At 52.1% G+C, this 137,921-nt stretch overlaps 4 protein-coding genes and 1 non-coding gene across 21 annotated transcripts in view; 4 read left to right on the top strand and 1 right to left on the bottom strand.

The window, feature by feature from the left end:
- SLC43A2 (solute carrier family 43 member 2) overlaps positions 1–37,012 on the top strand; it is a 40,284-nt gene extending 3,272 nt beyond the window's left edge. For 3 of the 4 annotated variants that reach the window (XM_045984392.1, XM_045984390.1, XM_045984391.1), the window contains exons 3-15: positions 6,938–7,151; positions 8,039–8,094; positions 9,006–9,082; positions 23,926–24,018; positions 25,469–25,602; positions 25,688–25,890; positions 26,361–26,507; positions 28,536–28,547; positions 29,131–29,269; positions 30,843–30,972; positions 32,878–32,951; positions 34,285–34,408; positions 34,950–37,012. In XM_045984392.1, coding sequence (XP_045840348.1) covers positions 6,938–7,151; positions 8,039–8,094; positions 9,006–9,082; positions 23,926–24,018; positions 25,469–25,602; positions 25,688–25,890; positions 26,361–26,507; positions 28,536–28,547; positions 29,131–29,269; positions 30,843–30,972; positions 32,878–32,951; positions 34,285–34,408; positions 34,950–35,111 — 1,565 coding nt within the window. In that variant the 3' untranslated portion in view covers positions 35,112–37,012. The remainder of the gene's footprint in view (positions 1–6,937; positions 7,152–8,038; positions 8,095–9,005; positions 9,083–23,925; positions 24,019–25,468; positions 25,603–25,687; positions 25,891–26,360; positions 26,508–28,535; positions 28,548–29,130; positions 29,270–30,842; positions 30,973–32,877; positions 32,952–34,284; positions 34,409–34,949) is intronic. The other variant, XM_045984393.1, reaches the window with a different exon arrangement.
- Positions 37,013–46,865: 9,853 nt separating this feature from the next.
- On the top strand, positions 46,866–86,879 carry PITPNA (phosphatidylinositol transfer protein alpha). The gene is made up of 12 exons (XM_045985991.1): positions 46,866–47,118; positions 51,661–51,691; positions 56,630–56,775; positions 61,047–61,138; positions 65,526–65,533; positions 66,581–66,655; positions 68,229–68,312; positions 70,869–70,946; positions 71,083–71,193; positions 72,192–72,314; positions 83,159–83,227; positions 84,255–86,879. The coding sequence occupies exons 1-11, from the start codon at positions 47,099–47,101 to the stop codon at positions 83,201–83,203; spliced, it is 813 nt and encodes a 270-aa protein (XP_045841947.1). The 5' UTR covers positions 46,866–47,098; the 3' UTR covers positions 83,204–83,227; positions 84,255–86,879.
- A 147-nt stretch (positions 86,880–87,026) lies between these two features.
- Positions 87,027–107,622, top strand: INPP5K (inositol polyphosphate-5-phosphatase K). Of its 12 annotated transcripts, XM_045985984.1 has the most exons (15): positions 87,027–88,204; positions 89,127–89,189; positions 89,640–89,773; positions 89,920–90,070; positions 90,208–90,315; positions 90,652–90,753; positions 94,517–94,633; positions 94,958–95,133; positions 95,696–95,807; positions 96,474–96,583; positions 104,084–104,270; positions 105,371–105,508; positions 105,783–105,866; positions 106,038–106,142; positions 106,324–107,622. In XM_045985984.1, the coding sequence occupies exons 5-15, from the start codon at positions 90,223–90,225 to the stop codon at positions 106,381–106,383; spliced, it is 1,284 nt and encodes a 427-aa protein (XP_045841940.1). In that variant the 5' UTR covers positions 87,027–88,204; positions 89,127–89,189; positions 89,640–89,773; positions 89,920–90,070; positions 90,208–90,222; the 3' UTR covers positions 106,384–107,622. The 12 variants fall into 12 exon arrangements, 10 of the variants coding, with proteins under 10 accessions (XP_045841940.1, XP_045841939.1, XP_045841938.1 ...); XM_045985983.1 differs by lacking the exon at positions 89,640–89,773; XR_006815980.1 differs by lacking the exons at positions 89,127–89,189; positions 89,640–89,773; positions 89,920–90,070 and having other exon boundaries at positions 90,645–90,753; positions 106,324–106,490; positions 106,577–107,622.
- On the bottom strand, positions 100,443–100,514 carry TRNAE-CUC. The gene has a single exon. It is a non-coding gene; the product is annotated as a tRNA-Glu (tRNA).
- A 2,035-nt stretch (positions 107,623–109,657) lies between the features above and the next one.
- Positions 109,658–132,752, top strand: MYO1C (myosin IC). 3 transcript variants are annotated; one of them, XM_045983753.1, is made up of 32 exons: positions 109,658–109,869; positions 116,987–117,142; positions 117,256–117,371; positions 118,185–118,383; positions 118,462–118,542; positions 120,219–120,398; positions 120,486–120,584; positions 120,763–120,876; positions 120,965–121,036; positions 121,304–121,423; positions 121,515–121,597; positions 121,796–121,901; positions 122,018–122,098; positions 122,385–122,476; positions 124,046–124,140; positions 124,220–124,266; positions 124,397–124,477; positions 126,905–127,010; positions 127,116–127,233; positions 127,840–127,953; positions 128,032–128,108; positions 128,437–128,505; positions 128,607–128,691; positions 128,792–128,951; positions 129,242–129,325; positions 130,044–130,137; positions 130,235–130,290; positions 130,433–130,568; positions 130,653–130,723; positions 130,814–130,911; positions 130,985–131,084; positions 131,532–132,752. In XM_045983753.1, exons 1-32 carry the CDS (start codon positions 109,795–109,797, stop codon positions 131,556–131,558), a joined length of 3,192 nt encoding a protein of 1,063 aa, XP_045839709.1. In that variant the 5' UTR covers positions 109,658–109,794; the 3' UTR covers positions 131,559–132,752. The 3 variants fall into 3 exon arrangements, with proteins under 3 accessions (XP_045839709.1, XP_045839711.1, XP_045839710.1); XM_045983755.1 differs by lacking the exon at positions 109,658–109,869 and adding an exon at positions 110,720–110,879; XM_045983754.1 differs by lacking the exon at positions 109,658–109,869 and adding an exon at positions 114,809–115,640.
- The last annotated feature ends 5,169 nt before the right edge of the window (positions 132,753–137,921 follow it).

Raw genomic sequence — 137,921 nt, 5'->3', positions numbered from 1 at the left:
TTGGGGGGGAACTGTGGGGGGAAAAGGATCCTACTGTAGAAGGTCAGATTCTAGGTTTCTTTTCTGAGCTTGTCCACTGATTTAATGTATTTTATGGTACTGGCAGCACGGGGGCTGGTCACTTCATTCCTGCCTCGACCTTGGCTTCTTCCTCCGTTTAAAGTGGGAGGAGTTGCAGAGACTGCCCACACAGTGCTGAGCTGGTGTTGAAGCCGGTGAGAGGCTTGACCCCATCCCTCCTATAAACCAAAGTGAAGGTGAAGGGTCAGGGTGGCAGTTGAACATCAACTTCTTATCCCGTGCCTTTGCCCCTGCCTTTGATTTTGTTGTTTTTTTTTTTTTCTGACTACCTGGAAAGCCTGCTGACCCAGCATCTTGGACAGGCAGCCCCGCTGATTCCACACAGCTTATCTCTCTGGCCTCCCTGCGCCTCGATTCTTGGAGTCCCAAGTAGCCTGTCGCCTTTTGGAGCCAGGAGTCTCCTCCAGGCCTTGCCTCCCTGGGCAAGGAGCATATAGGGTGCCTGGAGCATATAGGGTCAAGGTTTTTGCTTAGGCTTAATATGTTTGAACTTGGTGGATGGCTGACTTGCCGAGAAGCGGGGAGCCATTTATGGAATTTATTGTGTTCGACTTGTGAGAAGCTGATTGGTCTGCCGCTGCTTGAGATGCCAGTTTGTCAGCTTTTTGTCACTTATAGGACCTTGGCTTTTGGGTTGTTCTCTCCAGAAAATGTGCCTAAACCTGTTGAAACGTTCTCAGAACTCATTCTCGGGACGCCAGCCAGAATCTGGCCCCAGACACACGGTGTTGGGTTGCAGCGTGGTGAGGTGGGAGAAGGAGTGAGCCTGTTTCTCTGCTGCCTCTCAGCTCTTTTTGCCTTTCTCACCACATGAGATTGATAAGGACCCGTGCCCGGCATTTGGGCTTTGCCTCCCCAGCCCCCCTGGTGTGGCTGAGCTGCTGACTGGCTTCCCAGCCCAGGAAGTCCAGGGCTTTCCCAGACCCATGTCCTTTTGGCCTCGGGATGACCGCCATACCTCCCCCCTCTTGACCTCTTTCTTCATTTTCTCTGTCATCTGATGGCCCGCTTGGACAGGGTCAGGTCACTCCCTGGCTGTTAATCTCCTCTTCACCCAACCCACACGTCCAGTAAGCATTGAGGTGTTGTGCTGGGGGGTGCAGAGCAGTCCTGGCCCTCAGGGAGTCCGTAGTCCACCAGCATCAAACCCACAGACCATAGGCTTCCAAGTGGAGGTCTGGACTGCAGTGAGAGCAGGGGGCCAGGAAGGAGAACGGCAGTGGGGATCCAGTTCGACTTGGGTGGGAGGGCCTCTCTGAGGTTTAGGGGAAAGCGGGGAGGGCAATGAGGGGTGAGTCAGGAGAGGAGGGGGGCAAGAAGAGGTGGGAGGTGGCCAGGCCCCACAGGACCTAGGAGGCCATGTGGGGAAGTTAGATTATTTTATTCTCAAGGCAGGAAGAAGTGACAGGGGCAGAGGAGGGCGGCGATCAGATTTACCTGTTAGACTCTTAGGAATTATTGCAGTATTTCCACATACTGGGCGTGGGGCGTGGGTGGGAGTTGCGGTCTCTTCCCAAGGAAGTCACGGTCTAGCTCATCCGTGGGCACCAAGGCAGACCCCAGTTCTGTGCCCTTCACCACTGAAGTCTCGCTGCCCGTGGTGGCAGCGGAGCTGTACCCCTCATGAAACAAAGCGGGAAGCTGGTCCCCCGGGCCCTGAGAGGGCAGAGGGACCACCGTCCACCAGGGAAGCAGAGCCAGGCCTGGGGCCCTGCAGGTGGGCGGAGGTGGCAGAGGTTGGCAGGAGACCTTCCCTGCTGCTTGGAGGCCCTCTTTTAATGATCTCCTCACGCAAAGACTGCTGGCTTTTTTTTTTTTTTTTTTAAGACTTTATTTTTTTATTGGACAGACAGGGATCACAGGTAGGCAGAGAGGCAGGCAGAGAGAGAGGAGGAAGCAGGCTCCCTGCTGAGCAGAGAGCCTGATGCGGGGCTCGATCCCACCAACCCTGGGATCACGACCCCAACGGAAGGCAGAGGCTTTAACCCACTGAGCCACCCAGGCACCCCGAGGCTGCTGGCCTTTAATAGCTTTTGAAAGCCCACCCTTTGACTTGTATTGCTGTGAATGTGACTGTTTCCACTCCCCGCACCCCCCCTACTCTCCTTTCTACCCCACTTTATTTTGGATTTAAAAAAACAAACATTCTGTAGCAATGGATGAGAAAGTTGGAATGCTGGTGTCCATGGCCTCACAATGTGTCAGAGAAAGGAGCTGGCGCCCTCAGCCTCTCCTCCCAACCCTGCCTTTCTTCTTCCCATTTCATGACCCACTTTCCCTCTCCCACATCCGCGGGCCCCACCTGCCTTCGTGGTGTTGCGTTAAGATTCTGTCCAGCTTGGGCTGACTCTCAGGGAGGATCTTGGGGTCAGTCCCGTTCACACTGGGTGTCATTAAGGGCCACCTAGGGCTGTCTGTGCTGTCTCTGTCCCTTCAGCATATTTTCTTGGAAAGCCTCGGACCCAGGTAGTACAGCATCAGCACAGCCTAAAGACTAAAACCAGGAACTCTGAGGTCCAGCGGCTTGGACTGAGGTCCAGCTTCCCATAAGGTGCTGTCTGTGAGACATCAGACAAGCACCGTGGCTGCTCCAAAGCCTCCGGTGTCCGGAGTGGTGGGCGGGGAGTGAGAACACTAAGCAACATGGAACGAAGGCCACTGAATAAGTGGCCGGCACACACAGCCACAAGTAGAGGCTAGGCTCCGGCCTACCCAGGATGGCCCTCTGACTGTCTGTGTCCTGCCTTGTGTTTGCTCTGCGTCTGAGGCTGACCTCTCATCTACATCCCCCTGTTGGACTGAGATACTGCTTCCTGTTGCCGGATAGACTAAGGATTTAGGAAAGAGACAGGAGATCCTGGGGCAGGGACCATCAGCAGGGAGGTCCAGGGGCCTGCATCCTGGGTATGGGGGCAGGCAGTAAGCAGTCAGAGAAGGGGCCTGCTCAGGAATTCGAGGAGCCTCCAGCCCAGTGCTCCCTTGTTCCTTTAAGCATCATGCAGCCATTCCCTTTGTTTGTCTGGGGTAGGGAGAACCCCCTCCTTGACCGAGGGATGCCAGGGGAGCCCAAGTGGGGTCATAGCACCCCCTTTTGTCCCCTGCTTTCAGTGTATGGATTGTGTGTTAGTCTGCTGCGAGGAGGGCTGAACAGTGCAGGCATTGTTTTCTCTTCCCGGCCCCTCAGCAGCCCCACAGTGATTCGGCACACTCTGGCCACACCAATTCCTTGCCTGTCCTCTTGGTTCACCTTCCCGGGCCGGACTGGGCCAGGCCACTCTGTCCGCCCAACTGAGAGGCATCTGTTTGAGAAACAGGTGCAGGTGAGGTGCGGAACAGGCTAGGCTGGGAGTGGAGGGGCACCCTGGGGCTTGACACTTCTTTGGTGCTTATCTGTTTGTGTCTCTCCTGGCCCGCAGTGACCCAGGTGGGAGCAGAAGGAGAGGAACAGCCTGGGTGTGGCTGTGTTTGGGCATCTGTCGGATCTCTGATTATTCATGTGGGCTGTTTACTGCCAACAAAGCTGGGCTCACCAAAGACTTAGTCTGCTCTGGGGGCAAGAGACTCTCTTGCATTGCTTCACGGGCAGACAAGAGAGGCCGCTGAGACTCCCTATCCTCGGCTTATCTGTTGCTGGACATCACTGCCTAGAGGCAGGAGTACAAGGGTCAGGTAGCCCAGTTGGCAGGGATTTTTTTTTTTTTTAATATTTTATTTATTTATTTGACAGAGAGAGAGGTCACAAGTAGGCAGAGAGGCATGCAGAGAGAGAGGGAGAAACAGGCTCCTCACTGAGCAGAGAGCCCGATGCGGGGCTCGATCCCAGGACCCTGAGATCATGACCTGAGCCGAAGGCAGAGGTTTAAACCACTGAGCCACCCAAGCGCCCCAGGGATTTTTTTTTTTAAAGAGAGAGAGCTGCAGATGCCCGGGTGGCTCAGTTGGCTGAATGTCCGCCTTCGTTTGGCTCAGGGTCCTGAGATCGAGTCCTCCTTAGGGCTTCTTGTTCACTGAGGGGTTGCTGGGAGTGGGGAGCCTGTTTCTCCCTCTGCCTGCTACTCCCCCTGCTTGTGCTTGCCCTATCTGACAAATAAAAATTAAAAAAAAAAAAAAAAAAAAAAAAAGTTGGCCCAAAGTGTGTAAGTCTCTTTTCCTGTGTGTGGTGGCTCCAGGATGAAAGATGGGGGACAGGGGTGCCTGGGTGGCTCAGTAGGTTGAGCATTTGCCTTCAGCTCAGGTCACGATCCCAGGGCTTTGGGGTGGAGCCCTGCATTGGGCTCCCTGCCCAGTGGGGAGCCTGCTTCTGCCTCTGCTGCTCCCCCTGCTTTTGCGCTCTCTCTTTCTGTCTGTCAAATGAATAAATAAAATCTTTAGGGGGAAAAAAAAAGATGGAGACAGATACCCTTCCCTCCACTCTTGCCTGTCTAGCGCCCCTGTCTAGTCTTTTCTAAATTCAAGATGTTTCCACCATCATCTCCACTTACAGCAAGGCAGGGAGACTGCCTTGAGTACATTGCCTTGGGATTTATCTTCTCTCTTGTGGCAAGTACAGTCTTGGGTTTATGGGTCCAGCTCTGGGGAAACCAGGGGCAGGCACCCTGGGGCCTCTACTCAGAGACAGTGCTTCCTGGCTCCGTTGGCTACCCGTCCGGCTCTGTCTCTCTCTGCTTGCAGCTGCGGACCCCAGAGTCCTGCAAGCCTTGAGTTCTCCTGTGTTCTGTAGTGTGGTCCCAGCCTCCAGACCCTGAGGGGCCACAGTCAGGGTTCACAAGCCAGCGATCCCGGACCCCGAGGCGCCTTCTCCACCCGTTCCCTCTGTGACAGCTGTACGCTGCTTTGCTCGTATCTGCACACCAACCGAGAAATGGCGGTTGCGGTGTGGAGGCCCTATCCCACTGCACTTGCAGTTCCTGTTGCTGCTGGCCGTGAGCCGTCCCCTGAAACCCGCGCTGGCCTCGGAGGCAGAGCCGCCTTTGCAGAAGCTATGCCGCCGCGGACACGCAGCTCGGGGCCCAGGCTAGGACAGTGCGTGCGGGGCTTCTGACCCGGATGCTCATGGACTCAGATGATCCTGCTGGTCATGTGTTTGTGCTGTCGGTGTAGTGGGGCCTCTCTGAGGAGACAGAGGGGCAGGGATTGGGGGTGGGAGAGAATCTGGCTTGTTAGGTTTCATTTCTGTGCTTTCAGAAGGTTGACCTTGTGCTTTTCATCTCCTCAAATCCTCTCTGTCTTCACGTTGGTTCCATACATCCTATTTCCTTTCTTTTGTCTGCATCCTCTTGGCTGTGGTGATCCGACTCCAGGATCATTCATTCGGTAAACACCTGCTGTACCCCAGGACCTGGGTGAGGTGCTGGAGACGTGGGCCACCAGCCCAATGGGAGATGAGACACAAAGTCATGGTAAACATACACCGTTGTGGGAGCCCGCGCCCAGTGCCTTTGTGCAGCTCTATTGCCGGCCAGTTACACCATCCCAGGCCTGCCATAATAGTGATAATAATAGTAGCTCGTAGCTGTTGTTTATCGAGCACTTTCTATGTCTGTGTAAGCTCTAGGGTGTTGTCCGGAGTTCCTCCTGTATCTCTCCCCCCCCCCGCCCCCCCCCCCCCGACTCTAGGAGGTAGATACAACTACCGTATTGTGCCATTTTGCAAATAAAGAAACAGAGAGATATTAAGTCATTTTTCCAAGGTTATCCAAATAGGAAGTAGAGGTACCAAAACTGAAACCCAGAGGCCAGGTTCTGGCCCCTCCCCCTCAATCGATGTGCCCCCAGCAGGGGCTGTTGGTGAGAGGCTGGCATACACAGCATGATTCATCCTAAGTGCAGCCTTCTCCATGACCTTGGGGCAGCCCTGGGAGGCCTGGGCAGGCCTTTGCCGACCTCAGCTTTACGGCTCTGGCGCCAGAGGGCCGCAATCGGGAGGGGGGCAGTTATCGGGAGAGAGGTGTTTCCTCGCCTCTCCCAGTGTGACCTCGCATCTAATCAGAGGCTGCTCCTCTCTGGAAGGATTAGTCAGCATCTTTGACTAGCTGGGCCCGAGAGGAGAGGCTTCCTCTGCCGCCTTCCGGCCTGTGCTCCACCCTCCCGCCTGCAGCTGCCTCGGCATTTCTTCCTCCCTCTGTCTTGCCCTCTCCGGCCTGAGTGGACTTTGGAGGGGCGATTAGGGCCAAGACTGCAGGTAGCACAGGTGTGGCCTCAGGGGACAGCAAAACATGACCCCAGCAGGGAAAGTAAGAAAGGTGGACCTTAACAAGTGAAAGCTACTGACTTAGGACTATTTAAAAGAAAACAAAAAACTTCTCCAAGGGGTTCTGCTCTTCCCCTTGGTTTACCGAGGAGAACCAGGGCATTGCAGTGATCCCAGCAGCTTGTCCCTCTCAGGTGGTATAGGATGGAGCCCTGATAGACTGGCCTCATTCTGTTTCCACGACAGAGCTGCTGAGATTTTCAGCCGGCCCGTGGCCCCACAGCCTAGGCTGGGTCCATAGGTTACTCTCGAATGGGAATCTCAGGCAGGGGCTCATGCATGCCTCAAGGGACACGGGAAACCCCTAAAACTGTGGGCAAGCCTTTGTGGGCATTTTCGGAGGAGGAAGAGCATGGATTCCTTTATTGGAGTCTCCAGAAGGTTTGCGACCTCTACAAAAGATAAGAGCCTCTGCGTTACTGCTCCAAGGGGCTGGGGCCAGATGCACAGTCAGTCAAGCCTGCCTGGGGTAGCCAGAGCCAGCCCGGGGTAGCCAGAGCCAGACCTGACATTTCCAGTGGGGTCTGAATGTGCAGCTGCCCCTCTGATCTTTGGGAATCCCTGCCTCAACCCTGTGATCAAGTTTCCCTCCCTCTACACACACAGATACTGTCACCAACGGCACAGTGGGGGGCACAGCAGAGCCGGAGCAGGAATCCGAGGAGGTCAGCTGGATGAATGGCTGGCTTAGCTGCAAGGCCCAGGATGAGATGCTCAACTTGGCGTTCACCGTAGGCTCCTTCCTGCTCAGTGCCATCACCCTGCCTCTAGGCATCGTCATGGACAAATATGGCCCAAGGAAGCTCAGGCTGCTGGGCAGGTCAGTGCAGGGGCTGGGGGCGGGCAGGTGGGACTCCTGCGCTGAGATCCCCACTGTGGAGAATCCTGGTCCCTGCTGTCAGCCGTGCGGTCAGCTCCCTAAATGCCCACCCAGAGTAGGGCTCCTCTCCATTCTGCCACCAAATCAGTAGGTCCTGTGGTCCTTGCATAAGAAAGGCTTGGGGCCCTGGGGCCTGCTTGGGAAGGCTCATGGTTGCTTGTCATTAAGAACACTGGTTTGCACTTCCTGAGGTGCATGCCCCTGGCCTATAAAGCTCCAGTCTGCCAGACTCAGGGTCAGTCCACCAAGCAGTAGGTCTTCTCAGTCCACAGCCCTCCCCAGACCAGTCCCGCTGGAAATGATCATCTGCAGGGCTGAGGTTTGCAATGGGTGAGCTCTGTGACCACGAAGGGAATGGGTAGAGGATCAGTCTCATTCATTCTTTGGAGCATAAGAGGCCTTGGTCCCCAGGATGGAGCTAAGCAGACAGGATTTGGAAGCTGCCGCTCAGCTCCTTTATGCTCAGTGGGGTACTGCAGCTCCTCTGCAGAGCGGGCGTAGGAACCTGGGGAACGGGTCATGCCCACTCATTTCAAAACCCTGGCCTCTACAGTCTGAGGATGGGAGGGGATAGTGTAGTGTGGTGTTCATCAGATCTGCCTTTGGGCCCTGAATTCTAGCTTAGACGGCTGCTGGCTGTGAGACTTTGTGAGAATGTGTGGTTTTTTCTTTGTTTTATTTTCTTCCTCAGTAAAATGGAGCCAGTTGTACTCCTCAGAATGTATGTGAATTCTCTGGAAGCATCTGACCCATAGTAAATACTTCCAAAGAACACCATTAATAACAACAGTAATAGTAAATAATGTACTGTTTCTCCTTGTTTTTAGTGCCTGCTTTGCTGTCTCCTGCTTGCTGATTGCCTATGGGGCAAGTAACCCGAACTGTGAGTATACTTTACCTCTACCCTTTGGTCAGGGACTGGGGAGAGGGTGCCCAGAGGTGTTCGCAGACCTGCTTGCTCTAGCCATGCCAAGTCTGGGGCTCACTGCTCAAGTCAGAGGGGATGCCTGTTAGCCTTAACCCTGTCTCTTGTCTTAAATGGGGAACTGGGTAAGACAGTGGTCACTCCAGACAGATGTCTGAGAGAAGCTCCTTGGGTGTGCAATATTCCCATCCCATCACCAAGCTAGGCCAGGCCCTGATGCCCTCCCCGATGCCAACCTGAGTTCTAGAACCAGGCCAGCTGAGGGGTGTGTGCATAACTTGGGAGCTGAGTCCTCTGAGGCAGCCCAGGCCAGTACTATAAAGATAGGTTAGAAGTGGGGCACCTGGCTGGCTCAGTTGGAAGAGCATGCAATCCTTGATCTTGGGTCATGAGTTCGAGCCCCACGTTGGGCGTAGCGCTTACTTAAAAAGAAAAAAAAAAGATGGCTTAGAATCTAGCTGGTCCCCAGCCCCGTTCAGGTAGAGCCATTGCTTCAAGGACTTTCAGAACGAACACCAAAATAGCACTTGAGGTTTGCCAAAATCTTGGCCAGGCTCATCCACTAATTTTTGAGCACCTGTATTTTTGTTTTTGGAGAAAGCAGCTTCTTTAGGCCTGTGGCTTGCTGCTAAGGTTAGTGGAGAAAGGGGGATGGGGCTACACCTTCCGCAGGAGCCCAGGCTCTGTAAAATAGGCAAGAGGAGGGTGGCAGGCGAGGAAGAGGCTGTTCCAGCTCCCCAGGTGTCCATCACTAACCCCATATGGCTTGTCATCCATTCCGCTTGCTTCCTGCGAGGCACTGGGCCAGCCCTCGCCTCCCGGAAGCTCAGCTGTGGTTCCCCGATGATGAGCTTTCCGTTTCCTTACAGCCCTCTCCGTGCTCATCTTCGTTTCCCTGGCTCTGAATGGCTTTGGTGGGATGTGCATGACTTTCACTTCATTAACAGTAAGTATTGATTTTTTAAAGATCTCTCGTTCAGTCCTCGCTCTGTGAATTTGAGGCAGCTTTTGCTGGCTTCAGTTTCCTTGCCTTCCATCTACCTATTGTGCAGGAGAGGACTGCTGGGGATGAAGTGGCCTGGCAGCAAAGCCAGTCATGGCCTCCTGCGCTGGGGAGGCTCTCTAGGTAGGCCTGAAGGCAGCAGAGCTCGGCTCTTGGAGCAGGACCATCCCTTGCCTGCTGACCTTGGCTTACACGCTAAGGAAGCCAGCTCACTAGCCACGTGCGCAGAGAAGACAGGAGTAGAGAGAAAAAAGCTGCCACCCACTTTCTTTTCTCTCATTTCCCATGGCGGCTCTGGTTAACAGTGCCACCTAAAAACAACCCTCCCTTGGAATCTCCCCACCCTGAACCATTGCCTTTGTTCAGAATGGAATAAAAAATTCAAGGGTGTACATGGCTGCCTCTTGTCATGGTTTACTGAATGCCAGGGTACAGAGAACCACCACCCTGGGGAGAGAGATGTTTTCTTGGGATGCTTCAGTGGCCCCCTGTCTTTTTCTTTTCTTTTTTTTTTTTTTTTTAAGATTTTATTTATTTGACAGAGAGAAACAGCAAGAGAGGGAACACAAGGGGTGCCTGGGTGGCTCAGTGGGTTAAAGCCTCTGCCTTCAGCTCAGTTCATGGTCTCAGGGTCCTGGGATCGAGCCCCCGCATCGTGCTCTCTGCTCTGCGGGGAGCCTGCTTCCTCCTCTCTCTCTCCCTGCCTCTCTGCCTACTTGTGGTCTCGGTATGTCAAATAAATAAATAAAATCTTAAAAAAAAAAAAAAAAAAAGGAGAGAGGGAACACAAGGAGGGGGAACGGAAGAGGGAGAAGCAGGCTTCCCGCAGAGCAAGGAGCCGGACATGGGATTCGATCCCAGACCTGAGCTGAAGGCAGCCGCTTAACGACTGAGCCACCCAGGCACCCCAGTGTGCCGCCTTATCTGTAGCAGCAGAATTCCACAGAATGTGCTTCTTTGTGAGGTGGGATAGGTTGTTAGAAGAAAGTCAGTCAAAGAAGGCCAAACATGTCTTCCCTAGGAGGAAGAAGGGACCTCTCTACAGGCTGGCCCTTCAGAGCTGGCCAGTGGGAAAGAAGTGAGAATACTATGCTCTTCAGAGAAATTTCTGTCCGACAGGAAAGTCTAGCTTGCCTCAGTTTCCCTGTGACAAACATTTTTATGACATGGTACCTGCCATCCCGATTTGCAGGGGCCTCTGGTTTCTGATGTCCCTTTCCACTAAGAGTCAGGAGTCCTGCTGTTGAGGGGCGCTTGTTTGGCTTTGAGGGAGCCCTGGGGATGCCGGTCTTCTTGGAAGGAGCTCAGAGAGGTGCTGGCTTCTGTGTGACCCCTTGCCTGCAGGCTGTGAGCCTGAGCCCGAGGCCAGGCCCAGGCAGGCCCAGTGCCTCCTCTTTTGCCCCTTCCTGTGCTCTGCCTGGTTAACTTTGTCCCGGTGGGAAGGGATGACTGTCTGGTGGGAGCCCACGGAAGTGGAAAGTTCAGAGAACTCTGTGTTAGGTGTGAAAGACACAGCGGGGGCTATGTATGTGGTATGCTTTGGACGTAGGTGACACACAGGTGTGGGTGACACAGGGCTGTGAGTGACACGTGCATCTCTGGGAACTCTGGCAGCCTTGCCCTCTATGATATGAGGGAGATTGACTTTGTACTCTTTTGTGTGTTACTTCTATTTTCTTAACCAGGTAGATTTCTTTTTTAAATGGATGTATCCCCTTCCTTCTCAAATTCCTGGGGGAAAACAGATGTCGAAACAGTAAGAAATATTTCAGAACTATCCAAAGTACACAAACCCCACTAAGTTGTGTAAATTGTGAAACAAAAGTCATGGTTCTGTTTGTTCTTTGACAGCATGAAAATGACCAGCTCTTTCATCAAGATGAAAATGAAAAACCTGGCATCATTCTCATTATTTTGGTCATGCTGTGCTTATGTTATGGCAGAATTTAGGGATAAAATTAGGGATAGAAAAGAGATGGGCCTTGAATGTCAGGAGTTTATGCTCTGAGATGAAGAAAGATGTTTTATTGTAATAAAGTAGAAGACAAGTGGGTAAAAACCACCATACCATGAATCACCTTTAAGAAAGCCTTTGGCAGGGGCGCCTGGGTGGCTCAGTGGGTTAAACCTCTGCCTTCAGCTCAGGTCATGATCTCAGGGTCCTTGGATCGAGCCCCGAATGGGGCTCTCTGCTCAGCGGGGAGCCTGCTTCCTCCTCTCTCTCTGCCTGCCTCTCTGCCTACTTGTGATCTCTCTCTCTCTGTCAAATAAATAAATGGAATCTTTAAAAAAAAAAAGAAAAAGAAAAAGAAAGCCTTTGGCAGGGGCACCTGGGTGGCTCAGTCTGTTGAGTGTTCGACTCTTGATTTTGGCTCAGATCATGATTTCATGGTCCTGGGATTGAACCCCATGTCAATCTCCATACTCAGCCTGGAGTTCGTTTGTCTTCCTCTCCCTCTGCCCCTCCCCCTGCTTGCTTGTGACTCTTTATCTCCTGGTTGTGCGTTCAAGCCCCACGTTGGGTATGGAGACCACTAAAAAAAAGAAAAAAAGAAAAAAAAGAATGAGCTTATAGTTTTCAAGGAACATTTAGAGGTGGCTAGTAAGCCTGTAACAATTCGACTTCTGGATTCCTTTTTTATGATTATAGACAAAATTTTGTCTTATTTTCAGAAGTCGTTATTTTAGGAATATAAAGTATAGGCTGTAAAATTCTATAAGCACGCCTTCAGCAGTTTAGAATGTAAATCTGCGTATACCAATGTTATTCTTTTTTTCTAAAACAGGCTGTTACCAGTTTGCCTTTTTCACTTAGTTCTTTTCACATGTTTTTCTGCCGGTACCTAGAAATCTGCCTTATTATTTTAAACTCTAGAGCTCCGCCTCATTATGAAACAGTTCTCTGTTATTCTATAATATAGATATACCATAATTTACTCAATCAGTTTCCTGCTCATGAACACTTGGGGTGGTTTCTAGTCTTCCTGATTTATGGTGTTGCTGGAGGGAACACCCCTGTACATACCTTTCCGTAAAATAAATTCCTGGAAGTGGGATTGCTGGCCTTCCCCACAGGTTCCATCCTAATACTATTGTACCAGCATGGATAAGAGTGGCCCTTTCTCCACACCCCTTCCCCAGACCTTGTTATTATCTTTTTAAATATTAGCCAGTCTGATCTGGTGAAAATGGTATAACCATGATTTTTAAAAATTTTTCTTTGTTTTTGAGACAGAGCATCTTTCCACCTTTTTTTTGGTGGTCATTTGTATTCTGTGAATTGTTTCTTGGTGTGATTTGTCTGTTTTTCTACAGGGCTGTTTATGTTTTGTTTGTTGTTTTTTTTTTTCCTCAAAGATTTTATTTATTTATCTGACAGACAGAGATCACAAGTAGACAGAGGCAGGCAGAGAGAGAGAGAGAGAGGAGGAAGCAGGCTCCCCGCTGAGCAGAGAGCCCAACGTGGGGCTTGATCCCAGGACCCCGGGATCATGACCTGAGCTTTAACCCACTGAACCACCCAGGCGCCCCTTGTTTTTTTTTTTTTTTTTAAGTGTTTTGTAAGAACTCTTTCATCTATAAAAACAAATTCGCTGTCTTTCTGGGTGAGCAAGGTATCTTACCCTAGGGTTTTTAGACCTCTGGGTGATCACAAATAAGCTTAAGGTAGGCTGTACTTCCCTTGAGATTGTATGCAAGCAAACTGTGTACGCGTGGTGCAATTTTTTTTGTGGCTCTACTGCTTTCATCAGCCTCTTAATAGGTCTGTGTGAAGGTCAAAAGCACTGTGTAGGAACACTCCCATTAGCTCCTCACTGTCCCACCAGGAGTCAAAGGTACACAAGATACACAGTGACCATCTGATTGTTAACCTAAAGAGTTTGGTTAGCAGAGATCTGTTTAAGGGAGCCTGGTGGCTTGTCTCCTAAGGTCTCCATTCTTGGGTCTAGAGCAGGGGTGAGCAAACTGCCGCCCCCAGGCCAAATCCAGACCACTGGTAGGTGTGGGGCGACCCAGCTGGGTGGAGGGACTGGTGGTGAAAGAATTCACTCAAGGCAGAACAAAGGAGATAGAAGTTTATTGAACATACCGCAGGGGAGCAGCAGACAGGACAGCAGGACAGGGAGGCAGAGACTATCTGCCAGGAGGCAGTGCTGGGGGCTGTGGTTCAGGGAGTGAGGAGGTACGGGAATGCGTGGAATTTTCCTTTTTTGGTACCTGTGCCCAGTTGTAAGTCACCTTTGGTCAGCGAGGGCTTGTGGCTGTTTCTGAGGTGGGTCTTCGGATGGGTCTGTTTGCGGTTGGCCCGGGGGTCCCTGTGGGCCCCTCTACCCCACTCGGCTTCCAGTGCTCATGCCTGCTGCCTAAAAGCTGCCAGCTGTGGTTGGTGGGGGGAGGATTATAAACAAAGCTTTGGTTTTTGTGTTTTTCAAAGATTTTATCCATTTATTGGAGAGATAGAGAGTGCGCGCACGCACACATGCGCTGGAGCAGGACCAGGCTTGGGGGCAGAGGCAGAGGGAGAAGGAGGCTCCCTGCTCAGCAGCCCTCCTGGGGCTGGATCCCAGGACCCTGAGATCCTGACCTGAGCCGAAGGCCTGAGCCACCCAGGCGCCCCTGTGAACAAAGTTTCACTGGAACACAGCTATGTCTACTGTTTACTATTGTCTGCGGCTGCCTTTGTGCTGCAGGGCAGAGTGAGATAGTTGTACAGAGACTATCTGGCCTGCAAAACCTAAAATATATGTTATCTGATGCTTCACACCCTTCGGTCTAGAGGCGCCAAGAAGCTGCTCAATTCCTGTCCCCTGTCAGGAAAGCAGGGGCTGACACCTACTCCCTCACCCCACCTCCTGCTGAACCCCCCTTCTGCCAGCTCCCTCAGCACTTTTTCAGTCATGTTGCCCTTCCACTGCTGCCCCGGCCTGGGGGATCTCAGTGGGTGTTCTCCTGTCCGACAGGGTCTCAGAGGAGGGCTCTCATGGCTCTCCTTTCCAGAATAGACCCCAAAAGGGGAATGAGAAGCAGGTCAGCGAGGACAGAGCTGGAGCTCTTGGGCAATGTTTTAGGGCTGGCCAAGTCTTCTGTTGAGCAGAGCCCGATCTCGTTCTGACATAGCCCAGGCCTTTAAAAAGCAGAACTGTCAGGATTGGCTCCCAAAGACGCCCGGCTAGCCGCACAATGGCACTTTGTGTTTGTGTCTCCCACCCATTTTCTAATTTGGGGGACAAAGGAGTCTTCAGGGTCGCCTTTAGGAGCTCCCTAAATCAAATCTCCTACAACTTCTTTGGGGCATTGGATAATTACTATGTGATAACCTGGGAATCTGGGGGAATGTGTTGCCATGGAAACCTTAATTTGGGGACTTTCTGAGTTCTAAGGAGGTTTGTGTTGCATGGGCTGTGGTATAAATAAAGTGACCAGGGGCTGTGAGCTGTCACCCCATTGGTGGAGGGGGGCCCCTGGGTTGGCAGAATGCCTTTTCCCCCCACAGACTGGGGCGAGATAGCCAGTGGAGCCTGAGAGGTCTGTACTCGTGGGTGACTTGCCCCTAGAGGGGAGGCTCAGAGAGGCAAGACTGGATTCCATGCCAGATGGGCTGCCTGCCAGTCGGGGGCCTTTCCCAGGTCCCCACAGCAGAGGGTCTGAGCTGGGCCATGAGACAGCCTCGAAGGAGGAGAGTGACACTCCATGGGAACACAGCACTCCCTGGGGCAGAGAGCCTCAGCTTCCCCGCTGGACATCTGGACAGCACACTTTGGTCTGTTTGCCCAGTGTCTAACGTTTATACAACCCTTTAACTCGCTTCATTGGTTGGAGTGCAAACACCGGCCGGCGGCTGAGGCGGTGTCTTTGGGCTGCCACCCCGCAATCCACAGCCTGGGGTTGCTTGGAGATGGGAGCAGATGCAGCCAACACTGTGGACGCATCTTTTCCACTTCATTACTCGCCCCCTGCCCGGCCCCCGTCCATGTGGGTGGGACAGGGAGTTCTGAGCTGGAAACCTCCTGGAGAAGCGGTTACAAAATGTTGTCAGGGTCCTCAATGAAAAATTTCTCTGTGGACTTTTCCTATTTGACTCACTCAAGTCTGACTTTCAATCTGAGGAAGAAATGGTCCCGTGGGATTTGGGACTAGAATTTGATGAAAACAAAATAAACAGCCTTCTTCAAATACTGAGAAGAGATGAAGAAAAGGCATCAGGGTACAGCAGGGAAGCACATGCACCCTGGCGGGGGGTGGGGTGGGGTGGTGGGAGTTTGGTATTTCTGCTTGGCCGACTCATTTCCACGATCAGGAGACAATCCCCACAGCACCCCAGCCAGCCCTCTGGGAGCCTGGGTAAGAGGGGAACACAATTCCCCATGCCCGGAGCCAGTTCTGTCTTTTGGTTTCTACCCTGTGCCTTAAGAACCCAAAATAGCCAGCTGATCGCCATTGACCTGGGAAAAATTCACCCATCAGAAGGTGTTTTCCCTTGTGAGTTTGCTTCACCATGTGACACGTCCAGCGTCCAGGGGTGAACAGAAAGTGTGGTGGAGGCATCAGCAGGGCTGAACCCTGCTGGGAAGGCGAACGAGGTAGTTTCGGGAGTGGAGTCCCTCCTCCCCACCCCTTGCATCAGTGGAGCGGAAAGGTGACCACAAGGACCTTTTCCTGGCAATGTGCACTTGGAGCTGCCCGGTTGTTTGGGGTTAGGAAATAGCCCAGCTTTGCTGAGTCTGCTTGTCCAGACTGGTACGTGGATCCCAGCCTATACAGGTTGTACAGAGCTCTGGGTGTGTCCACCAGCCACCTCTGGACAAGGCTCACCTCTGGAAGGGGCCTTGTGGCTTCTCCCGGAGGCCCAGGGCATGTCCCCAACTGGTGGGCTTGGGAGACCGTGGATTTGCAAAGTCAGTGTGAGGGGAAACACGGTGGCCCTTCTGTCCCTGCCTCCCAGCCAAGGCCTGTCGTGGGGGCCCCTGAGTAGAGAGGCATCTTAGAGTGTCCTCCAAGGAGGCCAACCTGTCATCACCATCCTGGAGCCCAGGCCTCTGGGTCTTCTTGTCCAGGAGCCCTGTTCCGTGGCCAGGACTCGGGGTGGGGGGGCAGGCGGGTGCTGCCTGCAGCTGCTGTTTTCCCCTCGGGGAAGGTCACACAGCCAGAGCCTGTTTACAGGGCGGCTGAGGGGCTGAGAATGAGTCACCACTGTATCCCCGAGCAAGCAAGGCCAGCTTGGAGAGGCCGGGTTCTGCCCTGCAAGCCTGTTCCAGCCCCGGCCCTTGCAGAAGCAACTGAAGTGGCTATGGGAAGCACCCAGAGCCTGGGGAGGGGGCCTGTGTTCCCCACCTGTGAGTGCAGTCGTGAAGCCAGAATCAGGAAGCTGCCCCTCCTGAGTGCTTTCCCCTGTCATCTGTCACTGTAGCACTGGTTCTGGCTTCCTACTTGGCAGCACAGCTGGTTCTTCCCCTCCACCCAGCCCTCTAGGTCCACAGTAGGGTACTCTGCTCTGTGCTCAGCCATCACTCCCATCACCAGGGCTTCAGAGTAGCTGCCCTCTGCAGAGCAGGTTGTTTGGAGGCAGGAGGATGGGAAGGGTGGGAGGGAGGAGGAGACAGATGCGAGGATGAGAGAGGAGAAAGTCCACAGCAAATGCGAGTCCTTTTGAAGGTGCAGCCCCAGACCATTGGCAGGTCCCAAAGGAGCATCAGAGGGGATGGGGAAAACCTCTAGTGGGAGAGCAGACTGAAAGCTTAATCAGGAACAAATAGAAGGTGAGAGGTGAGGGTAATTGCCTTGGAGACCAAACTGAGGTTTCCAAGAGGAGAGTAGCCCAATGCTGCCCAATGCAGAAACTTGACCCGCTTTGAATCCCAGATTTGATCCTGACTGGTCTGGGGGAGTCCCTTGACGCTTTTAATCCTTGAGTTTTATACCCAGTAAGTAAGGCTAAGAAATTACACCTACCTTATAAGGTTGTTTTGAGTGTTTTTAAGATAATACCTGTAGTAGGCATTAAAAATTTATTATGACAGTGCTATTATTATTATTATATGTTATAATAATACAATTATGCTGTTATTATATATTATTATTTAATAATAAGGAAAATTCTCTAATCAAGCTGCTCCTAGGCACAGCAAATAGGGGAAATCTCCTGGCAGGCATGGCAGCTTTTGGAGGAAGGGAAGGAAGCAGCTTAAAGGATAAAACACAATTAGTATTAACATTTAAAAAATAATTAATGTCCTTAGGGACATCCTCTTCTTCTGCGATTGCTACCACACACTGACTATAGCTGGGATGTTTGTACTTTGGATTTCACTTGCCAAAGTCACCCTTGATGTTCTTTTCAGAGATTTCATCTGAAATGCTAGGTAGACCCTAAAAGCTGACACACACTTTGACTTCCTATTTAAATACTTGTATTGGTCAAAAAAACAAACCCACCATGAACTAAGAGGAAGTTAAAGGACAAACTAGGAAAACATACCTGCAGTTCATGGACGAACTATGACTCTTTAATATATGAAAAGCCTGTATAAAATCCTTATGGAAAGACTAATATCCTCACAGGAAAAAAAAGACACATGAGGAATATAAATGACTGTTTTGGTTTTTTTTTGTAAGATTTTATTTATTTATTTGACAGACAGAGATCACAAGTAGGCAGAGAGGCAGGCAGAGAGAGAGGAGGAAGTAGGCTCCCTGCGGAGCAGAGAGCCCGATGCGGGGCTCGATCCCAGGACCCTGGGATCATGACCTGAGCCAAAGGCAGAGGCTTTAATCCACTGAGCCACCCAGGCGCCCCATGACTGGTATTTTAAAAAGATTTTTATTTATTTATGTATCAGAGAACAGAAGCAGGGAGAGCAACAGGCAGAGGGAGAAGCAGGCTCCCGCTGAACAAAGAGCCCAATGCAGGGCTCGATCCCAGGACCCTGAGATCATGACCTGAGCTGATGGCAGCCACCGACTGAGCCACCCAGGCTTCTCTAAATGACTGATTTTAAAAATTGTAGAAAGTGTTCAAAGTCATTAGTAATCAATAAATATAATTTTTTTTAAATTTCTTTTTTTGAATCATGGAATAAGGGGTGCCTGGATAGCTCAGCAGGTTGGAGCCTCTGCCTTCGGCTCAGGTCATGATCTCAGGGTCCTGGGATCAGGCCCCGCATTGGGCTCTCTGCTCAGCGGGGAGCCTGCTTCCCTTCCTCTCTCTGCCTGCCTCTCTGCTTACTTGTGATCTCTGTCTGTCGAATAAATAAATAAAATCCTTAAAAAAAAGTCATGGAATAAGTTCTATATATGTGGTATTAGAGAGAGTAGTATAATGATCTCTCTGTACCCATCTTACAACCTCAACAGTTATCAGCTCATAACTAGCCTTGCTTTGTTACTGTTTCCACCCACCACCCAGACTGTTTTGAAGCAAGTATCAATCATTGATTCACTTCATTTATATACACAAAGAAATGGATTTTAAAACAAGGGTGTTGGGTGCCTGGGTGGCTCAGTCAGTTAAGCATCTGCCTTAGGCTTGGGTCATTATCCTAGAGTACTGGGATCAAGGTCTGCTTGGGCTCCCAGCTCAGCGGGGAGTCTGCTTCTCCCTCTGCCTCTGTCCTGTGCTCATGATCTATCCCTGTCTCATATACTCTCTCCCTCTCAAATAAATAAAATGTAAAAAAAAAAAAAAAAAAAAAAAAAAAAAGATAAATAAAACAAGGATGTTGGTAAAGTGGCAAATATTAAAAATAATGATAACACACAGTGCTGGAGTGGATACCATGAAATAGACACTCTACTATGCTGCTGGTGGGAATTACCATTTGGTGTAAGTTTTCTGGAAGGCAGTTTGGCATGGAATGTCACAGAAACTTAAAAGTGTGTATTCCCTTTTGCCTAATGATTCTACTTTTGGGAATTTACCTTAAGGGAATAATAGCTATGTACACATATGTTTATCTTTAAGAATGTTAATTAAAAAGGACCTCAGTTCCAACATCAGAGAAATGGTTGCATAAATTATAGACCATCCAGATAAGGAAATACCAGACAGTCATTACAAATTATGTTGAAGGTGAACACTAAGAAAACATTTACAGGGGTACCTGGCTGGCTCAGTTAGTGGAGCATGAGACTCTTGACCTTGGGGTCATGAGTTTGAGCCCCATGCTGGGTGTAGAGATTACTTAAAAATAAAAGATAATAAAAACGGGCACCTGGGTGGCTCAGTCAGTTGAACAGCTGATTCTTGATTTTTGGCTCAGGTCATGATCTCAGGGTTCTGGATTGAGCCCCACATGGGGCTCTACAGTCCGCCCAGTCTGCTTGTCCCTCTCCCTCTGCTCCTTCCCCTGCTAGCATGTACACGCTGTCTCTCAAATAAATAAAATCTTTTTAAAATTTATTTTTATTTAATTTTTAAAAAAGATTTTATTTATTTGACAGAGAGAGAGAGAGAGAGAGAGTGGGAGAGAGCACAAGCAGGAGGAACAGCAAGCAGAGAGAGAGGGAGAAGCAGGCTCCTTGCTGAGCAGGGAGCCTAATGTGGGATTTGAGCCCAGGACCCTGGGATCATGACCTGAGCTGAAGGCAGACCCTTAACTGACTGAGCCACTCAGGCACCCCTAAATAAAGAAAATCTTTAAAAAATAAAAATAAGGATGGCTGGGTGGCTCAGTTGGTTAAGCGACTTCAGCTCAGGTTGATTCTGCAGTCTGCTTCTCCCTCTGACCCTCCCCCTTCTTGTGCTCTCTCTTCATTCTCTCTCTCAAATACATAAATAAAATATTTTAAAAAAATAAAAATATAATAATAAAAATTAAAAATCTTAAATAATTTTTAAAGTATTTTATTTATTTATTAGAGAGAGAGAGTGAGTAAAAGAGAGCATGAGAGGGTAGAAGGTCAGAGGGAGAAGCAGACCTCCCTGTAGAGCTGGGAGCCCCATGCGGGACTAGATCCCAGAACTCCAGGATCATGTCCTGAGCTGAAGGCAGTCACTTAACCAACTGAGCCACCCAGGTGCCCTTAAATAATTTTTTAAAGAAAGAAAAAAGAAAACATATCAAGTAAAAGGGAAAAAAATTGTAAAACAATATGTAGCATATGATCCCAGTTTTATTTAAAAGTTACAGGTATTTGTAGGAAACTGATTAAAGGTAAATATGTCAAAATAGTAACATTGAGGGGTGCCTGGGTGGCTCAGTGGGTTAAGCCGCTGCCTTCGGCTCAGGTCATGATCTCAGGGTCCTGGGATCGAGCCCCGCGTCAGGCTCTCTGCTCCGCGGGGAGCCTGCTTCCTCCTCTCTCTCTGCCTGCCTCTGCCTAGTTGTGATTTCTCTCTGTCAAATAAATAAATAAAATCCTTAAAAAAAAAATAGTAACATTGACTATATCAGGGTGATTTTTATGTTATTCTTTATGTATACTTTGTTTCAGATGTTTTACAATGAACATAAATCGCTTTAAAAAAAAAGGTTGTATTTATTTGTGAGAGAGAGAGAGAGAGAGTGGGCACACAAGCAGGGGGAGTGGGAGGCAGAGAAGCAGACTCCCCACTGAGCAGGGAGCCCGATGCAGGATTTGATTCCAGAACCCTGGGATCATGAACTGAGCCAAAGACAGCTGCTTAACTGACTGAGCCACCCAGGCATCCCCATAAATTGGTTTTCTAATCAGGAAAAATAGTCCTAATTTAAATACAAGATGTAGGTGACGGCCAGAAGCCTGTGTAGTAGTATGATTTGACCTGAGGCTCTACACTCCCTAGGAATCCCCCTGTTGACCAAAATAACATATTGGGAAGAATTTTCTTGGTGTTGCTAAGAGTGTTGTAGGAGGGAGAGGCCAAGCAGCAAGGGGGGCAGCTGAAAGGCTCCGGTCCTTGTCTAGGTATGGCAAGGGCCTCATCAAGTGGCAAGGAAGGCAAGGGCCTCATCAGTGGGCCGATGGGAAATCAGTGTCCTTTCCCAGCTTCCTGTTCTTCCCTGTCCTGGATCTCAGGCACCCTAAATAAAGAAACAACCCATGGTTGTTTGCTAGCCCCAAGTCCATTATTCTCTTGGCCTCTGTCCTAGGTTAGGGTTAAGGCAATCGTGAGCTTAAGAAGGTAGAAGGAAAAGGGCTAGCTAGCTAGCAAGCTGTCTGCCTTTTTAGAGTATTCCCCGCCCTGTGAAAAGTTGGAGACATTCTTTGTGCCCAAAGCTGTCTGCAGCACCAAGAGTGTTTTTCTGGCTTGACTTTGTACCAAGTAGCCTTTCCTATACCAGGCACTTGGCCTCTATCTGCTCTTCTGGTTGGGTTCCAAGCCCATCTGACCCCTTTCTTCTCCCGTGGCTGGAGTGGCATCCCCAATTGGAATGGTTCTCTCCTTCCATATAAGCAAAACAAATCTTTGGATTCTCCCTGAGGCAGAATGCCTCCCAGAAGTGACTCCCCTACAAGGCTGCCTTACTGGATCAGCCAGCACAGGGCAGCGCAAATACGTGAAGTCAGGAACCAAGGCAGTCCTCTGAACCACAGCATACCTGGGAAGCAGATGTGCAGAGTGAGACTGGCACCTTTCTGTTTCACCTCAGGGTTCCCCGGGCACAGAGGAGCATGTCACATTTCCTCTGTTTCCTGCTGGGGGGGATTTCTCTATGCTCTTTCTCCCCCTTAGACCTTGTCTGAGAAGCCTGAGTGGACAGAGGGTCCACTCTACGTGAGGGCTGGAAGAAGAGCTCTTTGTGTGCTAGGAATTTGGGGGAAGCCTGGATGGCCACCCTGGCCCCATGCCATAAAATGGTTTATTGGCCATATACTATAGATTTATTCATGTTCCTGTTTAATCCCAGGATGCCAAAACATCTTAACATATCTTACTCGTGTATTTTAACAGCAAATTGAGACAAATCCACATACCTGAATTCACCTGAAATATACAATTCCGTGGTTTCTAGTATATTCAGAGTTGTGCAGTCATCACCATAATCAGTTACATCACCCAAATAGAAGCTCTGTACCCATTAGCATTTCCTCCCTATTTACTCCCAGCTTCCTGTACCCCAGCCCTGGGCAACCACTCATCTATTCTGTATCTCTATGGAGTTGCCCATTCCAGACGTTTCACGTGAATGGCATCACCCAATATGTGGTCTCTTGCGCCTTCTTTTCGCCGGTCCTAATGTTTCCAGGGTTCATCGCGCTGCAGCATGTGTCCGTGCTCTGTTCTGTTTGTGCCTGCATACCATTCCATTGTGGAGAGAGACCACATTCTGTTTCTCCATTCACTCACAGATGGCCACTGGGGTTGTTTGCCCTTTCTTGATATTGTGAAGAATGCTGCCATAAACATTCACGTACAAGTTTTTGTGAGTCCATACGTTTTTCATTTCTCTTGGGTATAAACCTAGGAGTGAAATTTCTAAGTCATATGATTAACTCTGTGTTTAAATGTTTGAGGAACAGCCAGACTCTCATCCAAAGTGGCCATGTACCATCTTAAAATCCTACCAGCAGCAGAGGAGGTTTTTGATTCCTGTGCAGTCTCATTAGTGTGTGTTAGTATCTGATTTCTTTATTATAGCTACCCTAGCGGGAATGAAGCGGTATCTCATTGTGGTTTCGATTTGCATTTCCCTTTGATTAATGATACCGAGTATATTTTGGCCATTTGTATATCTTCTTTGGAGAAATGTCTGTTCAGATATTTTGCCCATTTAAAAAAAATAGCTTACCTTATTATTGAGTTGCAGGAGTTCTTTATCTATAGACATAGCATCTAGACACACGTCCCATATCAGATGTATGATTTGCAGAAATTTCCTCTTTTTGTGTGTATTGTCTTTTCATTTGGTTGGTGGTACCCCTTGAAGCACAAAAGTGTTTCATTTTGGTGATGTCCCTTACTCATTTCTTTTTTTTTTTCCCCTTTAGATTTTATTTATTTATTTGCAGAGAGAGACACAGCCAGAGAGGAAACACAAGCAGGGGGAGTGGGAAAGGGAGAAGCAGGCTTCCTGCCAAGCAGGGAGCCCATGCAGGGCCTGATCCCAGGACCTTGGGTCACCGGGTGGGAGGGGCAGGGAGGGGGTTCGCTTTGAAGTTGTATCAGGCTGTTAGTGAGCTGATGTGAGGTGTGAGGAGGACCTCGCTGGGAAGACAGACCGGGTCTTTCTTTGCCATTCTTTCTTTGCCATCTGTCTTCTCAGGTGCCCATCACCTGGAGAGGGAGAGTCCTCCTTGCACTTAGAAATTCAGAAGCAGGAATCCCAGGCTAGCCCCCTTGTTAGCCCTGAGGGAAATGTAGATTTCTGATTGGCACCTTCCAGAAGCCTGCTGTCTCAGAACCGAAAGCAGCTTTTGCTGACATCTGGTCCTTCTGGGACGCTGATACTTTTATTTATACAGTGACACTCTCATCCCCAAATAGATTTTTATTTTTAACAGGCTTGCTCCCTTTGAGGGATGCCTGAGGCTCCCAGCTTTGCTCGCTGCTAGCTCAGTGTAAACCCTGCAAAGACAGGAAGGTCCCTGGCTTGTGCCTGAAGAGAGGAGGGACAGTCACCAGCCAGGAAGTCTAACAGCTCTGTCTTTACATCCGGAGTCGGAGCTCAGCATTCATCTGGCCTCCCTTATCAAGCTCAGTTCCAAAGGAAAAGCTTCCAATGAGGCGTAATTACTGCCCCTCAGTGACCCAGGGAGGAGAGCAGATAAGAAATGGAAGCTGAAGAGACCCTGATTCCCTCCCCCACTGCCCCCTACCAGTCTACTACCCATTCTTTCAGCGGGTCCCCTTGCTTCTTGTCTTTCAGCTACCCAACATGTTTGGCGACCTTCGGTCCACGTTTATTGCCTTGATGATTGGATCCTATGCCTCATCCGCAGTCACCTTCCCTGGAATCAAGGTGAGGATGTGGCCAGCCTCCCGCTCTGGCCCTGGAGGCCCGTCCTGAGGCTCCTTCAACCTTCTCTGAAGAGGGCAGTAACTGTGGGAGCTGGGGTTGCCCCTCCCGCACCACGCACACCTGGGAGGATGCACCTGGGCACCACGGGGGTGAGGAAGGAAACCACCAGGCTGTGGGGGAGGGAAGATTCAAGCATATGGTGCAGGGCATTACCACAGGCCGCCTTTGCATTTCTGCCGTCTCTGGGCTGCGGTAGAGAAAAGGCTGAGTTTAGTCTGTCTCTAGTCAGGCACCCCCACCCCCCGCCCCTCTGTTGTTACTGGGCTGTTATTCCCCATTGGCCGGACCGGGGCTCTTGGCTAAGTTGGTTCAGCTGTTTCCCTCCCAGGCAGGATTCTCAGCCCGTGGAAGTCACGGCAGGGTCAGGAGGAAGCAAACACCTCACAGTCCCATCAGTTTCCAGTTTCCACCCCAAATACTGTTGCTCTTGCTGGGCTTCAGGAGCGGTTTCTCCCACCTCTGGCTTCAACACAAGTCAAACCCCCTTTCCTGCAGTGCAGGGCAAGAAGGCCATAGACGAGGAGACGGAGTCACAATGTGGGCTGGCCTCCAGGGAATCCAGGCGCTTGGAGGGGGTGGGGCCGGCCATCCTGTAGCCTTCTCGCGATTCTCACACTTCTGGAGTGTGGAGAAGAAGCCTCCAAGTTCCGCCTCCACCTCTTCTTGCTGTCTTACTGCCTTTGCCCTGCCTTGCTCCCCGACTCCTCTCCCTAGGAGTGGGGGCTAGGCAGCAGTCTGCCAGGACACTAGGGACTGTCGTGTTGGAAATAATTGGTGGCAGTGGCCACAACAGCTAACAGCTACCACGCTCAAGCTCAGTAGGCTTCCCACCTGCCAGGCCCCGTCCCTCTGAGCATCCTATCTGCCAGCCCCCACCACAGCACCAGGAGGGCACATGCCAGCGTTCTGCTCACTTCGCAGAGGAGCAAAGGGAGACATCATCTGTTCATTCCTGGAGTATTTTTTGGCATCTGCCATGGGCACTCTTCAAGGCCCGTCAGTGGACGAGGCTAGCAGTTTCCTGTTCTCAGGGAGCAGACTAATAAGGGACAAGGAAAGGAATCAAGAAGTCTGTAATCTCAGCCAGGACTGTTCCCTGGCAACTAGTGATGTGACGGTGACGGGGCAGTCAGGGAAGGCCTTTCCAAGGAGGTGGCATTTAGCCCGAGTTGGAGAGACAGAGGGTCAATGAAATGCCAGGGCAAGCTGGGATTATTGGAAGGCAGGGTATCTGATGACCAGCCCCCTGGGCTTGCAGGGCTGTGCCTTCTCACGCAGCTCAGTGCAGAGAGAGGAGGGCTGCAAAATGCCCCCCGCCCACCCGCCCGCCTTGGCTTCCCTCTGCTAACTCTGCCCCACGGCCCTGTGCCCACCCCATTGTGCCTGTCAGGTCATCTATGACTTCGGTGTCTCCTTCATCATCATCCTTGTGGTCTGGGCAAGCTGCTCTGGATTGGTTTTCCTCAACTGCTTCTTTAACTGGCCCCTGGAGCCCTTCCCAGGGCCGGAGGACATGGACTATTCGTAAGTGGACACGGTGTCTGCCCCTTACCTCCTCCCCGGCCAGGGTCCCGGGGGGCACCGGTGGACACTGTCCTGTGGCCTCCAGGGTGAAGATCAAGTTCAGCTGGCTGGGCTTTGACCACAAGATCACAGGGAAGCAGTTCTATAAGCAGGTGACCACGGTGGGGCGCCGTCTCAGCGTGGGCAGCTCCATGAGGAGCAGCAAGGAGCAGGCAGCACTGCAGGAGGGCCATAAGCTGTGCCTGTCCACCATCGACCTGGAGGTCAAGTGCAAGCCGGATGCTGCAGGTACCCCCTCACCACCCTCACCTTCAAAGTCCTGCCTAGGATGTCACCAGGGGGGTCCGTGCCCATGCCCGCAGCTCAGCGCTGGGGAGGAGGAAGCCAGCCCTACCAGGAAACCCCAGCCCCCTTCTCTGGGGCCAGCAGCCACCGAGGGCTCTGTGGGTGCCGTCCTAGGCAACTGCCACTGCGTCCCCAGAGGGCAGGCGGCTCCTGCACCTGGGTTTACAGATGAGCACACTGAGGCGCTAAATGGGTAAGGAGCTCATCCAGCTCAGCTCCCACACCTGGGTGGCCCAAGTCCAGGGCCCACGCATTGCACCTCACGCAGGCCCATCCCTGCTTCCAGCACGGGGCGATCTGGGAGGCCAACCAGGCCTCCCCATACGGCCCGCTGAGCCCCCGGACGGTGGGTGGGCTGTGGCCCCAGGGCTGCGGGCCACGGCCCCCCTGAGCACCGCCGCTCTCCCCCACAGCGGCGCCCTCCTTCATGCACAGCGTGTTCAGCCCCATCCTGCTGCTCAGCCTCCTCACCATGTGCATCACGCAGCTGCGGCTCATCTTCTACATGGGCGCCATGAACAACATCCTCAAGTTCCTGGTCAGCGGCGACCAGGACGTAGGTAGGCGGCCCCCGGTCCCTGGTGCACGGTCCCCCAAGAGGGCACCTGGTGAGCGGTGAGTACCCTCTCTCGCCAGAGGGGAGGCCCACCACCTGCAAGGTGCTAGGCCAGGCTGGACCGGAAACAGCAGGCTGAGAAGGCTTCTCCATGGCCAGCCCCACTGCTTCTCTCCCGTTGCCATTAGAATGTCCTGGTTTGGGCAGGGAGCAGGGAGGGAGACGGAAATAACACATGTGTTCAGGGTGTGGGGCACATGTTTTCCATTGCCTCAGGGGCACCAGTGACTTGCGTATTCGCCAATGAAAACAGTGTGCGGGATGGGGGGTACTTCAGCTGACAGGCAGGCCGACCCAAAGCCCAGCACCTCCCTGCCTAGGGAACCCGGAGGCCAGGCTTGCAGAGACGTCATGTATCCAGGGGCAGTGCTCCCGTCCCCAGACCTGCCCCCTGAACTGGGCGGGCAGGGCGGGCTGGGAGGCTTCCTGGTGTGGGTGATCCCGTCCAGGCTTGTTAAATTTGGTAAACAGAGGTGATACCGCATGGCCATTTTTCTAAAACAGTACACAAGGTCTCCAGCTGATTAGAGGTTTGGATTCCACAAAGAGAATCAGTACTTCCTCAGGGCCTGAGCTGAGTCAGCTTTAGTCATCCCCAAGCGGGACAAACAGTCAGTAAATCCTTTTTATTGGCAGCCCCATTGGTGTGCAACTGTTTGTTGGTTTAATTGTTTTTCCCTAGGGGAGGTTACACTAGGCATCGCAAGGAGTCAAATACAGTTTTTAAAAGGGGCGAGAAATCGAGCTTAAACAAAACGGAAGGATGAGGAAGGGACCCAGACAGCATTGGTTCCACTGTGGAAAGGGGTGTCCTGCAACCAAGCAAAGTGGAGAAGCACGGGCTGTCATGTGCCTTTGGAAAATTTCGTAATGAGCTCTGACACAGTAAAGGCCCTAAGACAGCCCCAGAGGAAAGAGTGAGCACTTTAGCTTTGTCTGATGATGTGTCCCCAAATTTCTACCACAGAACCTTTTTACTGTGTAACACTCATTAAACTCTGTGGGCCGCGCTTTGGGGAAAGTTGATGGATCATGTCTAAACAGCCTCTGTTACAAAGTCAGTCCCAGAGATGTGAAGCCCCTGGAGTGTGCAGGGAAGGGCCTGCACTGGCTTGGGGAAGGCAGATCTCCCTGCCGCCGAGTCGCGGACTTTTATTCCAGTTCTCTAAGAAACCTTTGCTGCCGAAGAGGGATTTTTTTCCAACTGTTTCCCACATTCAGAAAGTCAATTAAAAAAAAAAAAGTCAATTTCAAGAAGTAGAGAAAGTTGGGCCAGGAAATTCAATCTGTAGCTGACAGGGCGTTGGTTTTCCCCGTTCTGCTTCTGTGAGCTCTTGCTCCCGACACCCCCCGACCCCCCCACAGCCGGCTCTTCCCCTAGGGACTGCCTTAGGACCTGGGAGCTGGTGGAATGCAGGGTCTCTGAGGGAGGCCTGTGGTGTCAGACATTGTCGGGGTCAGGGCGGATGCATGGCCCCTCCCCAGCCCTCCCCTCCCTCTCTCAGAGAGCCCAGCTGGTAGGAGGGAACTGACAGAGCAGGGTTCCTGAGGGGTTGGGTTTGCTGAGCTGTTGGCACTCATACCACTTCCCCATCCTGCTGCTCCATAGGCACCACGGGCCTGATTCACCAGCCTGCCTGGGACGAGGCCCTGGCTGCATGTGACTGAGGCCTCAGCAGACAGGAAGCCCCCAGCTGATGCCTGTGCTGGGGCTTACCCGCCTCCATTCCCAGAAGCCTGGCTCAAGCTCGGCTTCCCTCCCTCCACCCACCCCACCCCCGCCCCCCTCCCCCCAACCTGCCCCAGGCGCTCTGAGAGTCAGATCTTGGTGGGAAGTGGCATGTGTGCTGGGCCCAGAGCTAGCCTGCTTCCACCCCACCCCCACCCCCAACATTTCCCTATGACAACCTTTGAGATTTCTGCTTCTAACTTCTCTCCTTTCTGCTTTTTTACTTTTGCTTTCTTGATGCAGTGATGGCCACTGGTAAGCAGCGGGATTGTCAGAGAACACTGCAACATCTCCTCCAGACAGTCTTTGTTTAACCAAAAAACATCCCTCTTGGCTAGGACTGTGGGTGGGGGAAGGGGCAGTCAACTCAGCTTCTGTCTGCCTGAAAAAAATTCCCGTCATAATTTGAAGGCTCTTTGAAGATTGGAGCCCTTACATCAGAGCTCCAATGAGTGAGCCTTCCCAGTATATTTCTAGAGGCAGAAAACTAACAGCTAGTCACACATGAAGCCTCGGTCCCAAGCATTGGTAATTTTGTGGTTCCCAAGTCATAGACGCTTCTTGGAGCTTCTCGGGGAAGTCATTGTGACATACTGGATTTCATTAGCCATTTCTTGGAAATAAGCAGAAGATGTGGAGAAGGGAATGGGGTGCCGGCCTCTTGCTCCAGCTTTGATTTCAGAGTTTAAAGTGTCTAGGCACTCCTCAAGGCCCACAGTGACCTAGGGGCTGGTCTGTGGAAGACTCCAGGAGGGTCTGTGAAGTCTCAGACTCTGTCCGGTCCCTGCTCCGGGCTTCATGGGCACCCCCCCATGACACAGCCCATTTTCCTCCCCAGTTGGCCTCTACACGTCCATCTTCGGTGTCCTCCAGCTGCTCTGCCTGCTGACGGCCCCTGTCATTGGCTACATCATGGACTGGAGGCTGAAGGAGTGTGAAGATACCTCAGAAGAGCCCGAGGAGAAAGATACCAACCAGTGCGTAGACAGGGTCTGGGCCCCAGCTTTTGGACCCCAAGTCTGCTGTGAGGCAGGGACAGGGTGGGTGGCTTAGCTTTTGAAGTAAGCAGGAGAGGCAAGAGCGGGTCATGCCCAGAGCTGCTCGTAAGGGCTTTTTTTTTTTTTTAATTTATTTATTTGACAGAGAGAGATCACAAGTAGATAGAGAGGCAGGCAGAGAGAGAGAGAGGGAAGCAGGCTCCCTGCTGAGCAGAGAGCCCGATGCGGGACTCGATCCCAGGACCCCGAGATCATGACCTGAGCCGAAGGCAGCGGCTTAATCCACTGAGCCACCCAGGCGCCCCTGCTCGTAAGGGCTTTAAGGCACTCTCGCTCTCAGGGCTCAGCCCACATTTAAGTGTATCGCTTTGTTCTGAAGATTCTTTGGTACTCAAAAGTTAGGACGTCACTGGGCTGGGTGAAAGAAGGGGAGGAAGCAGAGGAATGTCTGTGTGCAGACATTGGGTGTCCAGCCATTCTGCTGTGAGGCCCACACTCAGATGGGCGGCATGATGGCTGAGCGATGCTGGCGCGGTCAAGGTTGGCTCCCCTCCGTGGGAGGGGTACATTGCTCTACCCGCAGTGTGCGTTCCTGGATCTGTGCAGCATTGTCAGGGTTCAGCAAGGTACCGGAGCCCCGCTTTGGTAAGGGCTGGGCTCCAAGATCAGAGAATGAGTTAAGTGCCGTCTTCCATGACTCCACCTTAACATAATAAGCAGCTGTTGATTGCTGCAGGCCCTGGGCCAAACACTTACCACAGCATCTCAGTTAAGCCTCACAATACCTCTATGAGGTGTGCGCTAAGGTTATACCCATTTTACAAATGTGGGAACTGAAGTGAGGAGTTTGAGGAGTTTGCTGGGGGTCACGTAGTGAAGAAGCGGTGGGCCCAGGAGGCCCCGTAGGTCTCCAGCACTTGGCATTCATCCTTGGATGTTGAACAGTTGTCCGTGGGGTATCTGTGTGGGCGGTGGGCCTGGAATCGGTAATGGTGAATTCACAAGGAAATAATTACAGAGAATGCTCTGTTATCTAGGTCAGGTCCTAGAGCCAAGAGACTGTTTGTGCCCATTCCGGTTCCATCTGCTGCATATTTGTTTCTCCTTCACCCCCTCCTGTCCCCAGAGGGGAAATCCACTCCCTCCCTTACTTGACTTATTATGTGTGTGGCTTATCATGAGCTTCCTACAGGATTGGGGTGAAGTTGGAGCCAGTTCATGTGGGTGAAATGAGGCTTTGCCACATCCTGACTTGGGCATGCTCCGCTCTTTGCCTCGCCATCATTCGTGCTCAGCCTTCACTGAGGCAGTGTGGTGTGTTGGTAGCTACGTTCTCGTAGCCGACCTCTCCATTGAGGTTCACACTCAGTCAAAAGTGTGCAATGGGAGCGTTCCAAGTGCCGGTCTAGCCCTGGCAGTCCCTCAGACATGCTTGCATTAGTCTCGGAGTCTTGCATTGTCCACAGGCTATGACGCCTGAAGCCTGACTTTCTAGGAGAGCCCACCCTCCTCCAGGGACCCTCAGCTCCAGCATGTGCTCTTGTCTCCACAGAGGCGAGACAAAGAAGAAACGAGACCGGCAGATCCAAAAAGTCACCAATGCCATGCGGGCCTTCGCCTTCACAAACCTGCTGCTTGTGGGCTTTGGGGTGACCTGCCTCATCCCCAACCTGCCTCTACAGGTGGGTGTGGGGCAAAGGAGAGGCCAGGTGGGGTATGGGACGGTGAGACTTAAAGGTACACGATGGGTCATGGAAGCCGTCCACAAAGACAGTGGTGACTTTCATTCATTTAATCCAACCAAGCAATCAACCAGCCCACTGTTATTTACCAAGGGTTTCTTACCTGCCGGGCTCTGTGCTTGATGCCGGGGGTGAGCTCTAAGTGAAACTGGGATTGCCTTTCACTGAAAACTCTTTTCTATGAGGGCATATCATGCTTCATGGTCTTTTGGGATCTTGCATACCATGAACACCACCATCATACCATTTCCTGGAACTACACGGGGCAGTCGTATGGCTGCTTGGTTTCTCATGTGTCCAAAGAGGTCTGGCCAATCTATGGCCTTGGTGGGACCATCTGCTTCTCTGGTATAAGAGTGTCTGCAGGGTGTTGGCGTTGCAGAGAGTGGGAAAGACAGTGATGATCACTTGGCATCCGGGTTCAAAAGCTTAATTCCTTTCCGTAAGATTTCTGATGCTTTTGAAACCTGACTTTTGGCAGAGATTGGGAGCAAAGTAGATATTTGTCACCTGCCCAGCTCTACCCTTGGATCCATGGAAGTGTTCTAGAGCCAATCCCCAAGTTTATGAACTTCGAAGGGTCATAAGTGACAGCGTTGCTGCCACATGGGTTAACCCGAGTCCAGATAGTATCTTGGGCCAGGTCCAGAAGGAAAGTGAGAGTCTCTTCTTTTTGACAAGGGGCCACATGCTGAAGTGCTTTGAACACCCAGGTGTGCACCACCCATGGGTGTTCCGTGATACGTGTCCGTATCTGTGCCGACACTGTCTGTGCAGACCACAGTAAACCATCGGAGGCTTGGGAGAGTGTCCTTGTATCCCTGGTGCCCTCCCAGCTTCCTGGTGGAGAGCTGCCGTCTCTACAGAGCTGGCCAATCAGGGGGCCGTGCTCAGTAGGGTTAGTCACGTGCTTTTTGTTTTACTTAGTTCTCATTGAAAGAGAAGTTCTGAAGAGGCAGTCAGACATTTGAAGTGGGAAGGGGGAGCCTTCGCAAGTGCGTGCATGCACAGTCGGGCACAGCCCTCTTTCGACGCTGTAGAGAGCAGCCCCTGCCCCCTCCACCTCCCACATTCGGGGAACAGGTCCTGGCTGCTAAGCAGGACTGTGGGCAAAGGACAAACAAAGGGTCCTGGTGGCAAAATGGCCAGCTCTTATGCTTCTTGGGAACATCTACAAGTGCTTCTCAGACCTTTGTTCAACCTGCCAGTGGTGGCCTTTTGGAGAAGCTGAGCTTTCCTCAAGAGGGGAGAAGGAAAACTAGCTGCCTATGGGGCCTGGGTGACCAGGCACAGAGACCTCTGGGCACAAGCCTCAGGTCAGCAAAGGCAGGAGACCAAGTCACAATTAATGACCTCCTATGTAGGGCTGTGTCTATAACATATAGAACAACTGATTCTCAGTGGAGGCAGAGGGGCCTTTACTCAGTGTTTGCCAATTTCCATGGTGTAAATGCTTCCATCGTGGCTGATTTCAACCAGCATGAAGTCACTGATCATGGAGGAGTGGGACAGAGATTCATGGGGACACGCCATCATGCAGTACTCCTGCCAATACTGTAGGAGAAGTAAAAAGCTCCTGAGCACAGATAATAGTAAAATGTAGTAAAGTAATCAAGGAACAATGAGTTTTGAATATCTGTTAACTTTCTTGAATATAACTGAATTGTAAGTTTACAAATTTAATTTTAGGTCATGACTGTCTTTAATAGCTGGCTCACAAAATTCCTGAAAATTCAGGAATGGGCCCTAGAGATCTGGTGCAAGCCCACGCTGGGTTGCCAGAGCTCCCACTGCTCAGGACCCCAGGAACTCTGAGGACTCTCACACTCTGCTCTCCCTCCTCAGATCCTCTCCTTTATCCTACACACGATTGTGCGAGGATTCATCCACTCTGCTGTTGGGGGCCTGTATGCTGCCGTGTAAGTGCCGGGTGGTGTGGGTGGCCTGGTGCTGAGGGGAGGGTAGGGGAATGGCCTAGGGGAGGTTTGTGGTGGGACGGAGGCCCTGAAGGGGCCAGCCTGCCATCTCATATCAGGGATGGGCACCAGATTTTTGTTGGCTGTGTCAAGGGACCGTCACACCTGACGGGAGGTGGGTCAGCGGGCAGAGACAGCTGGGTGCCCACAAGCCTTGGCATCTAGCACGAAGTCAGTTTCTCAAGCCAGGGTCAGTGCTCATTAATGCCTCCGGGCTGCCACTCGGCTGCATCCTGGGACTGCCCCTGGCTGCTCACAGGAAGGGCAGGGGTGGCCTCTGGCTGCCCAGAGCTGAGCATTGATGTTCCGATGACCCCCAGCAGGGGCAGTGACACGGGGTAACTGAGCCCACAGTGTGTTAGACTGCTCTCATCCTGAGTCTGAAAGGGCCTGGTTCTGCCCACAGCCTTCTCAGGCCTGGGCTAAAATGAAACCTGCCTTCTTTTCCAAGAGGCCACATGTGCAAAGGGAACCACCAGAGCTGTCCTTCCCCCTTCAGCTGGGGTTTGGCTCAAAAGTGGAACTCGGGGTAGCGCCTGGCTGGCTCAGTCGGTGGAGCATGCAACTCTTGACCTCAGGGTTGAGTTCGAGCCCCATGTTGGGTGCGGAGATTACTTAAAAATAAAATCTTAAGAGAAAAAAAAATGGAACTCAAGCACCATGTGCTGTGTGTCTCTGCTTGAAGACCCGTTGGTTCCCCGCTGGGAGTCCCTTTCCACCACTGGGACCGCAAAGCCTGGCGTCCACTGAGATTTTGTCAGAACTCGGCATCCCACGGGGGTCATTCCAGGTCTGCACCCAGTGCCAGGAGGAAGTTGCCGCTGCCCAGGCAGAATGTGCGAGTCTACCAAGAGTTGATGCCGAGTTTCCGTGATTACACAATGCTCCTCTAGCTGAGGGCGTAGCCGGGCCAGGGCCGGCCTCCGACCTGCTCCCTCGGCCCGGTTTCTAAGCTGCAGACTCCTTCTGGCACCGCTTGTCCCACTTAGCTCGTCCAGCCCCCCCACGGACCTGGGGCATACATGGGTTGGGGGGGATCCTCCAGAATCTGGGGCCTCACTGGTCTGAAAGAGAAATTGACAGTCGCAGATCTGCTTAGCAGAAACGAATCGCAAGCAGGCAGCTCACCATTCTCTCAGGTGGCTCCCGCCTCTGCTCTGGCACCTGACGTGCTGCCTGGAGGCCCCAGGACACCCGGGGCCAGGCTGGAGCTGAGGGGCATTTGGAAAGCCTGAGAGTGGCACCTGTGGTGACAGGTCCTCTGTTGTCCCGGCAGGTACCCCTCCACCCAGTTCGGCAGCCTCACGGGACTGCAGTCGCTGGTCAGTGCACTCTTCGCCCTCCTGCAGCAGCCCCTGTTTCTGGCCATGATGGGTCCCCTCCAAGGAGACCCTCTCTGGGTAAGAAGGGTCTGGGGCAGTGGGGTGTGGGCATCTGCCCCACTCTGCAGACTCAGAGCTAGGAGGCATCCCTTAGCAGCTTCTGGAGCCCCAGCGGACGGGTTGGAACTTTGGTTAGGATTGATTCAGGGTGCCCTGGTGACTGGGGGTTGGGCAGGAGGAGAAAAATATCCTTTCTGGACCTGATGTTGGGGTAGCCCTCGTGCCGAAGGTTGTAATTCCTAACCAGGTATGGTGAACCTGCCCCAGTCCTGGTCCCACCCCTGGATGTTCACATCAGTAGGTCAGAGGTGGGGGCCTGGGCCCTGAGGGCTTCCTAGCGGCTGTGGACACGGGGAAACTCGGACGCTGGAATGTGGAACAACGGGCCCTTGGACTGCTTGAACCTTCCAGTTTCAGCTTTTCCTTGCTTCTCCTGTGACCTCGCCTTTTCCAAACATGAGTGTGGGGAAGGGTCTTGAACCAGGCCCCACAAAAGACCGCAGCTCCTGCCCGGTCCCCCACCTCGCGTGATGGCAGCTCTCATTTCTGTTTTCTCCAGGTGAATGTGGGGCTGCTTGTCCTGAGCATGCTGGGGTTCTGCCTCCCCCTCTACCTCATCTGCTACCGGCACCAGCTGGAGAGGCAGCTGCAGCAGAAGAGGGAGGATGACAAGCTTTTCCTCAAGCTGAACGGCTCCTCCAACCGGGAGGCTTTCGTGTAGCGCTCACCACCTCAGAACTATGGTCTCCTGCCCTTGCTTCAGTGACTCACCAGTGTCCTCCTCCCCATCCCAGAGGACCTCTGTGCACCCTCAGGATCCTTGCCTTCACATTTTGGAGTCGACGCTCCCTCCCAGGGCCCCAGTCCTGCTTGGAGCTCAGCAGCGGAAGGACGGCAGAGGGCCCGGATGTGCGATTTTCCTAGTGCCGGAAGCAAGGGCTGCTGTGGGCTTTGCTCTGCCATCCTAGAGCGGCCCCGGGGCTTTGAGGCTCAGTGGGGCCTGCAGGGGGAGCAAGAAGGAGCCCCAGCAGACAGGCTCTCTCCCTCATGTGTCTGGATTCTGCCTCTTGCCAAAGCAGTGGGGTCTGCCATCTACTGCCTGCCACCTGCCTCTCGGCCGCATGCCCACTGGCCACACCTGCCCAAGGACAAAGGCTTGCACCGTCTGTACCCCCTCGCCTGCCCCTCGACCTCCTCCCTTGGCCAGTCGGAGGCTGCCTGAGGAAGGAAGGACCCGCTTCCTGTTGTTGGTGCTAACTCCTTTGTAATTCCAGCCCCCTGTGGCCTGTCCATGACCTGTCCTCCTGTTCCAGGCCTGTAGAGAAGCCCCCCTCCCCCCCGCCGCCGCCGGCTGAAAGCCTGGGGAGGGGATGGAGGGCTGAATAGTCAGGCATCGCTCAGGAGCCAAGGACAAGACTAATGAGCAGTCCCTCACCTCCTCCCTCAGGGCGAGGTGTGTTTCCGCTGCCACCATCCAGCCGGCCTGTGACCTGAAGGGAATTAAAACAGCACCAACAGGGCACCCCCGATACACACAGCTGTTTTTATGGGGGTGGAAGTCAGGCTATTGCTGACAGACATGGAGGGCCAGGCCTGACTGGGGAGATGGGGTTGTGAAGGGCTTAGGGGTGTGTGTACTTGTGGGATGTGTGAGAGGTGTGTGTGGGGGGTGGTTCTGAGGTGGGGGTTCTGGGTGTCTGCCCTTAACCTCCCAGAGCAGAGGGACAGGCAGCCAGGCCAGCCACAGGCCCAGGGTCCCGGGGCTGCCTTGCTCTGGGCCTGGAGCTTGTCTGAGGCCGTGGGGTTATAGTGCCCCCTGCTGGCAGGCTCCTCCTGGGCCCGGTAGCTGTTTACTTGAGAGAGGTGGCTCTCTTCCAGGCTGGCCTGGCTCTCCAGCCACCCACCTGACTGCTCCCAGAAATGGGTCTGAGACTTGCTGGGAGTGTTCAGCAGGGTGGGTTGATTTTTAGGTTTATACTTTTGGGTCTTTTAAGTTTTACCAGGCTCCTTTTTATAAAGCAATAAATCCATTTTTCCTCCTGGGAAGGGATGACCCCGCTAGCATTTTCAGTTAATGGCTACACGTGCTTGTTTTGAGCTTGAGAAGAAAAGGCAAGACAAGATTTTCTGCCGCTGACCAGCCCCATCCTACCCAGTCACTGCCCGTCTCTGTGGGTGACTGCCATCTTAGGAGCTGCACTGGCCGGGAAAAGACCTCACTGCCCCCACCTCACCCCCAAATCGGTCTTGTGCAGATATCTTAGAAGTGGGGACCATCCCTCTCTGCTGTCCAGCCCAGCCACACCACGAATCCTGACCCCTTGTATCCCCTACTCAGCTTTCCTACCCCTGGCTCAACCATCCTGAGGGTTCCTCCTGAGCTCAGGTCACAGGGTGACACCAAAAGAGTCTCAGGTTCAAAGAGACAGAGGCAGAACGCAGTGAGGGGAACTTGTGGAGAACAGGAAGGGGCAGACCCAGGCCCAAGTCTGAGCTCTGCATGAACCGTTGAGCACCTCGTGCACACCTCATTTTCCTGGGCTTCCGTCCAGTCCACTCAAACACTAAAAAGCAAAAAAACATATGTTTAAAATAAATATTTTTTAAAAAGCGAGAACTAGATCAACATTTCCCAAACCATTCCTTGGAACACTAGCTCTGTAAGATGCTAATTATTCTAATTTAAGAAATCACGGTCAGGGGCACCTGGCTGGCTCAGTCAGTAGACATGTGACTCTGGATCTTGGAGTTGTGAGTTCAAGCCCACGTTGGGCACAGGACTTGAGAGAAAAAGAAAATGGTCGAATTTGGGAAAGGCAGAGTTAAAGTCGAGCACGTTTTCTTATAACGGCAGGCACTTGTTGCACTTCTGTCATGTTCACGGACGTGTTGCTCCCCAGGACCAGCTGCGGCGTGCTGCAGAGCGAGCCCTGGTTTTAGCAGTCAGAGCCGTCCTCCACATGCAGCCCAGTGACCACTTGTTAGAGATGTGAACGCTAGGTGTTGCCTCTGGCCTCTATGGAACGGGCAGTCCACCTTTGGCCGAGCCCCACCTGGTGATTCTGGTGCCCCCCGAACGTTTGAGACCTCATTCTGCCCTGACCGTAGGGAGTTGGGGGGTTACATATTTTCCTACCATCATCCTTGAATCGTGATAACAACCCAGGAACTAGGTACTATCCCTATTTTATAACTGGAAAACTCGAGGCCCAGGGGCTGTTTGGGGAGATGCTAATTAGCAAGAATTAGCAAAAGCCCTTCCCATTAGGAAAACGAATGAAGGTTGTCCAGTCAGGGCTCGTGCTGTCCCCAGGTGCACGCGGGCCCAGCCAAAGGGAGCTGCTGTCTGTCTCTCCCACCCACCCGCTTGCAGGACATGAGCACTCCATGGGAAGAAACAGGCCTTGAGAAACTAGGGTTCAGAGGGGAAAATATTCTAGGGCCAACAGCATGTGGAGCCATACTGATGGGTCAGGTACCTATTCCCCCACCTCGTTGTCAGGGGCCAGTCATTCTGCTCTGCCCGTAGGGAGTTGATGGGTTACATATTTTTCTATTATCATCCTTGAATCATGATAACCCAGGAGTTAGATACTATCCCTTTTGTGTAGCTGGAAAACTCGAGGCCCAGAGGGTATAGTCACTTGCTCAAGGTTAGACCTGGTACTCCTATGCTCCTAAAGTCATCAGAGAATCCAAGGCCCTCCAGACCAGGACATTCCATTTGGAGCTTCAGCTTCAGGGCCCGCTGGGCCTCGGGAGCAGGAAAGCAACAGCCCAGGGAAGGGAAGCAAAAAGCCAGGCATGGTCTCCATTTCCCAGAGCCAAGAGCTTCCTCAGAGAGGGAGTTGAGCTCTACTTAATAGAGTCATGGCTGATGGGTACTTGACCAAGGGAGCAAATCTCCAGTCACCCCAACCCTAAGAGGAGTGCCATGGGAGGGGAAGGGACCATGAGCTGGTCATAGGCAATGGGCATCAAGGGACCACAGACGTCTATCTCCACCTCCCCTCCCCCATTGTTCAGGCTCCTGGCGGGAAGAAACGGGAAGTGATACCCGGCCATGCGCTTTTGGTCAGAGTGAGGAAGGGGGCTGGGCCTCCCTCAGGAGCATTGCCAGGGGTCCCTTTCTTTCTAGTCTCCCTGGACTCTTGCCTAGGAATCTAGTCATTCCTTGGTGGTTGGCTTCCTCCAAACCCTCCTGGGGGAAGGCTCCTACCCTCCTAAAGGCCATGGGTATGGTTGCAGGCCCCTGTGGGTTCCCCTCCATTTTGTTCTTTCTCCTTTCCTCGTACCTAGAATCGGACTGGTGAAAAGAACATTTGCTCCAACCTTCCTTGTCCTGGCCCTGGGCTATGTAGTCTGAGCGGGAGTCATACTGCCCTGGGGCCCAAGGACCCTGAAATGGGGACCCACCTGGTATTGGGGGTACATAGGCAGCAGCACGAATACGTCCAGCCCAGTGGAGTTTCTGATGAGCTTGCATGTCAGCCTACATGAGTTTGAGTGAATACGTAACGGTGTGGGGGGGCGGTGGTGCAGACAAGCAGAGGGCACTCTAGGGTGAGGGGCTCCTGTCAGAGAACTCTGAGAGGTCCTCTCCACAGGATTGGGCTTCGGGGGTCATTTAAGCACTGACTCCCCTCCCTCCGAAGGAGTATATAATGGCTTCTCTCAGGCTCTTGGGGTGGTGAGATGCCTTATCTGTACCAATTACCAGGGCCCAACCCAAGGGACATAGCCCGTTTTCCCCAATATGGATGGTGACATTGTGAGGATTTGGAACCCAGGACCCCCAAAGTGAAGGAGTTGGCTTTCCATAGGCTGCAGCACCCCACCCCCAGGGTTGGGGGTTGGTCAGGGTGAATAGGTGAGCTCTGTGAGCCTGTTTCCACCTGTGCCCTAACTCCCCGGGGTGAGGGTCCTGGGGTGGGGGTACAGCCTCGTCCACGGCTGGCCTGCCACAGGGAGGAGCTCTGTCAACAGGGAGCCACTACCTGTGCCCCTGGGTCTCCACAGACAGCAAGCCCACCTTCGAAGTTAATCATTCTCTGCCCCCTGGAGCAGATCTGAGACCGACCAGGGCCCTTGGCAGCTCCCAGCCCCATCCCAGCATAAGGCTCCATCTCCCCGTATGCCGAGGAGGCAGTGAGTGAGGCAGAGCTTAGAGGCCCCACCACGAATACCATCTCAGTGCCGTTAGGCACATCTTGAGCCTCAGTTTTCTTATCTGTAAAATGGAGGTCACACCCTCACCGTGAGGTAGGGGAACACGGACACAAACCCCCACACAGTGGTCTACTTGGCACTTAGGAGGTACTTACCAAGCGACAGCATTATGTTTATGATTCGGGAGGCGTCCAGAGAGCCCAGAGAACAAGGAGTACCCCACCCCCCAAACCCCATCCTTATAATCGGACATCTACTCTGGGCACCTCAGACCAGAACAGGCCTGTGTTCACCCCCCTCTCTCTCTCTCTCCAAAACCCTCTCTATGCAAAAACCTTAAGAAGTTGTCCCCTTGTCCATTTTTCTTTTATGCCCCACATTTTAGTAAAGAATTTGGCCCCAAAGCCCTTAAAGGTAATTTTTAAGGGTTGAGATACCCTGACGGCTTATGCTAAGCAGGGTGACAGGTCACGGTGTGCGGGCAGCACCGCCGTACTTCCTCTTGTACAAGCACTTGGCTGTGCACAATGTGTTCACATGCATTCGGGGCCCATCAGGTGTGAACACGTTTTGAGGAGTGTGTAGGAGCTCGTCCGTGTGCTGCTTCCCCAGCTGGAGAAGAGAGAGGGGACCTTGTCTCGCTGAATCCCTGTCCATCGCTGGAAAGTCCTGGGTCCCGGGAGGTACCTGAAGGGTTCATCAGTTCCCTGTATTAACTAGGGTCAGTCGTGTCACCAGGGCTCAGTAACAGACCCTGACTTCCTGCTTCATTGCTGTCTCTGGCCCCCAACGTCCTTCCTGGCCCACAGTAAGCACTCAATAAATGTATGCAGGGAATGACTAAGAACCTCTTCCTCCTCTGCCTCCGGTGTCTCTTCCTAAGTCACACATCTTTCTGCCCCTTGCCTTTTGCTCAGATTCTCTGTCACTTGTCTGACCCATGCTCCCTGACCCCTCCCACTCCCCCCTGCAGCACTCGCTATCCCCCAGCTTTGCTGGCTTCGCCTTCCCCTCTGCCATTTGAAGAAGTGGGCGAGGGACAGAGTAAGGGACATCTTGAGTGGGAAGACCAAGGCTCCTGGTGAATTCTGGTTCTAAAGGGAGCTCACTCTTGTCCCTTTTCTTTTTCCTAACGTCATGGACAGGACAGCTCCTCCTGTAGATTGCCCAGCAAGCCAGCCATCCTCCTGCCAGGGCCCTGGGCAGTGGCAGTGAGAGAGAGAGAGAGAGAGAGAGAGAGCACGAGCGCCACTGGGAGTCTCCAGAGAATCCCCAAGGGGATCCCCACCCCAGGGAAGGCAGGGGCAGCCTGGCTCCTGACCCTGCCAGGGTGGAGGGGGCTTGAGGCCCAGGGGAGAGATGTGGATGGCCTTGGGGGCCAGGGGCGGCTTGGAGCAGGGAGGAGAGAGAATGCTACATGGTATGTGATGGAGCTCCTGCTTGTCAGGATTGCAAACTCGAAACTGCCACAGGCCTTTGTTGCTACATTTCCATGGCCATGTGGGATTGAGCCTAGTGTTGTCAGACCTTCTGAGATTTTCCAAGAGAAGCTGAAAATCCAGGGTGCCTGGGTGGTTCAGTCTGTTAGGCGTCTGCCTTCAGCTCAGGTCATGATCTTGGGGTCCTGGGATTGAGCCCCACATCGGGCTCCCTTCTCAGCGGGGAATCTGCTTCTCACTCTGCTGCTCCCACCCCACTCATGCCTGTGTGCTCTCTCTCTCAGTTTTAAAAAGTTAAAAAAGGAGCGCCTGGGTGGCTCAGTGGGTTAAGCCTCTGCCTTCGGCTCAGGTCATGGTCTCAGGGTCCTGGGATCGAGCTCCCGCATCAGGCTCTCTGCTCAGCGGGGAGCCTGCTTCCCCCTCTCTCTCTGCCTGCCTCTCTACCTACTTGTGATCTCTGTCAAATAAATAAAATCTTTAAAAAAAAATAAATAAAAAGTTAAAAAAGAGAGAGAAGCTGAAAATCCTAAATTTTATTATTTTTTTATAAAAATCCCATTTTCAGAGGCACCTGGATGGCTCAGTTGATTAAGCTTCTTTCTTCGGCTCAGCTCATGATCCCCGGATCCTGAGATCCAGCCCTGCATCAGGCTCCTTGCTCAGCGGGGAGCCTGCTTCTCTCTCTCTCTCCTCCCCACTCTTGCTCTCTCTCCCTCTCTCTCTCTCTCAAATAAATAAAATCTTTCAAAAAAACCCAAAACAAAACAAAACAAAAACCTTTCATGCCTGCTCAAATAGCTTTCAACCGTGTGCAGGGCAAACACCATCAGAGGCAGGGTGAGAGAGGAGGACTAAATTAAGGGCCTCACTGCCTCTTTTGAGTGCCCAACGCAACTCCTTGTCTATTTCTTTGACTCCAGGAGGTGACACATTCATCTTCCATCAGACTGTGGCCCTACCTGTCCCATGACCTTTTTCCCTTTACCTTTGTCGCCCCCTAGCCTGGGACATAATGAATGCTGTTGAGTAAGCAAGTGGGCTAAACACTCCAGTCTGGTTTCTAGAGTGGCCTGGAGCCTCTATTTAGGGTCAGGTAATTGTCAGGCGAAGTGCCGGCAGAAGCAACAACGTACTGGCCCTTCTGGCAGAGTGCCTGCCCTTGGCCTTGACCTGCAGACAAGCTCCTGGGCCCCATGGTCCCTCCCAGCAGCCAGGGTCACACGTTTGTCTGTCCGTTTGTTTGTTTGTTTGTTTGTTCGCTTGTTTGTTTCTTTTTTGGGTCTGGTGTCTGTCTCTCCACCAGAATGAATGTTCCCTGAAAGCTGGCACATTCTTTGCCTTGGTCATTGTGATACTTCCAGTGCCTGGCATGCAACAGCTGCTCAATCAATATTTGGAAGATGAAACTTGAAAAGGGAGAGAGAGAGACAAAAATAAACAGAAAACAGGCTCGCTGAGAAGCTGGGGGAAGAGCATGCTCTTGCCCGCCAGGAAGGGACAGAGCAGAAGATGGAAACAGTGAAACACAGCCTCCCCGAGATACCCAGAGATGGGTTACAGGTGTGGCTGTGGCTGAGGCAGCAACAGGGCCTGCCAGCCAGGAGAACTTCGAGATGCACAGATGTGAGATGAAGGCAAGAGGATGACCGAGACGGAGCTAAGAGCGCACAGATGGGGGAAGGAGACTGGTTCGAAGAGAAGAAGAAGAAACACTGGGCTGGAGGTCATCGCCCAGACAGAGCAGTGGGACAGAGACTGAGACTACAGGGATGGGGAGAGAGGCAGAGAGGGGTCCAGAGAGAACAGGAGGGAGGAGAGATGAACAGAGACAGAGAGAGGAAAGACAGAGACAGAGAGAACAGAAATACAGCTAAAGAGGGAGACAAAGGTACAGAGAGATATATGGAGGAGAGATGGAAAAAGAGTTGGAGAGAGAGCTAGATACGGAGAGAAGACAGAAAGGTGCAGCTAGAGATGGAGAGAGGGAGAGAAACAAAGAAAGAGACATGAGAGGCAGAAGGTCACTGGGACACTTGAGATTTTAAGCCTGGAGCATGGAGAAGTGGTTTTGAGGGGGCAGCGGTGTCCATCCCTCCTTCCTCACAGCACCCCTTCCCCAGGAATGGGGATGTGAAGACATCTGCTCCTCCCTCTGCTCCTCCCCCAACCCCGGCTTGTGTGCTCTCTCTCTCTTTCAAATAAATAAAATATATATATTTAAAGATTTTTATTTATTTATTTGACAAACAGAGATCCCAAGCAGGCAGAGAGGGAAGTGGAGATAGAGAGGGGGAAGCAGGCTCCCCACCGAGAGCGGGGATCAATCCCAGGACCCTGGGATCACGACCCGAGCTGAAGGCAGAGGCTTTAACCCACTGAGCCACCCAGGCGCCCCAAATAAAATCTTAAAAAAAAAAAAAGAAATTATTAATCCTGTGAAGTACAGTAACGGCATTGTGGGTTTTCGGGAAAATATTCCTATTTCTAGAACGCACGCTGAAACACAGAGTGTGGTGGTATAATATCTGAGATCGTCTTTATTTTTATTTTTTAAAAAGATTTTATTTATTTATTTGACAGAGAGAAAGAGCACAAGTAGGCAGAGAGGCAGGCAGAGAGGGAGGGGGAAGCAGGCTCCCCACTGAGCAGAGAGCCCGATGCGGGGCTCCATCCCAGGACCCTGGGATCATGACCTGAGCCGAAGGCAGATGCTTAACTGACTGAGCCACTCAGGCACCCCTGAGATCTTCTTTAAAATGCTTCAGAAAAGAGATGTCCCAAGAGTGGCACCATCTCGCCAACAGCTGAATCTGGGTGGCGAGGACTGGGCCCTCAGGGGCTGCCCCCTGCCCCTGGAACAGAGGTACAGTTCCCTAGCTTGGCGCTCAGTCCCACCTGTTAGCGCTCACGTGCTAACCGGAGGCCCTTGCTGAATCCTGCCTCCAGGCCTTTGTGAGTAAGAAAGAGTCCGCCTCTGGAGATGCCAGCTCCTCTTCCAACCTGGCTCAAGTACCATTGTCCTGGCATGCTCCCCACACCTCTGCAGCCCAGGAGGTCTCTGCTGGGACCTGCCTCAGCACTGTTTCAGTCCCGTAAAAGTGCAAGGGCTCCTCTCTCTGAGCGACTCGAGAGCAGAGGCTGTTTCCTATCTTTTTACTTTACTCATTGCCCAGCACAGCCTCCAAGCCCCCTTGTCTCAGCTCTCGTTAACTAAGAGTCACTTCAGCAATAATTCCTCTCATCAGGCAGGGCTCAGACTAAATATCGCCTCTTCCAAGAGCCTTCCCTGATCACCCAGCTAACATTGCCCTGTCCCGCCTCTCCATAACGTTTACCACTACTTGAGGCCATTTCTGTATTTGTTTATATTCTGCTCCCACCCCACCCTGCCACTGAACAAGGGAAAGACCTGGTTTTTCTAGGTCACCCTTGTATCCTGAGTGCCGAGAAAAAGGCCCAGGACGAGGCCAGGAGCTTAATCAATATTTATTGAGTGAATGAGTAAATGTAGTTGTCCCAACTAGACTGCAGGCTCCCAGGGGGCAGGGTTTGGTTACCTTCTGGAGAGAGCCAGCACATGGCAATTGTTAAACAACCATTCATTGATATTATGTAGGGGTAAAAGCCCCATTCTGAAGAGTTAGGGGACCAGGGTGCAGTTAATCTTGGACTTTGGATCATAATTCCTCTTCTCGGGGTGCTTGGGTGGCTCAGTAGGTTAAGTGTCTGCCGTCGGCTCAGGTCATGATCCCCATGGTCCCGGGATTGAGCCCTGCATGGGGCTCCCTACTCAAGCCAGGAGCCTGCTTCTCCCTCTCCTCCATGCTCATGTTCTTTTTCTCTTTCAAATAAATAAATAAAATCTTAAAAAAAAAAATACTTCTTCTCTTGGCCTTCCTTCAAGGGGCTTGGACTTGGATTTCTGGGGCAATCCATGCGCCTACTTTAGGATTTGATGAACGAGAGGCCAACACGTGCAATACTCAGGGTTCCACTGAGGTATACCCGTCATGGCTTTGCCAGCAATGGCTTGTTACCTGCTCCATACTCCCTTCCCAAGTCTTCATCTTGGGCAGCCCACTCGCCCTCACCTGGCTGTCCCTCAGATCCGACACTGGAGCCACTAGTTTCCTCTGTGTACATCTGTCTTTTCAGTATTCTCCTAAGGCAGTACTGCACTCAGGCTCCCAGGTCAGAAACCTGGTGGTGTTCTCCCTTTCTCCCTCTCAGCCAATTAGTCAACAAACCTTATGGATATTAACCTCTTGAGTTGCTTCCCTCCCCTGCCCTTTCCTATCACTGTCCTAGTCCCTCTTCCCCGCACTTCTGCAGAAGCCTCCTAATTGGCTCCCTGCTTCTGGTCTGGCCCCTCCATGCCCTCTCCACCCACCCCTTAGAGTGAGCCTTCAAACACCAAACTTGCTTAACCTTCTTTTTAAAAAGATTTATTTATTTGAGAGAGTGAGAGAGTGCATGCCCATGGGTTGGGGGTGGGGGGGGGGGGGGAGGAAGGGAGAGAATCTTAAGCAAACTCCCTGCTGAGTGTGGAGCCCATGCTAGGGGCTTGATGTCAAGACCCATGAGATCAAGACCTGGGCGGAAATGGACTAGGCCACTCAGGTGCACCTGACGTGCTTAAAACTCTTTTTTTAAACATTTTATTTATTTATTTATTTGACAGACAGAGATCACAAGTAGGCAGAGAGGCAGGCAGAGAGAGAGGAAGAAGCAGGTTCCTTGCTGAGCAGATCCCTCTGCTGAGCTCGATCCCAGGACCCTGAGATCAGGACCTGAGTGGAAGGCAGAGACTTTAACCCACTGAGCCAACCAGGCTTCCCTCGTGCTTAAAATTCTTAAAGGGCCCCAGCCCTCTTAGGATGGACTCCAAACACCTTATCATTGCCAGGAACTATATTATCTGCCTCCAACCCTCTCCCCACTCTGTCTGGTTAACTCTGCCCTCCTAGCCCCCTGCAGATCTCAATTTAGAACCTCTTCTTGGGTGGGGTGGGGGAGTGGCACTTGGCTGGTTCAGTGGGTAGAGTATCATGTACTCCCCATCTCTGATGATTAGTTCAAGCCCCCCGTTTGATCTCTAAGCCCCATGTTGAGTGTGGAGATTACTTTAAACAAACAAACAAAAAATCTTAAGAACACAAAAAGCCCCCCCTCAAAACCCACAAAAACAAAATAAAAACATCCCACCCCAAAACCTACCCCTCTTCTTCCAGGAAGCTTTTGCTGACCAGTGTAATTCCACCAAGTATAATTCCACCAAGCCTGTGTTCCACCACTCACGGGCCTTTTCTCGAAACTGTCTTGTTTACTCTCTCAACGAAAGCACAGGTTTTGGGGACACAGCGCGTACTTTGCAAATACATATTGGATGAATGACATCACACTAAGACTGCTGGGTGAAAATCTCCATCACATGCTCATTAAGGACTTGAGCAAGTCTCTTAACCCCTGCCTCCTCCTCACCCGTAAAGGTGCACAGCAATGGTAACTTTTTCTTGTAGAGATGTCTTGAGGAGTCAAGCACTTAGAAGAGCATTTGGACGTAAATTTGGTTATCGTTAATGTTTTCTTGGCACAGCCCTTTCCTGGATCTCAACCCACCACACCAAGGGACCGTGCGTACAGGTACAGAACACTCACACCTAGGTCCCCACCCGACACCTTGCTGTCTGTCCCGCGAACCACCCGCGCCTTCCGCCTGCCGAGAGGCCACCTCGGACCCTGAGGCCGAAGCCACGGCCCATTTAAGGACGAGGAAGGGGCGGGCCCGAGAAGGCTCCTCCTTCGCGCTGAGGTCAGCGCGCAGCGCTGCGTGTGACGCTCTGGTTGCCGCAGAGACGCCCCGCCCCCGCGCGGCGCTGCGGAACCGGAGCTCCGGGCGGCGTCGGCAGCGGCGCGGGAGGCGGCAAGGCCGGGGCAGCAGGAGCCGGCGCGGCGACCGCAGCGAGAGCGGCGGGGACGGAGCAGACCACGACGAAGGCGCACAGGCAGCCGGGCCGGGCCGGGCCACGGGGAGAGAGGCCGCGGGGAAGCGGGCGGGAGGCCGGGCGGGCAGCGGGCAGCTGCCGAGCTGCGGAGCGACATGGTGCTGCTCAAGGAGTAGTGAGTGTCCGGCGGGCCGTGCGGAAGCGAGGAGGAAGGGAGAGTCGGGGATGACGACCAGGGAGCTTGATGGCCTGGCAGAGGAGATGCAGTGGCCGGACGGGACCCGAGGGGGTGGAGAGCAATGGATGGGCTGTTGGGCGGCCCAGCAGGGGCTGAGGGGACTGTGAGGGCCGGACAGGGCCTGAGGTGGGGCCAACGGGGCTAGAGAGATACGGACAGCTCCTGCGGTGGGGCCTGAGGAACCGTGAGGGCCGAATAGGCCTGAGAGGAGAGGCCAGGGGGACAATGAGGGCTGCACAGGAACTGAGATGGGGTCAAGGGGACAGTGAGAGCCAACAGGGCATGAAGAGGGGCTGAGGGGATGGAGATGTGGGGCGGTCGTACGGTGGGGCTGAGGGACGGAGGGGCCCGCCAGAACTGCTGGAGTGGCTGAGGGGACTGGCGGGAGAAGGAGGAGTAGGCTTCAGGGACCAAAGAGCAGATAGACAGCTTCAGGAATGGGACTGAGATGATGGGGAGGAGTGTGAGGGGAACCTGGAGTATGAGGAGTGGCTGCCTTAGGCATCCGGGGAAGGATTGGATTTAGTGCACCTAGGAAAAGGAGCAGGGAGTTAGGGCCAGGCTTGGGGGACAGAGGAAGGGTCTAAAAAGATAGCAGAGGGGACTGGTGGCATGACGTGGTGCCCAGGTGGTAGGTGCAGAGGAGGAGGTACTTGGAAAGAAGCTTAGGATATTTGCTTGGGACTTGGGGACACTTGGGTGAGGAATCCAGGAAATATCGGGGAGGAGCTGATTTGTGGGAGTTAGAGTGATGGAGAGGGCTGGGTTGTTAATAGGGTAGAGGGAATATGTTTGTGAATATATATAATAAGTATATATATTGGAATGGGGTGTGGGGGACAGGGGCAGCCTGCCTCTAGAGCATTCTTAGTTTTGGTGCAAAGAGATAGAGAAATTGCTTTGAGGAATTGAGAAGGTTCCCATAAAACCATTAATTGATGAAAGACAGTGAAGGGTGAGGGAGTTTTTGAGTAATGACTGGGCTGGGAAACTAGGGACTTCTGGTAGGTGTTGCAGGGAGATAGGCTTGCTCCTGAAATCTAGGGGATTAGATGACAGGGTGGGTGGGATGTTTAAATTGCTAAATCTTTTTTTTTTTTTTTTAAGATTTTATTTATTTATTTGACAGAGAGAGATCACAAGTAGGCAGAGAGGCAGGCAGAGAGAGTGAGAGGGAAGCAGGCTCCCCGCCGAGCAGAGAGCCTGATGCGGGACTCGATCCCAGGACCCTGAGATCGTGACCTGAGCCGAAGGCAGCGGCTTAAACCACTGAGCCACCCAGGCGCCCTAAATTGCTAAATCTTTCAAACACTAGCTGACTGATCACTGAAGCTCATGACTCCAAGTAAACATTTCAAGACTTTTTTTCCCCCAAAGAGGAGAGATTGAGTGTGTATGTGCAGAATTTACAGTGAAGCTGCTTTGCTAGAGGGGAGGGCCTGTGGGCAGCGTTGGGTCAGAAGCCCAGAAGTCCAGAAGTAGGAGATGTCACGGTAGAGAGCAACTGGTAGAACTCAGTTGGTACCCAGGCGGGTGTGCAGAGGGCACATTGGTGTCCATTTCGTCGCTGAAGGCACTTTGCCCCATTCCATCTGGCTTGTTCTTTGGAGGTGTTTAGGACATTTAGGACACAGTGTGGAACTTTGTATAACAAAGGGAGCAGAGACCCAGGTTTCATCCCAGCTTGAGACTTCATCTGAACAGCATTATTTTGAAGCCCCTCCACTTCTAGTTCTTTTTTTTTTTTTTAAAGATTTTATTTATTTATTTGACAGAGAGAGGTCATAATAGACAGAGAGGCACAGGCACCTGGGTGGCTCAGTGGTTTAAGCCGCTGCCTTCGGCTCAGGTCATGATCTCGGGGTCCTGGGATCGAGTCCCGCATCGGGCTCTCTGCTTGGCAGGGAGCCTGCTTCCCTCTCTCTCTCTCTCTGCCTGCCTCTCTGCCTACTGTGATCTCTCTCTGTGAAATAAATAAATAAAATCTTAAAAAAAAAAATAGACAGAGAGGCAGGCAGAGAGAGAGAGAGGGAAGCAGGCTCCCTGCTGAGCGGAGAGCCCGATGCGGGACTCGATCCCAGGACCCCGAGATCATGACCTGAGCTGAAGGCAGCGGCTTAACCCACTGAGCCACCCAGGCACCCTCCACTTCTAGTTCTTGACATCCAGGATGATGTTGATCCAGAGCTTGGAGCTTTATATGGTGAGGAGGAAGAACCTTGGGATCCTAACAGGAGGAGGAAGTGGTACACTTTGGATTTTATTATTTATTTTTAAAGTATTTTTTTAAAAGATTTTATTTATTTATTTGAGAGAGAGAGAGAGAGAGAGAGAGGCAGGGGTGGGGGGAGAGAGGGGGAGAGAGAGAGAGAATCTTAAGCAGACTCTGTACTGAGCACAGAGCCTGATGCGGGACTCGATCTCAGGACTCCATGATCATGACCTGAGCTGATATCAAGGGTTGGATGCTCAACTGACTGAGATACCCAGGTGCCCCAGCACTTTGGATTTTAGTCTTGACCGTCCAGATGACAGGCTTTTCCCATTCTTCTGATCTTTTTTTTTTTTTTTTTTTTCTGTTCCCAAATGGATCCTAGAGTCTATAGAAACCTGTAGTTCCATGAAGAAGGTCAGTCAGGAAAGGGACTTCAGAAGAGATCTGAGTGAGTCTTGAAGAGAGGTCCTTCCTTCCCATTCTTTGTTCTTCTACCCTTGAAGCCTGCCAGGGAAGGGTCCAAGGTGCTGGGGATGCAGAGCCTGCTCGGCATCTGCGTTTCCTTCCTGCCTGACTTGTGCTCCGTATGTGCATCCTGGGGCAGGGGACGGGGAGGGGGCCATCCGAGCCACTTAGCCGTGGCTGCAGCGCTGCAGCTCTGGGAAGGGTGGAAGTGAAGGTCGCAGTGCAGTGAGCACAGCTCCAGTCTCAGCCCAGCACTGCCCCTGTGGCCCTATCCTTTGGAATTGCACTCTATTGCTGCTGAAGTGGTTTTGCTCCTAAGGAGCCGGGGACAAGTGTCTGGGCGTGCGGCTGTCATGTAAGCAACCTCAGAGCGTCCTCTCAGGAATTGGCTGATGCTTGTCTCTTTGCGGGGATGGGGAGACTTGGTGCCCACCAAGGGCTTAAAGTTTTCCCTGCTGGTTTTTCTGACACTTCCTCTAACAGGATTCTCCTTGATTTGATTTCTGCAAATTCTTGGATGTGATCCTTACTGCTGTTCTTGAAGATAAAAGGCATATTGTTTTCTAGGAAGTTTCTTCTGAGGGTGCAGAAATTGTGGCCTCCCAGTTGAAAGTGTTTTTCTGCACTGTTGGCTTTTTCTAATGGGAGGAGGGCCTTCGTGGCAGCATCCAGTAACCTGCAGGATTTGTGCAGGTGGGGGGGCGGTTAGCAGGCAATAAGGATTCGAAGCCCATTTTGGTTTCCCTGCTACTTTTCTGCTCTGTGCCTTCCCTTTAGTGCGGTGTTTTTCTCAGACCCCTGTGTGCTTCTTGCTACCTGGGGGAGATTCGTAGATTTAGAAAATACTGAGCGGAGTGTTTACCAGCCTGGAACATGGATCCGAGTTGTCGGAACCACTGCATAGGAAGGACGACATAGCAGCTCATGCTTCACCAAGCGTACAAGGTGCAGAAGGCTCCAGTGGGGCCCAGCTAAGGTTTGGGAACTGAGAAGCTAACCTCGGAACTGGCATGATGTGTATGAATACGACCAAGTGGTTTTGACTCAACTCGGACTTCATGGCTTTGAACTGGGGCTTGACTCTTGCTCTGCCACGAGCCCGCATGTGTCTGTGGAATTCCAACTGGTGTGGGACCTTGCTGGCCATGGCTTTTCTTTTGGGTTCCTGGTGGTACCTCCACCAATGGGTGTTCATTGAAATGGAGAAGAAGAAGAAAGGAGTCAACTGGGGAGCCTTTGGACAGCCTCTGGAGGTCAGGACACAAGTAGAATGTCCGCTCTTCGTGGCTTTGTGACAGTACTTGTATTGCAATGCCCTGGCCCAGAGCAGAGATATCTGGTGCCTGCTCTTAGCGTGATTAAGCTTCAAAGGAGCATGACCCCATCCTAGCCTTCCACCTCGAGGGCTGTTATTAGGAGATGGGGCCCATAGAGATGAAATCCCCAGGGCCTGATTCTTCAGGTCTCTCTGACTCCGTATTGTGGCTTCAGAGTTTGCAAGGCCCTTGTTTTGCTGGGAAGGATGTTAGTGGGGGAGAGGGAGAAAAGGACAGCTCCAAACGTGAGTCAGAGGCCCGGGAAGTAGCTGGTAGAGGGACAGGTTTGCACTGAATCATAGGGACCTGAAGGGCACAGATGATCCTGCCTCAGAGCACTGAGGGGGCCATTCTCTGCTGGGTTTTTGACAGTGAGTATATGTCATGTGTAACAAAGCATTTAATAGTGTTCTAAGATGATGCTGTAAGAACCTTGGGCTGCATTCAGAGCCTGAAGTTGATACTGTTTTCCCTCTCTTGTAGTCGAGTCATCCTGCCTGTGTCTGTAGATGAGGTAAGTTCTTTTTTTTTTCCTTTTTATTCATAGTTGTATATAATTGCTTGTGACCTTGTGGCTAAGTTGGGCTCCAAGTGGTGCACACTCTTCATGTGGTTTTCATGGTTGTTCTAACTTAGAGATAATCAGTACTTGATGAGAATTTTCCTGGTGCCACTTTCTGTCAAAGGAAGGCACTTATTTATTTATTTTTTTATATCTGCAGCCTACCTTAAGCTGTTGGCCTTTGGGGACTTCGACCAGAGACCAAAGGAGCCCCTTTTACCTGCTAGGACTGAGCCCATTTGGGGACATTTTATTGAGGGCATTGAGTGTGTGAGGGGATTTCTGGGACCTCCATGACACAGCTGGGAAGTGTGCACGGCTCTCTCTGTTGTGCAACAAACTAGTAGGGCAGGAAATCTCCGAGGCCCTCCCTAGCCACATTCTAGGTGACTGCTGGGAAGACCAAGGCCCAGAATCCTTTTACAGAGGGCAGGTAATAGCAAATGGGCTTGGCTTGCCCTCTGTCCTTTTATAGTGTTAGGCCCCGTGTTCCTGTGTATGGGGACCTGGCAGCATTTGCCACCAGAAGGTTCATAGGCCACACTGACTCAGAATAGTCTCTTGGACAGCAGAAAACTGTCATAGAGCCTCCCTCATCCCACCCTTTCTTTGAACTTCCTCCACTCTCCTCTCCTGGTGCAGCCTATTCTTTGCGCGCGCGCGCACACACACACACCCCACCCCCAGCTTCCAGCCAGGCTCCAGTTTGAGTGAAGTTTTTCAGCCAGTGTGGTGACCTCAGTCATCGTCTTTCCTGTGGTGTCAGCATGAAGCTCCTGTGATAACTTACACTCTGTTCCAAATATGAAATGGACCTTTGAAAAATGAAATCAGGCCAACAGAGCCTGCAGCACACCTTAGATGAGACGAATATCTGAGCTTTTTAACCCCAAAAGGGGTGGGCAGGCACTGGATGCCTGGAGGATTGCCTCCTGTGATGGGCTGCACATCTGGTAAGAGCTGCGAAGATCTGGGGGAAGGAGCCTGAGGCAGGCCTTGAACACGCTCTGAGAGTTTTGGGTCAGGGGCATAAGGCAAATGAGACTGGGAATCTTGGGAAAGGGCCTGGAAAGGAGAGGTGTTGCTGTCCCTGGAGACACCTGACATGAACCTGGGCCCTGGGAACCGTGTGCTTAGGCTGACAGGTGTTGTCTTGGTGGTGGGGGTGGGGGTTTCCTGTTAACCCACCTCCTTTGGAGGGGGCCTTGCTCTCTTTGGGAAAAATAAGAAGTGGTGATTTTCTAAACCACAGGAAGTGGTTTGGAAGCAGGAAGGCCCAGCATGTCCCTTGCCCTAAAACTCCCCTCTTGGGGGTCCAGTAGCTCTCTCTCTGCTGTACAGGGTAATTCCACCCCCCAGGTCGGAAGATGTCTCCCAAAACTCAGGAGTACCTCAGTGTGCATTTCGGGGTGAAATGAACATTTCACAGGGAGTATCCTGAGTGAACAAGGATGGAAATGCTTCTGCCATGTGGGGCCAATCCAGGAAAGCCAGCAGTGTTTGGGAGCCGTATTGGCTGCTCTGCAGGAAGCCTGGAGATTACTTATGATGGGGCCAGGCATGGAGGAAAAAAAGAACTCATCTTGAGAGCATCTGCAATTGGCAGTTTGTTTGCAGTATTGAGGAAGTGATGGGGAGGGGTGAACAGAGCCTACAGGGTAAGCACAAGCTTGGGAAGTCAGTGCTGGTTAGGATTCATTTTTATGCCTGGGAATAGTCTACCTGTTCTCAGCTAGAAGTCACTGATGAGAAAGCAAGTGCATGTCCTGGGTAGGGGGAAGTAGGGGCTGCTTTTCCAAGACTTTTTATTTTTAAGTAATCTCTACACCTACCTTGGGGCTTGAACTTAAAACCCTGAGATCAAGAGTTGCACGCTCTACTGATGAGCCAGTTGGCACCCCGGAGCTGCTTTTCTGATGGCTTGAACCTTAGTTCCAGAAGATCAGAAAATCTTGAATGGGGAAACCAAAGAAGAAACAAGTAATGATCAACCTTTTCAGTCTGTATCAATAGCCCCTTCCTGACTCGTGGTTCCCATGGGAACAGCCCAGCATCAGTGACTGTGGGATTCACTTCCTAATCGAAGGCGTTGATTTGAGGCCCTCAGAGCTGGCTTTCTTGCTTTCTTTCCTTCCTTCCTTCCTTCCTTTTAACATCTATCTATTTATTTATTTATTTAATCTCGACACCTAATTGTGGGGTTCGAAATCGTGACCTTGAGATCAAGAGTTGCATACTTTTCCCACTGAGCCAGCCCAGTTCCCTTCCTCAGGGCTTTCTGAGGTAGGCTGGGAAAGAGAAGAAAGAGAAAAGAGAAGGCCATGTCTTTATAACCATCCTGATGGTCTGAGTCAATATTTTGGGGTGGAATTAGCTTCTGTCTGGCAGAAGCCTTTGGCCTAATAGGGCATAGGGCTTCTAGGCATTTGGCTGCAGAGTGAGAAAGCCCGGCTGTTTGACAAGGGTGTGTCCACCAGTGGTTCCTGGCTTATGTAGGCCCACCCTCTTCCATGTGCCCAGAGTTGGTTTACTTCATTTCCAGAGACATGTGGTACCTTCCCCCTGTGCTCCCTGGCCGGACAGGGTCAGGTGGGTGGGACCAAGAGCTATGCTGTTTTTCGTGATGATGTTTTTTGCCAGTGTCTCAGGCCCACCCACTGCATCTTCCTGGGCTCCCACTCCTAGTGATAGGGTCTCCTTTTTTCTTAGCTGGGTGTCTTAGTTCTTTGGGACAAGGGCAGGCATCATTGTCCTAGGCCTGAGGAGGCTGCAATCCCCGTCTTGTCTCCTTAGGGCTCTTTATCTGATGTAATGATCTGACCCCCAGCCCCATCTCAGTGTGGCTGCTTTCTGCTTTCCCAGGGTATGGAGCCCCTGTGCCAGAAGTGTCCCTCACTTGGAGCTTAGGGAGGCCAGCCTTACTTAACCCCTTTGGATTAACAAAACTGCCTTCACTTGTCTCATTGGGATTAAAGGATCAGAATATCAAGAGAGATTAAAGGAGGAAGATGCCAGCCCAGCAGACTGATCCTCTTAGAGCTTGCCCTCTGATTCCTGCATCTGATGAGGAACCAAATGAAGGGGATTAGTCTCTGCCTGGGTGTGCATGTGTGTGTGTGTGTGTGTGCGTGTGCACGTGTCCATTCCCCCTCCCCCAACCAAACAGCAGCACCAGCCGACCCAGTCCCCTCCATTGGGCCCTTTCTTCAGCCTGCCCTCTAGGATTGCTGAGTCAGTGGTTAGGTGTTCTTATGACTCTTCTCTAAAACACAACTAACATTCCTTCTTAGGATCCCCTTGCTTAGCCAGACCCTGACCCACTTGTTAGGGGTTTTCGTCTCACCTCAGTGCCAAGGGCTGGACTTGGAAAGGCATAGAGACAGCTTGGTGTTCCCTGGGGACATTGAGGCAGCACTGATATTTCTTAGGATTAGCAAAGTCAAGGTGACAGGCTCCCGCCCAGATGTTCCTTTCTGTGGGATTAACTGAGCCCGGATCGCTTGCCTGGGCTTTTCCTTGGCATTTTATGCCAGGTGTTTACTTTGGAAGTTAGGGCTCCTTCAGTTTTATGGTGAAGAGTGAATTGTCCCGGCGAGTGCTGCGTCCCTTTTGGACTTTGCCCAGAAATTTCCCTGCAGCGCTCGTGAAGCTGCCCAGGAAAGCAGGCGTCCGAGTTTGAGGTGCAGCAGCCCCGGAAGCCGCCATGCCCTTTGCTCTTGCAGACAGCGGTGTCGGCGGTGCTGCCCAGAGATGCAGCCTCTCCGGTTCAATCTCAGAAGGAGAAAAACCCTTGTCTGTCCCTCCCAGGAATCCCAGGAGTTTGGGGAGGGGAACGTGGAGGTTGAGGAAAAACCTTTACACCCCCAATGTCATCCAGTCCCTCTTTTTCTCATACTCTCGAAACCTGTTCCTGGTGGCACTGGCGGTGACAGGGAAAACACATCCTTTGGTGTAGATGTAGCTTCCCGCATTAACTGTCGCTGTTCATTCTTTTTGTCTGGTTTTCTCCACCGAACAGCTTCCCTCCAAGAGCAGGGAGTAGAAGGACCTGGGCAGAGCTCAGGTCATTGGTCCTAACGCTGAGTTGTCCTGAGGGGGTTAGAGGAGGCCAGTAATCTTGACCGGTGACTTGCCAGGGTGGCCTATGACCCAAATAGAAGAAAACTAGGTCCTTGCCGTCTAGTAAGTGCCAACGCGGAGGGTGCACTTGTCAAATTGGGAGTAAAGGTACATACTGTGGGGTAGGAATCTGTGTTATCCATAATGGGAAATAGGACACTTGCTTCAGCCCTGCCAGGATTCTGGAAAGCATCTGGAGGTTTGGTTGCCTGCAAGAATGTTCTGGAGCTGCTGGCAGGGGGACGAGGTGCACAACACTGGAGAAAGTATAAGTCGATGAGCCAGTTTACAGCAGAGATTGTGGATTTCACAGAGCAACTTTCTTTAACAAGAAGTCATGTGTTAGGATCTGTTTAAATGAATAGGATAAAGAGAAGTCTAGCAGCCAACCCAGATCTGGTTTTAGGGTCCTAATGCTAGAGGCAGATTCAGGGGAAAGGCTACTTTGGATCCTATAATGTGTTCTCTGGATAGTGGTATGAGGTTAAATATATTCACCTGCCTCCTTAAGCCTTGATGGAGGATGTAAACATGGGAGGGAGGAAATGAAACGCATCTGATAGCTAAGGAGAGGCCACGGAGCCATGTTCGTAGTTGCTGTGGGTAGATTTGGGCAAGGTCCCACGTTGCAACTGCAGAACGAGGGGGGCGTGTGGTGGTGGGAGGGTGGATCCCAGAGTGGTCCCATTGAACGGTTGCTGGCAACTGGATTGTGTGCGCCTGGTGAGAATTCTGCCCTGACAGTAACTCCTGTGTCTCTGTGTCTTTTAGTATCAAGTAGGGCAGCTGTATTCTGTGGCCGAGGCCAGCAAAAATGAAACAGGGGGTGGAGAAGGCGTGGAGGTCCTGGTGAACGAGCCCTATGAGAAGGACGGTGAGAAAGGCCAGTACACACACAAGATCTACCACTTACAGAGGTATGTGGCTGAGCAGCCAAGCCAGAAGGCAGCCAAGTATTGAAGTGGAGATCATGGATAATGGGGGGTGTTTCCGTGTTATTAGCTGATTGCTCAGGTTGCTTCACCTGTGAGAGTGGGTGTGCGTGGCACTTCTTTGCTCACTTAAAAGGTTTTATTTTTTACTTTATGATTTTTTTTTCTAAATATTTTATTTATTTTATAGATATCACAAGTAGGCAGAGAGGCAGGCAGAGAGAGAGGGAAGAAGCAGGCTTCCTGCTGAGCAGAGAGCCTAATGCGGGGCTCAATCCTAGGACCCTGAGATCATGACCCGAGCCGAAGACAGAGGCCTCAACCCACTGAGCCACCCAGGCGCCCCTATTATTATTTTTTTTTAACACTTGTCCCAACCAGGCTCCTAGTCCCCAGAGATGGTGGTGTTTAGTTCCTTAGTTGTGAGTTTAGGGGTGTGTGTGTGTGTGTGTGTAAGTAAGTGGGTGTTCCATTTTCTTTATTCTCTGATGTACATGAGATCAGACTGTGCATACTGTTCTTGACTTTGCTCCTGTCATCATAGCTGCCTTCCACTGTCAGTGTATTCTGCCCTGTTCTTTGAGAGGATGCCTGGCATTGTGCTGTACAGGTGTGCTGTGGCTCGTTTCCCCCGTCCTCCCCTGACGGATGTTTATAGTCATTTCCAGATGTTGACATACAGCATTCCCATACAATGCCTGGCACACAAATCTTGTGCCATACTTATGTGTGTAAATTTGTAGTAAATGCTCCTAAAAGTGAAATTGCGGGACAGATAGTATTTTAAATTCTGATATTGTGGGGCGCTTGGGTGGCTCAGTGGGTTAAAGCCTCTGCCTTCGGCTCAGGTCATGATCTCAGGGTCCTGGGATCGAGCCCCACATCGGGGTCTCTGCTCAGCAGGGAGCCTGCTTCCTCTTCTCTCTCTGCCTGCCTCTCTGCCTACTTGTGATCTCTGCCTCTGTCAAATAAATACATTAAAAAAAAAAATTCTGATATTGTAAAATCATTTACCAGAGAAATTTTGGTACTTCTCTGTGGATCAAGGGCATGAATATTTAAAAGTGAGTCTGATTTGTATCCCCAGATCCATAGCAAACCACGCAAATTTGCTGAATCTCTAATTGAAAGAGTAATATTTCAGTGGACTATAAGCAGCATTGAAAGCCATAATAAACATAACACCAGCTTCAGGGCACCTGGTTCGCTCAGTCGGTTAAGCATCTGCCTTCAGCTCAGGTCATCATCCCAGCGTCCTCTGATTGAGTCCCACATCAGGCTCCTTGCTCAGAGGGGAGCCTGCTTCTCCCTCTGCCTGCAGCTCCTTCTGCTTATACTCTCTCTCTGACAAATAAATAAAATCTTAAAAACAAAAAATGACAACAACAAAAACTATACACCATCTTGAATGGAAGTTGACCTAAGCTAGTTTTAGAAACTGTCCAGTACAGGAAAAAGTAAACTTGATAAATCTTTTTTAACTGTGGTAAAACATGCATAACACAAAATTCACCATTTTTTTAAAGATTTATGTATTTGAGAGAGAGAGAGTGTGAGAGCAGTGTTGGGGTGGGCAGAGGGAGAGAGAATCCTACGCAGACTCTGTGCTGAGCGCCAAGCCCGCTGAGGGGCTTGATCCCAAGACCTCGAGATCACGACCTGAGTCAAAACCAATAGTTGGCCGACTGTGCCACCCAGGCAGCCCCCCCACTTTTTTTTTTTTAACACTATTTTTAAGTTCAGCGACTGTAAGTACATTCACATTGCTATGAAATGTAAACCAGGATCTTCATTTCTCGTCACTGAACTGACTAGAAATGAAACCAATTTCATTTTCATTTGGGAAAATCCCTGATTTAGCGTTGTCTAGTGCCCTGGAGCTGTAGAAGTGCTCAGTGTAGAGGTCACGGATTTTGGGAGAGCTGGAACCAGGGAGAGGGCAGCACCGTGAAGTGGGGGATGTCTGCCATGATCCCATTTCCTTGCCATTGTGCTCTTTGCCCTCCGTGTCTCCTCTGCATCCTCCTCCGTCCCTCCTCTGCGTTGACTGCCAGCCAGCCAGTCCTTACTGAGCCATTAGCAGCTGATTCGGATAAGGCTCAGGACATGCCTATCCCATAGTGCATTTGGGGTTTTTTTTAAAGAGCACTTTGCAAACAGATAGTGAGGTTAGTAGAAGGGGCCAGTTTGTTCCTTATGAGTCAGGTGGTCCAACCAAAGTGTCCGAGAGGAGGTCTGTACATGTGGAGGGTGGGTCTTGTCTTACCCTCTTCCTTTATTTTATTTTATTTTTTTTAAAGTTTTTACTTATTTGACAGAGAGCACAAGCAGGCAGAGAGGCAGGCAGGGGGGTGGGGAAGCAGGCTCTTCACTCAATACCAGGACCCGAGATCATGACCCAAGCCGAAGGCAGAGGCCTAACCCACTGAGCCACCCAGGCACCCCTACCCTCTTACTTTAAAGAGAAGAGGTAAACTCTGAGCTGCCACCACCACTCTTTATTTAAACCCAAAACCCTCAACTGCAAAAAACAAATCAAAACCAGCAGTGCCGAATGCCTTGAGCACCTCTCCTCATTATGATCAAAGCCTTCCTATCAGCCATCTAGCTGCTGCAGTCAGAAACATGGGTTCCCCACCCCCCCTTCCTCATCCCTCATATCAAGTCCTTTTGACTCCAACTCTTTCGGTACCTCCAGCGTTTTCATTTCCTTCTGTCATCTCTTGCATGGATTACTACAGCAGCCTCCTGACTGCGCTCCCTGCTTTTCATTTCTCTGCACAACTTTGAGTGTTCTGTCCAAAGATAGATGTGGATGGTTTTCCTTGGGATCCTTGGGATCAAGTCCAGACTCCTTCACGTAACTTACAAGATCATTTATGACCTAACTCTTGATGTTCTCTTATATTCCCTGCCTCATAGCTTACACCAACTATTCCAAATTTATCTCTATTTCTCCCAGCTTTTCCCACCCCACTGCCATCCTTTTATTTAGCTCAGTCCTACTCATTCTCTACTCTGTGTGTTCATTTAATTCTTACTCTTCCTAAGGAGCCTCCCCACGTACCATACCGCCCACACCACGTTCTCCCCGTGCTCTGCCCCCCAGAGCCCGGTGCTCACCCACTGCGGCACACACTTAAAACAGTGCTGGCCTCTGCCTGGCTGGGTAGACTCCCCGCTAGAACGTAAGCTCCAGGAAGTCAGGAGCTATGTCTGTGTGATTTCTGTAGATATCCTCGTGCCTGGCACACAGGAAGACTTATTTTGAATGAGTGCGGCAATGAGTGAATGAATCTCAGAGGGTTGCCCTGAGTGTCTGGATTGTCTCTCTGCTGGGTTTAGCTCTTTCGTTTTAGGCCTCAGGCGCTTAAGCTGATGAGATTGTTGGAGCCTACTAAAGACTGTATAGATTACCAGTTAAGAACTAAGGAAGAGGAATAAATGCATCTTAAAAAAAAAAAAAAAAAAGGCTCATACTATACCTGCTGTTCTATAACCTGAGACAAAAAGAACTGAATGGAAGAAATATTTTGTCCTGGGAGGCAGATAGCCCTGAGACCCTCCTGGCCTCCCAGAACTGATGACAGCAGATCAGATCATCTTGGTCCCATATTCTCTTTTTTTTTTTTTTCTTTTTAAAGATTTTATTTTTTTATTTATGACAGAGAGAGATCACAAGTAGGCAGAGAGGCAGGCAGAGAGAGTGAGAGGGAAGCAGGCTCCCTGCCGAGCAGAGAGCCAGATGCGGGACTCGATCCCAGGACCCTGAGATCATGACCTGAGCCGAAGGCAGCAGCTTAAACCACTGAGCCACCCAGGCGCCCGGTCCCATATTCTCAGTCTAAAAGCCAGTCACTGTGGCCCATAAACCTAGCTGGGTCCACTCAAAGGTATCCCATCCTTGGCATCGTGTAGTAGAAGGCCCTGGGCCCGGTGAGCTCGGGAAAAATGGGTCATGATAATGTAAGGACTGATAAACCACAGCAGGTAGCCAAGGGTCCCAGCTGCTGTCCTGTTCCCAATGGGTGGTGAGATGCTGGGGCGAGTTGTGGGTGGATGTTAGTAGGCAGCTGAGCTGGGGTATCAGGCTCCAACAGGTAGCTTCTCACAGAGGAGTAACCTGCTTATCCCATGGAGACTTGCTTGCCAACCCCGCTGAAGAAGTGGAAGCTATGGCCTGAAGACTATGATGTACCAGCCCATCGTCTTCTCTGTTCTCCATTTCTCTTTGTAACTGCCTTTTCTTACCACAGCAAAGTGCCCACGTTCGTTCGAATGCTAGCCCCAGAGGGAGCCCTGAATATACATGAAAAGGCATGGAATGCCTACCCTTACTGCAGAACTGGTAAGTGCAGCCCAGACCGGAAGCTGGAGTAGGGGCCCCAAGCTAGATGGAGGGTGTGGTCAAGTAGGTCAAGTAAGGGTGGCCGTGAATTAGGGTTTTGTGTTCCACCTCCATTTTCCAGAGTAAGTCTATGAAAGGATGAGCTTGGGGACTCCCCCCCCTCCTCAGGCTGGTGGTGAGTGTCACTGTCGTCTAGTCAAGTGTGGCAGCCATTTGGGGGGGAACCGTCAAGTAGTCACAGCCTAAGATGGCACAGAACCAGCCCCTCTTGGTTGGGTCGGTATAATAATGATGACTGTTTTCACTGTTTACAGAAGCAGTGTTCTCTGTTTAAATTGTGGAAAATACATACAAACAGAAGAAAATAATCACCCAGGCTGCTTCCATTTCTAGATAGTCAGTGTTGACATTTTGGTGTCTTTTTATCTAATCCTTTTTTTAATGCTTACGCGTTTATCTCCAGGCACATTTTGAAGACAAATTTTAGATCAAATCATACTAATTCTTAAATTGCTCATTTTTTATTTAGAATCTTTTCCCTGTCACCATAGAGTCTGCTATTTTTTAAGCTTGTAATGTCTGCGTAGTGTTCCATCCTGTGAGAGCACTGTGATCTTTCTAAACCACTTACTTATTGTTAGATATTGGAATTTCCAGTTTAATGTACTATATCTGGGTTTGGCTTAGAAACCAGCTTTGAGACCAAGGAACTCTTGAAAGAGACAGTCATAGGAAAGGACCTATAGGTCAATTTTCTTGCCCTGGAGAGGGCCAGGCCTGACACCAAGAAAACGTAGCAACGAAATCCTGATTTTTTTTTTAAGATGTTATTTATTTATTTGACAGACAGAGATCACAAGTAGGCAGAGAGGCAGTGAGGGGCGGGGTGGGGGGAGCGGTGCGCGGGAAGCAGGCTCCCTGCTGATCAGAGAGCCTGATGCAGGGTTGGATTCCATGATCATGACCTGAGCAGAAGGCAGAGGCTTTAACCCACTGAACCACCCAGGCATCCCCAAAATCTGATTTTGTTGGGAAAAAGTTGGAATAAGCCCAATTTTTCTTTTATGACAAAGGATTTAGAAACAGCTATCCCCTAAATATATAACACACAGAATAATATACATGCCAGATTTGTGGGGTTGGAGACAAAGAGGAGGGAGTTCACTGCTAAGAGCCCTGAAATAATGGCTTATAAAAACCAGCATATTCTATAATTTAAGGTGGGAGTAGAGGTGAAATTATTGTCTTAATCTTGGCTAGTCTCTAACTAGAATTTCTGGAAAGGAAAGACTTGAAGGCAGAGAACTTTCTCTTCTAGACCTTCTGGGATTCCCTTTGAGTAGTTCAGAGTCTTAGCTTTTTAGGATTCCTAGGTCTTGAGGGCTAATAGTGATCCATAACCTCAGAGGTCCCCTAGAACTTGAGTGTGAGTTGAGTGACCTTTCCCCTAGACAGCCCACATTTGTCGGCAGAGACAGTCTGGCTCTGAGGCCCTCCTGGCAGCCTCGACCTCCGTGTACTGTTACACTGGTCTTACTTGTTGGACTCCCCAGATTGTACCTGACGAGGGTGCTCCACCCGTGTAGTCCTTATCCCGTGGACTTTGGGAACGACTAAAGTCTAGAGCAATAATCTCTCTCTCTAGTCCTCAGTGGCCCTGCATGAGCCTGGGATGAAGCACCTGGTGTCAGGAGATGTACAATCATGGATGGAACCTGGGATGTGTAACACTTAGAGTTTCACTGACGTAGCTGAAAACGCAAATGTCACTACTCCCTGGACATTGAGCAGGAAGTTGTTAAATTCTTGTAAAAGAGGCAGGCACATGCTTTCTTAAGACAGTGTGCACTGTGGCTGGGTGTGTCTTGTCTAGGGCCAAAGGTGAATTTTCTTTATGTCCAGGAGAGGTGCCATTGAACATGCGCCATAAGAACCTTAAGCAACTTGGCATAAGGGAGGCAAACCGACAGCTGGACTCCTCCATGCCTGGGTCAGTGTTCTGCATACAGAGCTTTTGCCGATGGAGAGATGCTGCTACACCTCTGTCCTCCGTGTAATTCTGGGGAGAGCGTGCTACAGCCGGCATGGGCATTTTTCTAGAAGCCCGGTGTTCCTTCACATATTGTCTTGATCCTTGGCCGAAAGGAAAAAAAAAAAAGAAAAATATAATTTCTAAATATTCAGTGAAGAGGAGAAGCAGGAAGTAGGGGAGGGAAGGTTGGTTTCCTCAAGTGGGTGCTGACCTCACAGTGAGAACCCTCCATCATACAGAACGGGTATGTTAACTCTTAGATCTGCTTAGTTAGACATCACTCTTTTAAAGTCAGAGATAGGAGTAAGAAGGCTACTTTCCAGTTCCCTCTGGGGATTGGTGGGAGAAAGATCAGTAGTTCAGACCCCTTTGCGTGGCAGAAGTAGATTAAAGTTTGAGGTGGGAATGGGTTAAGGAGCATAGGGTAAAAGTCTCCCTGCCTTTTAGAAGGCTCTGCCCTTACTCTGAGTGGGACAAAACCAGATTTGTGATACTTTGTGTACTATCTGCTTTTTCTGCCCTCTTATTTCTTTCTGTTTCTTTCCTCCTGATGCTGATAGGTTAGGACAGGACGGGGGTGGTTAAGAGGATGGCAGGGCCTGTGAATGAAAGTAAGAAGAGGGAAATAAATGTTTCTCCTCCTGCCTCTCCCTCTAACCTTAGCCCTGACCTGAGTATAGTCTCACTAAACCATGGTTTTAAAGTACCTTATTAGTCTTATTTGGAGAGCCCTACTTCCCAACTGCAAAGGATTTCCTGAGACACCCCCCACCCTGCCCCAGTGTACCTAGGGTTGCAGTTTAAAGAAAAGGAAATGGTCTGAATGCAGAGGTGTTGGGAGGGACAGCAGGCAGGACTAGAGAAGACTGGGGGAGTTTGGTCACCCAGGTTGGCATTAAAGGCCAGGGAGGGTCAGCATCCTCATAGGTTCAGAAACCTAGTTCATCAGAACTGAGTGGATCCTTTTCTCAGGGTCCAGGAAAGACTGATGTACGAAAACCCTAAATGCCAATATGTTAAGTTATATTGAAATACGGAATTACCAACAACACTGGGTAATCCTGTTTGTTGATTAAGGATTAAGGTGTCTTCCCCTGTGAGCTCTTCCCTTTGGGAAACCGGAGTAGAGTCAGAATGCCAACATGCAGTGGACATGCCTGTGGCTTAAATGCTCAGACTCTTGTGTCCGTTGATGAGCATATTCCATCCCTACCGAGGCCAGACTAGAAGACTGCTTGGAAACATGGGTTCAGAGTCTGGTGGTTAGTTGGGGGAACCTTCATGGCTCGTGTCGTCAAACCGCATCCGGCGGACCCTGCGCTCTTCGTTCTAGAGATGGAGCTGCTGCCAGATGAGCCACATAGGCAGCCTGAGGCTCTGGCCGTCAGCGCAGCACAGGAGAATGGCTGCCGGCTGACCTGGCCTCTGCGCGCTTCTACTCAATGAACGTCATGCCCACCGTTTCCTTTTTTAGTTAACTGATTTTCTCCAAGCTGATGACGGGGCGATTACTTGAGTAGGTCATGTGGTTATAATCCTAACCCGATGCTTTCTTGCAAGTACCTTTCACTGGATACAGGGAAATGACTAGTAGTTTCCTGGATTGTTTCTCCACAAGGTGGACCTTATCCCTTATATTTCACCCTTCCCTCCTCTTCATCTCAGCGGTAACTGTAGTTTCAGCTTTGGAGTTACGGAGTTTGACCGTTAGCCCCATAAACTATCCCATATGGCCGTGTGACATCTGTCAGAGACTGAGATAACTCCTAAATTCAGAAGGTACAGAGTGATCTAGGCTGTTGTCAGGAGGAGAGCTGCGTTGTTCCCCAGTGACATTAGAGCTGTAGTCATTTTCTCTGATAAATAATTGAACCGCGGTTTCCGAGGGGTCTCATTACAATGAGCAGGAGCATAGAGGGCGCGAGGTTTGGTTACAGTGAGAGGAAGCGTGCAGCAGGCAGACAGATAGTGCCTGGCTGAAAGTGTCCTCTCTGGGCCCCGGGAGGCGGCAGGACAGAAGGTGATCCTCTGATGGCCGAGTGGCGGGTCCCAGTGCTTCAGCTCCCCAGAGCTGGTCCCCTTTCCTCGCCCAGCTGCAGAGAATCTCGGGGACTGATAGTGGCATCACTTTAATGAAATTCCGGATTGGGTCTCTTGGCTTCTGTAGGAGGGAAACTTGAGGGTTGGTGCATTTGAGGGACCAAATGCCCCCATAGGGCTTGAAGGGCGGTTGTGGACAAGCCCCGGGGTGTGGAGAACTCCTTACTGCCATGGTGCCTGGGCTCAAGGGGCAGATACTCATTCAGCCTCATTAATCTTTTTCTTTCTTTTTTCCATATCCTTGCCTTGGAGCAGTTATTACGGTAAGAATTCAGGGGAGCTGGCAGGTGGGTGTCTGTGTGTTGGGGCGGGCGTTGTAAATGATCTATAAGAAGAGAAGAAATAAAAATGTCACCACACTGGAGGTTCCTGGGTATTTGTGTCTGTCAGCAGACCGGCGCTGTTGAAGCTTCATCCTCTCGCTCCTACTGAGGAATCTGTTAATTGGCAAAGTGGCCTCTTGCCTTAAGCTCCATTGGCATGTGGCTTTGTAGGTCCAGCGCTCAGGACCGTGGCGCTCACGTGTGCAGGATGACCTGAGACCCTCCCCTGCCCTTCCCGTGCCATACCTTCTCGGGGTTTCTGAAACCAGTTGTGGCTTCCCCACGGGTGCAGCTGTGGACCCTAGGGAGCACTGTCCACTGGCAAAATAGAGAAGTCAGCAAGGTGTCTTTGCTACGTCCACCCCCTGTGTCATTGCCCCTTCTCTCCACCCTTCTTGGCACCCTCATCCAGGTGCGTGTCCCTGCTGCTAAACAGGTGGCTTCTGCCAGCCTGATTCGGGCTGAGGAGGTCAGAGGTTCATGTGTGCCCCCTTCGAGGAGCACCACATTTTAAAAAGAACTAAGGGAGGAAGCACCGGGGATTCAGTAACAAGAAGAGAACTTCAGGCCTCGGCCAAATACTGGCTGGTGGTTGGGGTGCTGGTGAACCATTCCTTCTCAGGTTAATCATTAGCCCTCTGGGCGAAAGGCAGGATAGCCGAGTGGTTAAACCTGTGGATTTCGAAGTCAGACGAATCTGGTTTTGAGGCCCAGCTCTGTCATTGTCTCTGTGGCCTTGAACAAGTCACCTCCCACCTTTGAGCTTCACTTTCCTCATCTGTAAAATGAGGACAATATTACTAGAGCCGTCACAGGCTGGGATGAAAATTGAACAAGGGAATGTGCCCCTAGCGTATTGTGGGCTCCTAGTCAAGTTAGCTATTCCTGTAAGGGAGAGCCCAGCGTCTCTCAGCCACCTGCCCTCAGTGATGGGAGATGGTTACTCTCCAACTTTGAGTCTAGTGACCATATTTCCCCCCCTTGCAGAATGAGTACATGAAAGAAGACTTTCTGATTAAAATTGAAACCTGGCACAAACCAGATCTTGGCACCCAGGAGAATGTAAGTAGCACTTCCAAGAGCCCAGAGACTTCCAGGCTGCGGGGTGGGGTTTTGAGGCTCTGCCCACCGGCTTCTTCTTCCCTATCCCAGGGCCATCTCTGTGGTCCCGTTTTAACAACCTGTGCTTATACGCTTCCTACCATCATGGGATTACTCTGTCCCCAGTTTGCAAGACATGATCTCTAAAGATTCCTTCTAGGGCCTTCTCCCATCCAAGTACTAACCAGGCCCGACCCTGCTTAGCTTCCGAGATCAGACGAGATCGGGCGCGTTCAGGGTGGTATGGCCGTAGACCTAGGGCCTTCTCATAGAGCTAAGATGGTCTAAAATGCAACTCTTGGCACAGAGGAACTGTATTTTTAAAACATGAAGATTACAGCCTTTATAGAGCACAACGAGAACTCCTCAATTCTAACATGCACCTGTCCTTTTGACCTCAGCAGTTCCACACCTAGGAATTTGTCATGTAGCTATTCTTCCACAGGAGTGAAATAACTTAGCCACAAAGAGATTCATTGCAGCATTTTCTGTGTAGCTAAAGATGAAAAACAGTGTAAGAGCCCATCAGTAGAACACAGTAAAACTGTGGTACAGCCATTTGGTGGTATAGTATGTAGCCGTTAAAAAGAACCAGTAGAAAACAGCCTTCAAGATAAAGTGATGCAGAACCATGTGTGTGCTCCCGTTTGTTCAAAGAGAAAAATCTGTACATGAATGTTTGTATGTGCATGGAATCCAGTAGCAGTGACGTTCCTTGGGAGGGGCCGAAAAGGGTTTTTTTTTTCTTTTAAAGATTTTATTTATTTATTTGACAGAGAGAGGCACAGCGAGAGAGGGAACACAAGCAGGGGGAGTGGGAGACGGAGAAGCAGGCTTCCTGCAGAGCAGGGGGCCTGATGCAGGGCTTGATCCCAAGGCCCCAGGACCATGATCTGAGCCGAAGGCAGACACTTAACGACTGAGCCATCCAGTCGCCCCAAGAAGAAAGTTTTTAAAAGCATCAAAGTAGGGGGTGCCTGGATGGCTCAGTTAGTTAAGCGTCCAACTCTTGATTTTGGCTCAGGTCCATGGGATCTCAGGGCCATGATCTCAGGGCCATGGGATCAAGCTCTGCATTGGGCTCCACGCTGAGCGCAGAGTCTGCTTGAGATTCTCTTTCCCTCTCCCTCTCCCCCCGACTCACATGCATGTGTGTGCACACCCTCTCTCTGTCTCTCTAAGTAAATAATAAATTTTAAAAATCTTTAAAACAAATCAAAGTAAGCAGTCTGTGGCTAAACAGGCAGTATGTCCATGAGTGCTTGCGGTCAGTCTTTACAAAGGGGAACACACGGATATAAGAGCTGTAGGCAGCCCCGCGTGTTGCGGCCTGCTGAAACCGGAACAGTAGTTCCACACATGTATCTACTTAAAACCCTCCTCCCATTCCTTTGGATAACTTTGCATGTATTTCTTTACTGGTGGAAATCTCACGTCTGTGGCTACGGGAATAGCGGTTCCTGGGTCTTCATTCTGGATGAAGGGTGCTTTGTATCTGACAAAAACTACACCATGGTCCTGCTTGTTCCTGCAGGTGCATAAACTGGAGCCTGAGGCGTGGAAACACGTGGAAGCCATATACATAGACATTGCAGATAGAAGCCAAGTACTTAGCAAGGTAGGAATTGTTTAACTAGAGGTCGGCGGCCTTTGAGATGCAAAATGACTTCGAAGTGTCAGGGAAACCCAGGGAACCATACCCAGCTTGGCTCAAAGGGAAGTTCTCTTTTGGCTGTTGTTGTTGTTGTTGTTTTTTAATCTTTTAAATTAGAATTAAGAATTCTCTTATCTTGATTTGGGGATTCCACCAAGAAGATACTGGCCTGTTTGGCCTCTGGAAATATCACCAGACAATATAGGTGCTGAGGATAATTTGCTCAGCCGAATTGACACTTAACGGGAAACTAGTTCTCAAATTCATTTTTTCCAACCCAGTCATTAAAAAACATTCATTGCCTGCCTGTTCTGTTTGGAAGACTGTGTTCTGTGGGTTCTAGCAGAATATATGAAAAGTCAGATGCCCTCCCCTCAAAAAGTTGGTGGTGGCTTCTCAAGTAACACACAGGACAGCACACGCCTAGAAAAGGACAGTCTCTGCTAGACCATGAACTTGGAGAGAGTAGGGACCAGGTAGGCCCTGCTCGGTGCTGAGTTCCTAGGAAGTATTTCTTTAGGGAAGGAAAGGTTAGGTTCCTGCTCATTTAGTACTCTTCCTATCTGACAGAGGCCTCTTGGGATCAGGGCAGAGGAATTTGGCTTTCTGCCCGTTGGTGGGTAGTAAGTGTTTGCTCTCCATGTCCCAGGGGTATGATACCTCTTTTGTGGAGTCACTCTCTCTGTGCTTAAAATATCTTGATTTGTGCATTTCCAAGAAGATATGAAAACTATCTTGTGTTTTCCTTGCCTGTATCCTCACTTCCACCCTCAAAAGTGAGTGGGTTTTTCAAAAAACTTTTTATTTGAAGTATAGCAAAGTGAATATATCCCAATTGTGTAGCTGGATGGATTTTCTCAAATTGAACATATCCACATATTTCTCAAGCAGAAATGCTAATGGAGAGTATGACTCTGTATATTTTGCCAACTCTGGTTGTTTTGTGTGAGTAGAGAGAAGCAGAGGTGGGGAAGATCTAATTAATTTATTTGTGTTTCATTTGTTTAAGAATAGTCGACACAAAAGGTTTATTTTTTTTAAGTGCACATAAATCATCTTCTTAGCTTTGGGAAATACTTGATGACTTGTGTGTGTATGTGTGTGATTTGTTTTCTTCACTATTTTTTTAAGTAGTTATCATAGTAAGTTTGCCTTCCCTGAGCCTGTATTAGCCAGTGCAGAAGAAAAACCAAAGATTAAGCTTTCCTTGAGGCTGATTCACATACGGCGTTGGCTACATTGTAGTTAGGCGACGGGAGGCCGACGGTAGTGCACAAGAGGATAGGTTCTGTGCAGGGGACATTCCCAGTAATGGTTTTATTAAACAAGTCAGTTAACTCTGACTTGTTTTACAGTCAGAGTTACATAAAACACTCTGGCCGTGTTTTATAGTCACTCGCAGAGGTTTAAAAAACAGACTATGCTGCCCTTACCTGCAGATATTTTTTTTTATGAACATTGAAATTTAATAAAATAATATCTAACACTTTGGAGTACTTACACAATTATAAGGTGATTCAGTGCTTTTCAAAAGGATCTATTGTTTCTGTTCTCTTAACAGCAGTCTTTGTATTACTTTTATTTTTTAAATTTTTAAGTTTTTTTTATAAACATATAATGTATTTTTAGCCCCAGGGGTACAGGTCTGTGTATCGCCAGGTTTACACACTTCACAGCACTCACCATAGCACATACCCTCGCCAATGTCCATAACCCAACCACCCTCTCCCTACTCCCCTACCCCCAGCCACCCTCAGTTTGTTTTGTGAGATTAAGAGTTTCTTATGGTTTGTCTCCCTCTCGATCCCATCTTGTTTCATTTATTCTTTTCCTACCCCCCAAACCCCCCATGTTACATCTCCACTTCCTCATATCAGGGAGATCATATGACAGTTGTCTTTCTCCGATTGACTTATTTCGCTAAGCATAATACCCTCTAGTTCCATCCACATCATGGCAAATGGCAAGATTTCATTTCTTTTGATGGCTGCATGGTATTCCATTGTATATATATATATACCACATCTTCTTTATCCACTCATCTGTTGATGGACATCTAGGTTCTTTCCATAGTTTGGCTATTGTGGACTTTGCTACCTGCAGATATTCTTACTTGCTGGATTTTAGGTGGAGTGGCCCAGAAATCTGAATTTTGAAAAACTTTTCCTTAGTAATTTGGATGCTTATCCTGGTTGAAAATCTCTGTCTTAAACAGTAGAAATATGTGCCTACTCAGTCCTGTGACACGTTAATATGGGTAACATTGAAAACAGACCATGGCAGAGAAGATCACAGCGCTTCTCTGAGGCAAATGTAAACCGTTATGTATCGTGTTTATAACATTTTCCCAGATTTTCTCTACACCAGCAGCTTCGAGACTGGTATGAAGTATACTCTCATGAAAAAATCTAATCTCTGTCTCCCTCCCTCCCCCTCCTTTCCCTCCCTCTCCTTCCTACTCCCTTCTTCTCCCTCCCTCTTTCCCTTCCTCCCCAACTCCAATTCTACAACTTCTCTCAGGATTACAAGGCAGAGGAAGACCCAGCAAAATTTAAATCTATCAAAACAGGACGAGGACCCTTGGGCCCAAATTGGAAGGTGCAGTTCACACCCTCACCACCAGGGGGCAGGGCGTTGCATGGGCAGACCTCTCCCCAGGGAGGGTGGGTTAAGGGAGAATCTGAGGTCCGCCCTCTTAGTTACCTGCCTGCCTATATGTGTGTCTCTAATACAGCAAGAACTTGTAAATCAGAAAGACTGCCCATACATGTGTGCATACAAACTGGTTACTGTCAAGTTCAAGTGGTGGGGCCTGCAGAACAAAGTGGAAAACTTTATACATAAGGTAAATGACCAGGGTGAGGCCTCCCCTGTGTGTGTGTGTGTGTGTGTGTGTGTGGCCTCCCCTCTGTGTGTGTGTGTGTGTGTGTGTGTACATAAGGTAAATGACCAGGGTGAGGCCTCCCCTCTGTGTGTGTGTGTGTGTGTGTGTGTGTGTACATAAGGTAAATGACCAGGGTGAGGCCTCCCGTGTGTGTGTGTGTGTGTGTGTGTGTGTGTGTGTGTGTGTTGGTGGGGGTGTATTTTGCCCAACAAGAGAAGATCATACAATCCACGTGTCTTGTGTCCAATGGTGGCTGACATCAGAATATTTCAGTTTGATTTCCCTGACCTCCACTTCCCCTTTCACTTAACTGTCCTACAGCTTAATGCCATCTATCCAGGGGCACGACATGTGACAGGGAAGGAAACTGAAGTAAAAAAAAAAAAAGGAAACAGGAAGGGGCTTGCTATGACTGAACTACAGATAAAACTCAAGTCTTTCTCTTTTCATGAAGCCAAAAGGCAAGAGGCTCTAGGAGCCAAATTCTCCAGGGCCCTGAATTCTTGAACCAGACAGACCAAAGGCATTTTTATAGTTTTTTCTCTGATGTGTTAGAGCCTCATTCTTGGGCCCCCTTTCATAGCTGCTGGCCAGTTTTAACTTGGCCTTGGGCTCTAGAGACAAGAGGGACTGTTGGCACAGTTGTTTCTGGGCCTTGGCTGACCCATGAGCTCATAGGCTGCCTGTCTTGGTAGCATTTTGGGCACAGGGCCTAGCTCGGAGGTAGGTACCTGTACTCTTCAGGGGGCTTCCTCCTCCTTGAAGCAATACCTATTGTCACGTGAGAACAAAAGTCACTGACCTTTGGGGCCTGTGGGCTCATTCATGTAAGCCAGCCAGGCACCTCTTCTCCTGACCTCTTCAAGAAAGTGGGCTTAGTAACACGGAGATCGTGGGAGGGGAGCTACAGCAGTGACCTCTACCTTCTGAGTTCTAACTAGGTCCCCTCCTTTTTGTAGCAAGAAAGGCGTCTGTTTACAAACTTCCACAGGCAGCTGTTCTGTTGGCTCGATAAGTGGGTTGACCTGACTATGGACGACATCCGAAGGATGGAAGAAGAGACGAAGAGACAGCTAGATGAGGTAAGTGGGCTCCTGGAGGAGACTGGGCTCCCGGCTCCGTAAATCCACGAAGGAGGCTGCCCTGTGCGGCTGTTCCTGAGGGCACTGCCTGTGGCTCGAGGAACATATTTGTGTCTGCGGGAGTAAGGTCTGGTGCCAGGTAGTTGAGAACCGCGAGGACGAGAACAGCTAGTGCTCTTGAACTGGCAGTCTAGCCAAGGTCTTGGCATATCGAGAGACACAAATATGGCAGTGTGTGCCGCATGCCAAGTGAGTAACTCTGCAGTGGTTCTTCAGAACTGGGGGGTTGGGGCGCCTGGGTGGCTCAGTGGGTTAAGCCGCTGCCTTCGGCTCAGGTCATGATCTCAGGGTCCTGGGATCGAGTCCCACATCGGGCTCTCTGCTCAGCGGAAAGTCTGCTTCCCTTCCTCTCTCTCTGTCTGCCTCTCTTGTGATTTCTCTCTGTCAAATAAATAAATAAAATCTTAAAAAAAAAAAAAAGAACGGGGGGGTTGGGGGAAGTCCCGCTGGGCTGCAGTATTGGAGGTGACTGTGGGAGGAGGCAGGCTGGCCTGAGGTGTGAGGACCATCCATGCCCCCCACGGAGGACAGCAACAGCTCAGCCACAAATAACTACTCTGTAAGGTTGTTTTGAGCTCTTTTTAGAGTTTGGACCCTTGGCTCTTTGTGGTGGGGGGAAGGGAGGGCTTGGCATGGAGCCAAGGAGGAGGGCTGTCTGCTCCATGGGAGCCGAAGGCCTAACACTCCTGCCTCATTTGGGGATGCTTCTCTGCGAGGCTCACTCTAAGTTCGTCAGTAAGGAAGGTTCATGTCCTTCCTGTGTGTGAGGGTACCATTCTAGGGCTTTTACCCACACCATCTCCTATAATCCTCGTCATACCTGTGAGGAGACGCCACTGTTCTTGCCACCCTCCGATGAGGTAGGTAGAGGCTCTGAGAGTCCAGCTCCGTGCCCAAGGTCATACAGCCTGCAGGTGACACAGTGAGGGTAAGAGCCATAACTCTCAATCACTTGGCTTCTCTTCCTCCCTTAAATGCCATCTGGGGCCCTCCTGCCCTCTCGGGGCTAAAAATAAGGCAGGAAGCTCTGTTTCATAACTGCCATCCATTTCTCCCTCCTTGCCCTGGGTGGGTTGGCCTGGAGCCAGAGGTCGGCAGGCATTGCTGTGCCCAGCCTTGCCCAGCTCCCCAGCAGTGCCTCGGACGAGACCCAGGCCTGACTCCCCGCGGCGCCCCCGTTTCATGGGGCTGGTCTTGGGTGCAGACTTGGCCCAGGAGTTCTTCCTTTCTTAGCTCCTGTTGGAGGCAGATGTTCTGGTTATTCATCCAGCTACATTTGGCAGGGAAGTGGCAGGATTTTGGACATGAGTCCTGATTCTTCGGCTAAGGATCTTCAGGAAGTGGTAGGTGTTAATGTCCAGGATGCTGGGGATTCTGGCTATGTAAAAGAGGCCTGAGTGCTTTGGGTTACCTGAGTCCTGACCAAAAAAGGGAAAAAAAGTTACCAAACAGAGCTGTGTGGAGGCTTTGGGGTTTAGCCTGGAGCCTTAGGTACCGACTGCCTGACAAAGGCTAGCTGAAAGTATGCAGGGGTTCGGGGAAGCATTTATGGATAGCCTTTCACTCTTTGGGTAGAATTTGAATTCCTGGAGCTGGAAGAGCTCTCCAGAGGAGCTACTGGATCTGCCTCCCTCAGATCCAAAGTTTGAAAGCCCTCACCATTAGGGAAGTCTTTTTTTAGTTCCCTACCTCTCTCTGTGTGTTCCTCCATTCTGTGGAGAATTGTGCAAAAAACCTAGAAGACCACTATCCTCCAGGATAACTGTGAATGCAGGAAACCCGTTTTAGAATTGGAATTTTATTTTATTTATTTATTTAAAGATTTTATTATTTTGAGAGAGAGAGCAAAAACTGGGGAGAGGGGCAAAGGGAGAAGCAGACTCCCTGCTGAGCAGGGAGCCCAGTACAGGACCTGATCCCAGGACTCTGGGATCATGACCCGAGCCGAAGGCAGACACTTAACCTATGGAGCCACCCAGGCACCCCTAGAATTGGAATTTTAAATAGTTTGCAGTGGAAGAGAAAGCAAAACCAAGTCTGTGTCACTGGGGGACATCTTTGGACCCCATTAGCAACTGTACTGGACCTTTGTGTGCTAACTGTACCTCAGACTTGTTTTTTTTTTTTTTTTTTTGCTCTTTTCCCCCTTCCTTCTAAAAATATTCTTATCAGCTTTACTTTTAGTTTCATTTCTTAATTTAAAAAAAATCCCACTTTATTGGGATATGACTGATAATACAGAAAGCCGCACAGGGGTGCCTGGGTGGCTCAGTCAGTTAAGCGTCCAACTCTTGGTTTCAGCTCAGGTCATGATCTCTCTCTTGGGAGATGGAGCTCTGCGGGGAGTTCAGCAGACAGTTGGCTTCCCCTCTGCCTTTGCCCCCCCCCCACCCTTCTCGTGCTCTCACGCTTTGTAAGTAAATAAAGTCTTTGTTAAAAAAAAGCTACACTTATTTAAGAGAGAGCATGTGCATGAGCAGTTCAGGGGGTAGCAGGAGAGGGAGGGGAGGATCTTAAGCAGGCTCGTGCTCAGTGAGGAACCCGATGCAGGGTTGGATCTAACTACCCCGAGATCATGATCTGAGCCGAAACCAAGAGTTGGAAGCTTAACTGATGGAACCACCCAGACGCTCTGTGCACATATTTAATCTATCCATCTCGATGAGTTTCAGATAAGTACACACCTGGGGAACTGCCACGACAACCATTTCCATAAACAAAAACATCACCTCCAGAAGTATTTTCATAATTTTCGAACTCAGACACTAGCCCAGGTTTAGAAGAGAGAAGCTGTCCTCCTCTGCCCTGCACCTCGAATCCTGCCGCCGCCCCCACCCACCCCTACCCAAGAAGCAGGCCCTTGCTGTTCTTTTGATTGTTTCTCTTGTTAATTACCCATGTTTTTCCAAAGAATATACTTAGGCGCTTAATTCTTCGTTTCTCAACTTTGGATAGTAGTGGTTGACTTTTCCTATGGAAGATTTTGCTCCTGTGCGCCAGCCGCCACTCACACGCTCTTTTCCTTCCTCCAGTTTGCGATTCGGAGTGAATCAATTGTACAGGGTTTATATTGTGACAACTTGGTCATTCTTCTCCCCAACTCAGCACTTTAGTCTGCTCCTGATATTTGTTCCTTTCTTGGAACACTCTTGTTTTTTTGTTTGTAAGAAGTAGCCTGAAACTAATATTACAATGTATGTTAACTGGAATTTAAATAAAACCTGAAAAAATTAAGATAAGAAGTTAGTAATTGCTTCCCTCCCTTTTGCTAGCTTAGTTTTATGTATCTCTGTCATTAAGTTTTGTTTTTGAGTCCTTACAGGGTTGGTCTGGTCTGACTGGTGTGTGATGCACACTGCGTAATAATTTGGGTGATATCAGTCCATCCTTATTGATTTTGCTCCCTCTCAGTTTTCGGGTTTTTTTTTTTTTTTTAAGATTTTATTTATGAGAGGGAGAGCGTGTACACGAGCGTGGAGGAGAGGAACAGAGAGGGAGAGACAAGCAGACTGTGTGCACTGAGCACAGAGCCTAATTCGGAATCCCTGAGATCATGACCTGAGCCAAAATCCAGAGCCAGCCACTCAACTGACTGAGCAACCCAGGTGCTCCAAGGTCTCTCCTCAGTTCTAGATGTTTTTATATTGTAATTTCTCTCTATATATATCACAGTTTTCTCCCCTCTGTTTTCTTTGTTTTTTTTTCCTGGAATTTTTATTATAAGTTAGATGTCATGGGGCGCCTGGGTGGCTCAGTGGGTTAAAGCCTCTGCCTTCGGCTCAGGTCATGATCCCAGGGTTCTGAGATCAAGCCCCACATCGGGCCCTCTGCTCATCAGGGAGCCTGCTTCCTCCAATCTCTCTCTCTGCCTGCCTCTCTGCCTAGTTGTGATCTTTGTCTGTCAAATAAATAAATAAAATCTTTAAAAAAATTTTTTTTAATAAAAAATAAAAATAAAAATCTTTAAAAAAAAAGTTAGAAGTCAGACCTTATGAATTGACCTAATTTTCTTACATTTTTCTCTCCTTTTCTGTTTGCTTTCTGGAAGATATTTTCCAATGTTAACTTCTCGCCTGTTGAATTTAAAAACATTTTATTTTTTTAATAATTTTGTTTTTTGAGTGTGTTTTTTTAAAGATTTTATTTATTTATTTGAGAGAAAGACCATGAGTGGGGGGAAGGGCAGAGGGAAAGGGAGAAGCAGGCTCCCTGCTAAGTGTGGAGCCCGACCTAGGGCTCCATCTAGGGACCCCAGGATCATGACCTGAGCCAAAGGTAGACGCTTTAACTGACTGAGCCACCAAGGTGCCACTTAAAACATTATAAAGCACTTCTTGTGCTGTGTTCTTTTTCTTTCTTTTTTTTTTTTACAAGTTTGTTGTTGTTTTTTTAAGATTTTATTTATTTATTTGACAGAGAGAGAGATCACAAGTAGGCGGAGAGGCAGGCAGAGACCGGGGGGGGGCGGGGAGCAGGCTCCCTGCTGAGCCAAGAGCCCGATGTGGGGCTCAATCCCAGGACCCTGAGATCATGACCTGAGCCAAAGGCAGAGGCTTTAATCCACTAAGCCACCCAAGTGCCCCATGTGTTCTTTTCTTAAGTACTTTTTCCGTTTTTCTTTGTGCATTATCTTCCTTTTCTAAAGCAATGGCTTTTTGTTTTTGTGTTTGGTTTTCGAGGTTTCTCTGCCCTCTGTATGTTCTTTGTTTCCTCTGAGAATTCAGGGAGGGAACACCAGGGCACACCAGAGCCAAATAGTTTTTTTTTTTTTTCTCACTTAGAAATAAGTCACCCATTTTCAGCCCTACCTGCACTCCCACCCTGGAAGGTACTTGTGCTTCCAGTTCCTGAGCCTTTGGAGAACTGCAGCACAAATAGGTCTGTCCTTCTTAGCTCCCCTCCTCACAGGCACTTGGGTGTTAGTCGTGCTGCTCTGCGAATTAGTGCTACTCATCCATCCATGTTTCATTTTGTTTACTCCTTTACTCTCATTGTAGTAGGGTTTGGGGAAGGAATAGCAATAAATGCACGTTCACAATCTGCCATGATTAACTATAAATTTACAATAGGATTTATGACCCTTATTCTTTGATTAATGCTCAGCAGCCTAGGATGGGTGGATTTTTTGTGTGAATTATGAGAGGTCACTATAAGGCCACAGTCACCACTACTGTGACTCTAGTCCCTATGGGAGGGTGGACTCACCATTCTTGGATGAAACTCAAGGATTTGAGAAGCAAGGGATCAAGAGATTAGTCCTTTGCCCTAAAAAGAAAAATGTCAAGAAACATGTCTGTCTATCCGTCTCTCTCCCTCCTTTCCTCTTTCCCTCCCTTTTCCTCTCTTTCTCCTTCTCCCTTGCTCTTGCTCTCTTTTTTTTTTTTTTTAAGATTTTTTTTATTATTTATTTATTTGACAGACAGAGATCACAAGTAGATAGAGAGGCAGGCAGAGAGAGAGAGAGAGAGGGAGGGAAGCAGGCTCCCTGCTGAGCAGAGAGCCCGACGCGGAACTCGATCCCAGGACCCTGAGATCATGACCTGAGCCGAAGGCAGCGGCTTAACCCACTGAGCCACCCAGGCGCCCCTGCTCTTGCTCTCTTAAGAGACTCATGATCTCAAAATTGGAAGAAGTCACCTTAAAGGTCACTTAGTCCAATTACCTGTCCAGTGCTTGAGTCCTCTCTGTAGCTTCCCCACTGGCCTGAACTTGATCACTTCCTATATTGGGGAACTCACTATCTCCTGAACATGGTGGTAATAAAAATATTTTTATTACTAATAGAAGCTAACGTTTTATTGGGGTCTTACTATATGCCTGTCATGTGTGGTTAGCATTCTCCATAAACGATGTCATCAAGTCATCATGTCAGCCTGTGCCAAAGTATTATTTTCCCTTTTTAGATAAGAGACACTGAGGCTCAGAGAAGTTGAGGATACCTTCTAGTTCAGTGAACAAGTGCCACCTGGGGCTTTGGCCCCTAACTCTGTAGATAATGAACCTGGGAGAAGAGAACTTTTAAAATTTTTAAGAAAATTTGTTTCCTGATTGACCTCTAGAACATTTGCTTGAAGCTGGCAGAGATACAGTGTGCCAGTTAGAGTGCATGATTAAGAGTCTACAGCATTTTCTTTCCCAGCCTTCCGGGTGGGGCTTCCTTCCAAGTCCCTGTGGGCTCCATGATTCCTCTGGTCCCTCCAAAGCACATCTGTTTATGAATCTCGGCGCCTCCTTGTAGTCAGTCTCCCTGTCCACACGCTTGCGTGTCAGTGTGCCTGTCCTTTCTAATCTCCTGCATCTTGATGTAGAGATCCCTTGCTCCACCCTGTGGCTTTCTGATGTGGATAACGGATCACCATCATTTTTAGATTTTAAGTCTTAAACTCTGAACTGGTTACCCAGGGACTGTGTAAGTGTCCCTGTGCAGTGAAATGCCTGGCAGGACACTATACCCCCAGAGTTTCCAGTTTGTGATTGGCGTAGATAGAAGCTTGGAGAGTGAAGCTGATCGCGAGAAACCACTCAGTGCTGGGCCTCGGCCGAGTGGGGAGTGAGATTCCAGTAGCATGTGCACAGGGCAGAGCTAGCTCAGTGTCTTGAGGCTGAACAATCCCTGTATGTGGAGAATGTTACTGTTCTGTGGCTTCTTAATTCTCTCTCACCTGCCCAACAATGATTGACCCCCAGGGCAGGCCACCTGGAACACCGGCCAGCATCTTGAAATATGGAAATAGCTTTCTTTTCTTTTTAGGTACAGTCTCATTTTTCAATATTAAGGTAATACATAAACATTAAACTTTTTTTTGGAAATAGTGAAAAGCAGAAAGAAATCACGTGTACTCTATTTAAAGACAACTTCTAGGGGCACCTGGGTGGCTCAGTCGGTTGAGCATCCAACTCTTAGTTTTGGCTCAGGTCGTGATGTCAAGGTCATGGGTTCGAGGGTCATGGGATTGAGCCTGACTCCTTGCTCAGCACAGAGTCTGCTTGAGATTCTCTCTCCTTCCCTCTGCTGCCCCCTCCCCACTCGCTGGCACGCATGTGCGCTCTTTCTTTCAAAATAAATAAAATCTTTAAAGACAGCCTCTAGGGGCGCCTGGGTGGCTCAGTGGGTTAAGCCACTGCCTTCGGCTCAGGTCATGATCTCAGGGTCCTGGTCCCACATCGGGGCTCTCTGCTCAGCAGGGAGCCTGCTTCCCTCTCTCTCTCTCTGCCTGCCTCTCTATCTACTTATGATCTCTCTCAGTCAAATAAATAAATAAAATCTTAAAAAAAAAAAAAGACAGCCTCTAAAACATTTTAAGTCTTTCTACACACTTATTTGGCTGTGATTCATATTGCATGGGCCAAATGAGTATCCTCTTTTTTCTGGGAACATTGTAACAAATATATAGCATTATAATGAATACAAAGTTTCCCACGAAAAGAGTCTCTTCACATACATGTTTCTGACTGACCTCTGTTGGATTTTAATTTGTTTCCAGGTTCTCACTGCTACAAATAATGCCGTGATGAAAATTTTTGTGCACTCAGTTTTTTGGATTACTGTTTGGATCTGGATTATTTCCTTAGAATAAATTCCTACAAATGGAATTAGAGAATTTAAGACCCTTATTATTTATTACCAAATTTCTTTTCCAAAGGGCTTTCTCAAGAGTTTCTAAAAACAATTCTGCATGTGCCTCGTATCTGTTCCTTCAGGAATGCTTGGTCTGTGGTTGTTTTTCAGTGTTTAAATGGATTTTTTTTTTTTTTTGGTTTGCTAGTTTTATTTTTTTATTAAGCTTTTTATTTTGAAATGATTATAAGATTCATATGCAGTTATAAGAACTAATACACAGAGATCTCTTTCTCCCAATGGCAACATGTTGCAAAACCATACCACAGGTATCACAACCAGGATATTGACATTGATATTCTACTAGTTTTTTGTGGGTTGTTTTGTTTTTTAGTAATCAAAGGAGTATTTCATACTTCGTAGTAAAAACAATTTTCAAAAGCTGTAGAAAAATAGAAGCGTCTGGCTGGCTTATTTAGAAGAGCATACAACTCTTTGAGCTTGGGGTTCTGAGTTTGAGTTCCATGTTGGGTACAGAGATTTATCTGTCTATCTCTCTATTTATTTATTTACTTGATTTTAGTGATTTCCTTTAAAAAAGTAATAAGAGGGGCGCCTGGGTGGCTCAGTGGATTAAGCCGCTGCCTTCGGCTCAGGTCATGATCTCGGGGTCCTGGGATTGAGCCCCGCATTGGGCTCTCTGCTCCGCAGGGAGCCTGCTTCCTCCTCTCTCTCTGCTGCCTCTCTGCCTACTTGTGATCTTCTCTCTGTGAAATAAATAAATAAAATCTTTAAAAAAAATTTTTTTTTAAAAAGTAATAAGATTTTCAAAAAGTAAAATCTTCCCCCAAAATCTAGAAAAGTAAAAAATGAAGTCCCTGTAAGTGAATAAAATAAATAGGTGAATAAAAGTTCCTTTGTTCCAACCCCTGGCCTTATTCCCTAGAGAAGATCAGTTAAAAACAAACCAAGATTAGAGTTTCTATTTTCATATTCCCTGACTGTATGTGTATACATAGCCTGCAACAGCTTGATCTGAGGAACAAACATCAGATAAAATCTCACGGTGTCTTATAGGCCCCAGGAAACAGGAAAAAAGCATTCTGAGAGCATTTTATTATAAGAATGAAATAATGTGTTTTTATTTCAGTGGCACCCTGTGAGGTGACCTTGTCTCTGAGAGTTGGGGAAGCTATCATGTTCCCTGATAGGAAGTTACATCTTAAGCAGTAGGAAAATCGGACCTGCCTTTGCATTAATAAATTAAAGCAAGGCAGTAAACTCTTAGTGTATACGTGGATCTGGTTGAAGCCGAAGGAGCTTTGCTCCCCTATATTAAATCTCAGCTTCTCTGAAATTGAAAATTTCTGTGGTCATTAGTAAGCATTTAATGAGCACATTTTTGTGTTTTTTTTTTTAAATTATTTTGAGCTGAGTTATGAAAATAACGAAAGTGTGCATGGATAGATGAATGGATAAAGAAGATGTGGGAGAGGTGTTTATTAACAGAATGGATGGAATATCAGCCATAAAAAGGAATGAAATCTTGCATTGTGACAGTATGGATAGACCCTAAAGAGTATGATACTAAGTGAAAAGAGTCAGACAGAAAAAGACAAATGCCATATAATCTCGCTTAGATGTGGAATCTAAAAAACAAAGCAAATGAACAAATAAACAAGAAACAGAAGACTCAAATACGGAGAAGAAACTGGTGGTTCCCAGAGGGGAGGGGGGAAACTAGGTGAAGGGGATTACAATGTACAGACTTCCAGTTATAAAACGAGTGAGTCATGGGATGAAAAGTACAGCACAGGGGCGTCTGGGTGGCTCAATGGGTTAAAGCCTCTGCCTTTGGCTCAGGTCATGATCCCAGGTCCTGGGATCGAATCCCCATGGACTCGTGGATGATAGTAGTTGATGGGGGGGAAGCAGGGAGTGTGAACAATGAACAGGAATCTGAAATGTGGTGGGAAGAATATTTTGAAAACATGTCCTAGTGGAGAACTACTGCTTCTGAGATGGAGTCTCTCCAAAATGCAGCCGTATTAAAGTTCTAGCAAATAAAACAGACCTCTGAGGGGGAAGGTAGTGTAGAAGTCCAAGTTCTTCAGAGCGTGTGGACAAACACATCCGCTTTACTGCAGCATCCTTGCAGAAATCACATGGCTAACGTGGCCCGAGTGCATACCCCTGCTAGGTATTCTCCACGAATATCTTCATTTAATTCTCAACAACCACCTGACGGGGGTGCTTTTATCATCTCTATTTTATTATTAGAGAGACTGAGGCTTAGAGTGCAGTGAAGTCACTCGCTCAGGGTCACACAGTAGGTCATGGCACAAAATAAAATCCAGGGAGTTTGATTCCAGAAGTCATTCTCTGAGGTGCTCAAAATTTGTTGAATGAAGAAAGAATGAAAGTCGAGCAGAAAACTCAAGGACAGTGAAGAAATATCTAATGGGAAGTTAAAATACGCACCTGCTATAGGCATTCTGCAAATAGAATGGAACTTTCAAGATGGAAAGGATTCAAGAGAGATCACCTCCACACTGTCCCCAGGAGAAGTTGTATCCACTTCTGGGCTGTTCCCTCTGCCTGGACCACTCCCCCAACATGCCCCCTCCAGGGAGCCATAGGATTTTTCCCTTAGTGGACACAGGACTTCTCCCCTCACTTCCTCCGGGTCTCTACTCAATGTCACTTACCAGAGAGGCCTTCCGTGGCCCATTTCCCTGCATGCCTTCTCCATCCCAGCAGCTCCCCCTGCCCCAATATATATTAGTTTGTTCGTTCTCCCCTACTTTGCCCCAGAATATAAGCACTAGGTGGAGAGACTTGGTCTGTTTTGGTTCCCTGCCAAATCTTTAGGCCTGGGGCAGTTTTGTGCAGTTCCTAGCACAAAAGAGTTGCTTCATAGGTATTGTTGAATGAATGAATGAAGAAAGAGAGGAGCTTAAGAGCTCCAGCACTAGGATGGAGGGAGAGGAACAGGAATCATGGATGATGGGACCAGTGACACGGAGCTATAAATGGTGCGGCTTTGGCCGTATGTATGCAGAATTCTACTCTGCTGATTTACTTTGTGCACAAAAAAATGCTCCACCCTCTTCATTGGCAGGACTGAAGAGAAGGCGGAACATATTTGTATTGGAGTTCCATCAAATGCAAGAGCCTTCAGTTTTTCCTGTGTTTTTTTTTTTTTTTTTTTTTTTTTCTGTTCCAGATGAGACAAAAGGACCCAGTGAAAGGAATGACCGCGGATGACTAAAGGCACCCCTCCCCCTTCTGCACTGTATGTACTGAATCTCTCCCTTTGCATCTCATCCACCGGAAAGTCAGTTTGGGGCCTCGGGGCCTCCTCAGCAGCTCACTATGGAGTCAGGAGATTTGTTCATTCCTGGTCATGTCCTCCATTAATAATGATGACTGCCATGCTCAACAGCTCTCAGGCTTCCATTGACAGATGTTGTAGCTATTAGACCCTTTCAGGGACATGTGATCTTATAACGAACCGCCCAGACAGACACATGGACCCATCTGGTAGTGAGAAGTGGGGTTGGGTTGGGGTGGTAGACACAGAACAAAGCTTATCTGCAGCTAATTCCTCTCCCTCTCATAGCAAGAGCCATTTCAAGTTGAAGCCAGCATGCAGGGTGCCCCCGGTACCCCTATGTCAGAGCAGTTCCTGGCTCCCCACTGCCGGCCTTCCCTGCCCCGCCCTTGGAAAATCTGCTGGCCAGACAGCTTTTCCTGGGGCTCATCGTTTGTCTGGTACTTCATTTCCTTCCTCTTTAAAGCCTCTGATCACATACTCAGTAGCTGTTCTCATCAGAGGCAGCCGCTTTCAGACGCTTGGAGAATCCTAGGAGCAGGGTGAGATGTCCCTGTTTCACACTGCCCCTCTTTCCCAAGCCCCATCCTTCTCTTAGCTCCCAGTACCCTGCACACCTCCAGACGTGTTGATGTTCCAGCAGTTCTCAGTGGGCTTGGTCATGAAATTAAAAACCTGACCCTGCTTCCCATTGGGCTCTGAGAGAAAGGTATTTTATCAAGTAAAATCTGGTTGTCCTCTAAGGCTAAGGAGCTGAGGAGGCCTAGGGGCTCACCAGCGGTAATGCGAACCTTGGCTCCCTCTCCCTGCCCATCGTGCTGGAGAACTTCTGGTAGATAAAACAGTGGGACTAAGTGGATCATTGCCAGGCCAGCTGCTTGGACCCCCAACTGGCATCTTTGCTCCTTTTGAAATTCTGCCATTCATGATTTACAATGTATTTCTATTTTCCTCTGTTGCTTCCTTAACAATTGTATTTCTCTTCTAGTTTTGCAAGACAGTGGTCAACAGGAAGGCCCAGCAGCTCCACCCTCCCGAGTGACAGGCCATCTTCGGACGCAGCCTTTCTGTGCCCATTCTTCAGGCAACTTACGATCCCTTACTGTAGCTAATTCTAGATGCCCTTTAATATTGTGAACAAATAGACCGTCTGGTATTATGAAGCCCATGTGTGCGGGAGCCTGCTCCTCTGAGATACATGGCGTGTAGGTTGCTGAATTTACAGCTCCTCCCTGTCCAGCCATTTTGTTCTCAACCCATTTCTGTGTGTTCCCTGCCCCCCCACCCTTAATTTCCAAGTGACATTTTTAGTCTTTCAAAATAGCTGCCTTTTGTGATGTGGTGATTTAAATGATTTAAGTTCGTTTGTTTCCAATCTTGGGATAAACTGAGGTGTTTTGCTTCCTGGGCAGATCTTGGCAATTGTGAGTGCTCACCTGGGGAGAGATGAGTTAGAAATACAGTTTTTTCCCTCCAGTTCCACAGAACAGCAGTGTGGCTTCATAACTCTGATCTCTGCTCTCAGTAACCCATTGTTAATGTGCTGTAGGCATCAGGGAAGTACCCAGGGCCCCGCCACTCTCTGTTTTAAAAATGTAACAAATACAGATAACCCTGACCCCAGGATCGCATCTCTGGTCACTAGTCTTAGAGACACCTGCGGCTTCTTGGCCCTCCTGTCGCTCACTCTGTCTGAACCTTGCAGAGCCCACAACATGCCCGGGTCGGTTCTCCACCTGGAGGGACCTGTCCAGTGTGGCCCTTAGAATTGATTCGGCCCCATATGTAGTAATTAGTCTGCCCCCCCATCCCCACCCCTGAGGAGCTCTGTACGTCCGTGCTCCTTCCCTTTTGGGCTGGTGCTGCCACTCAGCAATAATCCTCTTTTCTCTGTGCTTTCTTAGATTCCTGTCCTCTGCCTCTGAGGCTGGTCAGGGCACAAGGGTCCTGACCTTTTCATGCTGCACAAAATGAGCATGCAAAAAGCTTTCCCCAGCAGAACATGTTCCTTCTTGTCTCCAGTTACTGGAAAGGAATTTGGGGATCAGGAACTCAGCTCATCCCGCCCCAACGCTGAGTTCTGTCCTGGACAATCAAAAACAAAAAGCAAGTAGTGGTCATAGTATAGAACTCTACCAAAGGAGGCCGGTGAACAAGTCCAGACTCCAGGGGAGGTAGAAGCTGCCAAGTGCTCCATGGTTGTGTACAGCTTGGCGGAACCCAAGTATGCCTTCCCAGTGGGAGAGTCTGAGATAGCCGTGGTGTCACCCGACATTTCCCAAGCCTCGTGACGTATGTTGGCCAGGTGGCCTGTGATCCAAGCCCATGGTAGTCTGGGTGCAGTGGCTGATTAAGAGACCAAATCTGTGTTGGGGGAGCGAGAAGTAAGATGGGATCATTCATCCTTATGTTGTTGTCAGTTTGTTTTGCCTTACTGATTTCTAAGTGCAATAAGGGAGTGTTTCACAGGACTGCACCTGTGATATCCTGATGGCTGCTTCCCTGTGACCCTCTTGGGGCAACAGCGGACAGACTCAGACCCCTCAGTGTGGTTATCTCCCACCTTCATTGAGGCCTCTTTGGGACCAGGAAATGTCCTGTTACACCTTCCTTTCAGGCTCTTCACCTTGCGGGGTCTGTAGTAATGGATCTGGGGGAGTTGAGTTGGTTATTAGGATTCCCAACTGCTGGTAGCATCTGTTTGGGAAAGTGAAGCATTCCTACTGGAGAAAAATGTAAATGTTTTCCTATAAGCTCTGTATTAGCTATAATGATATTTGCGCTTAAAGTTTTCCCTTCATTCATCAGCTAAATCCAGATGTGGGTTATCCTAGGAGAAACGAACCATGATGTTCTAAGCAGACAGTTCCATGGTTTGAGGGTTATCAGCTGTTAGTCTCCTTGCCTCGGCTCTCCTCTGAGATCCACACATACTACTCCAACTCTGGTGGGCCTTACTCTGTATCTGGCTTTTCTCTGGCTCTTCCCATCTCCACCTGTTGCCCCAGTTTGAAAGCATCCACATGAACTGAGCTAGAATTTCCTGAGGTCAGCTGGATCTGGGGCTCCAGCCCACAGAAATATAAGGAGGGGTGTCCCTGGTCTATTCTATCCCCATGGATAGTGTTGCTGCTGGGCAACAGTGTTGGCTTTTAAGTATCCCCCTTACCTTCTCACCCACCTCCTGACTAGCACTGACTAGCACTGAGAGGGGTTTATGACGAAAGGCTCAGCTTCAGGGGTAGTACCTGAGGGTGTGCCGTGCCCCTTCAGACCAGCTGCTTCCATCGGATCTCCAGGCTCGGAGTCCAGGTTTAAAGCAGCAGGGCCTCCATAAGGGGGTGGTGCTGGACTCTGGCCTTCTCACAAAGAGAGGTCAGGGACAGGGTCAGTATTGTGGGCATGTGTATATCTCCTCAATTCTCTTATAGTCCCTGCTGGGACTCCCTGACTTATTTTGTTTGGTTCCTAGTGCTACTTCTTTTACAAAATATACTTTGTAGAACTGATTAGATTACCTGTTTATTTAATGTGAGTTTGTGCCTTTTTGTCTCAATCTTCCAAAACAGGTATATTCGGGGGGGGAAGCAGTCTAATAAAATCCTAGACAGAGCTTTCTGGAGTCCAGCTTATTGATGATGTCCTTATGTCCATTTTACAATGTAGATATCCTCAAACTCTTGCTGTTGTCCTCCATTTTACCAGGACTAGGAAAAAGTACAAGCTAGCTCCAGATTCTTTTTGCAGGTCAATTTCTGTAAATTAGAACATGTCCTTGTCATTTTACCTACACAGACATCACATATCTGAAAGTAATTCAGCCATTTTCTACTGGCAGGATTTCCTTTTTACCTTTATGTGCCCTCCTCTTCATATCTCCCTCTTTTTTACTATCCTAGGAAGCATAACATTTATTTAAAGTAGGAGTTCTTAACCTGGCTTCCCAGGTCTGTGGACCTCATAAAACTCGTTTGTAAAATTGTGTGTCCATTTTTCTGGGGAGAGTCATGGCTCTCATCAGATCCCCAAAGGAATCCCATGCACTGCCCCTCCCACCCACCCACCCCAAAAGATGAAGAACCAGTTATTTGAAGAACATCTTAATCTTGGGCAAAATTTTTCATTTTTATTTATCACAGAGGTAGTGATTTATTTTTCATTCTGGTGGCTAATTTTCTAAGAGTCCAGGCACCCCCAACGTCTCATGTGTAACAGGTAACCTAATGAGTGTGAAAAGCGAGAAAACATTAGAAAGCGGCAGTGGAGGAGAACTAAGGATGGAGGAGCTCCATGACCAACACGAGAGCGATCACCTGTGGATGAGGGGCAAAGACACTGGTTCACAGGCAGGACAGTGGCTGGGCTGCCACCCCACCCTCACCCTCGCCCTTTGGACTTGTGGACGTTGGGGAGGTGGAAGGGCACAGCGCACAGTTGGAGACCTCCTCTCCAACCACTGGCGAAACCCAGTGGGCCGCGGACGCCGGTGCTGGCCGGGCGGCGGCTTCAGCCGGAACACCGCCCCTCCCGGCTGGCCTCGCGCGGGGCACCCTGGGATCCGCGGGGCTGACAGTCGTGCGGCGGGGCGGGGCAGTGTTGCGTCGGCTTCTGCTGGCACGGAGACGCGCCTCTCTGACGTCCAGGATACCCTGAGCCTCTTTCCTCCCAGCCTTTCACCGTTTCGCGCTCTTTGGCGAGTCCCGCCTGTTCCCCCAGGCCGCACCACCCAGAGCCCTCCGTGCCCTCAAGCCCCGCCTCGTACGGAAGCCGAGGCGGAGGGTCAGAATCCGGAAGGAAAACAATCCGGGGAGTGTAAGGTAGCCGGGACCTGCTGCCGGAGGGAGGTGGATCCGGCCAGGAGCGGCCGGGGCGCGGCGTGGGGAGGATGGCCGCAGTGAGCCCACGGAAGACGACTGAACTGAGAAGCAAGACGCTCAGGTGAGGAAGGCGGCTGCGGGCAAGCCGGCCTGTTCCGGGCGGGATCACCCTCTCCTACCCTTTCGGGGCTGCAGATCTGGGGTACAACCAGACTGGGAGAGAAGGGACAGGGCCGGCAGGGCTGAATCTAGTTCAGAGACCCTCCCCGGTTCTCCCAAGGCAATATTGAGGGGGTTGCTTTGGGCCCAAGCCCCGCGCTCCCTCCAAACTCAGGCTGCCAAGCTCGTTCCTATTTAGGCTCCCCTCGCAGGTGTCTCGGTTGGCACCTGGCGGAGACAGCAGTATGGGGCTGTTTGAAGTAAAGACATAACAAGGCATTCTCCTCTCAGCTCTAGAATAGAAATCTTGTTCTTTTGATCAACACATAACATCACGGGGTCTGCTGATCCCTTTGTGATCTCCCGAAATCCGAAATCAGGTTTAGGTAAGATCCGTTAGCGCAGTGATAGAGCCCGGTCCCATGTTTGCTCTTTAACGAAGAACAAAGCTAATCACCAACTTAGTGCAGGTCACGATGCAAGGATTTGCTGCTAATCGTCGAATCTGAGAGTGAGGGCGAGAAATCCCGACTTTTGCGCTCGGTCCATTTAGAGCAGGTTCCTGGGAAAACAAAGAGCCTTGGACTAAAAGGGCTGCTTTCCTTAATCCTCTGTTGGACGGCAGGGGGAGATCGTAAACAAACGAAGTGCAGAATGTCTGGCCTAATGCCTGGGAAGGTGGTTTGTGTATTGTTTTGTTGATGTTCGTAGGGAGGGGCAGGAAGTTGTTTTAAGTCGGCCAAGAATTTCAAGTTGTGGTTTTTAGAACATGGACCTCTAAGAACAGGATCTGGTGGAGAAGAAATGTTTTTGGACATCCTGCCCTTTTCTCCCACTCTCTCAACCCGGTTTCCGCGCTCATTCAAGGTTTTCCTCTGCTGCAGGTCCTCCTCATGGCGTACCTAGGACTCACCTAAGGCCTGGTGGCTGCACCTTGGTCTCTGCAGGTGTTGTAGCCCCTGACTGCTCTGTACTCAGCTGAGTCTGGGGCTTTCTTGGGAGTGTTGCTGCAACTATTGAAGTGTCTCCTTCCCCTGAGCCTCCGATGGGATCCATTGTTATTGAGAGCTGCTGATGTAGTTCTCTTCTTCCCTAGGGCAAATATGAAGCCAAGGTTGAGGATGTTATCCAACCGATGAGTTTTCCCAAAAGAGGGTAGACTCTTTAAGATTTTATTTATTTGACAGACAGCAAGAGAGGAAACACAAGGAGGAGTGGGAGAGGGAGGAGCATACTTCCTACTGAGCAGGGAGCCTGATGCGGGACTCAATCCCAGGACCCCAGGATCCTGACCCGAGCCAAGCTGGAAATAGTTGCCTAATGACTGAGCCACCCAGGTTCCCAAGAGGTTAGAATCTTGAGAGAGATGTTGAGAACCCTGTTATCTTCTGCTTTAGGCTCCCTGAAATGTTTGGCAGAATTGGTTATGCTCCAGGGACCTGCTAGGAAGAAGGAAGGAAGGGAATGCGGTGGTGTTATCTTTGTTATTTTTGAAATGCTCCTGTCTTGTAGTGCTGAGTTCTCTTACAAGGTAAAAACTGAATCTCCAGACTCTTTCTGGTGGTATTAGGAGCCCTGAGGTGTGAATGGCTGGTGAAATGATTAAATTCCTAAGTACCCATCCCACCCCCATCCCTCCCCTTGCCTGACCCTAAAACCTTTGCGCCCACTTTGCAGCCTTTCTTAATGTCAGCAGCACCCGTGCTGCCAGCTGTGGGCAGCTGTGGGCCTGCATGGAGAAGCCAAAACAGGGTGGAAATTTCCTGCTTCAGGAACAGAGTGAAGATGAAGGGCTTTTGTAGTTCAGTGCCCCTGTTCCCACCACCAGGTACAGAAACCCCCGTTTTCCTTCTGGTTGCAGCAGAATTGTGGTGCAGCCATTAGCAGGCCCAGACCCCCGTTCGTCACCTGGAAACAGGTCTAATCCTCCTCCCTCCACGGCTTCCCTTTGCATCTCTTCCACAGCATACATGTCGTGACATGGAACGTGGCTTCTGCAGCACCTCCTCTGGACCTCAGGGATCTTCTGCAGCTGAACAAAGACAACCTGAATCTGGACATGTATGTCATTGGGTAGGTGTCTTCAGTGTCCCTTCCCCCATTCCATTGCTGAGATAGATAAGACCGACCAGTCCAAAGTGGTCCCCACGGGGTACTACTATAACCTGTCCTCCCTCGCTGTGGAGTCTGAAGGCTAGGAGCTTTCAGCCTGCATCAGGACCAGCCAGTGTTTCTTGTCCTGGGTCAGTAATGGCAAGGGGTTGGCAGTCAATGGCCATGGGAGGGCGAGATCATGGTCATGAGTACCCAAGATTTGAAAGTGCCAAGGGCAGTACTGAATGTCTGTGGCAGAAGTACTACCCTCCAGGCCGGGGGGACAGCCTCTGACCTGGGATGGGCAGTTTGCAGGAAATGAACTGTGGGATCATGAGCCTCCTTTCTGACACTGCCTTTGAAGACCCATGGAGCAGTTTCTTCATGGATGTGCTTTCCCCTCTGAGCTTCGTCAAGGTAACTTACAAGTTCATGGGCAGTTGGGAAGTGTGTCTCACCTCCCCTCACTAACCCCCAGTCCTATGGTCTCCCACATGGGCTTTCATGCTGCTTCCATTTATTTAAAGGCCTAAACCTCAGCTGCACCTGGCTTGCTGGGACTCCTGCCTGCTTTGGGTCTTTCCAATGTAGCTGGAGCTGAGCTGGGACCCCAGGAGTTGGTTTAACACCTGGACATTTTTCAGGTTGGGAGAATCTTGGGGGAAGCTCAGCAGGGCTTATTAACACTTCAGTGCCTTTCCACAGTCAGCCTTCAGTCCCTGCTCACATGCCAGGCCTGAAGTCCCTGAGTATAATAGTAACTGCTAATATTTACTGAACGCTTACTTGGTAGTAAGCATTATAAATAAACTCTTTATTTACGTTATTGAGAGGTCTTAACTCCCTTGAAATGCGGGTATTTTACAGGTAAAACCAAGACTCAAAGGTCACACAGGCTGTCTGGGATTTGAATCTAGATCTTTCAAATTTCATAATCCATTTTTTTTCTTTATTGTACTTAGCATGGAATTTATTTTTATTCTATTTATTTATTTATAGAGATTTTCCATTTATTCATTTGAGAGTGATAGAGCAGAGGGGAGGGACAGAGGGAGAGAGAGAAGCAGACTCCTTACTGAACAGGGCACCAGTGCGGAGCTCAATTCCAGGACCCCGGGACCATGACCTGAACCGAAGGCAGATGCTTAACTGACTGAGCCACCCAGGTGCCCCATAACCCGTGTTCTTCACTTGATCTTAGCCAAAAGGCCAAGAAGGGATAATAACCCATGTTCTTAACTATTACATTTTATTGCTGTGCTGGTGATCTGAGGCTGACAGGTATCCCATGGCTAATTGGTATCAGCGGGTGTCCTCTGATCATGAGAGACATGTACCTCAAATTCTCAGGGGCCCAGAGGTTTGGAGAGGGGAGAAAAATGGAGGGAAAATAGTTCTCAGTCTGAAGGACCAGTATTCTTTGGGGAAAGCAGACCACAGGAGAATCCACAGGAAGGCTCTAGCCTGCTGGGTCTTCACCTTTATGTCCTGCACAGCTGAGGCATGAAGCGTAGTACCATTCAAAGCACCCTGCACAAAGCTTCTTGGAAATACCAGAATTCCTCTAGCCCCTTCCTGGGTGACTCATTTATTCAGAATTAATTCTCTTACCCCAGTTTGCTTAATGGTGCTGAGGCAAGAGCTGTGAGTCCTCTTAAGGGCTGAGCCAGGAGGTGGGAATACAAGCTTTGTCCTGCTGCTGAGGCTGGAAAAGGCCAGTTCCCAAGCCTTGCCTCCCTCCAGTTGAAGCTCAGGTCTCTTACTATAGACGTACAGTTAGAGCCTCCGAGAAGGCAGAACCACCTCTCTCCCCACACACTCTGTTCCCAAGACCAGAGGCTTTCCTGCACCCTGGCTAACTGGCAAGGGATTGGTAGAATGGAATCAAGCCAAGGAAATTAGCTCAGCTTGCAGCAGAGACACAAGCCACTCTACCTATTTGGCCTTCCGCGTTTGGGAGGCCTGCCTGAAGGCCTAGCACCCAAAGCAGATGGGTGACTCGCCTTCCCCTAGCCAAAAACTAGGTGAACAGGTAAAGGGGTGAGCCCTGCTTTTGCAGCCTCTTCCTCTGACGGGAGTTTGGCAGTTAGAGGTTGAGAAGCTTGGACCTGACCCCTTTTGTTAGCTCTAGGGCCCCTAGCTCCCTCCCTTTAGCCCCTTCCTTAGCTCCTCCTCCTTCACTTCCTCCGACAGAACTTCCCCTACAAGCCTCCCGCCTTTCCCCACAGCCCCACCCTTTCTCCCAGTCCCAGCCTTTCCTGCCTCCCACCCTCCTCCCCCTCCTTGCTCCTTCACAAAGCGGACTGGTGCTTTCTTTTGGGGTCCCACTGGTCCAGACCTGCTGTGTGGGTCAGGATTAAGCCTGAGAGCTCTTACTGGATCTTTATCAGTTCCTTAGGAGTCCGTTCCATTGGCCTACATGCTCGAGAATGGGAAGCCAAGACCCAGGCTAGAGGGTGCGTTAGGGACACATTTGTAGTAACCTCTATCCAGTGCTAGGTTTTCACGCCTCCTTCACTCAGTCTTGGGTTTGGGGTTCCCCCTGCTTTGACTCCTCTGCTGTGGCAGAGCTCCTGGCCTGTGGGATCAAGTTTCATAATTCCTGGAAGGCCCCAGTACATGCTCCCCACCCGGGGATTTCCTCCTTGGCCTCTGCAACCTCAAGCTCCGGAAACAGCTACTCGGGTGGTAGGTGTAGACAGGCTGAGGCTGAGAGAGAGGGTCACTGGCTACGGCCCTATCCCACCCTGTCTCACAGAGAGCAGGGATTAAAGGGATCCCGGACCTCTAACATTGTGATCCGAGTAGTCTTCCTGGTTCCTTAATCTCCTTGAGCCTCAGCCTTCCATCTGCAGAACAGGGACAGCGGTTCCTTCCAAGGTTGGGGTGAAAGATTAAATGCAGTATGAAGGATCTCTGGAGACGGTGGCTGTTCTTCCTAGCCTGTAAACGCACGTCCACCATGCTTGCTCTCATTGCCTCCACATCGCCTCCATGGAGATCCACTTACCCACAGCGTATAATTATTTGGGGAGCATTTTCTTAATTTTTTTCCACTAAGCGTTATAACGTATACAGAAATTAGATGTATTTTTGGTAGATTTTTATGTGTATATGCTTCATTGTTACCACCAGTCAAGTCAAGGTACAGAATATTTCTTTCTTTCTTTCTTTCTTTTTTTTTTTAAGATTGTATTTATTTATCTGACAGACAGAGATAACAAGTAGGCAGAGAGGCAGGCAGAGAGACTGGGGGAGGCAGGTTCCCCGCTGGGCAGAGAGCACGATGAGGGCCTCGATTCCAGGACCCCAGGATTATGACCTGAGCCAAAGGCAGAGGCTTTAACCCACTGAGCCACCCAGGAGCCCCCAGAATATTTCTAGCACCCTAGAAGCCTCTCATGTTCTCTTCCTGAATTTACTTTTTTTTTTTTTTAAGTAGTCTCCATGTCCAATGTGGGGCTTGAACTCTTGACCGTGAGATCAAGAATTGCAAGCCAGCCAGATGCCCCTCCCTGCATTTACTTTTTAAAAATCTTTAAACCAGGGGTGCCTAGCTGGCTCAGAAGAGCATTGGACACTTGGAGTCATGAGTTTGAACCCCACATTGGTAATAGAGATTACTAAAAAAAAAAATTTTTTTTAAATCCTTAAACCAGCAAAGAATAGCTGTCAGTTAATCCTTCTGGCATCTATGAGATAGATGAGGTAGAGTCCTGGTTTTTCAATGAGCAAATAGACTGAGACTGGGCCCAACAGCAAATACTAGGAGCCCAGGTGGGATCTGAACCCAGATCTGGCTAACTTCCAACAAAGCCAGTGCCCTAAGCCGCTATCCTACATCCGGCCATCCCTCTCTGAGCCCCTAGTGCATGGGGATGGCAGCCTGGAGTGCCCTAAGGACCCATAGAGCATGGTGAGAGGAGTCCCTATGCTGTGTATTACTGGGACTGGAAGGTCGATGCCCTCCTGATGGCAGGGTGCCCTGGCAGCCTTGTCTTCTCGGCCTCCCCTCTGCACCCCGAGCCCAGGAAGAGGCAGTGCCCAGAATGCATCACTCGGCAGCTCAGGGGAGTAAACGCTGAGCCTGGAGCTGAGACACCATCGACCTCAGGGCTAGGCAGGGACTTCCTCGGCCTGTGCAGGGGAACGAATGACCATTGTCCCCCCTCTGCTGTAGGTCTCCAGTGTCCGCATGCAGGGACTCCTCTTACTGTTCTTTGCCAAGCATCAGCATTTGCCCTTTGTCCAGATCCTCTCTACTAAATCCACCCCCACAGGCCTCTTCGGGTACTGGGTAAGGATGGAGTTGTTGTCTGAGTCTCGAACTGGGAGGCCTTCTGCCACTGGGCTGGGAAGGGCTGGACGCTTTAGGGGCGAGCAGATGGAAAAGGGGGTGATGTATATCTGCTCTCCTACCTCTGGGAGCTCAGCACCCTTGGGACCTCAGGCTGGGTGAGCTGGGCTCTTGGATGGGGAGGTCACTCCAGGGAGCTGAGCATCTGGCCCTTGGGAGATCTGGCAGCAGGCCAGATGATCTCCCCTCAGGCTGGAGATGGGAGAGGGGAGGTGGGTCTTACCCAGAGCCACTTCCCACCCTTGTGCCCACTTATCCTGTCAGGGGAACAAAGGGGGCGTCAACATCTGCCTGAAGCTCTATGGCTACTACATCAGCATCGTCAACTGCCACCTGCCCCCTCACATGGCCAACAATGACCAGCGGTTGGAGCACTTTGATCGGATCCTGGAGATGCAAAATTTTGAGGGACAGGATATCCCCAACATCTTGGACCATGAGTGAGTGCGCACTTGTGGACTGCTGCTCCCTGCCCTCGCCCGTACACCAGCCCAGGCTAGCATTCCCCTCAGGCCGGCTGTGTTTCACTCTGGCCCTTTCCCAGCCTCCTCCCTGATGCCCTGGCTCTCCTGTCCAATTTTACCTGCCTGGGGCCTAGGACCCCTTCCCTTCCTGCCGCCCTCCCCTCCGTGTCCTACTTTAGAACTCTGGACTCTTCTGAAGATCCCAGATCGATTACCCCAGGGTTCCTGAGGTCACCCACGGGGAACTGGTTCTCAGCCTTGCCTGGTGGCCCATTGAGGGAGGGGAAGGGAGGGCAAGAGCCTGCTCTATTTGCTACTTGCCCCTGGGGGCTGGTGTCTTTGGCTAAAACAGCCGGGAAGCGGCCACGAGAACAGTTCATCATATGCCAAGTCATCCCCAGCATTGACTCCTCCCAGCTTCCAGCGTCTCACCTGCCCCTTGAGCTCGGCGCTGGAGAAGTGAGCAGGCCTGAGGCCTGTTCCTCCTCCCTTCTCTTACCTTGTCACAACCCTCAGCTGCCTTCTTTTCTCTCTGCAGCCTCATTCTGTGGTTCGGAGACATGAACTTCCGAATTGATGACTTTGGGCTGCATTTTGTCCGGGAATCCATAAAAAATCGGCGTTACAGTGACCTGTGGGAGAAGGATCAGGTATCAAGTGAGGGAAAGGTCCAGAGGGGTGATCTGAGCCTATTGTGGAAGTCCAGCATCAAACATGGGGGGCACTGCTCAGGTCCCTCAGCCTCCTGTTCTCCGTTTCCAGGCCTCTGAAGTCCTTGTTCCCAGGTGGGGAGGAGTTTAACAGGGCTTTGCACCGGGGGCCTGGTCTTCCCCTGGAGGAGCTGCTGGGTGTAATTAAGATAGGGAGCAAGGCCTTCGGCTTACCATGGTTCTGCACTGGGCACCAGCTCTCTTGGATCCCTTTGGTCTTTTCCATCCCCAGGCTTGCTTGCCTCCTGGAGGATGATATACCAGCCCTTTAGGGGAGCCCCAACCTCCCCTCTGATACAAGTTTGCTAGTGACTCCCGGAGAGGTGGAATTCAAAGCCAGGTTCCTATAGTCCCAGGACTGGAAAATGGCAGGCAGCGGCCTCCCCTGGGACTCTGGAATAATGTTTGCTAAAGGATTCTGCTTTCCTGGGGATGGGGGTGGAGTGGGGATGGGCCGCTGAGGCTGTCACTGAGGCAGTGAGGAAGGGAAGTGGTGTTGCTTGACTCCTGGCCTACCTCAGTGGCATGTGCAATCCCTCGAATGGAGTGTGTGCCAAGCCGCTGGGTCCGGACAACTAGGAGATGGGACTGTGCCTTTCTCTCCAGCTCAGCATCGCCAAGAGACACGATCCACTGCTCCGAGAGTTCCAGGAGGGCCCTCTGCTCTTCCCACCCACCTACAAGTTTGATAAGAACTCCAACAACTATGACACCAGGTGAGGGGGTTCCCCCAGGAGAGGATCAGCCTGCCACTGATTTGGAATTAGCCTGTGAGGAGGAAATGAGGGGCCAGGAGGCCTGGGAAGTCAGGTTGTGTTGGGCTCTGGTGGCAGAGGGAGCTGCCTCAGAATAGAAGTGTTAGGGAAGCAGGAATAGATCCAGCCATCACCTCAGGAGTGGCACCTCCCAGCCGCCTCACGAGGCCCCGACTGTGTGAGCTTCCCAGAGTGTCCTCAGAGAGCAGGAAGGTGCTGGCAAGGATGGGGGTGGGGGTGGGGCGGAAGTGGCTGATTCCTCACTTGGGAAAGACTGCATTTCAGCATTCTGGGAACCCTTGCTTCCACTCCCCCAGGCTTTCTGGTCGTTTCCAGACAGGAGAACAGAAATCTTGACTCAGCCAGTTACGGGCTCAGGTGCCCCTGCCCCAGCTGGGAGTGGATCAGGTACTACATAGGAAGGTGAAGTAGTTGTCGTCAGTGGAGGAGTTTCTGGGGAACCATGTAGGAACAGTGCATCTAGTCGTTAAAAATACAGCTCTGCCACCGATCAGCTGCACGTCCTCGGATAAGATATTTAAACCTCAATTTGATCATCTATAAAATGGGGATGATATTAGTATCCAGCTCATGGGGTTGAGGATTGAATGAGACCTTGCATGTGCTCAGCCCCAGTGCCTGGCACCGGGTAAGCATCATGACAACTGCCGTGGTCGGATTCACGTCTTAGGGTAGTAGTTGTACTAAATACCTCTTTAAGAAGCTGAGAAGGGGGGGCGCCTGGGTGGCTCGGTGGGTTAAGGCCTCTGCCTTCAGCTCGGGTCATGATCTCAGGGTCCTGGGATCGAGCCCCGCATCGGGCTCTCTGCTCAACATGGAGCCTGCTTCCCTTCCTCTCTCTCTCTCTGCCTGCCTCTCTGCCTGCTTGTGATCTCTGTCTGTCAAGTAAATGAATAAAATCTTAAAAAAAAAAAAAAAAAAAAAGAAGCTGAGAAGGGGCCAGGTAACCACCCAGACTTGCGGCTTAGGCAGAGGGTCAAGAGCAGCTCCAGCCTGAAGTTCCCAGCCCAATTTGGCAAGGACTCCCATCTCTGAAGACAGAGAGGAGCCCTGTCCGTGTCACAGGGTTTTTGTCTCACCTTCCTCTACTCCTATTAGCAAGACTGTCTTATGAGGGAGGCGGGAAGTGCCTCCAGGGCAGAGCCTCTAGAATGTGGGGAGTGAACAGGTGTCTCCCCAGCTGGGCCGGGCTGAGAAGTAGGACAGCCCTGTGCTGGCAGTGGTATGGCCGAGCCACAGTGTCCCCTCCAAGGAAGGGGTGGGGGGGGGGGGAGAGGCGTTTTGGGAGCATGGAGCAAGATGTGCTGGGGTCATGGCCTGGGAAGCACACACAAGAGGCCATGAACCCTGGAAACAGAGCCTAGCCTGGGCCACAGAGCAGGCCAGAAAGGAGGGAAGAGGGCAGGTTCCAGCTGGCCAGCTGGCCTGGGGCCACAGCTGTAGGGAGACTGCCAGTCTCTCCAGCCATCCATTGGAGGTGAGACCTATCTTGGACGTTGTGAGGCCTCAGTGGGATGGGCCTGGACCTTGGCAGCTGGGACCTTCTACTGACAGACTTTCAATCCCCTCTTGCTAGCAGGGAGAGAGCTGCTGGCAGGCCATGTGGCCGGGGGTCCCTTTGCTCCCACCCCCAGGTAAGGTAGGGAAAGCACCAGGAGACTGGAAGTCCTCACAGACAGCCGAGTGTTGGCTAGGCTGGGATCAGCAGGTACTGAAATTGGGTACAGAGGCTCCGAGATGTTAAAGGACTTCCCCAGGAGACTTAACTAGTAATGGCAGAGCTGGAGCTGAGATCCGACTCTACTCTGTGGCCCCCAGTGCTTCGGTCTAGCCCACAGCACCTCCAGATTCGCAGCCAGTCTTGCCAACAGCAGCAAAAGGGCGGGCAGGATGGGGACAGCGAAGGCTTGCAAAGAAGGAGGCAGGTACTTATTTCCACACAGTCGATACAGTCCACATTGTGATTGACATCGCTGGGTCACTTACCGTGTGCCTGTGTGGCCAGACTGTTCTTCATCCTTGAAAACTCAGCTCAGACATCATCACTGTTAGAAAGCCTTCCCTCACCCTTCCCCATCTCACTGAGAGTTTTCTCCTGCCCATACGCTTCCCGAAAGCATTGCACACGCCATGCTTCCACTGCTGCTTTCAAGACACAGTGGGCTTTTCCTGTTGTACTACGAATGCCCAGAGAGACTGGATCTGACCTATGACCAACTCTGGTGTGTAGCATAGTGCCCGGCATTTGTTTGAATCAGGAGCCCAGGAGGACAGAAGGAAAAGATAAGTTCTTTAAGGTGCAACCAGTCTATTAGAGGGATCCACCCATAGCAAGAAATCCAAGTAAGCACTATCAAGTCCAGGAGTTGGTTAGTAGAAGGTTCTAGAACTCTGGAAGTGTCAAAGGAGGTTGAGTGAATGGTAAAGAGGCGGGCAGCTGAAGCCAGGAGGAGTCAGTCAGAGCTGCTGTCAAGGAAACAGCGGGGTCCAGCAGAGAGAAGGGCAGACATTCCGGTCAGTCAGCAACACTGATGAGAGGCACCTTGAGAAGAGCCTGACCGGCTGTACAAAGTGACCGTGAGTGACTTGTGTGCACGGCACGGTACACATCAGCTTTGCCCAGCCATAGCAACATCCCTGAGCCAAGATGTCTTGAGAAAAGAGGCCAGCTCCATTACAGGGGAGGCTGAACAGGCTCAGAGCAGGAAATCCTGTTAAAGTCAGGGATTGCCGTAGGGTTTTGTTAACGGTTGACATGAGCCTGGTCAGCCTCTCCACTGGGCAATGAGCAGAGGATCTTATGATCAATCTAGTCAAGACTCCTGTCCAGAGTTCAGTAAGTCTTTTCCGAAGGGAAAAGTTCATTTCAGACTGTTTCAGACCCAGAAATGGAACATATCACTAGGGGTCAGTAAATTGGCTCAATGTTCTTGGCTCTTAAAGAAACATTTGCAGAGCTAGTTGGTTTGAATTTGTCTAAAGTAAGGACATACTAATCTCCAGAAACAATTCTTGTACTCAGTCACAACCATTCAGCCAAAAAGCCTAAGTGAGGTCTGGTTCTGGTAAGCATTCGAGGAGACAGTTCATTGCTGGGAATTGGCCACGTTGGTGTGCAGTGGAAGGAACGTGGACTTCATAGACATAGGCAAGCATCCGACTTCTGCCTGGACAGGGTGGCCTCTGAACTTCAGTGTCTTGTAGTGGAGGGAGAATGTGACCTGTAACAGTCTCCCAAGGCCAAGAGGATCAGGACAGTCCATGCAACACCTATCACAGGGTCAAATGAACAGAAGGATCCCATGTTTCACAATTATTATTAGAAATGGAGAACTGGATGGGGGAGGGCCTATGGGGGGGACGTAGTTGGTTAAGCATTCAACTCTTGGTTTTAGTTCAGGCCATGATCTCAGGGTTCTGGGATCAAGCCCCAAGTCGGGGCTTGAGTGTGCTTGGGTTTCTTTCTCCCTCTGCCCCTCCCCGCTGCACTCTCTCTCCCTCTCTCTAAAATAAATATATAAATATTTTAAAAGATTTTTATTTATTTATTTGACAGAGAGATACAGAGAGAGCACAAAGAGAGCAGCAGGCAGAGGGAGAGAGAGAAGCAGGCCCTCCACTGAGCAGGGAGCCCAATGCGGGGCTCAATCCCAGGACCCTGGGATCATGACCCAAGCCGAAGGCAGAACCATAACCGACTAAACCACCCCTTTCTTTTAAGAAAGAAGTGAAGAACTGGGGGAATATATGTAATATTTAATTCGTACACACACATTTATTTATTTTTAAGTAGGTTCCATGCCCAACATGAGGCCTGAACTCATGACCTGAGATTGAGAGGCACACGCTCTACCAACTGAGCCAGCCAGGCAGCTCAATTTGTACACATTTAACTTGTTTCTTGCCTTTTTTTTTTTGCCAGACAAGTTCCTCGAGGACCTTGTCAGTCCCATTTTTCAGCTCCCCAGTTGCCCAGCATATAATAAGGGCACGGTAAATCTTCACTGAAAGACTGAAGTGTACAGGAGCCCAGTGATAAGCCTGGGCAGGCCCTGGAAAAGGAGGAAAGGAAGACAGGCTGAGAGGTACTGAGGAGGAAGGAGAGACAGGCTGTGGTCAGGACTTGCAGAGGATCCTGAAGTGACAGCTAGTCACCATAATAGGGAAGTTGGGGAGGGAGAATGCTTTGAAAGGGAAAATGGTCCATTTGTGTGGATCATTCCCAAGTTTAAGCATGGCTAGGTACTGAATGTCCAAGGTGGGTTCGGAGATTGTGTCTGTCATCCCTGGAGTGGAAATAGCATATTCTGATGTGCTCTGAGCACTCCTCAGAAGAGTAGAAGGTTGAGACAACCCCGGGAGCCCCAAACAGATGTGGCTGAGCCGGTTAGCACCTCTCAACCACTCCCTTAACACACCTTAACTTGTTTAATCCTCATTACGACTCTGAAGCGAAGTACTGCCGTCACCCCCATCTGAGAGCTGAAGCTGAGGCTGGGAGAAGTGAAGTCACTTGCCCAGGGGCACATAGCTTTCTCTCTCTCTCTCTTTTTCAAACTATATTACCAGTTAATTATAAAATGATACAATTCAGGAACAGGCAGAGGGAAGAGAGGCCTAGGGCCAGGTGTGGAGAGAGGGCGAGGAGCCTCTGTGCCCTCTGAGCCCGCCTCTCTCCACGTCACGTGTTGACCAGCCAGAACCACAGAGCTCTTCCTTAACAGGGCAGGACCTCCCCCCAAATCCTGGTGTCTGATCGTGGAATCAGACTGTACCAGCGAGACAGCATTCTGCCTCTTGCTAGAAGACTATATTGCTGTTGAATTGACAACAGTACGTCAGAAATGTTTATTTAAAATAGTAAGTGGGGGGGTGCCTGGGTGGCTCAGTGGGTTAAGCCTCTGCCTTCGGCTCAGGTCATGATCCCAGAGTCCTGGGATCGAGCCCCGCATCAGGCTCTCTGCTTGCCAGGGAGCCTGCTTCCCTTCCTCTCTCTCTGCCTACTTGTGATCTCTGTCTGTCAAATAAATAAATAAAATCTTTAAAAAAAAAAAAATCAAATTGTAAGTGGAGGGGTGCCTGGGTGGCTCAGTAGGTTAAGCCTCTGCCTTTGGCTCAGGTCATGATCTCAGGGTCCTGGGATTGAGCCCCACATTGGGCTCTCTGCTCAGCAGGAAGCCTGCTTCCCTCTCTCGCTCTGCCTGCTGCTCTGCCCACTTGTGATCTCTCTCTTTCTGTCAAATAAATAAATCAAATAAAATAGTTGGGGCGCCTGGGTGGCTCAGTGGGTTAAAGCCTCTGCCTCTAGCTCGGGTCACGATCCCGGGAGCCTGGGATCAAGCTCTCTGCTCGGCGGGGAGCCTACTTCCCCCTCTCTCTGCCTGTCTGTCTGCCTACTTGTGATCTCTGTCAAATAAATAAAATCTTTAAAAAAAAAATAATTAAAATAAAATAAAATAGTAAGTGGAAGCACCTGGATGGCTCAGGTCATGATCCCAGGATCCTCGGATCCAGACCCGCATCAGACTCCCTGCTCAGCGGGGAGCCTGCTTCTCCCTCTCCCTCTGCTGCTCCCCCTGCTTGCACGCACTGTCAAATAAATAAATAAAATCTTTAAATAAAATAAAATAGTGAATCAAACAGAAGACAAAAAATAGACTTGCAACCTGGTTATCAGCATCTTAAAGTGTGTATGTTAGGATTAGATGGGCATTTCTGAGGAGAGAGGTCGAGCTTGGGGTTTTCGTGAGCTTAGGTTCCATGAGCAGTCAGGCCAGCTAAGTGCCAGGCTGTGTACTAAGACTGAGGCTGCGCAGGACATCTCGAGAGCCAGTGCTTGCCTTCCAAGCTCACACACAGACCAGTATGCCAACTGAAAACGACAGCACTGCATAGCATAATAGGGAAAACACTGGTGCAAAATGCTTTGGAAGCAGAAAGTAGAGCTCAAAGACGGCTTTCTGACAAAGGCAGCATTGCAACTGGGCCTCTCCCTGTGAAGACGGGTGTTCCAGGCAGCACAGACTGCAAGAGTAAAGGTCTGGAGGCCAGAGAGCCCCTAGTAGGCGGGTCTGGGACAGTGGTGGGAGACAGTGTAGGACAGGGGTGTCAAGCTCCTAGAAAACTGTGCTTGGAGACTTGAGCTTTATTCTGGAGGCAGTGAAGACTCCTGAAGGGTTTTATTTTTATTTATTTATTTGTATTTATTTGACAGAGATCACAAGTAGGCAGAGAGGCAGGCAGAGAGAGAGAGAAGCAGGCTCCCTGCTGAGCAGAGAGCCCGATGCGGGACTGGATCCCAGGACCCTGAGATCATGCCTTAGCCGAAGGCAGCGGCTTAACCCACTGAGCCACCCAGGCGCCCCTCCTGAAAGGTTTTAGAACAGGAACCATCTGACTAGGCTTTACTACTCTGAGTTCTTTTAAAATCAAGGGGGAGGAACCCAGAACAGCAACTGCCCCCACCCCCACTCCAGGACTTGGGCCCTGCTCCATCCTTGGAGGGCAAGGCCTGGTCTTAGAGAACCGCTGCTGATCTTAGAGAACAGTCCTTTAGCTCCCTGGGCACCTCTTGCCTGTTTTGGGCAACTGCAGTTACCTAGGGGAGGAAAGCACTCCTGTCTGCAAGGGCTGTACAGTCTCAGGGCTTCACAGAGAAGCCAGTAAGCAAAGAACAGGCCAGAGGGGTCTCAGTTGACTCTTGAGAACAAAGAGTCACAATAGCCAGTGATTACAGAGAGCTTATTTTGTATCAGGCACGGTGCTAAAGATTTTGTGTGCTTTATCTCATTTAATCGTGTCAGCAGACCTGTGCGGTAACTATTATTACCTTCATTTTACGGATGAGGAAGTGGAGGCTGAGAGGGCGTGGCCTGGTCATGAAGAGCTTGTGCCATCTGGTCACGCTGCCTGGCCTTGAATCCTGACTCCACCACTCAGTCACTGTGTGACTTCTGGAAAGTTCCTTCCCCGCTGAGTCTCGATTTCTCCACCTGAGAGAGGGCGACAGGCGGTATTGACGGGGGGGCACACAGGGAGCGTCCCCAAGTACTTCCCTTTCCTTTTCTGAGGTTCCACCGGTAGTGAGAGGGAAGCCAAATTCCAGCTTACCTCTTAACTCCAAAATCCGAACCTCAGCTTCTCTGGTCTGCTGCTTTTGTTCTAGAAGTCAGGAAAGCTTTGGAGTGGAATGTTTCTGAATCACAATCGGATTCATAAAAACGTAGACTAGACTGAAGGTCTTTGGCGGAGTCTGACGAAGACCAGTCGGCTTCTGGTTCTCTCGGGCCCCCTCTTGCCGGCTGCCATGCCACACTCCCACTGTGGCCCAGAGGTCTCATGGCCACTGAGAGGCCCTGGTGTTGAGGGCTCCAGCAGGCCTGCTGGGGGTACCTTCTTGCTGTCCTGCCAACCCTTCTCTCCGCATTCTTTCTCCCCCAGTGAGAAAAAACGCAAGCCTGCTTGGACCGACCGTATCCTGTGGAGGTTGAAGCGGCAGCCCCAGGCCAACCCCCAAACCCAGAGGCCGCCAGCCCCCCACTTCTGCCTGTCTCTGAGGAGCTATGTCAGCCACATGATGTACTGTGTCAGTGACCATAAACCTGTGACAAGCACCTTTGACTTGGAGGTGAATTTCTAGGCTGCCTGGCCCTTGACCGAGCACCTGCTGGGCCGCCTCCCAACCCCCCCAGCCCTGGATTCTAATGTGAGCACGTCTCCCAGGGGAGGCCTCTAGGTAGGAGGACACCACTGCCTCTCCTCCCAGGTCAGGTATCCCAGCTCTTAGAAGCTGTTGAGGGCTCTGTCAAAAACAGGCTCAGACCCTTTGTGAATGGGTTTCCATTTCCTCTTGGTACTGTCCCTTGGGGCTAGTGGGTTCCATTATGCTTATTACCTCCTGTGTGAAGTAGCACTTCCTTCTATTTGTCCTAAATCTACCCGGATCAGGTTGCAAAGGGAGCTTCCTCCATCCTTGGATCTTGCCATCAAATGACCACGGCACTGTTGACCTCCTCTGAGACCTGCAGGGTGTTGGGTGTTGTCCTCCCAACACCACAGCCTTCATTTCTCATGGCTGGTTTGTCTGTCTGTATACCATTGTGGCCCTCCACATGCCTACAGCTGCTCTCCCCAGAACTACCGCCCTACTTTGGGTCAGGAACCCTGGAGGCCTGAGAGTAGCTATCTGACTTCCTTTTTCTTTTTCTAAAGATTTTATTTATTTATTTGACAGAGAGAGATCACAAGTAGATAGAAAGGCAGGCAGAGAGAGAGAGAGAGAGGGAAGCAGGCTCCCTGCCGAGCAGAGAGCCCGATGCGGGACTCGATCCCAGGACCCTGAGATCATGACCTGAGCCGAAGGCAGCGGCTTAACCCACTGAGCCACCCAGGCACCCCTGACTTCCTTTTTAAACCTGTCAGCAACTGCCCCCTTCTCCCCTACCCTCTCCCCTCAGCACTTGGCTCTCTGCTTGGTTACCCACTGGGCCCCTAGCCCCATCCTCCCTGGCAGGGCCAGCCTACCCCCACAAGCCTTTGGCCCTTTCTCCTTCCATTGGGCCAGTCAAAGTCTAATACTTTCTCGGGGCTGCCTAGTGGAGTTCTGTGCCCATCCCCGTGTGTGCCCCTCTTCCCCCTCACTGCAAGTTCACAGTTCACAGCAAGAACATTAGCCTCAGAGGAAAGATGATGCTGTGGGATTTCAACCCCTTTCCCACCTCTATGTAGCTGAAGCCTTTGGTGTCTACCCCACCGATCACCCTGATGCCTGAGGGGCTGTGGACCATGGAGAACGACATGTTGATCAGCTACTCCTTGACCCCAGACTTTCCCAGCAGCCCCTGGGACTGGATTGGACTATACAAGGTGACGTGGTGGGCAAGATGTGCTATCGGCCATTCCCCCCCCCCCCCCCCGGTTTATCCCTCCTGGGGGCTCACGGGAGCTGAAGAGCTCAGTCTCACGGAGACTGAAGAGCTCGTGCCCATCTCCCACAGGGGTCCTTGCCTACCTACAGGCTGGCGGTGAAGGAGGGGGGCGTGTCCAGTACAATGGCCAGGCCGAAGCATCTTCTCCTTGGCACTTGTCACAGGTGCCGTGTCCTCCCAGACCACTGACTGCCCAATCCCCTCTCCCACAGGTGGGGCTGCGCCACATTAATGACTACGTGTCCTATGTCTGGGTCAGGGACAACCAGGTCTCCTTCAGCGATGGGCTGAGCCAGGTACCTGCCTGCTTCCCTGAGATAGGTATACCACGTCTCCCAACGCGAGGGCTTGCCTGGGCACTACTCTGTCTTTTGGAAGGAACAGAGGGTGGGATAACTTGTTACTGAGAGCTGGGTGGGGCCCTGGGCCGGGGAGCTGACCCCATTCCTCTCCATCCTCCCCACCAGGTTTACTTCAATACTAGCGACATCCCTGAGACCGAGGGCCAGTTTCTCCTCTGTTACTATAGCAACAGTCTGCATTCTGTGGTGGGGATAAGCAAACCCTTCAAGGTATGCTGGTGTGGGGAGGGGACTTGAGCCCCTGCTCGGTTCTTCATTGCCATGGGCCTGGGAATCCACTTGGGCCGTGGAGCTGCCTGCACTGGAGAAGGGGAGTGATAGAAAGACACAGAGCAAAATCTGCTCTCCCCCTCCCCCACCCATTCTGCTCACTGCTGTTTTCTCCCTGTAGATCCAGCCTGGCTCCTTCTTGGCGGAGGACCCACTGGGTGAATCCCAACCACACATCTGAGCCTGGATGAGAGTGGATCCAGGGCGGAGGCCAGAACTGGCAGCCAGCTCTGCCCACCACTGCCAGGAGCACCAGGGGCCAGGCCCAGCCCCCAGAGGAGGTAGCAGGTATCCTCCACCTCCCAGGGGGAGCTCTAGCCACACTCCTTGGCTCTCTCCGGTCCAGATCTCTAGAACTGGCCCCTTAAATACAGGTTTTTGTTGCTGAGATACACGTGAAATCAACCAATTTGTCAACACGGAAGACCTGGGACAGACCCCTGGATGTGGGAAGGACCCTCCAGCCTATATCTCGTTTCTCGATTTTCCCCACACACACTCCTAGTCCTGCCCAAGCAGGCCTGCCAGGCACATGCCCCATCTGGCACAGGCCTGCATTCTTGTCACGCCATCCTGGGCCTCAGGCTGCCTGGGAGGGGGAGATGCTCACATTTGCACAGGCCCCATAGACTGCTTGGCACAAGCAGCCTGGATTCCGGGAGTCTTGGCATCTCGTTGCCCATCCCCCTGGGGGACGGGCAGAGGGTGTGGGATCCCTGCTTTTGGCAAAAGCAGTTAGACTAAGTGGGCAGGATGAAGGGCCCCTCCACCCAGGCTCTTAGTAAGTGTTGTGGGCAGGAGCCTGACCCATGGAGTCTGATGCAGAAGTTCACGGCCTGAGCAAAGGATTGGCCCCAGATTGGTTTGTGCTGGTGGGTCAGGCTCCATGCCCTAACCTGCCCTCCTGTGAAGGGTTGGCAGGTGGTAGAGGAGCTGTGGCCACAGACTTTTCCAGGGGCTTTCTTGCCCAGTGAAGCTCATCTGCTCCTTCCCACCCTCACCTGCAGTCACTGGCCAGGAAGCCGCCCTCTCTCTAGACTGCCCTAGCACCTGAGGCAGAGGCAGGCAGAGAAGAGAGCCAGAATCCAGTCATTTTGGAGAATCTGGCCTTGAAGGTCTTCTGAGAGCATTCTCTGGGTGCTGTGTGGGCACTCAGTCCCACTCCTGCCACTTGCCTCCAGCCACTGGTGATTCAACGGCCCTTCTCCCAGGAGAAGACACCTCAGGGAGCCTGCTCTGTGACGGTCACATCCATCCTCTGACCTGAGACTGAGGGACACTCCAGTCACTCTGTGATCCATACTCCAACCTGGGAGCTGTGTGTACCATCAAGAACTGTCCCCCTGGCTTCTAGTGGCCCATGGCTGTGTTCTGTGTCTGTTGTATTGGGGGATAATTAGAAACATGGCTTTTACACTTGTGTGTGGCTCCGTGATTGGGGGGGCTGGTGGTGGTCTGACTCCATGCCCTTGCTAAGCTCTAGGACGAGGGCCCTGTAGATCGAGACTAGAGTTCTGTGTCGGAGAGTGACAGATGTTGCCTGGATGGGAATGGGATGGGTCCCAGGATGGCGGCCCTCTGGGTCCCTGGCACAGTTGGGGCGAGCCTCCTATGCTCTCAGGCACTTCATTTACCTTGCCGTGAACTCGAATGGGATTCTGGGAACTGCTGACTTTCAGAAAAGGCACTCTGTGTTCACTGGTTCATCCCTCCTTACCGACATTCCTTCACCTTAGCCTTGAGCCTTGGTCCCAGCTCAAGCTATCCAAAAATGTCACCATCTTTTTCTTCCCTTGAGCCTCCTGCCCCAAGGTCTCCAACGGTAATCTCTGTCCCCGCCCCAACACACACACACCAGAGGGCCCCGTGACCGCTCACACTTGCCCACCTCTCACCTTCTCACCTGCACAAGCCTCATGGGCGCTGCCACGTGGCACCTGTCACTTGGCAGATGGCAGCCACAGCTCAGAGTGGCGGCCTGGTCCATCCCAAGTTACACAGGCAGCTGTGGTGTCATGCAGGACCAGAAACACAGGGATGAGATCAAGACCTGGACTTGAATCCGAGCTACACTTCTCCCCACGTAGGAATCCTGGTTGTCTGTAAAATACAAATAGTGTATGCATTTCCAAGATCATTGTGAGAGAACAGTTGGAAGAACAACTGAAGCAACAACATCCTATCTCCTTATTCTGATCCATGTAGCCCCGGCGCTCGATCTCAGGGACCACTGCCCCCACCTGCTGCTCATGGAACATGCCTGTCTGTGCCCATCTCTGCCCTTCCCCCTTAAATCTTCACACACCCCTACCCCTGCCTCCTGTTGGGGGGGCCCCTCTGGGCCTGGGAGGGGCGAGTCCAGCAGTGATTGAGAGGCCGGGAAGGGGAAGGGGGAGTGTTCTGCCTCCTCTTGGCCCCAGTCAGGATATGGCCGCTCTGGGCCCAGCCCTGACCCGCTGGGTGGAAACAGGAAATGTGTGAGACTTGGTGTGCACTGGGTCTCTGCGCCTGACTCCACAGCTGATAAGGGCCATTGTGTGGCCACCGGGGATGAGCCTGCCCTAGATAGATGTGCTTCTTAGAGGAAGGAAGGAAGCTTTGCTGGCCTTTCCTGGGCGGGGGGATGCTGTGGGGAGGGAAGGAAAGGGTGCCCCAGGGGAAGGTGCTTGACCAGGGGGCTGTCAGGGCTGGCATTAGCCTATTGCACCCTCCCCCACCCCCCACAGGCCAGTGTCTCCCTCTTTTCCTTATCCTCTTCCCCTTCTTACTTCCTATAAGGAATGGCTGAAGACCTGAGGCCTCAGTCCCAGGCCAGGAAAGTGTCAGCCGTGATTTAGCAACAGTAAGGATAGGAAACAGGAACATTTGGGATGAGGGACCTCTGAGGGTACTGTGGAAAAGTAAGAAACCAACAGGCCTTAAGGCCGCCTAGAGCCGGGGAGTTCGGTCCTCCTGAGCATTAAAGGCTCTGGGGGAGGCTGGGACAGGGGCTTCCTCACGGTGCCTTCCTGCCTCTCCGGCTAAACTCTGCCCAACATAGCCAACCCCAGCAGCTCTGTGGGGCTCACCCGCTGTTGTGGGGGGAAGGAGGCCAGCTGGGGAGACAGGCCTGAAGGACAGTGGCTACTGACGGATCTTGTTGGCTTTCGGGTAGGATGTGCCTTTTGGTTGGGGGAGCACCGGGCTCCACCTGACACCAGTGAGTGGGCAGCAGGAGAGGCCTGGCCACAGAGCTGTTGGGCAGAAAGACCTCCTACCCTTTGACCTGGAGGCCAGGGTCCCTCACGAGTGGCTGCATCAGCCTCTCTGGTTACCTGGGACAACAGGCATTTCCTCAGTCCCTCAGCCCCTCCCCTTCCTGCCCCAATCCGCTGGGCCAAGAGGCCTCCCAATCAGACCTGGGCTGCTCCAGCTGTGTCCTGAGGCGCTGGACCAGACACCTCCCCTGGGGCTGGAGTTGACACTGAACCAAGTGGCCATCCCAGTGTGAGACCAGATTCCTGGCTCAGGGAGCAGACCGAGCCAGTGGGCGGGCAGGTTGTTGCTCCGCCGCCCCATCGCTCAGCGCGCACCGTGGCTTTCCATCGGTAGGATGGCACTGCAAGTGGAGCTGATCCCCACTGGGGAGATCATCCGCGTGGTTCACCCCCACCGGCCGTGCAAGCTTGTAAGCTGGGATGCTCTGGGTGGGGAGAAAGGGTGGCAGTATCTTCTCAGGGCCCAGCAGCTCCCTCAAGCAGACCCCTCAGGAAAGAGGTGAGCAGTGGGGAGGGGTTCTGATCCTTGGGATAGGAACAGACTGGACAAGAAGGGATAAATGGAAGGAAGGGGTAGGAATTTAAGTGCCTCGAAGAGCAGGATTTTTCAAAGGAGGGATCTGGATTTGAATCCCACCTCCTCCAGCTCCCTGGTCCTCCGAACGCTGGGCTATGAACTGTGCATAACACCTAGGTGACAGGACTGCTCTGAGGTCAAAGGACCGGTGGTGTATGTAATGCTCCAGCCGCATAGTACATGCTCGGTGCATGCCTCCCGTCTCTTCTGGCCCCAAGAGCTAGGACTGGCCAGCTCAAGAGCGGTAGCTTAAGCAGGGAAGGAGGGGCGAGGGAGACAGTCACAAAGGGGGAAGAACTGACCTGGCCTGGCAAAAGTGGGGCGAGTTAGGGGGTGGGGGGAGAGCGTTCGGTTTGTTCTGAGGCTGCAAAGGGGCCCTAAGATGAGGAGACTCACCCTTCCACCCGGCGCTGCAGCGAGGGGGCCGGGTGTGGAGGAGGGAGGAAGGGAGGGAGTGTGTGTGTGTGTGTGTGTGTGTGTGTGTGTGTGTGTGTGTGTGTGTGTGTTCTGTGCGTGTAGGAAGGAGGGAGTGTGTGTGTGTGCGTGTCTGCGTGTGTGCGACCGTGACGCGCCCCGTCCGGGGAGCAGGCTGCACAGTGAGCGGCACCAAGTCTCCGCGGACTCGGGCGGAGGGCAGCGGCCAGGGTTGGCCGGGGCGGGGCCGGGGTGGGGGCGTTCGCGCGCGCGCGCGCGCCCGGGTCTGGGCCCTGCTGGGGATGACGACAGGCAGCGGCCCGGCCCCGGGAGGGCCCTGGGCGGGGAGAGCGTGCCGGGGCCGCGGACTCCGGCGCCGGCCACGCCGCCCAACCTGGCCCCCGCCTGCGCACCCGAAGAGCCGAGCCGGTGGGTATGCGGGGCGCCGGTGCTGGGCGGGCAGAAGCCGCGTGGCCCCGGGAGGGCTCCGCTGGCGGGTGGGAAGGGGAAAAGGGCAGGCGGCCGGGCGCCAAGCCAGGCCTGGAGCTGCCGTGCGGGAGGTGGGGGTCGCCGGTCCGGAGATCACTGGGGCCGAGCGTCGGCCCCGGCCCAGCCTATGCGGGATCCCAGAATTCGGCCTCGTGAAGACTTAGATTACTTGCGGGTAACGTGAGAGGGGAGGAGAGGCTGGGGTCGCAGGACCCAGGCACTCTGTGCGCCCTTAGGGCCCCTCCAAGAGCCCGGCTCTGCCTCTGGGTTCCGGAGAGGCCGCCTGCGTCCCGCCCCTTCCCGTAGTCTGCCCTCCCACCCCCCATCCCGGGCCCTGCAGCGCCAGTTTCCCCGCGCGTCTGGGAGCCTGTGAGTGCGGCGGCCAGGGTCTCCGAGATGAATGAGAGAATGAGTGGTTGGCCCACGGCCTTGTTCAACTCCTGGCACGCTCTGGGCTCTGTGATTCATTCATTCGTACAGGCATCCACGAGGGATTCCTGAGCCCCTACTGTGTGCCTCGCTGGGTGTACGCCCTGGCGGGAGCTGTCTCCTGGGACTGGGAGAAACTGATGAGAAAACCGGCAGTTAGAGCGTGATGCGATAAGGAGGGGGCTATGCATTGGGGGAGGCAGGAAGGGGTTCTGGAGGAGGTGAAACTTAAGCTGAGTGTTCAAGGATGACTAAGAGTCAGTCAAGTGGGGAGGAGAAGGGTGCGCAGGACCAAGAAAGGTGCAGGTGCAAAGGCAAGAAGCTTAGGGAGAGAGCCACGTGTGACAGGGGCGGGAGCAGCCCCTTCTTGCTGTGTGTGGTGCTGAGGGAGGCTTGGGGAGAGAAGGGACTGGAGAGGGCCACCCCTGGAGTCACACAAGAACACAGGCATACTGGGGTAAACTGAGGACAGAGGGGACTGCTGGCATCTATATGCAGGCATCTGGCAAGAAGCATTGGGTGTGAAGAACGGGCTTGGCACATGGAAGGGTGCCCTATAAACTTACACTCTATTAACATAAGATGTTAATTGATCAGATATGCATTTGTAAATACTACAGGCTGTCGTGGGAAAACCGATTGGAGGAAAGAAAGCAGGGAGAGCGGTTTGGAGGTTGCTGCCGGATCCAGGAGCAAAAGAATGAAGGAGGGGAGCAGAGGGAAGGTTCTAGCAGGTGGTGACTCCTTGGTGTGAGCAATGGCGAGAGGGGAAAAGGCTTTTTGATGCCAGATGGTGATGACTATCTGGAGGTGGCCCCCTCCTTTCTACATATGATATTGAACGAAGAGGAGAGGTCAGGGGGCAAGGTGCTCTGTTTACTTCTGCTAGACCCCCAGGCTGAGGTGTCTGGCAGCCCAAAGTCTCATGGTTCGAGAGCTAGAGTGGATAGCCCTTGACTGGGGCCCTGTGAACAATCAGGTAGAGAGCAGGGAAGGTCCCCACCTTTAGTCCCCACCTTTCACCTCCACTGCCCCTCGCAACAGTTCCCTAGAGTCTGGAACAGTTCCTGTTGGGGCAGCCTGGGCCCAGACCTAAGATAAGATATTTTTGGTAAATATAAATTGAGTACCTGTTCTGCGCCCAGTACTATGCTGCGGGGGAGATAGGCTATGGTTCTTTCTGCTTCTCCAATAGGCCATGAAGCTGCCTCAGTGGAGATCAGCTTTTAGAAAAATCTGATGGTCCTCAAAATGCTTCAGACCTGCATGGTCCTTTGGGGCCCTTTGAACACTTGAGGCTGCCCATTGCCTTCCCCACTCCTCCAGATGTCAGGCCAGAGGGCACCTGGCTCACACTAGTTAAAGGGCACTGGATGACCAGGTCGGCTGGGTCTGCCCCATCCCTCCCTTTGCAGGAAACAACAAGGGTGGGAGGAGACCCAGAGGTACTCTTGGGAAATAAGTCCTGGTTCACTCACGTGGCCATGGCTTCTCCCCAGCCTGCCAACAGCCCGTAGGTGCAGAGCCATGCTGGGAGCCCCCAAACAATGCCCACTTCCTAGCTGCTATTCCTAAGGCTTACGTGTCAGTAGTCACACAACACCGACAGGGTTTAATACTGGACACTGCAGTCACGCGGTTACTGAGGAAGGTTCCAGCCTGGCAGGGTAGCGACTTAACCTTTACCGAGAAGCGGAAGCCTAGAAATCCACTCTTTCTCCGGTGGGGCAGCTCTAAGGAAGCAGTGAGTGCTGGCGTTCCCGGTTCCAATCCCACCCCTCCTTCTACTAGTCCTGGGATCGTGAGCAAGTCATGCCCTTGCCCAGCCTCAGTCTCCCCATCTGTAGGAGGAGGGTAATAGCACAGAGCTCATGGTTTGGCTTCAGGGCACTGAAGGGAATACCGTAAAACAGCGCAGAGAATGCAGGAAGCGCCTGGCGCTGCCGCCTGGGTCGCGGCGTCTCTCACACCCGCGGCTCCCCGCCCCCGGCCCCCCTCCCCGGGGTGGCGCTCCCGGCCAGTGAGGCGGAGCGGGCGGGGGCCGGAGCCAGGGCTAGGGCCGCCCCTCCGGCCAGCCCGGCTGGAGAGACGCCTCCTCCTTCCGCCGCTGGGCGGCGGCTGTGGGGGAGCCAGCGGGCATCCCGGGAATGCGGCGGCGCGGCTCCGGGTGTGTGTTGGGGGGGTGGCCGGCAGGACCCCTCCGCGCGCGGATTCCCCTCATTCCAGCCGCTTGACGAGGCAGCGGGCGGGGCGGTCTCTGCGGTCGCGAAGCCCCTCCCGCTCTCAGCTCCTCCCCTCCCGCCCGCTAGCGGTAGCAGTGCCAGCCCGGTGCCCCCCCCCCCCCCCCGCTGCAGGGAGCTGTGCTGTGGTGGGGGCTCGCTCGACCTCGTTCCCCCCAGCCCCCTAAGGCACTCCCCGCCCTGGGTGGGCTGCAGGCAGAGTTCCCCTCTCCACTCCCTTCTATATTTTAAAACTGGGGGCACCGCGGAGGGCGTCCCCTTCCTCCCGGAGCCCGCCTCCGCGGGTGGCGTTTAATACCACCTCCTTCCGCTCCCACTCATCTCCCAGCTGCGCACCCAGTCCCCTCGCCCCTGCAGAAGGCCCCATCTCCCAGCTGGTGCCCTTCCCACCCCCCCCCCCCCCCGCCCGCGGAGTCCCCGAGCCCTGGCTCTGGCAGGGCTGTTGTTCTCGAGGTAATGAGCCTCCCCACGAGGCTGCAGCCCGCACCTGCCGCAGCCTCACCCCCCTCTCCGGGGAGGCCTGGGTCAGAGGGAGGGGCGCGCTGGAGCTTTGGGTCCCGACTCTGCCCCCCAACCCCCGCGCTAGGACAAGTCAGTGTCCGCCGTACTGCGCCTCAGGTTTTTTTTCTGTCGGGGGTGAGGGGGGAACAGGTGAAGTTTTCGAGAGCTCTTTGTAACTGGCAGACACGCCTCAGGGGCTTTCCCCACTAGATAAGAAGTGTGTCTGGTCTGGCCCGGGGCCTAGCTCTTAGTAGGTCTGTCCCAAACGCGTGTAGGATGAGGATCAGGCCAAGAGAGGGAAGTGCTTACTGAGAGACAGGGAAGTGCCCCGGAGCGCTTTTATCTCAGCCTTCTCAACCATCCTTTTAGGTAGATATTAGCCACATTTTAAGGATGAAGAGGAGGTTCTAAGAAGTCGAATGACTTGCTCCCAGTCATACTGCTTGTAAGAAATAGCCCAGTCTTTTGCAAGCATCAAAGGCTTTTAGCCATCACCACCTCCACTAGAGGTGGGATCTAAGCTGGAGTTCGCTCGTTAAGCGCCTCCAAGATCCCAGTGAGGGTGCGGCTGCTCGGGGCTGGCATGGGAGAAAGAGGGTGTCCTGGGGGATCCAGAGGGACCAGAGAGGGAGGTTCCCTCCAGAGGAGAAAGAGAGTTGAGGAGCGCCTGAGGCACAGAGGCCTTAGTTGGGGTGTCTGGGATAGGGGAGAAGGGTATAGGCCCCAAATGCTGGAAGTCGGACGTACATTTTCCAGATGGGAATGAGACTTCCATAGGGGCGGGACACAGACCGCGCTCTGCAAAGACTGTGGCCGTCCCTGTCCCTTGGGTGTTCGCTCCGTACTGATTCGGAAACCCAGAGAGATTTTCTTGGGGCTTAAAGACACAGGGCCACCCGCCAGAGAGTATATAGGGGTGGACCGTGTCCCGTACAGAGGCTCCGCCCGCCTGGGCGCGCCGGCCGTATTTGGACATTTCGATCTATTTTTAACTTTCCCGGGACTCGAGATTGGGGTGAGGGGGGAGGGAAATCCTGCTTCCTCCAGGATCCACGGGCTTCAACCCTCGTCGCGCGCCTGGCCTGGTGCGTAGTGTAGACACGGCCCGGAAGTGAGTTCCGGGTCCGTATAGACGCGGCCGCCGCGCGGGTTCCGGGCCCCACCCTGGAACCAACGACGTCCCTCCGGGAAAACCTGACTCAGGCGGAGCCCCTGCCTGGCGGGGAGCCCCGCCCCCCTCCACCCCCGCTCCGAGATCCCCCCTAGTCCCTGCCCCACCCCCACCAGCTGGACTGGGACCCCCGAGTCCGAGTCCGAACCCCGAGGGAGGCGGGGTCGGCTGGGGAGTCCCGCGCTCCTGAGGCTCGCCGAGGGGGCGGCGCGGGGGGCGGGCCAGCCCCTCCCTCGCTGACGCCGCCGCCGCCGCCGCCGCCGCCGCCGCCGCCGCCGCCACCGCCGAGCCCCGGACGAAGAGCACGGGCAGCGGAGCAGGGCGCCAGGCCGGCGTGGCAGGATGCGCTACCGGGCGTCGGTGAGCGGAGGTGGCGGGCAGGGCGGGGGGTCCCGGGTGTCCCTCTGTGCCTCGCGGCGCCGCCTGGGCCCCGCCAGGAAGCGGGCGCGGCCCAAGAATTTCGGGTGGAAAAACGTCCCGGAAAGTTGCAGGGGAAAGAGGCAGAAGCAGGGAGGGCCGCGGGGTGCTCGGACCCAGGGCCGGGCCAGGAGCCCTTGGGGAGGGCTAAGAGCACAGAGACCCGTCACCCAGAGGGCAAGGGGGCGGGAGCTTTGGCCAGATTTGGCAGCAGCTTTGGAACAGGATGGGGGCGGGGGGAGGCGGGGAGGGATAAGCCTGGGAGAGGCAGGCCAGACCCAGAGGGGTGCCCCAAACGGGAGATCTGGGTGCTCTGTGGTTGGAGGAGAATTGGTGGCCTCTGTGGGATCTTCGCCCCTTCCCACCACTGCCACCTTGCTTTTCTCCAACCCTTGACACTCTTCGGGTCGATTTCCTAGAGTCCCCCCTGCCCCCCCCCCCCCCCCCGTTTGAAGAGTGGCGTGGTGCGAGGGCCTCCTTGAGCCTGTGTGCTCTGGAGGCAGTTGGGCTTTCCGTGGTAAAACCCCCACCCCCTTGAGGCTTCTGGGGCTCTCAGGAGGAAAGTGTCTGGGGAGTCTGGCAGCTGGAGGAGAGGGTGTGGCCCAGCTATGAGAAGGAGCCCCCCCCCCCCAGCTTCTGGGGTGAGTGCCCATCCCAGTTGGGATGGGAGGCCCCCTGGGGGGGAATCCCCCTCATGTGGTCTGGGGGTGGCCTCTTGCTTGTTCCTAAACTCTCTCCCCCTGGAGATTTTGCTGAGCGCGGGTGGCAGAGGCGGCCCCACCCTGCCTGCAGAATTCACTCTGAGCCATTTGTCCTCCAGAGCACCTGTCACACGTGGTCCAGAGCTAAGGGACCTGAGGTCACCTGGTCTAACTCAACTCCTCCTCCTTGAGGAGGAAGCAAGCCAGAGTGAGAAGGGGATTTGTCCAAGGTCAACAGAGCATTCTTCTGATTATTCCAGGGATTTCTCCTCGTGACCCCTTTTTCTCTGCACAAAAGCAGAGCCTGCCTGGATTCAGTGGCTTCACATGTCCTCTGGATCTTCTGTGCCCCAGGGTCCTTTGTCCAGGTCCCATGTGTCCCACCTGGTCTCCATTCTGTGTGACTCATGTCCTCAGCGTTCCATGTACCTTCCACAGCGTTCCACAGCTTGCTGTGACCCAGCCCCACTGTACCCAGCACGGTCTGTCTCTTGGGTGTTCTCTGCGTCCCACAGGCTGAGGTGGAGGAGAAGCAGCCTTGCCTTACCCTGCTGGCTCTGACCCTCTCCCGTGGTGTGTTCCCCGTAGGCCCTGGGCAGTGACGGGGTGCGGGTAACCATGGAGAGTGCCCTGACCGCCCGTGACCGGGTGGGGGTACAGGATTTCGTGCTTCTGGAGAACTACACCAGTGAGGCCGCCTTCATCGAGAACCTGCGACGACGGTTCCGGGAGAATCTCATTTATGTGAGGCCCGCATGGGAAGAGGCGGGGCGGGTGGGCACAGACACAGGGCGGAGGGGGAAAGAGGTCTCAGGAGCCCCTTGGAGAGACTTCTGACCCTCCTTCTCTAACCGCAGACCTATATTGGCCCCGTCCTGGTCTCCGTCAACCCCTACCGGGACCTACAGATCTATAGCCGACAACACATGGAGCGTTACCGGGGTGTCAGCTTCTACGAGGTGCCGCCCCACCTGTGAGTGACCCCCAACCTCTCCAGGAGTGACCACACATCTCCACCTAAGATGACCCCACACAACCTTCGCTTTAGAATACCCCTGACCGGGGCGCCTGGGTGGCTCAGCGGGTTAAAGCCTCTGCCTTCGGCTCGGGTCATGATCCCAGGGTGCTGGGATCGAGCCCCGCATCGGGCTCTCTGCTCAGCGGGGAGCCTGCTTCCTCCTCTCTCTCTCTCTCTGCCTGCCTCTCTGCCTACTTGTGATCTCTATCTGTCAAATGAATAAATCTTTAAAAAAAAAAAAAAAAAAAAAAATAGAATACCCCTGACCTCCCACATGTCCCTCGCTCTAGAATATCTCTAACGTCCCATGTGGGATGAACCATTATTTATATGCGTGACGGGTCCCAAAATCCCTCACCCTAGAGTGACCCTGATTCCCACTTAAGATCAGTTTCTCAGCACCATTGGGGTGGGACCTCCCCAGCCCCCACCCCAACTCCCACCCCTAACTCCTTCCCCACCCAGCTCTACCTGGGAATGGCCCCCCAACCTTAGTGACTCTCTGACCCCCACCTCTGAGGAATCTCCCAACCCCAACCTCTACCTAAATGACCTTTAGGACCCCCACCCCTAAGCGATCTCCTCCGTCCTACATCTGAGAGTGCTAGTGATCCCCATCTTCAACTGGGAAGGACCTCCCTTGATCCATGCCCTTGAGGGTCCACCCCAAACCCCACCCATAAGGCGACTCCAACCAGATACAGGAATCCACCTCCCCTTCCTATCTTGCCTCCCCACTGGAGCTCCTCTAACAACCCTCTGCCCCAGGTTTGCGGTGGCTGACACTGTGTACCGGGCACTGCGCACAGAGCGCCGGGACCAGGCGGTGATGATCTCCGGGGAGAGCGGGGCAGGCAAGACAGAGGCCACCAAGCGGCTGCTACAGTTCTACGCTGAGACCTGCCCAGCCCCGGAGAGGGGTGGTGCTGTGCGTGACCGGCTGCTGCAGAGCAACCCTGTGCTGGAGGTGAGGGGACAGCAGGGTCTGCGGGAGGGGCAAGGAGAGAATGCCAGACATCCCTCATACCTGCTCCCCCGCTCCTAGGCCTTTGGAAATGCCAAGACCCTCCGGAACGATAACTCCAGCAGGTTTGGGAAGTACATGGATGTGCAGTTTGACTTCAAGGTACCCGTGGATGTGGCAGGGCAGGGGGCGTGGGGAGTGGGAGTCCCATTTGGTAGGCGCCCACTTGCCAGGCCTTTGGTACCAGCAAATCTTTATTGAGTGCCTACTGTGTGCTAGGTGCTATTTTAAGTGCCGGTGGTACAGCAGTGAAACAAAACAGACAAAAATCCTGCCTCCAGAGACATAGGCATTAAACAGAAAAATGTAATTTAGGTGACAAGAGCCATGGCAAAAAATAAAATGAGGTAAGGGGTGGGGCAGTTGCTATTTTTAAATAAGGCAGGTAGAGGAGACCTCACTGAGAAGGTGGGAGTTTGGTAAAAGCCTGATGGGGAAAAAAAAAATAAAGCCTGATGGAGGCAGGGGAGCAAGCTGGCAGATAACCTGGGAGAGATAGTCCGGTCAGAGGGACTAGTCAGCACAAAGGCCCTGGGGTTGGGAGTGTTTAGTGTGTTAAAGAACAGCAAGGAGGCCAGTGAGCAAGGGACCAAGGAATAGGAGAGAAGCCGGGATGGTGCAGGCAGTTCTGGGTCTTTATAAGAACTTGTTTTAGAAGCTCTGAGTAGAGGGGCACTTGTCTGGCTCATTTAAGCGCCCGACTCTCTTTCTTTCTTTCTTTCTTTCTTTCTTTCTTTCTTTATTTATTTATTTGACAGAGAGAGATCACAAGTAGGCAGAGAGGTAGGCAGAGAGAGAGAGGGAAGCAGGCTCCCTGCTGAGCAGAGAGCCCGATGCGGGACTCGATCCCAGGACCCTGAGATCATGACCCGAGCCGAAAGCAGCGGCTTAACCCACTGAGCCACCCAGGCGCCCCTAAGCGCCCGACTCTTGATTTCAGCTCAGGTCATGATCTCAGGGTAATGAGAGTGAGCCCCGCAACGGGCTCCAGGTTCAGTGGGGAGTCTGCTTGAGATTCTCTCTTTCCCTCTCCCTCTCTCTCAAAAAAGCCAACCAGCCAAACAACAACAACCACCCCACAAAAACAAAACTCTGAGTAGATGTTAGTGAACTTGAATTTAAATGAAAACTTGAAATTAAGAAACAAACAAAAAACTCTGAGTAGGAGGGGAACCACTGGAGGGTTTGGAACAGAAGCGTGTTATGATGTGGCTTTTCTCTCAGACAGATCCCTGTGGTGCTTTGTTGAGAGTAGATGGTATAGGAGAAGCAGGCCGAGCAGGGGAACCAGTTAGGAAGCTGACGATTATTACGTCAAGGTGACGGGACTGAGACTGAGTGTGGCGGCATCGTAGGCGCTGGATGTTTTGAGGGTGAGGGCAACAGGATGAACTGTGTGACTAGACATGAGGTTAGGGAGAATTGAGGCTTCCCAGAGGACAGCAAACTTCTTGGCCCACAGACCTAGAGGGGCAGAGTAGCCAGCAGGCAAGAGGAGAAGCGAGGAGCTAGTCTGAGGAGGGGGACACCAGGAGTTCAGTTCCAGGCCCGTCGGTGTGAGCTGCCCGTCGGACAGCCAAGGGGAGAGGCGTGGTCAGTGGGGCTGCCTGCCCCCGTTTCTTAGATGAGAACACTGAGGTCAGAGGGGGGTGACTCGCCTGAGTCCATGCAGCTAGAGGCCGCGATGGACTCAGAGGCCAGGAGTGCCGAGGCAGGAGGGGAAGCCGGGGCCCACCCCCAGGGACCCTAAACACTCGCCACATCCTGCCTGCCCACAGGGTGCGCCTGTGGGCGGCCATATCCTTAGTTACCTCCTGGAGAAGTCCCGGGTGGTGCACCAGAACCACGGCGAGAGGAACTTCCACGTCTTCTACCAGCTGCTGGAAGGCGGCGAGGAGGACATGCTGCGCAGGCTGGGCTTGGACCGGAACCCCCAGAGCTACCTGTACCTGGTGAAGGTGCGGAGCAGGCCGGCAGGGCGGACGGCCCCCTAGGCGCACGGCTCCACAGCCGGTAACCCCGTTCCGCCCTCTCTGTCCCCCCAGGGCCAGTGCGCCAAAGTCTCCTCCATCAATGACAAGAGTGACTGGAAGGTGGTCAGGAAGGCTCTGACAGTCATCGACTTCACTGAGGAGGAGGTCGAGGTGAGACCCGTGCTGGGGACCTTCCCTTTCCTTCCTCTATGCCCTGAAAATCTCCTTCTGTAGCCCACTGCTTCTCTCAGACACTGGCCCCCCTGCCCCCACTCCATCAGTGGCCCTCGTGGGCTCTCTGCCCCTCCTGTGACTCCCCCGGCACGTGCCCCCCGCCCTCTTCACCCAGGACCTGCTCAGTATTGTGGCCAGTGTCCTGCATTTGGGCAACATCCACTTTGCCGCGGACGAGGAGAGCAATGCCCAGGTCACCACCGAGAACCAGCTCAAGTACCTGACCCGGGTGAGCGAGTGGCTGAGGAAAGGGGGAGGGCAGGGCAGGGGGGCCCAGGAGGCGTGTACGCTCACCGTGCCCACCCCCTCCCCGGCAGCTGCTCTGCGTGGACGGCCCCACATTGCGGGAAGCCCTGACGCACAGGAAGATTATTGCCAAGGGAGAGGAGGTGAGGCCGGGCCTCTGTCTCTGGGCTGCAGGGTAGCGGGTGCTCCCAGGTCTCTCCGAGACTCCCGCCTCCGGGAATGAGGCCTCTGGTCCCTAAGACATCTTCCCTCTGATGGGGCCACTATGGCCTCCCCTAGTGTCCCCCACCCGCAAGGCTCACCAGGGGCGGGGAGGACAGAGTGGTCGCAGGTTTCTGGTGGTGAGGCTGGGTGCGTAGATGGAAAGGGGGGTCCACGGCATTCCTCTCCCGTCTCCCCTTGGCCGGCAGCTCCTGAGCCCGCTGAACCTGGAGCAGGCTGCGTACGCGCGAGACGCCCTTGCCAAGGCTGTGTACAGTCGCACCTTCACCTGGCTGGTCAGGAAGATCAACAGGTCGCTGGCCTCCAAGGTGAGGGCTTGGCCCGGGGCGGCTTCCGAAACAGCAGGGAGGCCTGGGGCTGGGAGCCATCAAATACGGGGACCCACGCTCTTGGCCCTAGGACGCTGAGAGCCCCAGCTGGCGGAGCACCACAGTCCTTGGGCTCCTGGACATTTATGGCTTTGAAGTGTTTCAGCACAACAGGTCAGTACCCCCTTTCTCCTGCCTCTCTCTCGTCCCTGTCCTGGTCCCTCCCCTCTTCCCCCGCCTCGTGTTCCCCAGCCACCTCGGGTCCTGCTCCGTGTCCTCCCTTAGCTGCTCAGAGGCCTCGCCCAGTCTGCCTGCTGCTCCCGGTCCTGTGTCCCCCTCGACCTACCATGAGCTCTTTTGTTTCCCTCGCAGCTTCGAGCAATTCTGCATCAATTACTGCAACGAGAAGCTGCAACAGCTGTTCATCGAGCTCACCCTCAAGTCGGAGCAGGAGGAATATGAGGCAGAGGGCATCGCGGTGGGTGCGAGCCTGCAGCTGTCCCTGGGGACACCCCGTAGGAAGCCAGGCACTGGGGTCTCCTGGAAGAGGTCCTAGGACCCCAGGATGATGCCTTCCTTCCCTTTGCCCCTCAGTGGGAGCCTGTCCAGTATTTCAACAATAAGATCATCTGTGACCTGGTGGAGGAGAAGTTCAAGGGCATCATCTCCATTTTGGTGAGTCCTCTGCTCCTCCAAGGCCTCATGTGGAAGGCTGGGTGGGAGGCTGCTGCTCCCTGCCCCATTCTCTTAGGCCAGTCCACAGCGGACCCAAGCTCAGTGTTGAGCCCAGACAGGGCAGGGCTGTGCGTGGAGGGTGAAGTGAGGGGCCAGCCTGGTCTGTGAGCCTCCACACGAGCTGCCCGGTCCCCTGCGTCCATGCTTCCTGGCTCGATGCTCCTGAGCCTCCTGTGCTCTCCAGCTCCTTTCCTGATACATCCCTCGCCCTCTGCTACACCCCCAGGATGAGGAATGTCTGCGCCCAGGGGAGGCCACGGACCTGACCTTCCTGGAGAAGCTGGAGGACACAATCAAACACCATCCGCACTTCCTGACGTAAGTGTAAGCGTGAGTGGGGTGGTGAAGCAGCTTAGGGACAAGGGCCCCCTGGGGGCAGAGCCTGTGAAGCATGAGACCCCCACCCAGGGTCCTAAACCACTGGCCACAAGGAGATGACTGGGGGAGGTGTAAGCTGAGGACGGACGGGCATGCAAAGCCACAGCTGGGGCATCCACAAAGTGAGAAGCTAAGAGGAGCATGGCTCCCTCTTGATTCCTGTTTAAGAGGGAAATTTGCTGCAGACTTTAGTTTCCTTATTTGGAAGTTGGTTTTTTCTTTAAGGAATCCCCTCAAGTGGAAAGGGAAAGAAGAGAAGCAAGCACACCTGTGCCCCAGCTCTGTCCCGCTGCTTCTCTTCCGCTCACCTCCTCTAACCCCACGCAACCCTGGAAGGGCTGACTTGGGGTGCTCTCTCCACTTTCCTGAGGCTCCAAGAGGTGAAGCCGTTTGCCCAAGGTTATCCCGTGCTCAGTAAGCCGCAAAGCTCGGACTCAGGCCTGGAGTGGTGGACTGCCAAAGCCCAGAGCATTTTTTGCTTAATTGTATCTGAAAAACCTTTTTCGGATTGCAAACATAATGTTGCTCGTTAGAGAGAAGTTGGAATGTGTGCGAAAGCCGCTAGTTATCCTGTCACCCAGAGGTCATCGCTCTTAACAATTTGAGGCATTTCCTTCCTGCCTTTTTCTATATGGCATTTTTTTTTCTTTATAGCTGAGAACTTATTGTGTCTTAGGTTCAGGATCATGTTATATCCTGAGTATCTTCCCGTATCATCGAACCGAAAAATTTCCTCAAAACACTTCCTCCAGTGGCTCTAACTCACGGATCCCCAAGCCTCTGGGGGCCCCTGGCCAGCTTCCAGGTTTCTGCTGGGTAACAAGGCTGCCACAGGCATCTTTGTGCCTTAAACCTCTGCCTGTATCTCTCTGGTTAGCTGCTTGGAATAGTCCTTAAAAGTAGACAATGGGGGGCGCCTGGGTGGCTCAGTGGGTTAAAGCCTCTGCCTTTGGCTCAGGTCATGATCTCAGGGTCCTGGAATCGAGCCCCGCATCAGGCTCTCTGCTCAGTAGGGAACCTGCTTCCTCCTCTTTCTCTCTCTGCCTGCCTCTCTGCCTACTTGTGATCTCTGTCTGTCAAATTTAAAAAAAAAAAAAAAAGTAGACAATGGGTTAAAGGCTAGAAACACACTTAATGTTTAAGTGATCTTTGGGGGTAGATTTCATTCTTAAAATGTAGTAGGCAGCGCTCAGTCCTCTGAGCAGAGTCACGCAACAGCCCCAGGCAATGAAAGCAACCCTCTGGCCAGCGAGCACCAGGAGTGCGGGGGCTTAGGGCCTGGTCCTGGCACTGTGGGACCCTGGGTAAGGGTATGGGCCTCCCCAAACCTCCGGGACAGCCTCTGTGCTGGGAGGCTAATGGCTCACCTCGTCTCCCGCCTGCTGCTGAGGGCTATGGCTTGGCCCCTGGCGTACCTGCTCCTTCCCGGATGCCTCGTTCCTCTCAAGCCTCTTCAGCAGATGGGGGCAGGCTCAGGCCAGCAATCTGTAGCTTCCTCTCCTTCCCCAGGCACAAGCTGGCTGACCAGCGGACCCGGAAATCTCTGGAACGTGGGGAGTTCCGCCTTCTGCACTATGCTGGAGAGGTGACCTACAGCGTGACCGGTGAGGATTCTGGAGCTGGGTCCCTCCAGTGGGCAGGGAGAGAAGGTCTTCCTCATTTTGTGTCTGCTCCCCCTCCCAGGGTTTCTGGATAAAAACAATGACCTTCTCTTCCGGAACCTGAAGGAGGTGAGGAAGACTGGGGAGAGGGATTAGGGTCCTGGTACGACTGACTCCACCCCAGGAATCTGTCCTGCCTGCCCCACGCCCTGACTGTGACCACCGCCGCCCCCCCCCCCCCCACGCTCTGCCCTCACAGACCATGTGCAGCTCTGAAAATCCCATCATGAGCCAGTGCTTCGACCGGAGTGAGCTCAGCGACAAGAAGCGGCCAGAGACGGTGTGGAGGCTGTGGGACCTGAGGGGCACGTGTGTGTATGCATGTGTGTTTGTGGATGTGTGGATGTGTGCCTGCGTGAGCCAGGAGCTGGCGGTGTGCACGGGCACAGTGTGTTCACTGGTACACCTCTGTCTGCATCTCAGCGGCTGCCCAGGGGCGCGTCTATACGTGCTGCTTTGAGCGTGCCTGGCCCTAAGCGTAGACCCACGTGGGCACACCTGAGTCCTTGCGGGAACTTGTCTGTGCGTGGGCACTGGTGTCCATCCACCCACTCAGCAGACGTTTGGATCAGATGTTACGAGGCACTTAGGATGCCAAGAAGAATAGATGCTTTCATAGCAATGTACACAGGACGCTTTGGAAACTTAGAATAGGGAACAGCAAATGGCCTGGTGGAGGGGCGGTGGGGGCGGTGTGTGGATTGGCGGTCAGGGAAGACTTCCTAGAAGAGGATGCATCTGAGATGACTTGGGACAGAGTAGGTGCTTGTCAGAGGGACCTGTGGGAGGGCACTGTAGGAAGCAAGGGGCCCAGCACAGACCAACAGAGCCCCGGAAAGACTAGGAGACAGGAGAGTGACATCATCGAGGAAAGCAGCTGGGAAGGGCAGGTGTGGCCCATGGTGCGAGATGCTGGGAGAGCTGTAGTGACCCTGGGGCAGAGGTGTGGCTGTGGGGTATGGCAGGAGGAGGGCCAAGATGCTGTGTCGGGGGTGGAAGCCGTGGAAGCTTGCAAGCCGAGGCACGCCAGCAGGGAAGGTGTGGAGACCGTGGGTGGCCAGTGTCTGACCCCCAGGCTTCTGCTCTCTGCTGTGTACCCCACATCCTCCCGCGATGGGAGGACACAGGCACCACTGTCTGGGCCTCTCCAGCAGCTGCAGGTTCGTGTTACGTCCTGCGCTCCAGCGGCTCCCTGGCAAGCTGGACTCCACTGGTCTAAAATGGGCCTTTGATGGCACAGTGCCATGGGCCTGTTCCTTCTGTGTCCTTAACTCAAGACAAGGATCACCCTCCATCCAGTGCCACATGCCAGATACCTGGGCAACCTCTGTGACTCTTCAGTCACCTCCGTCTCCCTCATTTAGATCGTTGCTGGCCCTTGGCAGTTTCTGCTGCCTGAGTACTCCTCAACTCTTCTCGGCCCCTCCCCTTAACCCCTGAGCCAGCTACCCTCCTCCTGCCCTCCTGGCTTCCTAGCTGCCCTTGCCACCCACACTCCACATATGCCCTTAGAGATAGTCCAGAATGCAGATCTGTGCCTGCTCTTCCCTCACTCCAGATTCCTCACTGGCTCCCTGTTTTTCCTTCAGGATAAGTCAGTCTCCCTAATGTGACTCCGCATCCCTGTCATGATACTGCCTCTGCCTGCCTCTTAATCCTATCTGGTTGACTCCCCACCTGGGTCCTTGCACTGCTTTTAGCTCCCTGAGTTCATCGAACATTTGCATAGGTTATCCCTCTGCCTGAATACCTTTTTGTCCTCTCTTCCTTCTGGCTATTTCCTACTTATCCTTTAAATCTCAGCCCAAGGGTCATGTCTAGACAGGTCTTTCTGATGTCCCCTGTCCCACAGACTGGATTAGTTGCCCCTTCTCGTGCTTCTGGAACCCCAAGGCATACACCTCTGTCATTAGTGGGATTGCAGAGCTCTTGACAGGTCTGCTGCTCTCACAGTCCTGAGACCCTTGGAGGTCCTGCCTAGCAGTGTGCAGAGATAAAGGTTGGCTGCCTAGGAGCAGGGTGCTTTGTTAAGGAATGTGGCCTTGAAATTCTAGAAAGAGCAAGAGCAGGCATCAAAGGGAAATGTAGAATTGGGGTTGTGGGGAGACCTGAGTAGGGTTTTTAATGATTTTTTTTAAAGATTTTTTTTTTTAAATTTTAAGTAATCTCTACACCCAACTTGGGGCTCGAACCCACAACCCCGAGATCAAGAGTCCTGTGCTCCACCAACTGAGCCAGCCAGGCGCCCCCTGAGCAGGGTTTTTATTTTTATTATTTTTAAAGATTTTATTTATTTATTTGACATACCGAGATCACAAGTAGGCAGAGGCAGGCAGAGGGAGAGGAGGAAGCAGGCTCCCCGCGGAGCAGAGAGCCTGATGCGGGGCTCGATTCCAGGACCCTGGGATCACGACCAGAGCCAAAGGCAGAGGCTTTAACCCACTGAGCCACCCAGGTGCCCCGTGAGCAGGGTTTTTAGATGGGAGTGAGGTTCCCAAGTTGAAGTCTCTAGCCCAGTCTGGCCGCTTTCTCTACTGGGATGGAGGGGAGGCAGAAGGAAGAAAGAAACAGAGCGCAGGGTGGCTGTGGGAATTGGCACTGCGGTGCTCCAGGAAGGGGCCTCTGCACGGTTCAGTGGTTCTCCCAGTGAGGGACAGCTTCCGGGATCCACGGCTTTGGCCAACCTCCCTTCACCTTGGTGGGCCAGGTTGCCACCCAGTTCAAGATGAGCCTTCTGCAGCTGGTGGAGATCCTCAAGTCCAAGGAGCCCGCCTATGTCCGCTGCATCAAGCCCAACGACGCCAAACAGCCCGGTAGGCCCCGCCCGCCCCGGAGACCAAGGGCTGGGTCTCCCCTGCAGAGGCGATGGGCCATCCATCTGTGAGGGTCCGCTGACCACCCTGTCACCCCTCCCCCAGGCCGCTTTGACGAAGTGCTGATCCGGCACCAGGTGAAGTACCTAGGGTTGATGGAGAACCTGCGCGTGCGCAGAGCCGGCTTTGCCTATCGCCGCAAATACGAAGCTTTCCTGCAGAGGTAGGGGCACGGCCTGGCTCAGCGCGTGGGAAAGGGGGTAGGAGGCTAGGAACTTTCTAGATCCTGAGAGCCGGACAGGGATTGTCAGCCCCATTTCAGAGATTAGGACCCTGAGCTTCTGAGCCGCTGTGGCACACGTGCCAGGGGCCCTTCCCTTCTACAGGCCTGCTATCAAACTAGGTGGACAGAACATCAGCTCCCTTCCCCCCACCCCTACTCCTTCCAGCCCTGCTCTCACAGAGCACCTGGTTGGGGATCCACCGGCAGGCAACCACATGCTTGTCACCAGAGGCGATGGGGAAACCTGTGAAGAGGACAGGGTTTATAATCAGCTCAGAAAGGATACAGGAGCATTGTGGTTCGTCTGAGCTAGGGACTGGGGAGTCAGTCAGGTGTGAATTCCATAGCTGACACTTTGTAGCCCTGGGGCCTCAGTTTCCTCCTCTTTTAAATGGGCGTGCTGACAGAGCGAACTCCCCGGCTTTCCATGGCTGCGGTGGGAGTACCCAGCAGGTACTGGGGAAAGCTGGCTTGGGCCCCCAGAGGAGGGCACTGATTGGAGTGGGTGTTGCACTGGGTGCATCTCTCTGCCCCTCCTGTCCCCAGATACAAGTCACTGTGCCCAGAGACATGGCCCACATGGGCAGGACGGCCCCAGGACGGGGTGGCTGTGCTGGTCAGGCACCTGGGCTATAAGCCAGAGGAGTACAAGATGGGCAGGTGAGTGGTACCTGCCTGTCCCCAGTGTTTGGGGGACCCGGGGGTGGCAGACAGGGGCTGATCTCTGCTGCCTCTCAGGACCAAGATCTTCATCCGCTTCCCCAAGACCCTGTTTGCCACAGAGGATGCCCTGGAAGTCCGGCGGCAGAGCCTGGGTAAGAGAGAGGCCCCACCATTCCTGCCCCAGTGGGGTCTGTTCTGGGGAACAGGAGAGTATTCGCTGCATCGGGGCCCTGCCTCATCCACATTCAACTCCCCTCCTCCTCACTAGCTCCAGCCCTGCTCCAGGATGCAGACTCTGAGCAGTACTCATTCCTTTGCCCCCTCCTTCTCTCTTTCATTCTCTCTTTGCTTATCTATCCTTTTAATCAGTTGCTCTTTGGGCCACTCCCTCATTCATGCCCCTCGGTGAGCTTGGGCAACCCAAGACCCCCAGCTGGTGCCCTAGGGCTCTGGCCAATGGACTTTCTTTCCCAACCACAGCTACGAAGATCCAGGCCACCTGGAGGGGCTTTCACTGGCGACAGAAATTCCTGCGGGTGAAGCGATCAGGTTCGGGGGGACCCAAGGGTCTGCAGGAGGGGCAGGGTCTGGGGCTAGGGTGGGCCACTGAGGCGAGGAGGTCAGGGTCAGCCGTCCTGTGGTCTCCACAGCCATCTGCATACAGTCCTGGTGGCGGGGAACGCTGGGCCGGAGGAAGGCAGCCAAGAGAAAGTGGGCTGCACAGACGATCAGGCGGTGAGCTTGGGGGCAGGCCCAGGGGATGGTACAGAGCAGGGAGAGGGGCAGAGGTCTCCAGGCTTCTCACCACTGCCCCTTTGGGGCCCCCCACCCCCAGGCTCATCCGCGGGTTCATCCTGCGCCATGCACCTCGTTGCCCAGAGAATGCCTTCTTCTTGGACCACATGCGCACTTCTTTTTTGCTCAACCTGCGGCGGCATCTGCCCCGGAATGTCTTGGATACTTCCTGGCCCACGCCACCGGCTGCCCTGCGTGAGGTTGGTGGCCTTCCCCGCTGACCTTGGGACCACGAAGGCGCTCAGTGGGGAGTGGGGGCACCCCAATAATGTGGCCAGAGAAGGATCTGGAGGACTCCCCAGGAGAGGGGAACTGGAGCTGGGCCATGGAGAACGTGCTCTTTCGAGAGAAGGGACTCAGGAATTCGAGGGTTGTCCAGGTGGCGGGGGTGTCGCTTCGGCAGCCGCCCCCATAGCAGGCGTCCGCCAGGTATCTTCAGAGGGAAGGAAGCCAGGGCGTCCGGTTGCCCTGACCTCTCTGTGCCCCTCAGGCCTCGGAGCTCCTGCGGGAGCTGTGCGTGAAGAACATGGTGTGGAAGTACTGCAGGAGTATCAGCCCCGAGTGGAAGCACCAGGTGCGAAGAGCAGGGAGCGGGGCGTGGACCGGCCGGGGGTCAGGGAGGCTGTGGGCACCCCTCGGAGAGTGCTGGCCAGGAAGGAGCACTTTAGCCCCGGGGGGCAGCATGGCCTCAGATGGGTCCTGGGCCCTGTTTGGCCTCGTGTATGAAACCAAGGTTGGAATGGATTTCGGGTGGCAGATAAGATTGGTTTTCTCGGCCAACGCCACTGGACTGGTAGGGGCTCCCTAGAGCCCTGGGTTGAAAAGACCGCGGGTTCAGTCTGATCCGTGGTAATGCCTGCTGTGGTACCAGAGATGGACATCGGTGACTGCTGTGCCCTGTAATTGGCAATTCAGTGTAGGGTCATGTTAAAGGACGTGTCAGCCTAGATGACCTGTGCTAGTTTTGCAGTTGGCTAGCTTCAAGATGCTAAGCTAGGGCTGAATATTGGGGGCCCAGGAGCCTGGTATGATGGACACTTAGCCCCAAAGTCAAGCCTGGCCCCTGACTGTGCTGTCATGCCCTTCTGGGAATCCCTCTGCCTTGTCATTGGGGAGGGGGGCAAAGCACATGAGGGGTCAACAGGAGTGTGGGCGGCAGGGCTTGGCCTCTGGTGCTGGGACCCCAGAGAGGGCAAGAGGCTTGCTCAGTTCCTGAGGCTGGCCTGCCCCTTCCGGCCCCCATGAGGGTTTCCATCCCTTCTAATACCTCCCCCTGCCTCTCCCCTTCTCAGCTGCAGCAGAAAGCCGTGGCTAGTGAGATCTTCAGGGGCAAGAAGGACAATTACCCCCAGAGTGTCCCCAGGCTCTTCATCAGCACGCGGCTTGGTGAGCCCCTGACTTCCAGTGCTCCGACCCTCTAGCACCGTCCGGCTTGGTCCCCTCTCCCCTCCTCTTACTTCCTGCCCCCTTATCCGGGTTGCAGGTGCGGATGAGATCAGCCCCAAAGTGCTGCAGGCCCTCGGCTCTGAGCCCATCCAGGTGAGACTCTGGTTCTGCAGCCTGAGGCCTGTGGTGGGGAGGTGGGGAGGTGGGGATGCTTAGGCCCTGGACAGAGAACAGCGGGTGGCCCTGGAGCCCCCCTCAGCCCCTCCCCTGACTCCCCCCTGCCCACCGCCCGCAGTATGCCGTCCCAGTAGTGAAGTACGACCGCAAGGGCTACAAAGCCCGCTCCCGGCAGCTGCTGCTGACACCCAGTGCCGTGGTCATTGTTGAGGATGCCAAGGTCAAGCAGAGGATCGACTATGCCAACCTGACCGGTGAGTTGGAGCCCAGGGTGGCTCAGAGAGGGCCGGAGCTCAGACCCTTGACCCTTAACTCCTAACCTCTGTCCTCCCTCTCAGGGATCTCCGTCAGCAGCCTGAGTGACAGTCTCTTTGTGCTGCATGTGCAGCGGGAGGACAACAAGCAAAAGGTATGTCTTTGGGGCCCTGGAGGCAGGGCAGCGGTGTGTGCCTTAACTCTGGGCGGCCCGACCCCCTCCTGACCCCGCCTGGCCTCCCAGGGGGATGTGGTGCTGCAGAGTGACCACGTGATTGAGACACTGACCAAGACCGCGATCAGCGCCGACCGCGTGAACAACATCAACATCAACCAGGGCAGGTGAGGCGGTTGGGGTGGGGAGGGGGCCACGCATGTGCCTGCAGTTGGCTCTCACACGTCCCCTTCCTTCCAGCATCACCTTCGCCGGGGGCCCTGGCAGGGATGGCACCATCGACTTCACGCCTGGCTCAGAACTGCTCATCACCAAGGCCAAGAACGGGCACCTGGCTGTGGTGAGTGGCACCAGCGGGTGACAGGCTGCCTCCCTACCAGTAGTCCCAGGGCTAGGGGACTAGCTTCGAGTGGCCACACTTCCTGAGCGGCTTGGCAGAGCCTGGGCACCCCATCCACAGGTCTCCATCCCTAGGGCGGGGGGCACCAAACTACCTCTTTCATCCTGTTGCACATTGAGGCCCAGGGAACAGGGCCCTTTGAGCCCCTACGGTGCCGATGGTTACAAAGATGGCAGCATGGGGATGTGGGGAAGGCCTAGGGGCGTTGAGGGGTTGCTAGAGTCAAGGCCCATTTGGGCAAGACGGGGAGTCCTATGCGAGTAAGATCAGTCTCCAGGACTGAGGTCACCGGGCACCTACCCCTCAGACCACCACTGTACGTATGTACACAGAGCTCCTCTGTCCGCTTTCTACTCACTACTTGAGCTTCTCTCTCTGTGCCCACAGGTGGCCCCACGACTGAACTCTCGGTGATGAAAGCGCCACTGGACCCCTTCCCACTTCCCAACGCTTTGCTTCTCCCTCCTCCCCTTCCCACTTACCAAAGACTCGAGCTTCTAGACAGGGACCCAGGGACACCTCGAAGCCCACCTACAAATTCCTGCCTTTTGCTCAGCCCTCTCTTGAGGGAGCAGCGGGGGCCAGGGAGCTGCCCCAGATGTGGGCCAGGCCGGGCCACAGCAATAGGAAAGCCGGGGCCAGAGGCAGCCATGCCAGCCCCAAGGCCAATGCCAAATATTTGAGGGAAGGGAACTTTTGCTGAGGTTTTCTCTGAGATTTTTTGATGCTTTATAAGAAACTATTTTTTAAAAAAGCCATTTGCCCATCCCCAAGACACACTGGATGTGTTTTCCCTGACTCTAGCAGGGCAGGGAATGGAGCCAAGAGGTTGGGCGGTCTGGGCCCCGGTGCCCTCTTTCCTGCCCAGGCCACCCTCTTCTCCTCATTCCCTTGGCACCTTTCTGTCTGTCCACCTGTCTGCCCACCTGTACCCTTGGCCGCCCACTCCGACATCCTGCTGGGGGCTCAGACCACTTTTGCCTGCCCCCCCTTCTTCCTGCCTTAAAATACCCTTTCAGAATCCTCACCCCAGCCCGAGGATGCCCTGGAGTGGGGGAAGGAGTTTTAGACCACAGAATTTGCCAGACACAGAGATCATGCAGTCTAGCTTCCTGGTGGGACAGAGCAGGAGACAGAGGCCCACAAGAAGAAGTGACTTGCCCCTCATCTAGCAGGTTGGGGCAAAACGGGACTGCAGCCCTGTCTTCAGCACACCTCACTGCCTCTCCCAGGGACGGGCTCGTATCTTAAGGGTGCATGGGGCTCCCTAACCAGCAATCACCCTTGGGGGCCAACAGGTGGGAGAAGCACTCCTGCCCCAGTCTATGCCTTAGGATGACAAACACCTTGTCTATATACTTTGGCCCCAGTTCAAGGATATCGGGCCTTTCCTGGCCCCGACCCCCTCCCCAGCCTGGGAGCCCGGGGAGGAGGCTGGCTTTGGGAGGAGCTGCGGAGGCATCACCTCTTTCTGCTGCTTCTCCCCACCTCCCCAGAGGGCCTGGGAGCTGTCCAACTGCCTCTGCCCTCCTGGGGGCAGGTCTCAGCCCACTGCTGACACTTCTGCAATCCAGAGAAACACTAAATAAAGCAATATGTGTTTGCCAACGCCGGTCTGCTCATGAATGTCAGAGAGGGAGAGGACCCCTGAAAGGTAGCCAGTGGTCCTGTATTAGAATTAGGATGGTGTTAGAATATTTGCCTTGTCCACAGAAGGAAGGAGGCAGGGCTCCTTCCCTGAGGGAAAGCGGAAGTATCCAGTAGCTGCAACATGGGCTTTCTTACTTACTTTTTTAAAAAAAGATTTTATTTATTTATTGGAGGAAAACAAGCATGAACGGGGTGGGGGGCAGAGGGTGGGTGGGGGAGAGAGCATAAAATGGGGGAGGAGCAGAGGGAGAGGGAGAAGCAAGACTCCCCACTGAGCAGGGAGCCCCATGTGGGACTCAATCCCAGGATCCTGGGATCATGACCCGAGCTGAAGGCAGATGCTTAACGACTGAGCCTCCCCTGGACTTGCTCCCCCATTGACGATCTCTGGCAGGGCTGCTCAGCCTGGCCCAGGGCTGTGGGCCAGGGGAAGACATCCAGCTGCTGCCTGGTGGTCCTCATCCCAGCCCGGCGGACAGACACAGCCCGGTGTGGGAAATGCCGGCCCCACGGGGCACGCCAACTAGTGACTGGCTCAGGTCAGGGAGAAGGGTCACAAACTCTTCACAGAGAAGACGACTTAGGGCACAGGTCCCAAAGGACAGTTTCCAAATGCTGTTGCAAGTGGCAACTATCTCCTAAATTGGCTTGGGCAGAAAAGCCTTCATTAGCGTCAGCGACCTAACAGTCCCAGGGCAGGGCTGCTTCTAGGCACCTGAATGACACTGTCAGGAAACATGTCCAGAGCCATCTCTTGGCTCAGCCTTGCTCGGGGGGCTCCACTGTCAGCCACGCTCTCTGCTCGTGGCAAGGCAGCCACGGCCACCAGCAGCCGTGGCCGTTCATTCTGCTGCGTTGGTGTAGGAGGCAGAGAAAAAGCATCTTTCCCAGTCTGCCGAAAGTCTCAGCACCGACTCACGGTGGACCAGCTTGAAGGAAGTGCTCTCCCCAGATTCTGTCCTTGTAGTTAGGGAGAAGAACATCTTCTGACACGTTCCTGCCAGGCCAGGGTCCTGTGCCTGAGCCCTGACCCCACCCCCAGGGCAGAAACAGCACGAACCACACCTTCCTCGCTGCTGAAGAGTGGGGCGCCGAGGGTTTCCTGAAAGATCAGCAGTGTTGCCCCCGGAAGAAAGGGAATGAGTGTTGCAGGCTGCCTCCACGGAACCCCTCGACAGATGGCTAAGAGATTTCCCAAGTGGGAGAGGCGTTGCGAGCAGAAGGAATGGCAAGTGAAGGCTTTATTTTTAGTTTAGTTTAGTTTTTAAAGATTTTTATTTATTGATTTGACAGAGAGATCACAAGCAGGCAGAGTGGCAAACAGAGGGTGAGGAAGAAGCAGGTTCCCCACTAAGCAGGGAACCTGATGCGGGGACTCCATCCGAGGACCCTGAGATCATGACCTGAGCTGAAGGTGCCACCCAGGCGTCCCTGCGTGAAGGCGTTAAAGTCCAGAAGAAATTTAATTTGGGGTCAAGATACCTGCGGAGCAGAAGTTTCTGATGAATGTGTGACTCTCTTGGTCTTGACGCAGTCCTGTGCACACAACTAGATTTGACACTCCCCCCTGACACCCCCCTCCAGGCAACCAATTACAGAAAAATAAAAACACCAAGATAATTTGTCCTCTCTATCTGTAGCAACAGCAACAGTGGCTGCGAGAAGCCAACAGATAAGATAAGCATTATGCTGAGTGCAATTACCAGCTCTACAACTGGCCAACATTTCTTTCTCTGGCCAATTAGAATGTGTTGCCAGTGACGTCACAGACATAACCCACATGGACCTGCAGACCCCTGTCCTTTGAGAGGTAATGGAGAATGGTTTGCACCCCCAGCTCACATCTTGCAGGAAGTCCAGGACCCCCTGGGGAGATACCTGCCAATCATAGGAGGCTAATTCAGGCTCTGGACGAGAGCATCCCGGCCCCACCCCTCCCCGGACTCTCCATTCCTTCGTTCCAATGTGACCATGGGGAGCCTGCAGAGGGAAGGGCAAGTGCAAAGTATGGAGGCTTGTCAGAGGATGAGGAAGAAGAATCAGCGGAGCCAGAGAGGGGTGAGCTGGGGGAGGTGGGGCACACATGCATCTTAACCTTCTTCAGATGCTCTTGACTTTCTCAGCTCCCAGAGAACAGAGGTGAGGAAGCTGACACCTTCTCTTGGGTGCCTTCCTGCAAGGGTGTCTGTGTGAGCAGTGTTCCCGAAGGATGAGGCAGTGAGCAGCATATACCTCGCAGCAAAGCAGACAACCCATTCTCAGCAGTCCTATAGCATGTCACCCCTGGGAACATCTTGCTGACTTTTCTGGGAAGGTCCAGCCTCCTGCCTTGGTTCCCAGCATGCTCTCCTCCCCAAGACCCTTCTTGGAGTCGTTTCACTTTTCTCCAGAGCTTTCCCCTAGTGTCTGCCTCTGCACAGTTTTGTTTTGTTTTGTCTTAAAGTAGGCTCTATGTCGGGTGCCTGGGTGGCTCAGTCGTTAAGCGTCTGCCTTCGGCTCAGGTCTTGATCCCAGGATCCTATAATTGAGCCCTGCATTGGGCTCTCCTGCTTCCCCTGCTTGTGTTCCCCCTCTCGCTGTCAAATACATAAGTAAAATCTTAAAAAAAGAAAAGAAAAGAAAAGAAAGAAAGTAGGGGCCACCTGAATGACTCAGTGGGTTAAGTGGCTCAGGTCATGATCTCAGGGTCCTGGATCAAGCCCCACATCGGGCTCTCTGCTCAGCAGGGAGCCTGCTTCCCCCTCTCTCTCTGCCTGCCTCTCTGCCTACTTGTGATATCTCTCTGTGACAAATAAATAAATAAAATGTTTAAAAAAGAAAAAAAAATAGGCTCCACTCCCAGTGTGGAGCCCAACTTAGGACTTGAACTCAAGACCCTGAGATCATCAAGACCTGAGCTGAGATCAAGAGTCAGATGCTTGGGGCACCCAGGTGGCTCAGTCAGTTAAGCATCTGCCTTCAGGTAGGGTCATGATCTCAGGGCCCTGGAATCAAGTCCCATGTTTGGCCCCCCACTCAGCAGGAAGCCTGCTTCTTCTTCTCCCTCTGTCAGTCCCCTGCCTGTACTCTCTGTCAAATAAACAAACAAACAAATAAATAAATAAATAAAATTTTAAAAAGAATAAGACTCTGATCTAGCTGAGCCATCCAGGCACCCCAGGAAGGCCACATTCTTTGTAGGGTTGATCACAAGATTATCAGGGGGCAAAAGCCACCATTATAGCTGCAAATCCTGAATGTATGAAGGGGCGAAGAGAAGACAAAGGAGGGAGGGGCAGGACGGGTTTGTCTTCCCTTCGTCCCTAGGCCAATCCTGTTCCTACCATGTTGTTCTTTCTATGCTCCAAGAAACACCACCCGCGAATATCCCTTGGGTCTAGGTCTCCCCTCCTTGCCAATCTCCTTCTTAATTATCCAGCTTATTTATGACGTTTCCTCCCTCCCTTCTTTTCCTTCTTTCCTCTTTTTCTTTCCCTTTTCTTCTTTTAAAGTACGTTTCCTATCAGAACCCACAAGCAGTCTCTGAGTGAGGCCCCATTTCAAAGCTCCTCCAACCTGGAGAAGGGAAGAACAGGCACTTCTCTTACCCAAAAGGCCAGAATTCACACTGGGGTGGCTTCTGCTGCTGGCTTGTGGTAGGTAACACGCTGTGACTAAGCCAGGGTCACAATGAGTCACAGCGGGGAAGGTGCCTTTGCTCCCCTTCCCTTCCCAGAGCAGGCCCAGGGGTGTGTGAAGTAGATCCGGAAGAGGCATATTATTCATGTAAGATCAATTTTAGTATATGTGCTGCCGAAGCGAGCACTTCATGTAAGATCAAAACCCAGGGCTGACTGATATATATTTTTCTTGATGTCTATTTTTAACATCCTCCCCCAACCTCCTGTCCCCCTCCATGCCTATTCCAGAAGTCTGAGGTTATAACGCAGTGACCACAGAATTCTGTTCCTTCCAGGATTTGAATGCCAGCCCCCCACTCAGCAGCTGTGTGTCTCTGGATCAATAACTTAACCTCTCTGAGCTTCACCTGTAAAATGGAGATAGGTGTAAAATACAACCTATAAGGTTGTTAAGAGGATTCAATGAGATGATCCATATAAAGGCAGCTAGTGGGGGCGCCTGGGTGGCTCAGTGGATTAAGCCGCTGCCTTCGGCTCAGGTCATGATCTCAGGGTCCTGGGATCGAGCCCCGCATCGGGCTCTCTGCTCCGCAGGGAGCCTGCTTCCTCCTCTCTCTCTGCCTGCCTCTCTGCCTACTTGTGATCTCTCTCTCTGTCAAATAAAAAAAAAAAAATAAAAATAAAGGCCCTGAATAAATGTTAGCCATCCTCATAAAAGATTTATGTAGTGCCTCCTACACTAGATCCTTGGCCTTTGAGAAGCTCTATCGTGGAACGCAGACCTATAAAATGAAAGATTATAGGACAATGGGTAGGAACTGTGATGGAAATAATATGGACACAGTCCTGTGGATGCAGAGAGGGAGTGATGGTTGGTCAAAAAGGGGAGACATTTGAGTCCGAAATCCGGAAAAGTTTTCCAGAAAGAAGAAATACACTATTCATGTAGGAGCAGCTAAGAGGAGACTGTAGGCCCATTTTATGCTGTGAACTAAACTGGGAATTTTAACATCTGGAGACTGTTAAAAGTTGTGCACAGGGTAGCAACAGACTTAGAGTTGCAATTTAGAAAGCCCACACTGGCAGATGTGTGCAATACACTACAGTGAACCGGTGAGCAAGCTGTTCACAGGAATACAGCTGTAGATATAGAATAGAGATGGAGATCATGATAGCAGGGAGAGTAGAGGATACGTGTAGCCACAGTCAAGGTTTAGAAGAATCTGGACAAATGACCTGAGAGACTCAATGGAGAGAACTCTATACCTGGCTTGGCACATTTGGCTCCTTTTGTCTTGAATGCTCTTTCCCCGATTGCCATTTCAACATTCAGTTCAAGCCACCTCCATATCGAATCCCTTTACTGACTGGATTGGGGGCCCTGCTCTGTGTTCCTAGAGCCCCTTGTTGGGTCCCTATCATAGCAGTCAGCATTCCTTTGTCATTGCTTCCTGACTCCTCCCATTGGTCTGTAAATTCTGTGATGTCAGAGCCCAGCCTTGATCAC

The sequence above is a fragment of the Meles meles genome, chromosome 18 (genome assembly GCF_922984935.1).
Source record: "Meles meles chromosome 18, mMelMel3.1 paternal haplotype, whole genome shotgun sequence".
In the NCBI taxonomy this organism is placed as follows: domain Eukaryota; kingdom Metazoa; phylum Chordata; class Mammalia; order Carnivora; family Mustelidae; genus Meles; species Meles meles.
The sequence above is the reverse complement of the archived record's forward strand: the minus strand, read 5'-3'. Positions and strand labels throughout refer to the sequence as shown.

Coding starts and splice junctions, on each gene's coding strand:
- PITPNA (XM_045985991.1), top strand. CDS start 47,099: ATGGTGCTGCTCAAGGAGTA. Junction 56,776..61,046: donor AAGATCTACCACTTACAGAG/GTATGTGGCTGA, acceptor TTCTTACCACAG/CAAAGTGCCCACGTTCGTTC. Junction 70,947..71,082: donor CCTTGGGCCCAAATTGGAAG/GTGCAGTTCACA, acceptor TCTCTAATACAG/CAAGAACTTGTAAATCAGAA.
- INPP5K (XM_045985980.1), top strand. CDS start 88,152: ATGGCCGCAGTGAGCCCACGGAAGACGACTGAACTGAGAAGCAAGACG. Junction 95,808..96,473: donor ACCTGTGGGAGAAGGATCAG/GTATCAAGTGAG, acceptor CTTTCTCTCCAG/CTCAGCATCGCCAAGAGACA. Junction 105,867..106,037: donor TCAGCGATGGGCTGAGCCAG/GTACCTGCCTGC, acceptor CCTCCCCACCAG/GTTTACTTCAATACTAGCGA.
- MYO1C (XM_045983753.1), top strand. CDS start 109,795: ATGGCACTGCAAGTGGAGCTGATCCCCACTGGGGAGATCATCCGCGTG. Junction 120,877..120,964: donor AGCTCAAGTACCTGACCCGG/GTGAGCGAGTGG, acceptor CCTCCCCGGCAG/CTGCTCTGCGTGGACGGCCC. Junction 122,099..122,384: donor AGGGCATCATCTCCATTTTG/GTGAGTCCTCTG, acceptor CTACACCCCCAG/GATGAGGAATGTCTGCGCCC.